The following is a 144,179-nucleotide window of genomic DNA, read 5'->3' as shown; positions in this document are numbered from 1 at the left end:
TTTAGCCTTAAAGTTACTGTTTACCAAACTTTAAACATACACATAAACATGGTCATTAATGCACAAGGAGAGAAACCTTTGTTACGAAGACATGTCATTTCAAACACGAATTTAGATATGTACTGTCATAGTTGGGGGGGTGCGTTGTCCAGCGGTGGTCTCTTGGGCAGCTTCACTTCTAGGAATTGCAGGTTGCGATCTCTGTACAAATCTCTGTGTACTCCAGCTTGTCTGCCTTCAGACCGGAGCTGAGGATCTCTGCCAGGATGTCCAGTTTTGGCAAGGGGCCTGGGATGTCCGGGAGGCCCGGGATCGTTCCAGAATTCATAGCATGAGGGCGGGCGGGCCAGCCTTGTAGAAGGCGCGGGCCGAGGTGCCCAGGGGTGGCGGCCATGATAGGCCACTGCGGCCCTGCCCCATGGCCCTGCCATGTCTGCTGCCCTGTTCGCAGTGGCTGAGCAGTGTGGAGGGATCACATATGCAGTGCCCTGCGCCACGTGGTGGAGAGCCGGCTCCTGTGGGCTAGCCTGCGTGCTGGCATTGGGCTCCTGTGTGGTGGCATCGGGCTCCTGCGTGTTGGCATCAGGCTCCAGCGTGTTGGCATCGAGCTCCTGTGTGGTGGCATCGGGCTCCTGCATGCTGGCATCGGGCTCCTGCGTGCTGGCGTCAGCCTCCTGCGGGCTGCGGGGCTGCGGGGCTGCGGGTGCGGTGCGCAGGGTTGTCTGGGCACAGCCGGCTGGCTGGCTGTTCCACCAGGTGGAAAAGGCAGCTCCGCACCTCGCCTCTTGCCCGCTGACTCTTCCCGACTCCTCTGGCTGTTCTGAGTTCGGCCGAGCGAATGGAAACCACAGAGTGGTCAAGAGATAAATGTTCCAGAAACAGCAAAACAGTCTCGTGAAGAAAGAGCAGAGGCCTTTGGAGATCTCTTCACAAGCAGAAGAGAAGGCCATAGTACATAGGTAGCCAAATTGTCTTCACTTATCTGAGAGATGCGCAGGTCAGGTCCACATGGGTGCCATTTGTTGTTAAAATTCGGAGGCTCCAGCTGGCCGGGCTAGCTTCACGGGCGGGTAACAGAGACGACCAGAGACATACGGCTGGGCAGGGAAGCTGTATTTCTTTATTCAGGAACAACGATTCATAAACTAAACCAAACTAATCACCAAACAGAACTCTGCTGCCTCTTTCCCCCGCGGTGGCACCAAGCACTCTCTCTAACTCTGGAACTCTGGAACTCTGGAACCCTCTCGGGGTTCCTAGGGGCGGGGCCAAGCGGGCCCACGAAACTAGCAGGACTGATCCAATTTTCTTGGCGGGGGAGAGCTAGAACAACCCAATGTAAAGCATACAACAATCCTTGAGTAGTGACTCATAATTTTCAGTATACAAGTCTTCCACGTCTTTGGTTAGGTTTATTCCTAGATATTTTATTGTTTTTGTTGCTATAGTAAAAGGAATTGATTTCTGGATTTCAACTTCTTTTACCTTAGTGTTTGCATAGAAGAATGGCACTGACTTTTGAATGTTAATTTTGTATCCTTATACTTTACTGTATTACCTGATGATATCCAAAAGCTTCTTGCTGAATTCCTTAGGGTTTTTCTATGTATACTATCATGGCATCTGCAAATAGGGAGAGTTTGACTTCTCTTGCAGTCTGTATGCCATTAATTCCTTGCTCCTGCCTGATTGCTATGGCAAGAACTTCCAACACTGTGTTGTATAGTGATGGTGATAGTGGGCAGCCCTGTCTAGTACCTGATCTGAGGAGAAATGCTTCCAGTCTTTCACCATTGAGTATGATGTTGGCTGTAGGTTTGCTATATATAGACTCCATTATCTTCAGGAATTTTCCATCTATTTCCATTTGTGTGTGTGTGTGTGTATGTGTGTTTTGATCATAAAGGGATGTTGTCTTTTGTCAATGTCTTTCTCTGCATCTATTGATATGACCATGTGGTTTTTGGTCTTGCTTTTATTGATGTGGTGGATCACATTGATTGATTTATGTATATTAAACCATCCTTGCATGCCTGGAATAAACCCCTCTTGGTCATGATGAACAGTCTTTTTAATATACTGCTATATCCGGTTGGCTAGAATTTTGTTCAATATTGTCGCATTTATGTTCATCAGAGATATTGGTCTGTAGTTTTCTTTTTTGGTTGTGTCCCTGTCTGCTTTTGGTATCAAAGTGATATTGGCTTCATAGAAGCTGGGAGGGAGTATTCCAGTGTCTTCATTCTTCTGGAAGATTTTTAAAAGTAGAGGTATTAGTTCTTCCTTGAAGGTTTTGTAGAATTCATTTGTAAAACAATCTGGTCCAGGACTTTTATTCTTGGGAAGGTTTTTGATAATTGTTTCAATTTAGTTAGCTGTGATGGGCCTGTTCATATTATCTAGTTCCTCTTTATTTAATTTTGTAAGTTCGTAGGTATTTAGGAAATCACCCATTTATTTCAGGTTCTCTAGCTTGGTGGCATATAGTTGGTTCATAGAAGCCTTGCATGATATGTTGAATTTCAGTGGTGTCTGTTGTGATATCTCCTCTTTCATTTATAATCTGATTTATTTGGGTCTTCTCCCTTTGTTGTTTTGTGTATCTGGCTAAAGGTTTGTGGATTTTGTTCACTCTTTCAAAGAACCAACATTTACTTTCATTGATCTTTTGTATGGTTTTCTTCTAATTATTATTTTTTTACTAGAGCACTGTTCAGTTCTGGCTTATCTTAGAGTGGGGGATTGAACCTGGTACTTTGGAGCCTCAGGCATGAGAGTCTGTTTGCATAACCATTATGGTATTTACCCTCTGCCCTCGTATTTTCCATGTTATTTATTTCTGCCTTAACTTTAGTGATTTCTGTCCTTCTGGTTGCTTTAGGGTTTCTTTGTTCTTCTTCTAGGTCTTTAAGATGTGCAATCATGTTGTTTCTTTTTGCGTTTTCTTGTTTCCTAATGTGTGCTTGTATGACTATGAACTTCCCTCTCAGTACTGCCTTAGCTTTGTCCCAAATATTTTGATAGTTTGTGTTTTCATTTTCTTTTTTTTTCCAATTTTTTTTTTTTTTTTTTTTTTTTTTTACCAGAGCACTGCTCAGCTCAGGTTTGTGGTGGTGCAGGGGATTGAACCTGGGACTTTAGAGCCTCAGGCATGTGTGTTTTCATTTTCATTGAACTCTTAAAACATTTTTATTTCTTCCTTTATTTCCTCTTTGACCCTGTAGTTAAGTTGAGTTTCCACAATTTGGAGCTTTTACTAATTTTTTGTTTTTAAGTGTTTGTTTAATTTCACTGTGGTCTGAGAAGATGCTTGAGATGTCTTCAGTGCTCTTGAATTTGCTGATGCTGTCTTTGTGGCCTAACATATGGTCTATCCTTGAGAATGACCTATGTGGACTTGAGTAGAATGTGTATTCCAGTTTCTTGGGGTGAATGACTCTGAAAATCCTCAGCACTTTTCAAGGGGAGGAAAAATTCTAAGGGAATCTTGAGAGAATTTAAAAAAATCTTGTTTGAAAAACATAAATTTCTTTGGTTGGTGGTATAGTGCCATTTTAATCTTTTCCCCTATCTCCCTCACTGGCTAACACCCCTTCCCCATGCTTTTTAAAATCATAAGCATAAGATGGGCTGCGGTCAGGGGAGATAGGAGCTAGTGCACACACTGTGTGACTCCCTGAATTTGAGCCCTAGCAGTAGTGGGAGCATCATAGATTAATCACACCAGGGGAGCTCCATGGATGGTGTAGTGACATTGTGTTATCTTCTCTCTGTTTCTTTTTAGCACCCCCTCCTTTTCTCTCAAAATTAAAGAATAAAAAAAATTGGGCTAGGGTTTAGACCTCAGGAATGTACCTCTAATTCACACTACATTGCATTAATCAATAGCTGTACTTTTTGCAAACTGACTGACAGTCCTGAACAAAAGGGGTTTCCTGCAGTAACTCTTCTGACTGTGGGTCATCACTTTTTCTGTGGCAGATTTTACAGTTCCTCTAATGGATTTGGGATGACTGTCTTAACCTGCAGCTTTCCTGACAACTCCTTGCTCTCTCTGCTGCTAAGAACTGTAGCCCTTTTCTGCTGAGTTTAGAAGCTTCGGCTGCCATAACCACCACCATAACGACTACCTGAGCTTCTTCCACCAAAACTACCCTTCATGGATCCATAATTTGATTGCTTCTGTGCACTATAATTTCCAAAATCATTGCAATTACTCCCATAGTTACCACCACCAAAACTTCTTCCTTCACTGTAACCATCATGTCCTCCACTACCACCACTGTATCCACCACCTTAGTTTCCATATCCTGGTCCACCACTGCCATAGCTTTCTCTACTGCTATATCCAGGACCACCACCATAGTTGCCACCATCACCTCCAGATCCGTTATATCCACCATCACCTCCTTGTAACTATATCTGCTGCCACCACCTCCACCATAACCTCTTCTTCCACTAAAGTAACCACCATGTCAGTTTCCTCCACCACCTCCAAAGTTACCTCCATGACCTATAAAGTTGCCAGAGCCACCTCCACGACCTCTTTGTGATCCAGCTGTCTACACTTTAGAAAGGGCCTTTTTCACTTCACAAACATGACCATTAATAGTGTGGTATTTCTGAGTGACAATTTTATCAACTGTATCCTGATCATCAAAAGTCACAAAAGCAAATCCTCTTTTTTTCCCACTCTGCTTATCTTCCATAACTTCTATGCTTTCAATTTTGCCATACTTTTCAAAGTAAACTCTCAAATTGTACTCTTCTGTATCTTCTTTAATACCACCAACAAAAATTTTCTCCTCTGTTAAATGGGCACTAGGCTTTACAGAATCCTTTCTAGAAACACCTCTCTTTGATTCCACTACTTTCCCGTCAGCTGTGTGATTGAGCACACATAGCTGCATACACCTCTTCCACACAAGAGTAAGTCACAAAGCCAAAGCCTCTAGAATATTTTGTTTGGGGGTCTCTCATCACCACATAATCTGTAAGTGTGCCCCATTTCTCAAAATGTTCTCTTAAACTGTCATCTATAGTTTCAAAGCTTAGACCACCAATAAACATTTTTCTCAACTGCTCTTTGGTTCCTTTGGGTCATAACCCTCTTCCACCTGAAGGCCACAGTGGCAATAGCCAGAGTCTGGCTGGGGGTGACCGGGCAGTGGTTTTATCTCAATTTTGAGACCAGACTCACCTCTTCCAACTCCCATAGTTCCTTAATCATTCAAGTCTTGTGTGGAGTTGTACCCCTCCTATCCCATGGTTTTGCTAATGTCTCCTTTCTTAAATTAAAAAAAAAAAAAGCAAGCAAGCAAACAAACAAAACCCTAGACTTTTTTATTCTCAGAAAAAAAAAGTTAATCAATGGAGAAAGATTCCTGTCTTTTATTCTACTTCTACTCCTGCCCTCAGTATTATTGTGATTGTTATTTAGAGCAGCAGGGCATTGGAAAGCTCTTGATATTTGACATTAGTAAATTAAATAAATGGAATAGGTGCTACTTGTTTATGTTAAGTAACTATATTGCATTTGTTTGGAAGTTAACAAAAATTCAGATTCCTCAGAATCATCTCTGGAGTCGTATCAAGTAGGTCCTAAGAATATGCATTAAAGAAATGTTACCAGCTGATTTTGTAGTTTAAGAACATAATGGCACATTTGTATAACAATCATTCTATTACAGTTTTAAGAGGTATTTATTATCAAATAAAGCCAAATATACATAAAAGGGTGTATTTGGGTGAGCTTATTAGATTTTTTTCTTTTTGTGTGTTTTCTAAATACTGTTCTCTGAAAAGTCATATATTTTCTCTTATATTATAAGCTTTTCTTTTTTCCTTGTATAAATAATCCTCAACTCAGACCCTCTACCCCCATAGTGCCTTTGTGAAGGTTACTTGGGAAATCAATGTTTGATAGCACCATTGCAGGTGACTACCCTTCTCCCACCCCCCAAAAATTTATGCAAAACTAAATAAATAAGAAAAAGGAAGAATTCATTTTACAGTGAACATTTTTCTTCTGATGTCTGCTTTACCACATTCAGGCTGATAGGTTGAGTACTCAAAGTTTCATAAAGAAGCTAAAAAAGATTAAACCTCATCTGTTAAGTAAGTACACACCAAAAATCTGGACCCTCATAGCTAAACATAATTTAGTCTATAGAAATCAATTACCTAATAACCTACAGCAATAAATACAACAGAGAAAACATTATTTTCTATATCCCCTTTCTTCCATAGGCTTTGATCAGTAGGCTTGAGCTTATTCCTCTCAATTAAAAACATCTGTACATGGGCTGGGAGGTAGCATAGTGGTTAAAACATTGAACCAAGGGTAGGAAATGACTGGTCTTTGGGCCTGCAAAATAATTTGATTTGGTCCTGCCAAGGCAACCACAAGTGGGACTCAAAAATTCAACAAATAACAGAGTTTTTTTTTCCTTCCTCACAAGGGTTATTGCTGGGGCTCAGTGCCTGCACTGCAAATCCACCACTCCCAGTGACCATTTTTTCTTTTGTATTTTAATTGACAGAACAGAGAAACATTGAGAGGAAGAGAGAAAAATAGGTAGCTGCAGATCAGCTCACCACTCTTGAAGCAACCTCCTGTGGTGGGAGCAGGGGCTCAAACCTGGGATCTTATTCATGATAATTTTTTATTATTATTTATTTTCCCTTTACTATTATTTAATTATAATAATAATTTTATTATTTATTTTTTCCCTATGTTGCCCTTGTTTTTTTATTGTTGTAGTAGTTGTTGTTGTTGATGATGTCGTCGTTGTTGGACAGGACAGAAATTGAGAGGAAGGGAAGACAGGGAGAGAAAGAGAGACACCTGCAGACCTACTTCACCACCTGTGAAGCGACCCTCCTGCAGGTGGGGAGCCAGGGGCTCAAACTGGAATCCTTATGTGGGTTCTTGCTCTTTGTGCCACCTGTGCTTAACCTGCTTAGCTACTGCCCAACCCCTGATAATTTTTTTTTTTTAGTGATTTAATAATGATTGACAAGACTGTGGAATAAGAGGGGTGCAATTCTGTAGACTTTCCATGGTAATATGTGTTCTTAGCCGGGTACACCACTGCACATCTCCCCCCTTGAAGCTTTTTTTTTCAATAGGATTACTAAGTGTTAATTTTTAAGTTGATATTTGTATGCCCCAGAAATGGTATTATAAATTTACAAATGACCCTTGGCAGAAACAAGATTTATGGGCTGGGTGGTGGTGCACCCTGCTAAGCACACATATCACTGTGTGCAAGGACCTGAGTTCAAGCCCTTATTCCTCAACTACAGGGGTGGATGCTTCATGAGCAGTGAAGCAGGTCTGTGGGTGTCTGTCTTTCTCCCTGTTCCCCTCCCCTCTCAATTTCTCTCCTGCCAAATAAAATAGAAATAAAAAAATGGAAAAAAAAAGGTCAGTGGGAGCATTGAATTTGTAGTGCTGATAGGGAGCCCCAGAGATAAACAACTTGGTGGCAAAATAAATAAATAATGAATGAACAAAAATTAAAAAATCAAATTAAAAAAAGTCCTGCCCTTGCATTAGATTCTCAAGCATGAAGTCCTGAATTCAATCTCTGTAATCACATATGCTAGAGTAATACTTTGGTTCTCTCCCTTCCTATTCCTGCCCTCTCATTAATAAAAAAAATATTTTTTAAAATTATAGGAACCAGGGAAATAGCCCAACAATTTACACAATATGCTTGAGACGTGAGGCTCTCAGGTTCAATTCCTTGACACCATCATAAGCCAGAGCTGATCAGTGCTCTGGGGAAAGAAACAGCCAATCAATAAACAAACCATTTTTATTAGATTTCTGGCCTTACTAAAGTAATGACCCTGAAGAACTGCTAGCAAAACCTACTGTGAGGACATTGAAAACCATTTTTAGTGAAAGTTGTAGTCCTCTAGGTTAAAAAAGTATGGTTATTTTATATGTTATGTACTTCCATAAATCTGCATTTCTAATAATTATTAACCTTGGGTGATTTGAGAAAGATGAGGCTTTGTTTTGTATCTTACCACCTTTCCTTTTTAAAAAAAGATTTATTTTTTTTTAATTTGTTAGGACAGATATTGAAAGTGAAGGAGAGATAGGGAGAGAGAAAGGGAGATGCCAGGCTAGCATCGCCAGAGAGAGAAGAGACCAGGAACTCGTGGCGGAGTGGGAACGCAATGCAATGCCTTTATTGATCAGAGTTATGCCTTTATATATATATCTTTAACTGGAAGTGGCAAGTGGGAAAAGGAAATGGCTAGGAGAGGGGGTGGAGAAAAGAGCGTGAGGGTAGAAAGCTTCCATAGCTGCTGTTGCGAAGGTTCTGACCAGTGGGATTAACCAATACCCTGCAGGCAGGGTGGGTCTCAGGCAAAACAATGATTATGTAAATAGGCCACAGCATCAGAGCAGGGGGGCTGCCCAACAGGGAGGCATCTACAGTACTGCTTCACTACTTGTGAAGATTCCCCTTGCAGATGAGGACTGGGGTCTTGAACCTGGGTCCTTGTACATGGTAATGTGTACTCAACCAGGTGCACCACCACCAAGTCCCTGTCATACTGCCTATTAGCCACCAACTTCCAGATGCTACAATAATTTTGTTGTGACCTCCCTGGACAGATGACCTCACCACTGTGTCCCAGAACCTCACCTTTCTAGGCTCTACCCCACTAGGGAAAAATAGAAACAGGTTGAGGGTATGAATAGACCTGTCAATGCCCATGTCCAGTGGAGAAGCAATTACAGAAACCAGACTTCCCACCTTCAGCACCCCATGAAGATCTTTGGTTCATATTCCCAGAGGGATAAAGAATAGGAAACCTTCCAGTGGAGGGGATGGGATATGGAACTCTGGTGGTGGGAATTGTATGGAATTGTACCCTTCTTTTCCTATCATCTTGTTGATCATTATTAAATCACTAATAAAAAAAGTTTATAATGAGAAAAAAAAACTCTGGTGGTGGGAATGATATGGAATTAGGCCCATTGTCTCATAATTTTGTAAATCAATATTAAATCACTAATAAAATAAATAGACTTGTGCTACTTTTGTACAATAGGAAGGCCATATCTATAAGGGGGTTGACAATAAAGCGTTTTATGGGGTTGGTGCACTTAGTGAGATGATGCCTGTGTTAGAACAGGATCTGGCACAGAGATGATAGTCATCATATGCATCCTCACAAAGCTGGAAAAGTCAGTCCCTGGCCCTGCTCTACCCTTGATCTGTATGCTGGTCCAGACCTGTATTGACTATGATCTGGGCATGTCAGTGGCGGCAAATCTGGACACAACCAACAGCAATCACTCCTCAGACATGATGGTACCACAGGAAACTGCCTATTCTGGCTGTGAAGAGATAGATTGCGAGGTGTCCATCAGCTTTGTACATCCCTGCTGGAAAATCTTCTCCTGCTGGGTAAATGGGTACTTTGGCTACAAGAATAATAGGACAAGATACTTGCAGAAGGGTGACAGTTCAGTCCTAGTCAGTAGGCAGCCCTATGCGTTAAGTCAATGTGGACATTTGAAAAGAGCTGCAAAACTTGAAACATATGACCAAATAGCACTTTCTGAAGTCTAGGTTTCTTAGATTTTCATCTGCTAGACATCATTCTGCAGAGTTGTCTTTATTTCAAATGTATTGTCCTTCCTATTTTACTCTGAACTGAACCCACTGAGAAATACTTAGTTTTGATTTTCATAAGATGTCTGAGTGAGTAGATGGCTGGCTCTTTGGGGTCCTAAGAGGTCTCCTTGAAAAGGTTTATGGGGATAACTCCTGCCTAGACAGATTTGGATGAAATGACCTGTGCTCAACTTTGAGGAAACAGCCTATGACTCTAGACACAAGAGCTGTATGTTATGTAAATGTGGGAGGGGGGAAAGAAACTGATACAAATTCACCCCATACTAGATTTGGGACAAGGCTAGAAAGCAGAGACTTGGTTTGGTGATGTTTGGATTGCAACACTTTACTGGGAGTACAGGCAAGACCCCTTCAAGATAGTTAAAACAAGAGGAGATCTGAAACTATTTAAATACCTGATTTGGTGAGAAAGGTCAGATTTATATGTAACATCTATCTTAAAATAAGAAACAAAACTGATGAACATATAAATGTGGCCCACTATCAAGAGACAGGACTAGTCACCAGAATACAACCTCAGATATTTGAGTGGGAAGGAAATATCTTCATAATACATTGGATAACAGGATGGTTGAAAATTGGGGATTTTAGCAGAGACACGGGAACATAAGAGCTGAAAAATACAGTTTTCCCAGTGATGGCCAGTGCCTGCACATTCCAACTTAACATTTTCACAACTACTGTGACTCTGTGCTTAGGCAACACACACCTTTCCTTTTCATTGTTTTATAGACTCTCTGGGCCATGTGCCTTATTAAGTGAAGGAGGTAACCTGAGATTAGTTCTTTATGGCTGGGTTCAGGGCCACCGCCCACAGAGGGGCTGGGATGTGAGGGTGTCTGGAGAGTGGCTCCACATACGGGCTGGACTCAGAAATGGTTTCTTTCTCATCAGTGTCCACTTTAGTTTTCACAAATGAGGCTCCATCTCCTGTCAGTGAGGTAACAGGGAGGACTGGCTCCAATTTACCCATAGCACTAGGCTAGACAGCAGTCAGGTTCTGGAGAAGGTGTTGAGGTTCCAGGACACATAGGAGGAGGTGGCAGCCCTCTGTCTTGGTTTGTCAGGTCTATGAATGAGTACAGGCCCCTATCAGCTGGAAAGGAGGACACATCTCTAATAGACCTGGAGGTCTGTTGACCTTTGTTTTGGGAGTGCTGGTGACCCTGAGAGACACCTCCACACTTTCCTCATCAGGAACCCAGAAGGGGCCATAACCCTTCTGTTACAATCTCTGGTGGTTGGAAGAACATGAAGCAGCAGGTGGCTGGAGATGCAGGTGACTGGGCCTTTTAAAAAATTTCCACAAAGGTCACGTCAGCTGAAAAATCTATTTTCCTGTATAATAAGCCTCTTTGATACCTGAAGAACTAGGTTTCATATTAATCTGGGCAATTGTGCTATGACAGCTTATATTGGCATTTATTATGTATTGGTTTACACTTTGTTTTGGGGGAGGTCTTGGAAGGTTGAACATTAAAGCTGTGAGGTCTGCAGCAGTAGATCCCACCCAGCCTGCCATTAGATGGCAGTCTAGTATAACGAATGAGTCCACAGCTGGTGCCTTCTCTGAGTGGTGGATTAATTTCCCTATTTTCCTCCACAAACAATGGGTTTACTGGTCACTTGAAAGAATCACAGCCATTGGGAATAAAAACCACCAGCATCAAGGACCCAGGGTCCTTGTCCTATAAACAGTGTCACCCGATTTTGATCAACACCCTTCTTGCCAGATTGGCAAGTTGCAGAGTAAAGTGGTTTGAATAAGATAAAGGTTAAAGGGGGGAGAAGTGATGAGACCCTGGGGAGGGGGTGTAATTGTGGATGACATTCAGAAATTGATGGTGCATCAATGAGGTGGAAGGAGGGAGGTTGGAGCCATTCTGTTGTCAGGATTCACAGCTCGGTTGTGGCCTATTACAGACAGGGATGGATTTCACTCCTGTCAGGTTGGTTTGTTTGTTCTCTGGAGGTGCCCTTTTTTCTTTTTACTATGAAATGATTTTCTGCGCAGTGACCTTGTTACCACCATGGAAAGAGACACTCATGCCTGCAGAGTAAATAATACAACACAAGGCAGCGATGCACAGGCATGAGCTCATGAATTTCATGTGACTAGTGTCCTTTTCTCTGTTTATTGAGACAAAGGGAGCAGGAGCTACTTAGCAAAATTGCTACCAATTAAGCTTTATTTATTTTTTGACGTTTAGTGATTGTGGTGACATTTATGCATGACCCCTGGGTTAGGAGCCACTTGATTGAAATTTCCCCTGCATCCCCTCAAGGGTATCAAGGACTTGTGGAAGAGAGGCCTGAGACAGAGAGGGCAGGGGACATTGTCACTGCCTGCTCTCCCAGTGCTGTCTGTCCAATAGCAGCCACAGTGCTTGACCACAAGACAAGTAGAACTCGTCTGTGAAAGAAGATGTTTGAAGTCAATCAAAAAGGCACAGAGAAGGGTCCTTCACCTGCAGAAGAAGTGACATTCTAAGTGGTGCAATTCCAGGAGTACCATAAATACCCCTGCCCCCTAACTCCAACAGCATAACAGCTTCATTGCCCCAGGGACCCCAGGTACCTGGAATTTGATCACTGGCTGGTCATTCTTTTAGATGCAGGAGACACTCTTTTGAGTTTTATTTCAAAATGCAGCTACCTCCCCAGAGGCTAATAGAAAATCCCTGCTGTGGTCCAGGGGATAGCACAGTGGATAAGGCATTGGAATCTCAAACATGCGGTCCCAAGTTCAGTCCCTGGCAGCACATGTACCAGAGTGATGGCTAGTTCTTCACTCTCTCTTATCTTTCTCATAAGTAAATAAAATCTTTAAAAAAAAAAAAAGAAAAATCTCTGTTTTTTCAAGGGGAGCCCCCCCTTGTCATCTGGGTCCCTAAGACTTAGCAGAGTAGGCAGGGGTCTGGTATGGAGGCAAGGGGAACTCTGGGGAGCATAGAAAGTGGAGAAACTTAGGACTGATAACACTGTAGGGTGGTTACACTTTTTTTTTTTTTTGTCACTTGGAGCTTCAAGGTCTCCAACTAACTTTTTCAGATAAAGAGGCAGAAAGAGAAAAACATTCACAGTACTGATGCTTCCTTCAGTGTAGTTGGGGCTGTATTTGAACCTGGGACATGCCTATGACAAAGTAAATGCACTATCCAGGCGAGCCGTCTCACTAGCCTTCAGAATGCTCTCTCTTCTTTTTATTTATTATAGCAAAGAGACAATGAGAGCTGAGAGTGAGTGAGTAAAGAAGGGATGAAGGGGGAGGGAAAGATAAATAGAGGAAGCCAGACCACCACTCAATTCTGTTATAAGGTGCTGTTAGGCACTGCAGCTGCAGCCTCTGGGTCTTCAGGCATGCAAGCTGGGCCTTCAGGCATAACAGGCCAGGCTACCTCCCCAGCTTGAGTCCATTCTTTTGCCTTCACAGTGAAGGCCTAGAATTTGCCTTTCATCTGACCTGGAGGATCTGGAGAACTTGACTCATCTCTTTTGGGTATAATTGGGGAGAAGCTATTGTTTTCCTTCCCAATCTTACCAGTCCTCTCTCCCATGGAGGACCTGGATAACTGGGTATACAAACATAGCCCTACTGGAGAGATAGTCAGGTAGCCTGCTGGTGCTCCCTTTACCCATGGGGCTCCTTGCAACTGAAGCAGACATTGGTTTCCCTGTGTCCCCACTCGTTGCTTAGGGAGTGTCCGGACTCCTTTCCCTCTGGAGACACCCAGGTCTTCCTCAGAAGCACAAAGCATACACTTCTCATTGTGCTGGAAAGGTGATCTGTTATTAATGCTGAATCCAGAACAGAGAAGCAGCCCGAGGTATGAGTGCTGCATAGGAGGCCCATAAATTTATTCAGATGTTGGGGAGTCTTGCCCTTCCTTTCCTTTTTTTTTTTTTTTAAATATATTTATTTTCCCTTGTTTTTTATTGTTGTAGTTATTACTGTTGTTGTTATTTATGTCGTTGTTGTTGGCTAGGACAGAGAGAAATGGAGAGGGGAGGGGAAGACAGAGAGGGGGAGAGAAAGATAGACATCTGCAGACCTGCTTCACCGCCTGTGAAGTGACTCCCCTGCAGGTGGGGAGTTGGGGGTTCTAACCTGGATCCTGCTGGCCCTTATGCTTTGCGCCACCTGCACTTAGCCTGCTGCACTACCACCTGACTCCCTCTTTCCTTTTTTATTAGTAATTGATCAGCAACATTGATTGGAAAAATTATGCATTTTTGATGATCTTGTCCAGTGAAGATCAATGATGTTAATTTTCAGCACATCAATGCCCACATCAGGCACTAATGGGAAGGGATAAAGGACCATCAAACCCTCAGAGGAGAGCTGATTTTACCAGTTTATTTATGGGACAATAAAGTGGGGATGTGTCTCCCATAAGTAACCTTGGAGAGCTGTTGGCTGCTCCATCAGGATACATTTATTTATTTATTTATTTATTTATTTATTTATTTATTTATCCTAAACTCCATCTTGCCAATGTGGTGAGAAAGCTTTTAAGTTGAAAGCTACCAACTGAAAATAGCAAATACTGAGAAAGACAGAGACAGCCTCACAGAAAAGGCTTCTAGGATTTTACATGTTGACTTACTGCCTTTTTAAATAAAAGAAGTCAGTGTTCTTGTCTTTTGGTCTTCTTGAAGTTGGACTGAGTAACTTTCACTTTCATGAGGAGTGCTTCTTGCCATGTGAGGTAGATGAAGTGTGTGGACAGCTGGCCTGGGAGGGGGTGGACACACTGGCCATTCCTAGGTTCTGGGGTTCTGACATGTCACAGTCTCAGTGGAGCTATGACCTGGCCTGTGGAGAGGTCATGGAAAGAAGCAGGCTTGATCACAGATGGTAGCCAGCTTGCCTCACAGACTTTTGTCCAGCTTGGCCTTGTGGTGGTAGCTTTTCTTGGCTCAGGTTTCTGATGCAGCTTTTGGATTTTCAACTACTGGGCATTGAGCCTTCCATTGCTTCTTAGTCTTCTAAGATCAAGTGTACTATGTGAGTTGTGAGATTCCTCACTTGTGACATGTTACCTTTGCTCTGCATTTGCCTAATGTTGAATGGCAGTGGCAAGAAGTCATGATTCTTGGATATAGGGACACCTGAATATTTCCTTTTTCAGCTGCCCTTTGGATTAAAAAAATTAATTATTATTCTCTTTGGAGAGAGAGAGAGAACAGCACTAAGACTTTTTTCAGTGCTGTTATCTCTTATTATCTCTCTCTTTCCCTTTTCTCCCTCCCTCTACTCACTCTCATTATCTCTTTGCTACAATAAGAAAAGGGGGAGGGAGTCAGGTGGTAGTGCAGCGGGTTAAGTGCACAGGGCACCAAGTGCAAGGACTGGAGTAAGGATCCCGGTTCGAGCCCCTGGCTCCCCACCTGCAGGGGAGTTGCTTCACAGGCGGTGAAGCAGGTCTGCAGGTGTCTGTCTTTCTCTCCCTCTCTCTGTCTTCCCCTCCCCTCTCCATTTCTCTCTGTTCTATCCAACAACGATGACATCAAATAACAATAATATCTACAACAGAAAAACAACAAGGGCAACAAAAAGGGAAAATAAATAAATAAATATATTTTAAAAAAAGAAAGGGGGGTTGTGGGCCAGCAAGATAGCTCACTTGGATAGTGCATTTGCATCATCATAGGTATATACCTGGCTCAAACCTGGGTTGTATACATGACAAAGCAGTACACTATCCAGGTGAGCTATTCCACTGGCCCTGCCCTGTCTGTCTGATATTGAAACAGTTCAGAGGTTCAGCTGAAAGTGTTGGTAGAATAACCACCCAAGTGTTACTTTCTTTCTTTCTTTCTTTTTTACTGTGTGTCATTTTTTTCTTTATTAGGGGATTAATATTTTACAGTCAACAGTAAATTTCCAGTCTCGTTTTAATTTGGATATAGTCTTTTTTAAATAAATTCTTTATTGGGGAATTAATGTTTTACAGTTGACAGCAAAATGCAATAGTTTGTACATGCATAATAGTTCCCAGTTTTTCACATAACAATTCAACCCCCACTAGGTCCTCCTCTACCATCATGTTCTAGGACCTGAACCCTACCCCTGACATACCACAGCGTCTTTTACTTTGGTGCAGTACACCAACTCCAATCCAAGTTCTGCTGTGTATTTTTCCTTCTGACTTTTTTTTTTCAACTTCTGCCTCTGAGTGAGATCATCCCATATTCATCCTTCTCTTTCTGACTTATCTCACTTAACATGATTTCTTCAAGCTCCATCCGAGATGCGTGAAGAAAGTGAAATCACCATTTTTAATAGCTGAGTAGTATTCCATTATGCATATAAGCCACAACTTACTCAGCCACTCATCTGTTGTTGGACACCTGGGTTACTTCCAGGTTTTGGCTATTAGAAATTGTACTGCTAAGAACATATGTGTAGACAGATCTTTTTGGATGGGTGTGTTGGGTTCCTTAGGATATATCCCTAGTAGAGGAATTGCAGGATCATAGGGTAGGTGCATTTCTAGCCTTCTGAGAGTTCTCCAGACTGCTCTCCACAGGAGTTGGACTAAGTGTTATTTTCAGTGGATGAAATCAAGAGAGAACAGAGTCTGTCATTTTTACCAGTTTTGGCTATTAGGGTACATTGGGTGGGAGAGAGAAGAGTGAAGAAAATTTCCATTTCCTTGAGACTTAAGAGGTACAATATCTAGCCACCACCATACTTAATGTTGTCATTCCCCACCTAGTGACAGGCTGAACCATTAGGTGTTTAAGGTTTCCTCAGTATGAGGTTTTGTAGAAGCTCATGAGTTCTATAGGATGAATCAGTAGTGGTATCTGCTTTTCAAGAACTCTTGGGGATCAGGACCCCAGACTCATAGTTGTGCAATGAATTTTATCTACTCTCACCCAAATCACATGTCAAAGCCCTAGCTTTCTATGTGATGATATTTGGAGATGGGGCCTTTGGAACATAATTATGGTGGAGGAAGTTCAGAGGGGTGGGGCTTCTATGAGGGGATTAGTGCCTTTAGAAGAGTTTGTTCACTCTCTACCCACACCTGAAGACACAGTGAGGAGGCAACTATCTGCAAGTCAGGAAGTATCAACACCAGAATTAAACCTTGGCTGCCAGCACTTTGATCTTGGACTTCCTCCCTTTAGATCTAGAAAAAATAAATGTCTCATTTTCTGATATTTGGTAGGACATTCATGATTCCATTATCATTCAGATTGTCCTCTCCAGACCCAGTACTTGCTTTTTTTCCCCCCACTTAGCAATTCTCTTCCCCACCCCACATAAATTTTTTATTACTAATTTAATATTTATTTACAAATTGAGATAATAGGGGTATAATTCCACATCACTCCCACTACTAGAGCTCTGCAATCCCATTCCCTCCATTGGTATCTCATTGGTGTCTGCAGTAGTTCTCCCAAGATCACAGACATGGGTTGACTACCCTCCTTTCTTTCCTCTCTCTCTCTCTCTCTCTCTCTCTCTCTCTCTCCCTCCCTCCCTCCCTCCCTCCCTCCCTCCCTTCCTTCCTTCCTTCCTTCCTTCCTTCCTTCCTTCCTTCCTTCCTTCCTTTCTTCCTTTCTCTTCCTCTATCTCTTTATTGCATGGGTGGGGGTAATGGTTTACATAACAGTTGTTAAAACATGACTATGGCTTCTCATCACCCCATGATAGGTGTCTGGAAAACATGTTCACCCCTAACTGAAGTCTTTTTCTTTTCTTTTTAAAATTTTTTTAAAAATCTTTATTTACTGGACAGAGACAGACAGAAATCAAGATGAGAGAGAAAAATAGAGAGTGGGGAGAGATAAAGTGATACCTGAGGCACTGCTTAATCATTTGCAAAGCTTTCTCCCTGCATGTGGGAACTGGGAACTCAAACCTGGGTCCTTGTGCACTGTAATGTGTGCATTCACCCAGGTGAGCCACTACCCAGATCCCACCCCTGTTTAAATGTATTAGTGATTTAATATTTACAAAATTACAAGATAACAGGGGTATAGTTCCACACTGTTCCCATCACCAAAGTTCTTTATCCCCATTCCTTCCATTGTAAGCTACAGAAATTCTTAGGGTAGTAGATATGGATTAAGTATTATTTCTATAATTACTTGTCTGTATTTGTATATATGGGCCCATTTTTCCCATGGTCCCATCTTCTCTTCCTTTCCAAGTTACACTTATTACTACATCCAAATGTTTCTCCCTTTCCCTTCTTTTCTCTCTGCGTCCTGGTGTCAGAGTTGAGAATAGGACTAGAAAGAATAATTGAAAACATAATAGAAAGAATAGTTGAGAATAGGACTAGAAAGAATAGGACTAGAAAGAATAGGACTAGAAAACTGGATTAGAGCAGAGAGTGCTCCAAAACATGAGGAAATTATATAAATACAATTAACTGTTTACCCCATAAATCTGATCTAGGGCTTGTATATAATCATATTTAGCATAGGAGTCTGTGTAACCTCTGAGTCCCTCTTGGTCTGAGCTTACAGTTCATGGTCACAGCTAGGATAATTCTAGGCTGCACTCATTTCAGAACCAGTTATCCTCAAATGGCATGGTAGGTTGACCTAAGCCTCTCTTTGAGAGTGGGGCAGTCCCTACCACTGTGGCTTTATAGCGAGGGAAAGGTCCTGGAGAGGCCCACAGGAGGGCTTATGATTATATTCTTGATGGAAGTGATCGTAGAGAGGACGATCTAGTAAAGGTCTAGGCCCATCATATTTATGTGGGAATCCAAGGGTCCCTAACTAGAGCTCCAGATGATGGGTGGCCTAGTATTGACCAAAATGGCCATCATTAAAGTGTGCCTGTCTCTTTTCCTTATCCAGCTTTTGTAGTCCTTACTTTATCTGCCAAGGTTAGACTTAAAGTGATTGAGGGAAGTGAAGTAGGTGGTAAGAGAGGAGGGTATCTAGGCCTAAGTAGTAAATATTTGATTAGGTACTTTAAGGTGTCTTCTTATTTATTTATTTATTTTTGCTATTTAGCTACCTAAAACATAAAATTTTAAATTATTTAGACATTTATTAATATGACTGTGAAATGTGAGGCTATTTTAAAACAGTTTACATTCTTGTAGCTAATTATAAATGACAGAACTAATTCTACATTCAGTCTTCAATCTATAAAAGAAAAAAATGCAACAGGAAAATATCTGGGTTAGCAAAATCACTCTGTGAGCTTTTAAAATTATTAAGCTTCAAAGAATTTAGTATTATTTTGAACACTCCTACTTGAAAATCAAATTTTTATTACCAAAGTAAGGACAATATAGAGCTAGCACTTCCAAGAACATTCAGATACCGTAAGAAAGTAGCTAAGTACAGTACTGATTTGACAAGAGATTGGTCTTATTTGTATTCCCAGCAGCATTACTTTCTCTATTAAAACAATCAAAATTAAATATATCAAGTGCAAGGCTATTTATTTTTGGTTGATTTTCACAGGAAATCCTTTGATGTTGAGTTTGTCCACAAAAACATTTGATGACTTTCCCCTTTTAATGGCTGGCATTTGATCCTCATCAGATGATCAAAATCAAATGATCAATTTCTCCCTTCTTTTAAGTTCTCGGGATCCTAACTTCTCATGACCCACAATTCTCAGTCTTGTGTTTTCTAGATTGTGAGACTGTCCCCCTGGTCTGTACTTCAAAACCTCATTTTGCCACTTGTCATCAAAAGCATGAGCATCACTTAATTTCATATTGATGAACTCTTGATTGACCTCCTCATCTCCAATCTTGTTCTTTGACTTTTTCCTTCTTTTTTTTTTCCTTTTTCTTTCTTTTTTTTTTTTTAATTTATAAAAAGGAAACACTGACAAAACCATAGGATAAGAGGGGTACAACTCCACACAATTCCCACCACCAGAACTACGTATCCCCTCCCCTCCCCTGATAGCTTTCCTATTCTTTATCCCTCTGGGAGTATGGAACCAAGGTCATTGTGGGGTGCAGAAGGTGGAAGGTCTGACTTCTGTAATTGCTTCCCCACTGAACATGGGTGTTGACAGGTCGATCCATACTCCCAGCCTGCCTCTTTTTTTCCCTAGTAGGGTGGAACTCTAGGGAATCGGAGCTCCAGGAAGCACTGGTAGGGCTGTCTGTCCAGGGAAGTCTGGTTGACATCATGCTAGAATCTGGAACCTGGTGACTGAAAAGAGAGTTAACATACAAAGCCAAACAAATTGTTGACCACTCATGAACCTAAAGGCTGGAATAGTGCAGATGAAGAGTTGGGGGGGGGGGTCTCCATTTTGTAGATAGCTAGTAGGCATATTTTAGTTATATTCCAAAGGGCCTGTGGCTATACTGGCTATACTAGTTTTTTTTTTTTTTTTTTTCCCCCTGAGCCTGAAATCTGATATGCAGGTGGATGCAAGTTATTGTCTGGGGGTTCTTTGAGTTTTTAATGACATGAGCTCGGTCACGGAGATGATAACCAACAGCCATTTTTTTTTTAGTCCACTGTCAGAGTCTCTCATTGCTCTCCTAGTTTCCTTTATTCCTTCTGGAGTCCTATGGATTTGAGTTGAGGCCTGAAAAACCTTTGGTGGTTCATCTTCTACTTTGGAATAAGTCATAACGGAGGAAGACCTAAATGAATGTCTGTTTGGGTCCACAGAAAAGTTACCAAAGTTTCTTTGTAATTCTTGCATACTGTTTCTTATATTTAGGATCATTTGATCCATTACATGAAAAGGGCTGACATCTGCACAAGTCAAGGAATTTTCTTCATCATCACATCTTGTATGATTATGAACTCTTCCTCTACCATCAGAGATGCTGAGTAAGTCTCTTCCAAAAGGGTCAGAAAAGTTTCTTATCATCTACCTCATACTTTCTCTGTGTGCAAGAAAAGAGTCAGAGAAGAAGGGGTCGTCCTCGAAGCTGCTGCTCGGCATCCCAAACATTGCAGCGGCAGTGGTGGTGGTGGCGGCGGGGACAAGCGGACGCGGACTGCAGAGGGAGGCAGCGGCCTTAAGGTGTCTTCTTTAGGTCTATTTGCTGAACTTACTGAGTCTAAGTCTACTCACAGCAAACTACTGAGCACTTTTACTTTGAGGTATACTTGTTCCCCTAACTTAGGGATACATGTGTACATGTACCCTGTCCTGTAGACTCTGGTCTATATCTAGGTTCTATAACTTAGTTAGGGAATGTGCCATTTGAAATGGAACTAGGTAGTCCCATGTATTAGGAAAGGTCTCATCAGATTATTGGGCATCTACTTTTTTTTTTGACAAGGATGATCAGACTATTAAATGGAGAAAGGAAAGTCTCTTCAGATTGGAAAATTGGGTTGAAATTCCCAGAAAGATGAAACTGAGCCACTATATTTCACCACACACAAAAGTAAACTCCAAATGGATAAAAGACTTAAATGTTAGATCAGAAACTATCAAATACCTAGAGGAAAATATTGGCAGCACTCTTTTCCATCTAAATTCTATAGGCATCTTCAATGATATAAATTCAATTGCAAATAAGACTAAAACAAACCAATGAGACTACATCAGACTGAAAAGTTTCTGTACAGGAAAAAAAAAAACCTAGCAAAAAACAAAAGATTCCTTACAGAATGGAAGATTTTTACATGCCACACACCAGACAAAAGGCTAATAACCAAAATATATAGAGCTCAACAACAAAAATACAGGGAGAGGATATGAACAAATATTCACTAAAGAAGATATCTAAAAGACCAACAGAAATGAGAAAAATGCTCCAAGTCATTGATGGTCAGATAAATACAAATAAAGATAATAATGAGATATTACTTCACTCCTGTAAGAGTGCCGTACATCAGAAAGGATAGTAACAACAAATGCTAGAGAGGTTGTGGGGGCAAAGGAACCTTCCTTCACTCCTGGTCGGAATGTAAATTGGTTCAACCCCTGTGGAACTCTGAGAAGGCTAGGACCCTGCAATTTCTCTCCTTTGGATGTATCCTAAGGGGCCAAACACACTCATCCCAAAGCATCTGTGTTCATATATTCATAGCAGCACAATTTGTAATACATAAAACCTGCAAGCAATCCAGGTATCCAACAACAGATGAGTGGATAAGAAATATATATATATATATATATATATATATATATATCACATATATAGATATTTATTACTCAGCTATGAAAAATGGTGAATTCACCATCTTTACCTCATTTTGGATTGAGCTTGAAGGACTCATGTTAAATGAGATAAGCCAGAAAGAGAAGGATGAATAGGGGATGATCCCACTCATAGACAGAAATTGAGAAATAAGAACAGAAGGGGAAACACAAAGCAGAAGTTGGACTGGGTCTGGTATATTGCACCAAAACAAAGGACTCTGGGAATAGGGTGAGAGGGGGTGTGCTTTCAGATCCTGGTGCATGATGATGGAGGAGGACCTAGGATTGGGGTGAGAGTGTTTTGTAGAAAGCTGAGAAATTTTACACACATACCCAAAACTGTATTTACTCTTGACTGTAAGTAATTAATCCCCCTCATAAGAATATTAAAGAAAAAAGATGTCTGAGGGAGAAAACTGTTTATTTCTCCTGCAAAATAAAAAGTCATGGTCTGGGAGGTGGTGTAGTGGATAGTGTTGGACTTTCAAGCAAGAAGACCAGAGTTCAGTCCCCGGCAACACCTGTACCAGAGTGATATCTGATTCTTTTTCTCTCTCTGCCTATCATTCTTCATGAATACATAAATAAAATCTTTAAAAATTGGTTTTAATGTGTAAGTTCCTTAAAATTAGAAGGTGTGCCACACTTTTATGAATGAAGAGCTCTTTCCTGGTTCTCCAAGTCCCATTTTCGGTCATTGCTACCACTGCCCATTCTGGGTGAATTCACAAGTGAACGTGCCTGACCATTTCATACAAACTTCTCTCCTTCCTGCCTGTGATCCTCCCTGAGAACATGCTGCTTTGGAGAATAGCAGAGTGGCAGGCAGGTAGCAGGCACATGCTATGTCCTCACTGAAGGATGGACTGTTGGAAGCCTGTGACTCAGCAGGGACAGTAACTGGGCCAATAGACAGGTACTGCTTATCTTTGTTGTGATGAGTCCTTGGATTAAGTGAGGTTGTTCACTTAGACATAATGTCCTGAAATTCATTGCAGTGACTTATCAATGCAATGTGAGCTATTTCTTAAAAGAAAAAGAAAACTGTCTTTATTTTTTTAATGCATAAAATGGAAACACTGACAAGACCATAAGATAAAAGGAGTAGGCTTGGCTGGGACTTCAGGATCTGCTCCCAAGGTGGCAAGTCCACATGGGTGTGGGTACAGGGTACAGAGTCCTTGCCACATGTACCTTTCTATTCACATAAGGCAGCTGATTTCTCCTGGATTAAATGAGTCTAGAGAGAGCAAGACAAAAACTGCTGTGTCTTTTACAATTTACCCTTCGAAGATAGTTTCTGCAATATGCTGTGTATCATACCAGCCAGTTCTACCTAATGGTGTGTATGGGGGGGGGGGCAGGAACACAGATGACACTATCAGAAGACAAGGATCACTGAGAATAATTTTTGTGTGTGTGTGGTTGTCTCTGGGGTTTTACTGCTCTGGGATGACATTTATTTTTCAAATAGAAGCAAAGTGACTGAGAGGCAGAGAGAAAGAAAGGGGAAAAAGCCACAACATGGAAGCTTCCTTCACTGTGGTGGAAGCTGGACCCGAATCCAGGTGGCTCACATGGCAAAGCAGCACACTGTCCAAGTGAGCTATCTGGCTGGGCCCACTGGGGGCTGGTTTGGAGACTGGAGCTCACAGAGTTGTTGAATGCTAGTAAAGGGGCTCAGGAGCAGAAAATTGAGCCCCTAATTTCCTGGTGTCCTTTCTTTAGAGCAAAAGGGTGGCCACTGCGTGGGAACCTCTGTCATCTGTTCTAGGCGGAGATCTGAGTCTGCCCTGGAGGTGCCTGGTAGAGCAGTGTGTGTGTGTGTGTGTGTGTGTGTGTGTGTGTGTGTGTGTGTGTGTGTGTGTGTGTGTGTGTGTGTGTGTGTGTGTGTATGCATGCGCAGTGCTCTTTGCTCTCCTCTCTGTATCTTCAGGGTGGAAGCTACTACAGTCTTCATCTAAGCTGTGGTCCAACTATCTCTAAAAGCAGCTTTTGCATCATTGACCTAGATTGTTCTCAGTAAAAACAAGATGCATTTTCTCCCAGGGCCCAAAGGCAATCAGCCCCCAAATGAAGTTTATTTAATAAAGGAATTAGTTCCAGCTGAATTCTCAAGATGAAATTATGGGCTCATTTGTAGCAGAAAGAGAAGGTACAGTGAGCTCAAAAGGTTGAGGAGAACCTAATAAACACTGTTTACAAAGCATACATGATATCTCATATGAAAAATGCAGTGTTTCCAGAATGATCCTTTGTTTTCCCCACATGTGGTTTGCTGCCTCTCTTTCTCAAGCATATTCTGTGAGGACAAAATTACATCACAAACTCTTCTTTAGATGAATCAACCACAGCATTGCGCTGGCACATGTGGTGCCAGGGATTGAACATGGGACCTCATATTTGAGAGTTAAGTGCTCTATCTACTGCACCACCTCCCTGGTAACAGTCTTATGAATTTTCTCTGGGCTTGAGCCAGTTTATATAGTGATATTCTGTTACTATGGTGGACTCTTACTTTGTAGCAATCAGATGGTCCCTCCCCCCTCATGTGGGAAATACTGCTTCAGCCACAGATGCTGTGGAAGCTTGATTTCCTTTCTGTCTTTTTATTTTTAATTTATTTTTAGTTTTTTAATTTTTATTTATGAAAAGGAAACACTGACACAAACCATTGGATAAGAGGGCACAACTCCACACAATTCCTACCACCAGAACTCTGTATCCCCTCCCCTCTCCTGATAGCTTTCCTATTCTTTATCCCTCTGAGAGTATGGACCAAGGGACATTGTGGGGTACAAAAGGTGGAAGGTCTGGCTTCTGAAATTGCTTCCCCTCTGAACAAGGGCATTGGCAGGTTGAACCATATTCCCAGCCTGTCTCTCTCTTTCCCTAGTGGGGTGGAGCTCTGGGGAAGCAGGGCTCTAGGACACATTGGAGGGGTCGTCTGCCCAGGGAAGTCAGGTTGGTATCATGTTAGCATCTGGAACCTGGTGGCTGAAAGAAGAGTTAACATATAAAGCCAAACAAGGGGTCGGGCGGTAGCACAGCGGGTTAAGTACACATGGTGCAAAGCCCAAGGACCCCCAGTAAGGATCTCGGTTTGAGCCCCTGGCTCCCCACCTGCAGGGGAGTCGCTTCACAGTCAATGAAGCAGATCTGCAGGTGTCTGTCTTTCTTTCCCCCCCCCCTCTCAGTCTCCCCTCCTCTCTCAATTTCTCTCTGTTCTATCCAACAACAGCAATGATAACAACAATAATTATGACAACAAGGGCAACAAAGCAGGGAAAAAATGGCCTCCAGGAGCAATGGATTCGTAGTGCAGGCACCGAGCCCCAGCAATAACCCTGGAGATTAAAAAAATAAAAAAATAAAGCCAAACAAATTATTGGCTAATCATGAACCTAAAGGCTAGAATACTGCAGATGAAGATTTGGGGGGGGGGTCTCCGTTTTGTAGATAGTTAGTTGTTATATTTTAGTTATATTCCAAAGGGCCCATGACTATACTATTTTCTTTTCCTGAGCCTGAGCCTGACATCTGATAAGCAGGTGGATCTAATTTATTGTCTGGGGAGATGATGTTATGGCTGGAAAAAGGACCAGAAAGCTGGATCAGGGAAGAGAGTAGCTCCCAAATATGGGAAAGGTGTATAAATATTTTTGACTAAAAATCCCATTGATGTGATCTATTGCCTTTTTAAACCCTAAGACAGCAGGAACCTCCCACTTCCTCTGTAACTCCTATATTTCCCCCAGTCCTGGAACCTCTAGGGTGGGGCTCATTTTCCTGTATGTCACTATCCATTCATACCAAATGATATCGCATCTACTGATCCCATCCTAATCAACACGACAAGTACCACCTCAGCATACTTCATTTCAGACTGTGTCCAGAGACATCAGGCATGGAATGTCAACCTTTCAGCCTCATTGCTCGGGTGAGACCTTTCCTTTCATAGGATTCTCTAATTCCATTCTAGGCAGTTTACTTCCTAACAAAGTCCCAAAACCTACATTAGACCAGGTCCCATGAGATAGGGCATATGTTCACATGTATCCATAAATTAGGGAAAAATATATACCTGAAAGCAAAAGTACACAATAGTCTGCAGTGAGTCAATATATGCAGCAAACAAGTAGAAAGACCTAAAAAGACACCATAAAGTTCCTAATGAAATACTGTATACTTAGACTTAGATACCCTCCTCACCTACTTCCTATTACACTTACCTCACTTAATCCAAAGCTAATCTTATCAAAGTAAGAACTACAAAAGCTGAATAAGGGCAAGAGACTGGCATACTTTATTTATTTTAATTAATTTATTTGTTTTAAAAAGGAGACATTAACAAGATCATAAGATAGGAGGGGTACAACTCCACACAATTCCCACCACCAGATCTCCATATATCATCCCCTCCCCTGATAGCTTTCCCATTCTTTATCCCTCTGGGAGTATGGATCCAAAATCATTGTGGATTGCAGAAGGTGGAAGGTCTGGCTTCTGTAATTGCTTCCCCGCTGAACATGGGCATTGACTGGTCGATCCATACTCCCAGCCTGCCTCTCTCTTTCCCTAGTAGAGTGGGTCTCTGGGGAAGCAGAGCTCCAGGACACATTGGTGGGGTCGTCTGTCCAGGGAAGTCTGGTCGGCATCATGCTGGCATCTGGAACCTGGTGGCTGAAAAGAGAGTTAACATACAAAGCCAAACAAGTTGTTGAACAATTATGGACCTAAAGGCTGGAATAGTGTAGATGAAGTGTTGGGGGTTACTCACTGCAGATTATTGTGTACTTTTGCTTTCAGGTATATATTTTGCCCTAGTTTATGATACGTGTGAACATATGCTCTATCTCATGGGCCCTAGTCTGTATCTAGGTTTTGGGACTTCATTAGGAAGTGAACCACCTGGAATGGAATTAGAGAATACTAGGAAAGGAAAAGGTCTCACCTGAGTAATGAAGCTGAAGGGTTGTCATTCCACATCTGAAGTTCCTGGACACAGTCTGAAGTGAAGCATGCTGGGGTGGCACTCGCATTGATTAGGTTGTGACTGGCGGATGCAATATTGATATGAATTGAGAGAACCATGCAGGAACCACCCTAAGGTTCTAGGACTGGAGGAAATACAGGCTCTATAGTGGAAATGTGAGGTTCCTGCTGTCTTAGGGTTCAAGAAGACAATGGATAGTTATTGTTATCATCACATTATTTGGTAATTGGGTTAATTTTGAAAAGTCCCTTTGTTAGGATTTACTGCATAATACCCAACATTTTGTATATAGCTGTGCCACCGGTTGCTTCTGTTCTCCCTGGTCTAGGCATTTGAGAGAGTCAACATATCAAAGACTCAGTCTATGTATTAAAAAGACTCATTCTGTGCTTTAAAAAGTTTGAGACATACAATCAATTTTCCCCCTCATATTAATTAGTGATTTATATGACTCCCAATTAATAAGAGTGTACATAAACACCATTCCCACCACCAAAAGACTGTGTCCCATCCCATCCCCTCCCACCCCACCCCACCCTCCACCACTCTGGGAAGCCGGATGTCCACCCTCACCCTCACCCTCACCACAGGGTTTTTACTTTGGTGCCCTACTCTAGATTTAGAGACTGGCACACTCTAATGATAACTCTTTAGTCACTATCAGGGTACCTCATCAGCTGGGGCCCTAGTTGGGGAGTTCTAAGTTTCCCAAACAGACATAATGGGACTACAGCTTGAATAGATCCCTCTCTCCATTGTTACTGGTCATCTCCATCAGGAACAACACCACAGACCCCTTTGTGGGCCTCCAAAGGTCCCTTGCCCTCAACTTGGATCAACAATGGTAAAGAATGTTCCATCCTCCAAAGGGAGGCTGGACTACATACTCTTATGTTCCATGTGAGGAAGACAGGTTCTGAAATTGGGGCAACTTGGAATGTTCCTACTTATGACCACAGAATTTGAGCTCATATCTACAGGGATGCAGAGGCCACATAGGCTCCTAAGCTGAATATAGACCCCAGATCAGATCAAATATTTTGTGTCTCTTATGCCACACTGTTTGGGTACCCTATTCCAGTCCTAACAGTGGTATTGTCAGAGTTGCAGGCTTGGGCTAGTGTTGGGCATTGTGCCAGCTTCCCCCTGCTCTATGCTGCATTGCTTGATGCTGTGGTCTATTTACATAATCATTGTTTTGAGACCCGCCCTGCCTTCAGGGCATTGGTTTAATCCCCACTGGTTAGGTGGACGCTTGCTGTCTTCAAGCTCTTTTCATTCTCTCCACCCACTATCGTACCCATTTCCTTTTCCTGCCTGGCACTTCCGTCTCAGAAGATATAAAGGGCAGGTTTTTCTGATCAGTAAAACATTGCATTGCGTTCCCGCTCAGCTCAAGAGTTCCTGGTTCCTCTCCCATGTTGCCGAGTAAGCAACACCCTAGGTTGGCTCCGGTTGAGTTCTCTCCAACCCAGAGAGCACGTGCCGGGGAAGAAACAACCTCAGGCTAGCCCGGCAGGGTAGTAGGAAGAAATCTGAAGCTTGTGGTCAGATTGTGCTGTCAACCCCTTCTGGTAATAAGAAGAAGGATGAATGCTCAGATCAAAAACTTTCTTTCTCTCTCTCTCATAAGCTTTCTTTTTTTTTCTTTTTAATTTTATTTGTTATTATTCGTTATAAGATTGTAAGATTACAATGTATAGTTTCACACCACACCCACCACCAGAGTTCATCCTCATCCTCCCAACTCCCAAAGATAACCACTATGGTTCTCATAAGTCTTACAGTTTGCTTGCATCTGTTTTGTTTGGATTTTTTTTTTTGGCAAGTTCATGTAAATGAAATCTCTAGATTCCATATATGAATGAAACCATATAGTGGTTTTCTTTCTTTGCTTTACTTATTTTGCTAAGCATAATTGCCTCCAATTCCATCTATTTTGTCTAAAAGGACACAATATCATCTTTTTTGATTGTGGAGTAGTATTCCATGGAATATATATGCCACAACCTCTTTTTTTTTTTTTTTAGTTGTATTTCAAAGAGCCCATGACTATACTAGATTTTTTTTTTCTTTGCCTGACGTCTGATATGCAGGTAGATCCAAGTTATTGTCTGGGTGTGATTCTATGAAACCTAGTAATGACTGTCATTGTAAAAGCAAATTGTTTGATCACTGATACAGATTCTTCTACTGAAATGACAGAGGTAGAAACATATGCCAGTAGGAAAGTATAGTGTTAAATGAAATGTTTCTCACTAAAAAAAGCCTGGTGAGTTTACTTTTTTCCTTTTTTTCCTGGGAGATTACTGTTTTATATTTGACAGTAAATACAATATTTTGTACATGCATAATAACATTTCTCAGTTTTTCACATAAAAATACAACCCCCACTGGGTCCTCTGTCATCTTTTTTGGACCCCCTCACCCACACCAATCTTTTATTTTGGTGCAATACACCAACTCCAGTTCTGGTTCTACTTGTGTTTTCTTTTATGATCTTGTTTTTCAACTTCTACCTGAGAGTGAGATCATCCCATATTCATCTTTCTGTTTCTGACTTATTTCACTTAACATGATTTCTTCAAGCTTCATACAAGATCGGCTGAAAAGGGTGAAGTCACCGTTTTTTATAGCTGAGTAGTATTCCATTGTGTATATATACCACAACTTGCTCAGCCACTCATCTGTTGTTGGACACCTGGGTTGCTTCCAGGTTTTGGCTATTACAAATTTTGCTGCAATTAACATGGGTATACACAAATATTTTTGCATGGGTATATTGAGTTCCTTAGGATATATCCTCAGGAGAGGAATTGCAGGATCATAGGGCAGGTCCACTTCTAGCCTTCAGAAAGTTCTCCAGAATGCTCTTCACAGAGGTTGGACCAATTGACATTCACACCAGCAGTGCAGGAGGGTTTCTTTGACCCCACAACCTCTCCAGCATTAGTTGCTGTTGCCTTTTTTGATGTACGACATTCTCACAGGAATGACGTGATATCTTATTGTTGTCTTTATTTTCTCTGACAATCAAAGACTTGGAGAATTTTTTTTATGTGTTTCTCAGTCTTTTGGATATCTTCTGTCCTGAATATTCTGTCCATGTCCTATTCTCATTTTTTGATGGAGTTATTTGTTTTGTTGAGTTGGGCAAGCTCTTTATATATTTTAGTTATTAAACTCTTGTCTGATGTATGATATGTAAAGATCATCTCCCATTCTGTGACAGGTCTCTTTGTTTGGGTATTGTTTTCTTTTGTTGTGCAGAAGTTTTTAAATTTTAAATAGTCCCATAGGTTTATACTTGCCTTAGTCTTCTTTGTAATTGGATTTGTTTCATTGAAAGTGGCTTTAAAATTTATGTGGAAAAGCATTCTGCCAATATTTTCTTCTAAGTATTGGATAGTTTCTGGTCTAACATCCAAGTCCTTTATCCACTTAGGAATTTACTTTTGTGTTTGGTGAAATATAATGGTTCAGTTTCATTCTTCTGCATGTTTCAACCCATTTTTTCCAACACCATTTGTTGAAGAGACTCTCCTATCCCCATTTAATAGTCTGGACACCTTTGTTAAATATCAGATGTCCATAGGTGTGGGGGCTTACTTCTGGGCTCTAAATTCTATTCCACTGGTCAGTGTGTCTATTCATGTTCCACTACCAAGCAGTTTTGATGACAATGACCTTATAATACAATTTGAGATCTGGGAGTGTGATGCCTCCAGTTCTGTTCTTTCTTCTCAACATTGTTTTAGCCATTCTAGGTGTTTTCTGGTTCCAGGTAAACATTTGTAGCATTTGTTCTATTCTCCTAAAAAATGTGATGAGAATCTTGATGGGGATAGCATTAAATTTGTAGATGGCTCTGGGTAGTATATTCATTTTGATGATGTTAATTCTTCCAACCCATGAACATGGAATATCTTTCCACTTCTTTATTTATTTTTCAGTTTCTTGTGCCAGTCCTTGTGCTTTGCGCCACTTGCGCTTAACCCTCTGCTCTACAGCCCGACTCCCGGCTCTGACTTTTGAATGTTAATTTTGTAGCCTGACACCTTTACTGTATTTGTACTGCCTGATGATTTCCAAAAGCTTCTTGCTGGATCCCTTAGGTTTTTCTCTGTATACTATCATGTCATCTACAAATAGGGAGAGTTTGACTTCTTCTCTTCCAATCTGTATCCCTTTAATTCCTTGCTCCTGCCTGATTGCTATGGCAAGAACTTCTAACACTATGTTGAATAGTAATGGTGATAGTGGGCAGCCCTGTCTAGTACCTGATCTGAGGGGCAATGCTTCCAGTTTTTCACCACTGAGTATGATGTTGGCTGTAGGTTTGCTATATATAGACTCCACTATCTTCAGGAATTTTCCATCTGTTCCCATTTTTTGTAGTGTTTTGATCATAAAGGGATGTTGTATTTAATCAAAGGCTTTCTCTGCATTTATTGATATGACCATGTGGTTTTTGGTCTTGCTTTTATTGATGTGGTAGATCACATTGTCTGATTTACGTATATTAAACCACCCTTGCATGCCTGGCATAAACCCCACTTGGTCATGATGAACAATCTTTTTAATATACTGCTGTATCCAGTTGGCTAGAATTCTGTTCAATATTTTCGCATCTATGTTAATCAGAGATATTGGTCTGTGGTCTCCTTTTTGGTTGTGTCCCAGTCTGCTTTTGGTATCAGAGTGATGGTGGCTTCATAGAAGCCGGAAGGGAGTATTCCAGTGTCTTCAATCTTCTAGAAGACTTTTAAAAGTAGATATATTAACTCTCCTTTGAAGATTTTGTAGAATTCATTTGTAAAACCTTCTGGCCCAGGACTTTTATTCTTGGGAAGGTTTTTGATAACTGTTTCAATTTCATTGGCTCTGTTGGGCCTGCTCATATTATCTAGTTCCTCTTTATTTAATTTTGGAAGTTCGTAGGTATCTGAAATCACCCATTTATTTCAGGTTCTCTAGCTTGGTGGCATATAGTTGTTCATAGAAGCCTCACATGATATGCTTAATTTTTGTGGTGTCTGTTGTGGTATCTCCTTTTTTATTTATGATCCAATTTTTTTGGGTCTTCTCCCTTTTTTTTTTTTTTTGTGGGTCTGGCTAAAGTTTTGTCGATTTTGTTCACTCTTTTCATGAACCAGCATTTCTTTCATTGATCTTTTGTATGGTTTTCTTATTTTCAATGTTATTTATTTCTGCCCTAACTTTAGTGATTTCTGTCCTTCTGGTTGCTTTAGGGTTCCTCTGTTCTTCTTCTTGTAGGTCTTTAAGGTGTATAATCATGTTGTTTATTTGTGCTTTTTCTTGTTTCCTAATATGTGCTTGTATGGCTATGAACTTCCCTCTCAGTTCTGCCTTAGCTGTGTCCCAAATATTTTGATAGCTTGTGTTTTCATTTTCATTGAACTCTAAAAACATTTTTATTTCTTCCTTTATTTCCTCTTTGACCCAGTAGTTGTTAAGTATTGTACTACTGAGTTTCCACATTTTGAGACTTTTACTAATTTTTTGTTTGTTCTTAAATGTTAGTTTAATTCCACTGTGGTCTGAGAAGATGCTTGGGATGATTTCAATGCTCTTGAATTTGCTGATGCTGTCTTTGTGGCGTAACATATGGTCTATCCTTGAGAATGACCCATATGGACTTGAGTAGAATGTCTGTTAAGTTCATCTCATCTATGATTTCATTTAAAGCTTCTATGTCCTTGTTGATTTTTTTGTCTTGATATGGCTCTTGCTGTGAGTGGTGTATTAAGGTCTCCAACTAATACTGTGCTGCTGTTGATGTCTCCCGTAAGGTCTGTAAGTGTTTTTTAAAAACATTTGGGTGCATACATATTGGGAGAATATATATTGATGATGGTTATGTCTTCCTATTGGATTGATCATCTGACCAATAGGTAGTGTCTCTGTCACTTTTCACCTTCTTTTTCTGAAAGTCTAATTTATCTGATATTACAATAGCTGTTCCTGCCCTTTTGTTTACATTGTTGGTTTGGAATACCTTGTTCCAGACTGTCATCCACAGCTTAAGTTTGTCTTTCTTTTGGATGTGTGTTTCCTGGAGACACAGAATACATAGCTCTTGATTTTTAATCTGTTTAGTCATTCTGAATCTTTTGACTGGTGAATTTAAGCCATTCAAATTTAAGGAGATAATAGATAAATGTTGTTTGCTTATAGCCATTCTGAATTTTTTTTTGAGGTTGCTCTACATTCTTGTTGATTCTTTTCCTATTTGTTATTATATATGGATGGCTTTCTATAATGGTATTGCCTACTGTATATTTTCCTATTTGTCTTTTTGCTATATTTTGTTTGTGATTATTCTGAATGTTGTGTCTAACTTACAATATCTACATAGTCACTTTCAGGTTCATCTTGGTTCACCCACATTGGTCTCTATTTTGCTCTCCCCTTTCCTGTGTTGAGTTTTCCTTTGTCATTGTGTTCCTGGTTCTATTCTTTTTTTCTTTTCTTTTTTTAAAAATTTTTTTATATTTATTTATTCATTTTCCCTTTGTTTTTGCCCTTGTTGTTTTATTGTTGTAGTTATTATTGTTGTTGTTATTGATGTCTTAGTTGTAGGATAGGACAGAGAGAAATGGAGAGAGGAGGGGGAGATAGAGAGGGAAGAGAAAGATAGACACCTGCAGACCTGCTTCACCGCTTGTGAAACAACTCCCCTGAAGGTGGGGAGCTGGGGGCTTGAACCGGGATCCTCTCGCCGGTCATTGTGCTTTGCGCCACCTGTACTTAACCGCTGTGCTACCGCCCCACTCCCTCCTGGTTCTATTCTAATACTGACCATCATATTAAAAGTTGTATTCCACACAGATGTGATGTGCCTTGGCCTCTAACAGATCCCTCACTGCACCATCACTAATAATCTTCATCAGAAACAACCTTTTGTGGGCCTCTACAGGACATTGCTCTCAATGTAGAACAACAATGGTAGAAACTGCCCCACTCTCCAAAGGTAGGCTGCTGGGTCAACATACTCTGCTACTCAAGAAAAACTAGTCCTGAATGTTCCTAGATATGACAATGGAATGTGAGTCCAGTCCAGCAGGGATGCAGAAGTTGTACAGGCTCATGTACTAGTGTGGATAGACATGAGTCAGACTCATAGAGTTTACAGTTAATGGTATTTATATACTTTTCCTATATTCAGAAGCTACTCTCTGCCCTGATCTTATTCTAGTTCCATTCCCAACTCTGACGCCATCTTCCTAGATAATACTTTCAGCCAACCTGTGTTGTTTACTTCGGGGGCACCAGCAGGCCAGGCTAGCTTCGCGGTGGTAGACAGAGACTCGTGGACACACGGCTGGGTTGAGAAGCTGCAGTTTAATCTTTATTCACGAATGGGCAAATCACCACACCATGTGCTTCTCCATCATTCTCCCTCCACTGCTGCTGTTGGGACTCTAGACGTCCTTAGCATAGGGGGCGGGGAAACTAGCAAGGGCCAAACCAATTTTTCTCAGAGGTTGGGGGGAAGGGGAGCAAACCAATATGACCAACAACCTGCATGTTAGCTGTCGGGCTCAGGTAAAAATTAGTAAAGTCATGGGCCCCTTGAAATATACCTAAAATATATACCCTAGCTTCTTTCCACAAAACACTCTTAGTTTTATATTCTCTATTCTTAACTTTAGTTTCCTGTTTATTGAACAATTTTCCCTGCTTTACATCTTAATAATTTTCAGCCATCAAGTTTCAGATGCTATCATGATGCCAACCTGACTTCCCTGGGCAGATGACCTCACCAGTGAGTCTTGGAACCTCATACTCCAAGAGCCTTACCCTACTAGGCAAAGGTAAAAAAAAACTGGGGGTATGGATAGACCTGTCAGTACCCATGTCCAGAAGAGAAGTAATTACAGAAGCCAGACCTTCCATCTTCTGCACCCCATAAAGATCTTTGATAAATAACAAAGAAAGGATAACAAAGAGGGATAAATAACAAGAAAGCTTCCAATGAAGGAGATTGGGAGGTGAAATCTGGTGGTGTAAATTGTGTGCAATTGTACCCTTCTTATCCTACAATCTTGTTGACCATCATTAAACCACTAACAACAACAAAAATTAGGATTCCTTTTTTTTTTTCATGTGGGAATCCACTCAGTACTTCTGCAAGGCAGGGTCAGTAGTAGCAAATTCCTTCAGTTTCTGAATGTTTGCAAAAATCTTAATTGCTCCCTCAGATCTGAAGGATAATTTAGCAGGATATAGAATTCATAGCTGGCAATTGGAGATTGGGTGGTGGGAATTGTGTGGAGTTGTATCCCTCCTATCCTATGGTTTTGTTAATGTCTCCTTTCTTAAATAAAAAATTAAAAAAAAAACTGTGAACATGCCATTTCACTCCTTCTTGCCTCTAGGGTTTGTGGTGAGAAATCTTATGAAAGCCTGTTGGTTCTGCCTTTGTATGTGATTTTATTCCTTTCCCTGGGAGTCTGCAATATTTTTTCTTTGTCTTGGTTTTGGATAGTTTTATAATAATGTGTCTTGGTGTGTTGGGCTGAGCTTCACTGACGGGAGACAGACAACCAGGGACTCATGGCTGAGCTGTACGCACTATCTCTTTATTCATGCAGAACACAGCACAATCTAAGCCAAGCTAAGCTAAAACTAAACTAAACTGAAAACTCACAAACCTGTCCTTAGATATACTGCCAAGTAGGGTGTAAACAGGATGTGACATAGAGAGGGTGGAGAGAAAAGTGACTGGTGAAAATCAGGGTGTGACAAGAAGAGGGGGCGGGGCAGGCAAGAATTCTACCACTGAACCACCAATGCCCTGGAGGGAGGGTGGTGCTTAGTTAACAATGGTTATGTAAATAGAGTACAGTGTTAAGCAGGAGGGATTAAACCAAATGAAACAGAAGGGGTTTTTAGAAGCAGAATTAGAAGCATACCAACATTGGTGTGTGTAATTTTTGGATTAAAAAATTAGGTATACATTCACATTCTTGGATTTCTATATTTTGAACATTGCTCAGGTTTGGAAAATTCTCTATTAAACTTTCTTTGAACATGTTTTCTACTTCTCTATCCCTTTCTTCTTCCTCAGGGATTCCAATAACTCTGATGTTTGTCTTTCTGATGGAGTCTGCTATTTAAGAGGGTAGTGCTTAATTTTTCTTAAACCTTTCCTTTAAGAGTTTAAAATTCACAGTGTAGTGGTTGTGTCTTCTAATGTTGATATTCTCTCCCTACCTGGTTAAATATACTTCTGAGGCCTCTTACCTCAATCTGAACTACACTCAAAGTTTCCTTTAGGCCTTCCAGTTCTGTTTGGAGATTTTTTTTTTTCTTTTTCTGTACTTTGTAATTGATTGCTTAGTTCTTGAACTGATACCGTAATGAGTTTCTTCTGAACTCTAGCTCTGTCATTTTTTCTTTTTGTTGTTGCCCTTGTTGTTTTATCATTGTTGTTATTATTATTATTGTTATTGTTGTCATTGTCATAGGATAGGACAGAGAGAAATTGAAAGAGGACAGGAAGACAGAGAAGGGGAGAGAAACATAGACACCTACATACCTGCTTCACTGCCTGTGAAGTGACCCCCCACTGCAGGTGGGGAGCTGGGGGCTCGAACCGGGATCCTTTAGTCGGTCCTTGGGCTTTGTGCCATGTGTACTTAACCATGTACTACCACCCAGCCCCCTCTCCATCATTTTTTTTTCTGGATATGTTTCTGTCTGGTCATTTGGGATTTCTGTTATTGCTGTCTATGTATTCCTCAGTTTCCTCATTTAGTGTGGATTTCATAGTTGTGCCCTCAGGAGGCACTACAGCTAAGACATTTTATTTCCTTGTTTATATATCTTGGTGGGGGAAGGGAGATTTTTATCCTGAGTCACTGGTTGGTTCTATGACCTTGATGTCAATATCATGTCTCCTTGGTGCTGTTCCAACCTCTATGGGATACAGAGACTCAAGTCTCCATTGTAAATTGAGTTTTTAGGTGTTTTTCTTTTCTTTCTTTCTTCTTTTTTTAAAAAATATTTTATTTGTTTACTACTGGATAGAGACAGAGAGATGTTGAGATGGGAGAGATACAGAGGGAGAGAGACACCTGCAACCATGCTTCACCATTCATTAACTTTCCCCCTGCAGGTGGGGACCAGGGGCTTGAATCCAGGTCCTTGTGAACTATAATAATGTGTGTGCTTAACCAGGTATACCACCACCTGGTCCTGGTATTTTTTTTTCTTTACTTTTTTTTAAAAAAATACTTATTTATGTGGTCCAGGAGGTGGTGCAGTGGTTAAGGAACTAGACTCTCAAGCATGAGGGCCTGAGTTCAATCCCCGGCAGCACATGTACCAGAGTGATGCCTGGCCCTTTCTCTCTCTCCTATCTTTCTCATTAATAAAATAAAATCTTTTAAATATATATTTATTAATTTATTCATCTTTGTTGCCCTTGTTGTTTTATTTTATTTTTCTTTTTAACAGTCTTTTTATTGCTAAAATTCAAACTCAGAAGTGGTGTTTTAGCTGCCAATCTAATTTGGTACCTGTCATCTCTGAGCCCTGATTTTCATTCCTGGAAATGGCTCATTCACCCCATTTCCATCCTCAAGCCAATGAGTCTGTATTCACCTGTGGCTTTGGTAATTATCTCCTCCCCTCTTTTAAATTGTTGTTTAAACTCAGAAGTGGTGCACCTCAACTGCCAGTTTAGTGCCAGCCTTCCCTGAATATGGTCTTTTAGTCCTATGAATCGGTCCCCCACCCCCTTTCTGTCCATGAGCCACATGAGTCTGTAATCACCGGTAGCTTGGTGAGTTTCAAGGGATCCTGGTCATTTTTTGTTGAGTTGTCAGGTGACTTTCATTGCTTTTCCTAGTTTATCTAGGAGAATAAGAAATGCGGCGGTTTTAGCCATGCTTCCCTGTCTTGTGAGCTTTCTCAGTACTCATTCTTTCCTCCTTCTTCCATCTTGTGGGGATTTGCTCCTTCAGTTGTCCACCTCCTTCCAATAACTATTTCCTTTTCAGACCACAAACACATTTTTTATTATTTATTTGTTTATTTTATAGCATATACTTTATATGTTTTGATTTAACCTTGATTTACAAGCCTTAGATATTTTAGAAGTACATTTTTTTTTACTTCTTCAAAATGCATTACCTCATCACCTCCTAACCAAAGCACCAGCATGACTCTAGAAAAAAAAAAATCACTGGACACCCTTCCCTTGCAGTTGCACCCCCAAGCACCCTGTGTTGACTTCAGTTCTTCAGTCTGTGTCCATATTTTTCACTGAACTTTGCTTGTTTTCCTTGTTTACTCCTTAAAGTTGAAACCATTTTATATATACCTGGTCTAGTGGAAATGAATTCCTTTACATGCTACTTCTCTGAAAAGCTCTTGTCCCTCTTTAAAACCTGATTGATAACCACCTAAGAATGGTGAGCATGCTTATTTTCATAGTTTTAGAGTCTTCATCAGGAAATCTTTATAGTTTTGTTGAATTTGGAGTTTTCTTCAAGTTGCTGTCTTGCTCACTATTCTAAGTGCCTTCCTCTATATTCCCATTATGTTTGATTCTCTTTAAGGATCAGGGGTATTACAGATGAAGATTTGGAGTCTCTGTTTTGGAAAAAACTAGTAGGTCTATTTAAGGTATATTACAAAGGGCTCATGACCCTACTAGTTTTTGCCTGAGCTTGACATCTGACATGCAGATGACATAAGTTATTTATCTGGGGAGATGGTGTGATGCTATCATGATGCCAACCTGACTTCTTTGGGTAGACAACTCCACCAATGTGTCCTGGAACCCCACCTCCCCAGATCCCTTTCCCACTAGGGAAAGAGAGAGACAGGCTGAGAGTATGGATTGACCTGTCAACACCCATGTTCAGTGGGGAAGCAATTACAGAAGCCAGACCTTCCACCTTCTGCACCCCATAAAGACCCTGGGTCCATACTCCCAGGCAAATAAAAAATAGGAAAGCTCTCAAGGGAGGGGATTAGATACAAAGTTCTGGTGGTGGAAATTATGTGGAATTGTACCCCTCTTCTCCTATGGTCTTGTCAATACTTTCATTTCATAAAGAAAAATAAAAAGTAACAAAAAAAAGATTAGAGGTATTGTTAAACTAAGTAAGAGTGGAGTTTTGATGAGAATATTTTTTCTGTTCTAGTCACTTGGATTCTATGCCCTTTTATTATCTTTCTTTCTTTTCCTTTCTTTTCCCTCTTCCTCTTTCTCCTCCTCCTCCTCCTCTTATCTCCTCACCAAGATTATCATTGGTGCTCAGTGTCTGCACAATGTCACTATTCTTGGAGGTTTTTTTTTTTTTTTTTTTTTCCAGAGCACTGATCAGCTCTATGGTGATGTGGGGGATTGAACCTAGGATTTTGGAGCCTCAGACTTGAGAGTTTCTTTGCATAACCGTTATGCTATCTACCTCTTTGGAATAATTTTTGTAATCTTTCATAAAATATTTCATATATATATATGAAAGAGACAGCACAACACTGTTCCACTGCTTATGAAGCTTCCTGTACTTGCAGGCACTCCCATGTGGTGGCCAGAATTTTGAACCCAGGTTTTTGTGTATGGTAATGTGTGTTCTACCGTATGAGCCACACTTACCTGTATCTTTTGTTGTTTATCTTAACTCCAAGCTTGTTTCCATGCTATTTGTATCCCCATGTGTGCTTGAGTTTTTTTTGTGGTGCTGGAGAAAGAAAACAAGATATGCTAGTTTACCACCATCTTGGACAGAAAAGTCCCAACTATGTCCACTTCTTGGTCCTGCTTTTCTTTCACTACCAACTTCCTAACATTTTTAGCCAACTACCTTGGAAGTGTGGTTTGTAGCATTCTCTCTCATCTAATTTACTCATCTCCCACCCAAGCTACTCTGGTAAATAGGGGGCAGTTTGCAGTATTGGCAAAAACCAATGGAGCCATATTATACTAAGCTATAGCACAGAATGTACCATGGCATACATGGTACTGAGTCCTCTCCACATAGCTGCATAGAGACTCTGGGCCTTTGGGCACTGTGGTCCAATAGCAGTTTCTGGAAACACTTCAGGCCTTGGTTTCTTGCATTCTCTGCTTCTTTTCATCATGGTCTCTGCCCTTGCAAGATTTGTCTGCGTGATATTGCCCTTCCTCCACTACTAGCTCCACCTAAGTGTGCTCATGATTTCAGCTTCTTACTGGGTGCTAGGTGTTGCATGAAAGGCAACACAGGGCTGTGATCCATGAGAGAAAGGTGACAAGGAGATGAGGTCATGATTGTATGAGTTTCTTCTGCCTGGAGTTTTCAAGCAGAGGGAGTCCACACTTAGTCTAGTGGTTTCCTTGAGTTGAGAGGTTTCCCACTGAGTTGAGAAATATTGGAGAAGTTGAAGTAGCTAGAATTTGCATGACAATATCAGAGCAGGGAGGGGAGGGGCAGAGGTAGGGAGAGCAGGAGAATGCTTCAAGTTCTATCATGTTTTCAGTTGAGTACTGATGAGTACACATGCGTGAAGGAATATTTGAGGTCTCTGGGATGAAGGAAATCACTGGAAAGAACCACTGAAATTTAGTGGAAGAAATGCTGAGAGAGAGCAGGATGATCAGGCTCTGGAATTCACCAGGAGCTGGGTGGGTCATGTTTCCAGTAGCCAGAGATAGAAGTCTGGTATTCCAGAGGTCACTGAGCACTCACTGTTTAAGTTAAACAGACATCCATTTCCTCTTCTCCCTCTTCCTCCTCCTTTTATTCTCTTTAAATTTTTTAGATAGGATAGAGAAAAATTAAGAAGGGAGGAAGAACAGGCCCTTTGGAATATAACTAAAATATGCCTACCAGCTATCTACAAAACGAAGGACCCTCCAACTCTTTATTTGCACTATTCCAGCCTTTAGGTTCATGATTAGTCAACAACTTGTTTGGCTTTATATGTTAACTCTTTTTTTTAAGAGTTAACAGCCACCAGGTTCCAGATGCTAGCATGATGCCAACCAGACTTCCCTGGACAGACAACCCCACCAATGTGTCCTGGAGCTCTGCTTCGCCAGAGCCCCACCCCACTAGGGAAAGAGAGAGATGGGCTGGGAGTATGAATTGACCTGTCAATGCCCATGTTCAGTGGGGAAGCAATTACAGAAGCCAGACCTTCCACTTTCTGCATCCCACAATGACCTTGGTTCCATACTTGCAGAGGGTTAAAGAATAGGAAAGCTATCAGGGGAGGAGATGGGATATGGAGCTCTGGTGATAGGAATTGTGCAGAGTTGTACCCCTCTTATCCTATGGTTTTGTTAATGTTTCCTTTTTATAAATAAAATTTTAAAAAGGGAGGAGGGAGTAGAGAGGGTGAGATACAGAGAGATACCTGCAGCCATGCTTTACCACTCATGAAACAACCTGGGTCCTTATGCTTGTCTTCCCCTTCTTCAATATTTTTTAACTCATTTATTGAAAGACACAAAATGTCAAATTTTATACGAGAAAAAAAGTAAGTAACTCAGGTTGGGGAGCCAACATAATGGCTATGCAATATACAGAGTGGAACACGACTCTTCAGTCAAAAAGAATGAGATAGTATCACTTGGAACAAAATGAATGAAACTAGAGGTGATTGTGCTGAATGAAATAAGGAAAGAACAACTACCAGGTGATTTCACTCATATGTAGACTGTAAATGACTAAAGCATTAAACGAACCTGAAAAAATAAAGGATAACTAGACTGTCTGTCATGTGAGAACTAAAATGGTTACCAGAGAAGGCAGAGTGTGTGTGTGTGTGTGTGGGGGGGGGCTCCACTTATATGTGTGATATAAAGAACTGAAAAACATGACTTGTTTAAAACATCATATAGTGACTAAGACTTTGTGAAAACTGTGGCAGTTATACTTGAGGTAAAGGGCAGAGAGTAGGTGGAGGACATAGAACTGTGGGTATAGTGTGGAACTATACCTCTGTAATCTTATGATCTTGTAAACCATTATTAAGTCACCAATAAAAAAGATCTTTAAAAAATTCTCTCTATATAAATATATTTACAGATTCAACATAGCACACCAAAATCCCAGAACTGTTTTTATAGAAACTGACATGCTAATGTTTAACTTTATATGGAAGTGCAAAGTTACTAGAATTACTAAAATGATTTTGAAAAATAAGAAAAAAAGTGAAAGAATTGGGAAGGGAACAGGTAAGTGATCAACGTGTGTGGGGTTTTAAGCCCAGACCTGGATTTGGCAAATGTCCTCCCATTCATGTCTGATTGTTTTGGCTGACTGGGCATTGTGCTCACTCAGATCCTCTTGTGAAAACCAAACAGGTGAGAGTTTTTCTGCTAACAGATCATACAACCTGTGTTGGCTGCTCCTAGGTCCCAGAATCTCCTCTCCTTCCTGTATATAGAGAATATTGTTTTCTTACCCTAATCATTTCTTTTTTAAAATTTTTTTCATTATCTTTATTTACTTATTGGATAGAGACAGCTAGAAATCGAGAGAGAGGGATGGGATAAGAGGAAGAGAGACAGAGAGACACCTGCAACACTGCTTCACCACTTCTGAAGCTTTCCCCCTGCAGGTGGAGACTGAGGACTTGAACCCGGGTCCTTGCGCATTGTAACGTGCGCTTAGCCAGGTGTGCCATCACCTGGCTCCGACCCTAATCATTTCATAGATATGTGGAACAAGCCCTAAGATAGGTCAAACTCCAAGATGTAATTTATACTTTGAAGATTCTCACTGGGGTGGGGGAGAGAAATCACAATGGTTATGCAAATGAACTCATGCTTGAGGTTCTGAAGTCCCAAGTTCAGTCCTTCACACTGTCATAAGCAAGAGCTGAGAAGTTCTCTGGTTAAAAAAAAAAAAGTACAGGGAGTTGGGCGGTAGTGCAGCAGTTAAGTGCACGTGGCACAAAGCCCAAGGACCCGAGTAAGGATCCCGGTTTGAGCCCCTGGCTCCCCACCTGCAGGGGAATCGCTTCACAGGCGGTGAAGCAGGTCTGCAAGCATCTATCTTTCTCTCCCCATCTCTGTCTTCCCCTCCTCTCTCCACTTCTCTCTGTCCTATCTAACAACAACAACATCAATAACAAAAACAATAATTACTACAATAACAGGGCAACAAAAGAGAAAATAAATATAAAAAAGTTATAAAAAAAACACACGAAAAATACAATTCTCACTGGGTCAGGCTATCTCGGGTTTCAGCTGGAATTACACCATTGTTTGCCTTCTCCACTTCTTGACAGACCCTTACTAGCTTCATTACCAATAGTTTTCAATAAGTCAATTGAACTCAAGAGAAGCAAGGACTGCTCAGCAACTAGCTGGTCCCACTGCTACTTATTTTCATAGCATTCCTCCTTCCCTCCCATCCTTCTCTCTCTTTTTTTTCTGCCACCAGGGTTCTTGCTGGGGTTTGGTGTTTGCATGATGAATCCACTGCTCCTGGTGTCCATCCCCTTTTTATTCTCTCTCGCCTCGCCCTCGCCTCGCCCTCGCCTCGCCCTCGCCTCGCCCTCGCCTCGCCCTCGCCTCACCCCTCCCCTCCCCTCCCCTTCTCTCTCTCTCTCTCTGTCTCTCATTTGATAGGACAGAGAGATATTGAGAGGGAAAAAATTGAGAAATTGAGAGGAAAAGTGATACCTGTAGCACCATTTCACTACTTGTGAAGCCCACCCCCACCCCCCGCAGGTGGAATCAGGGGCTTTAACCCGGATCCTTGCACATGTGTACTCAGTTGGGGGTGCCACTATCTGGTCCCTTCCCCAAGTCTTATATAGAGACCTCCCTCATCTTGTCTCAGTCACCAAGGGGCTCTGTTGAGAGTCTGTTTTGCCTCACTAGACTGGCTCTCTCATAGATAATAACTAAGCCACATTCATCTGTGTATTCCTGGGTGCTCACACAGCAGGTGGCAGGCACTTAGCCAACAATGGACACATCCTTCCTAGATGTTGTGGTCCATCATGTGGTTCTGCTTCAAGGGTGGCATGAGTGTGATCTGAGAGGTCTTTGTTCTCTGCCACCTTACCTCCCTGATGTGGGGAGCTGAGATGTCCAACAAGGCAGCTGGAGAGGGAGGTTGGACCTTATCTGCTGCCCTTGGACCATTTTATCCTAACTCCAGGCTTCACACAAAAAGTTAAATCATCCCCAGCCCCCCAGACACTGCAGTTCCCAAATTACATACTCTATTGCTCTGCAATTAAGCAATAATGCAATTAGAACTAATGCAGCAAAGATGATGATCTGTGGGGCCTGTTCATGAAAATGCTTCATTTAAATACTGAGCTCAGTGCAGAGAAAGAATAAACATATATATATATTTCTACTTTTTCCCCCTTTCCCTTAACATAAAAAAGGAATTGGTCTCCAAATAGTTGTGCTTTTTATGAGTCATCACTTCTACTCAGCCTGCAGCTTTGCTGTGAGGTGCATGGGAGGAGGAAGATCAGGAGGAGGAAGAGGAGGAGGAGGATCAGGAGGAGGAGGAGGCTCTCCCCTGTGGCATCCATTTTGCTAATCTCTACTATGTGTGTGTGTGTGGGGCAGTCTGCTGGCAGATCACATCCCTCACTACTTGTTTGGTGCCTCTGATGCTTTGCCATGTGTGGAGACCTGATGGCAGCTGCCCCGTACCTTTTACCCTCTTTCCCCTTGGGACCAGTGGGATGAGTCAGTGCAGTTGGAAGGGGATGTAGAACTGTGCTCCATCTCTAGAATGCTGACTTCCCTTGGCAGAGGCCCTAGAGTGAGCTTCTGTGACATTTTTGTATCAAGGTGGGCAAGTCAGTCCTGGAGACTCCAGAGTCACCAGGCTCCTTGACACCCAGAACTGTTTCAATCCATCTAATAAAGACAGTGCAGCAAGAGCTCCACAATGCCCAGCATCTGTGTGAAAGCAGCTATTCCTTTTTGAAATGTTGTTAATGGAGTTTTATTCTTCCTGATATTCTTGCTTGTGGAAATCAGTTTCTCAAGTTGCTTTTGCATTAGGCTGAATCGTATGAAATTGCTAATCTCCAACTGTTTTGACCTATAAAAATGGCGAGTGTGTTGCAATTTAATCACTGTGTTCAGTAAGACAGGCAATTCTGGATGGTTCAATTTAAGGATTTTATTAATTTGTGAGAAACTATGCATCTGGGACCCAGTGAAATGGTCTACAGACTTTTATGCTAGGATCTGGTGATTTTAGGGTGGTTTGGTTTTTACCTGTTCCAGCAACCGTAGGACACCCCATGCAAGAGATTCAGATTCTGGAGTAGGAGTGGAGCTGGTGATCAGGGCACATTGGTGGGCACTGGACTCCTCTTAAGTGTTAGTGTGTGCATCTCAGGTTAGCAACCTGCACTTGGGGTGAGTCTCCTGTGCAATGACCAACCCCTTCACCTGGACTCTCTAGGAGAAAAATGTTACTGCTTCAGTCCTTCTAATTCATCTGTTTTGCCCAAGAACATTCGGGAAACTACTCTGGGACTGGCCAATATAATGCAAGAGAAGATGCATCTTCTGTTTGCTGTGGTGGCATCTCATCAAAAGTTAGAACAATTGGGTTAAAAGTGCAAAAAATCAATCTGTCAGTTACTTTGTCTCCAGAAGGTTATGCAACCAGTTTGGATCTTTAAAAAAAGAAACCGACTTAATAAAACTTGAAATTCAGTTTTCCCTGCCTAGGGTGGCTTAGAGACCATGTTATTTATAAACTGTTTTTGTAATTTTAGTGAGAATAATATCAAAGAAAGAGAAAAGAACCATTCTCCAAGAAGATGTTTCTTTTTCCAACCTCATAAAATGACTTTACTCAACAATCTATTTACACAGAATCTCTACTAACTATATTTCTCTGAAGGACTTGAAGCAATGATAACTGATCTTCCTATTATACCTGGAGAAAAGGCAGGATACACAGATAAACAATGAAGTTCAGTCTAGTTAATCTTTAAAGCTACAGATGCAGTTGGTTTCCTGTCAGGGGCCTTACCCATTTCACTTTAGTGCATGCCAGCTCCACTGCAACCCCCATCCAGCATCTCTCTGCCTGAGATCCTCCTTGCACTGGGCATAGGAAACGAGCAGCTGCAGCAGCTCTCAACAATGATGGATAGAAACTGGTGTGTAAACATCACAGCTCATGGGCTGGAGAGATACCTCACTGGGTAGGGTGCCTGCCTTGACACATGTCCAGTCCAGGTTTGAGTCTTGGTACCACATGGAAGGTGCTCTGTACTGGAGGAAGTTCCAATGTTGTGTCACCTTTCCTTCTCTCTCTTTGTCTCTCTATCTGAATGAAAAACAGCCCAAGTAGTAAAATCATGTATGGCCAAGGCTCCAGTTCAGGAAAAAAAAAAAGCCAATAACCAGCTTCCTTGTCCTTTGGTCATGATCAATTTGAGGTATTACAGTGGAATTATCTTCAGTCTCCTACAGAGAGGACTGGCCTGATAACATACCCATTATTGACTGCCTTTCTTGCCCTATCTCATATTCTCTCTCCTTTACAGCTATTTCATGATCTCCCAAACCAATTAATTTTGCTCAAATCTTGATCACAGGACCTACATCTGGGGCAGCTCAAACTAATACATAAGTGAGCTTGATGTAGCTCATGTTTGTGGTTCTAGCATATCAGCTAGACAATAGGATTATCCAGGACATGCTATTCCTTGTGTATACTGCATAACACTTTAGTGTAGCAATACATATAATACTTGCAATATGTTGCAAGTATGTATTGCATGTATTTCACATTTCTTGTAATTTACTTGCCTTCTTTTGTGAGTAGCCCTTCAGTTTCCCTCTGGGGAGCATCTCCTACCCTCAGCTCTTATCTCTAGTGATAAATTTGTGACTCAAGCCTGGACAGTGATATTGGCTTTCAGTTTGCACACAACCCAAGCCAGACCAATGCAAGGCAGCCCAGGGCTTTAACTAGAACTTAGGAGAAAGTGATCTTTATCTGATGGTTCTAAACTAGTAGGGAAGTGAGCTGGAAGTCAAGGGAGTCACAACATAGAGGGGGACCTGCTTAGGACTCATGTCATGGTGAAGAAAGTTGGGAGATGGAAGAGGAACGATGTTTGCACCCAAGTTCACCTGGTAGTGATGTTTGCCCCTGGATCTGGCTGCATTTTTAATCATGTGCAGCTTTTTTCTTATTCTTTTTCAATATATTATTTTATTTTTCTATTTTTTTATTAGACCAAAGAGAAATTGAGAGGGGAGAGGTTATAGAATGAGGGTGAGAAAGATAGACACCTGTAGACCTGCTTCATCGCATGTGTAGAAGACCTGCATGTGGGGAGCAGGAGCTTGAACGTAGATCCTTGCTTTTGGTAATATGTGCACTTAACTGGATGTACCATCTCCCCTCAACCTTTTTTAAATTTATTGCTACCAAGGTTGTTATCGGGGTTTAGTGCCTGCATGGTAAATCCAATGCCCCCTGTTCCTAATGGCTATTTCTTTCATTCTCTCTTTCTCTTTCTCTCTCTCTCTCCCTCCCACCTCTCTCTTTCCTTCTTTTATTTTTATAGGATAGAAAGAAATTGAGGGGGGATAGAGAGGAAAAAGGAGACACCCTCAGCATTGATTCACTGATTATAAAGCTTTCTCTATGCAGGTGGGGACTTGGAGCTTGAACCTGGATCATTGCTCAAGATAATGTGTGCACTTAACTGAGTGTGCCACTGCTTGGCCCCCTGAAGTTAGTATTATTATTGGTAAGTTTTATTAATACCAGTATTAATCATGCAGCTGAATTGGGGAGAAGGTATGTCTGGAGTGGTACAGGGTTTCCATCTCATATATTTACTTTAAAAAAATTTATTATTATTTATAGACCTTTCCCATATTTGGGAGCTACTCTCTTCCCTGATCCAGCTTTCTGGTCCTTTTTCCAGCCATCATCTCCCCAGATAATAACTTGGGTCCACCTGCATATCAGATGTCAGGCTCAGAAAGAAACAACACTAGTTTAGTCATGGGTCCTTTGGAGTATAAATAAAATAGGCCTACTAACTATCTACAAAATAGAGACCCCAAAATCTTCATCTGCACTATTCCAGCCTTTAGGTTTATGATTAGTCAACAATTTGTTTGGCTTTATATGTTGACTCTTTTTTCAACCACCAGGTTCCAGATGCTACTGTGATACCAATAAGACTTTTCTGGGCGGATGACCCCACCACTGTGTCCTGGAGCCCCACTTCCCCAGAACCCCACCTCAATAGGGAAAGAGAGAGGCAGGCTGGGAGTATGGGAATACCCATGTTCAGCAGGGAAGAAACCACAGAAGCCAGACCTTCCACCTTCTGCACCCTGTAATGTCCCTTGGTCCATGCTTCCAGAGTGATAAAGAATAGGAAAGCTATCAGGGGAGGGGAGGGAATACAAAGTTCTGGTGGTGGGAATTGTGTGGAGTTGTACCGCTCATTCTAGGACCTGTCTTCCTTGAGTGTCAGAGAAGGATTATCCAGCCTCCCTTTGGAGGGTGGGGCAGTCCCTATCATTGCTACTTTATAGTAAGAGCAAAGATCTGTAGAGGCCCACAAGAGGGCTTATGATGATGCTCCTGATGGAAATGACCCATACACTCATTATTTTTAAAAGAAAAGATGTATTTATTTATTTACTTATTTTACTGAGAAAGACTACAATACTGCACTGATCTGCTCTAGCATATGTGGTGGTGGGTATTGAAAGTGGGATCTCATGCATGCAGGTCTGGAGCTCTCTTACAAAGTGCCTCCTCCTCCCCATTCACAGAGTTTTTTTTTTTTTTTTTAATATGACATGTGGGCTGGTAGGAAAACTCCTGGTTCTAAGTACTAGTCCTACATGTAAAATTAATCTTTGTGGGGGGATTCCAGAAGGTGGTGGAATGAGAAGCTGCTAGTGGCCTGAGCTCCGACCACATCTACTGGAAACGGTAAGATTTTTTGCCTTTAGTGTGCCAGTCAATAAAGGGTCCTAGTGGTGACACCAAGGAGATGACTATAACTCAATTTGGGTTAGAAAATAGAGTAAAAAGAAAGGGAAAATATTTTTTTCTTTTAAATTATTATTCCCGAAGCACACCTCCGCCCTTCCCCCCCATAATGAGTCCCTGGGGACCAGAGATCTGCTCCTAGAAGGCTCCCCTGCTGAGCTTCTTTCTTTACCAAGATTCCTGTCCCACCAGGGGGTGTCATTCATTCTAATTCTATTCCCTTCTGAAACCTTTGGCCTTTTTTCTTTCTAAATAGCCAATCAGCTGCCTCTGCTCAGGGGGCCTGAGGCAATCTGAAGCCATCCAAGCTGAAGACAGGACAGGTTTTTTACTCTGTTCTATTTTATTATCAATACAAGATAAACGTGTACCCCTTTCCCCCTCTCCTTCAGGTTGACCAGAATTAACTCATAGTGTATTTTCCATTGCTAGGGGACTGGGTGTCTTATTCACTGCTAATATAACTTGTTTCACTTTTCCTACCACCCCTCCATAACACCCAACCAAAAAGAGGTGTGTACTCCTATGTTCATGGCAGCACAATTCATAATAGCTAAAACCTGGAAGCAACCCAGGTGCCCAACAACAGATGAGTGGCTGAGAAAGCTGTGGTATATATATATATATGTATATATATACAATGGAATATTATACAGCTATCAAGAACAATGAACCCACCTTCTCTGACCCATCTTGGACAGAGCTAGAAGGAATTATGTTAAGTGAGCTAAGTCAGAAAGATAAAGATGAGTATGGGATGATCCCCCTCATCAACAGAAGTTGAGTAAGAAGATCTGAAAGGGAAACTAAAAGCAGGACCTGACTAAATTGAAAGTAGGGCACCAGAGTAAAAACCCTGTGGTGAAGGGTAGACATGCAGCTTCCTGGGCCGGTGGGGGGTGGGGGTGGGTGGGAGGGATGGGTCACAGTCTTCTGGTGGTGGGAATGGTGTTTATGTATACTCCTAGTAAAGTGTAGTCATATAAATCACTAGTTAATTAATATGAAAGGGGGAAATTAATTGTATGTCTTGAAGTTTTTAAAACACAGAGTCTTTTTAATATATAGGCTGTGTATTTGATATGCGGACTCTCTCAAAAGCCTAGACCAAGTAGATCAGAAGCAACCAATGGCACAGCTACATACAAGATACTGGGTACTATACAGCAAACCCTAACAAAAGGACTTTTCAGAGTTAACCCAATTACCAAATAATGTGATGATAACAACTATTCATTGTCTTTTGAACCCTAAGACAGCAGAAACCTCACATCTCCACTACAGAGCCTATATTTCCCCCAGTCCTGGAACTTTAGGATAGGGCCAACTTTCCTGCATGCCTCTCCCAATCCATATGAAATAATATTGCATCTGCCGATCGTAACCTAATTAACGCAACGATTGCCACCTCAACATGCTTCAGCTCAGACTGTGTCCAGAGACTGCATGTGTGGAATGACAACCCTTCAGCTTCATTACTCGGGTGAGACCTTTCCTTTCATAGTATTCTCTAATTCCATCCCAGGTGGATCACTTTCTAACAAAGTCCCAAAACCTAGATATGACCAGGTTCTGTGAGAGTGAGCATATGTTCACATGTATCCATAAACTAGTGCAAAATATATACCTGAAAGCAGAAGTACACTAGAGTTTGCAGTGAGTACCCCCCTTACACTTCCTCTCCACTATTCCAAGCTTTGGGTCCATGATTGCTCAACAATTTGTTTGGCTTTGTATGTTAACTCTCTTTTCAATCACCAGGTTCCAGATGCCATCAGGATGCCAGCCAGGCTTCCCTGGACTGAAGACCCCACCAATGTGTCCTGGAGCTCCACTTCCCCAGAGACCCACCCTACTAGGGAGAGAGGAAGACTGGGAGTATGGACCAACCAGTCAATGTCCATGTTCAGTGGGGAAGCAATTACAGAAGCTAGCCCTTCCACCTTCTGCAATCCACAACAACCCTGGGTCCATGCTCCCAGAGGGATAGAGAATGGGAAAGCTATCAGGGGAGGGGATGGGATATGGAGATTGGGTGGTGGGAATTGTGTGGAGTTGTACCCATCCTACCCTATGGTTTTGTTAATTTATCCTTTATTAAATAAAAAATCAATTAAAAAATAGTCTTTGTGAGGATCATAGGCTCATTCTATAGTGTGTGTACTTAACCAGGTGTGACACCACTTGGACCCTAGGCTCATTCTGGACCTTAATTTAGAGTTCTGATATATTAGGAAATGTGCTTTTGTTGGCCTCTTTCAGTTGTGTAGGGTTTGGATAGAAGGGGGAGACACAACATCAATGTTTTGAGTGACAGGTGTCAAGATGGTGTTACTGTTGCTGTTATGTGACACTTCCTGTCCCTAGAAGCCTTATACACTGTGAGGATGTTGGTTTGTAGGGGTCACTGAGATTGTGTAACACACCCTAAGTAGGAACTGCCCATACCTCATGGGTGGCCTGGTCAAGAGATCTTGACTAGACATCAGAAATCAATGAACTGTGGAAATAATAGTTGATTAGTCTTCTTCGGATTGACATGGAGTCCATTCGAGGATAGTGCAGGAGAGATGAAGATAAAGACCCAGAACTGGGAGGATGAGGAGGCGTGAGGCCTAAATATGAGGTTCTGTGAGTCAAGATTCACTCAGTTGGTGGCAAGTAGTACCAGGGCTCGGATGCTGGGATGAGATATACACAGAGCTGGAGAACTCTGGGTGGATCAAGGACACTCCAGGGACTGGGCCTAGGAGACAGATGAAACAGACAACATTGAGTTGGCTACTTGATGTAATTGGACCCAAAGTGTCATGTCAGAATGTAAAATCATGGTTTTAAATTAATCAGCGATGTTCTATCAGGATCCCTGGCAGATGATGAGGTGAGACTTGGGGCCGAGGTCTGATTTGATCAGATTTGATCATTACTTGGTGAAAGTAATTACTTGGCTAGAAGTTTAATGGTTTGGTTTGTAGGCTGAGTTAAATGCCCTTGTGTAAAAAGCCCAATCAAGATGTCATTGACAACTCACTCCTTTTCATATCTTAACCAGCAATAAGTCATCTTTTTAATCTGTGGTATAGCAGGAAGTCTTCTTCTTTTATATGGAAATTATGAGGAGAGGTGGGCACAACTTATGAATTTGGAGGGGGAGAAGCTTAGCCTTGAGTGATGCTACAGAGTCCGCTGTTCTGGTCTGTCCTGGGCACAGCAATCTCAGCATGGCTGGGCTGTGGGATGATCACACACACACACACACACACACACACACACACACACACACACATTCTCAGGCTGTGCTCCCACCCTGCAGGATAACATGATCCTTATCATCATTTGTGACACAGAGAAGAGTGAGAAGCTCTGATATAGTGACCATCATGGTGGTGTCAGTTTCCTCCAGCAAAGGGGTGTGTGTGGGGGGAGTTGACGTATCAGATACCATGACTTCAGCTCCTAATCACAGTTGGATGGATTAGGGGATGGGGAGATAGAGAGAGACAGCTGCAGCACTGCTTTACTGCTAGTCAAGCTTCCCCCTTGTAGCTGGAGACTAGAGGCTTGAGTCTGGGTTCTTGTGTATGTGACTTGAGCTTGGCCAATTGGGGAATTTTTGGAGATGTGGATTAGGATGTGTGTGAGGGACACACACACACACACACACACACACACACACACACACACGAGAGAGAGAAAGAGAGAGAGAGACTTCCATTGGGTAGCTGAATGGATGACACCTATACTCAGGAATGAGCTAGATTTTACTTAGGACAGGGCCCTATAGCATTGCTGAAATTCCACACCTGGCCTCCATGAAGCTTCCCTGCCTCCTGAGGAATTTCCTGGGCAGCCTAGCCTGACTTAAGGAGGATTATGGTAACTATGCCAGCTGGTGTTTGTGGTGGCTCTTGACTCTGACTGTCTTCAGTTGAGCTGTCTTCTTTTATTGGAGGGGTAGTGTCAGGACTCAGAATGGGGAGGTGGCACCAAAGGAGCTGGCTGGGTGGGCAGCAAAGACAACACCCCCCCCCCCCCCCGCAATGATCTTGAGCTCTGGAGGTGGGGGTGGGGCATTGGGGAAATCTGGTTTCTTTGGTAATACTGAATGTCTTTCTTGAATCTCCCTCCTAGAAGTCTGCACATACCAAAGCATGGTCATTCCCCAAGGAAATGCCCAAATTGTGTCTTTATAGAGAGGAAGAACAAATGTTAGGCAACCTGAGTCTGCAAAGTTCCTTTTCCTAATCAGATCCTTAAGCAAGGAGTTAGGTGGAGCTAAGTTAGTAGATAATGAGTCCAGAGAATGAGAGGGAGGGAGCAGAGAGCGAAATCCTGGGAAAGGGAGAAGCTAATAAAGTATGTGCTGGGCATAGTGGTCTTACAGAGAATGCCTTCTAGAATGATCACCTGAGGTGACCCATTCACTCTGAGGCACTGCCAAACTCCAGTGGGCTTCAAAGGTACATACCCTTTTTTTAAAAAAAAAAAAAATTTTTTTTATGTAATTCCATTTTTGGTAAGTTTTTTAAAAAATATTTCATTATTTATTTGATAAGATAGGGAGAAATTGAGAGGGGAAGGCAAGATAGAGGGGCAGAGAGAGACACCTGTAGCACTGCTTCACCCCTAGTGAAGTTTCCCCCCTGCAGTTACAGATTGGGGGCTTGTACCTGGGCCCTGGCATATTGTAATGTGTGAATGCAACCAGATATACTGCCACGCAGCTCCATGATGCCTACTCTTTTTTTTTCTTTTTAAAATTATTTAATTAAAAATATTTTTATTTATTTTTTTATTCCCTTTTGTTGCCCTTGTTCTATTGTTGTAGTTATTATTGTTGTTATTGATGTTGTTGTTGTTGGATAGGACAGAGAGAAATGGAGAGAGGAGGGGAAGACAGAGAGGGGGAGAGAAAGAGAGACATATGCAGACCTGCTTCATTGCCTGTGAAGCGACTACCCTGCAGATGGAGAGCCAGGGGCTCGAACCGGGATCTTTATGCTGGTCCTTGTGCTTTGTGCCACGTGCGCTTAATCCACTGTGCTATTGCCTGACTCCCCATGATGCCTACTCTTAAGCTGAACAGGTTCAGGATAGAAACATGAGATCTCTCTCTTATCTATTTCTTATTTGTGAGTGATAGTGAATTATAAATTTTTAAGATTACAGTGTATAGTTCCACACCACACCCACTACCAAAGTTCTGAGAGTTTTCTTGAGGTCAGCATCCAGAAGCTTCCATCATAGTCAAAGAGGTTTGAGGGAATGTTCTGAGCCAGACAGGTCCCTATCTACAGTCAAACCCACATGTCCTCCATGTAGAAGTAACTGTGATCTGGGAATTTAGTAAAAGTCCTTCAAGTTGAACTGGCTGAATAATGATTTCCAGGGGACATTTGTGAATTTATTTTATTTTTATTTTATTTTATTGCCAGCAGGGTTATTGCTGGAGCTTGGTGCCTGCACAGCCATTTTTTTCTTTCTACTTTTTTTTAATTTTATTTTTTTTACCAGAGCTCTGCTCAGCTCTGCTTTTTGGTAGTGTGGGGAATTGAACCTGGGACTCTGAAGCCTGAGGCTTGAAATTCTATTTGCATAACCATTATGCTATCTTCCCACACCCTTTTCTTTTTATTTTTATTAGATAGGACAGATAGAAATTGAGAGAGGAGGGGGAGACAGAGAAGGTAAGGTAAAGATAAGACACCTGTAGGCCTGCTTTACTGCTTGTGAAGTGTCCCTCCTGCAGATGAGGAGCAGGGGCTGGAACCTGCTTCCTTGTGCATGGCAATACATGAGCTTAAACAGTCTGGTTCCCGTGAATGTCTTTTAGTGAACTTCCCCTCCACCCCTACTTTAATCCTTATTAGTGATTTAACTTGGGAGTCTGAGAACTTGATACATAGTAACTCTCAAGGACAAGATCTCTTAATTTTCTCCCTTGTTTTATCCACTTCTTTCTATAATTTCTATTTTGTAGAAAAGACACACGGCAGCATGCCAAATGCCATACATCTCTTTAAATAAAAACCAATTGCTGAAATATTTCCTGTCTGAAAGATCATTTTCTTCTTTGTCCCTGCCTCATAAAATATAAGGGGTGGGGAAGTGACAAATTTTTCATTTATTTGACTGATTTTCACTTTCTACATGATCAACAAATATATCCTTTGGGTGTGGAGCTGCCGCTTCATTTGTAAATTCCCCATGAGGTCTGTTTCTGTTGTTCTAGGCGAGTCTGCTCTGTCAGAGGTAGGAGCAGGAGAGCTAATGTTTCTTTAGTTTTATTTGGTCAGAGTTTCCCTTGTTATTTTTGATTTGTGGTGTGCCTGGCATCTCCATTTACACACATCTGTCTCCATGATGATGGGAACCGCTGACTCACTTGGCACATAACGTACCGCTCTATGTGACTGACATAATCTTCAGCACAGGCTACATGCCACCTCCCTGTGACTCTACTCATGTTCCAAGAGACTCTCCTTGAGCCTTTTGCTCAGGTACCCCAAGACTCCCTGATTCTTGTTTCCATTCCTTAACATACCTCAGAAAGAGAAAGAGATGCCACTTCTGGTGACAGCCACTTGTGAAAAACACGAGTTTTGCCCAAATGATGGCAGCTCCGGTTGTGGGGGAAACCCAGCTGTGTCTGAGTCTAATAGGGCTCTTCAAGCACCAAGGAGAGGGAGGGAGGCCTCTTCAGGCCCAATTCAAATGCCACTTCAACTCAATCCTGTGAATGTTTGATGAGCCCCTGCTATCCTTTCCCTCCCTGTCACAGCTAATATTTCTCTCTCCTGGTCCCTGGCTCTCTGGCTTCTGTGCTTATCACAGTCTTACTTGAATTCCACTGGACTGCGGATAATTTGTTTGCTTATTTATTTACATTTTATTTATTTATTTTTCCTCTGGGGTTATAGTTGGGGCTCAGTGCCTGCACTATGAATTCACTGCTGCTGGGGACCATCTTTCTTTCCATTATTGTTGTTATTGCTGTTGTTGTTGCTCCTATTGTTGTTGTTGGATAAGACAGAAAGAAATTGAGAAAGGAGGGGAAGACAGAAAGGGGGAGAGAAAGACAATAGCAGACCTACTTCACTGCTTGTGAAGTGACCCCCCCCTGCAGGTGGGGAGCAGGAGGCTCAGACCAAGATCCTTGCACAGGTCCTTGAGCTTCACACTACGTGTGCTTAACCCAGTGCGCTACTGTCTGGCCTCCTACTATTTATTTTTATTGCCACGAGGGTTATTGTTGAGGTTCAGTGCCAGCACTATGAATCCATTGCTCCTGGTAACCATTTTTTCTTTCTTTTTTATTTGATAGGACAGAGAGTAATTGAGAGGGGAGCGGGAGATAGAGAGGGGAAAAGACACTCATATCACATATCACTTCACAACTTGTGAAGCATCCCCCTTGCCAGGTGGGGAGTGAAGGCTTGAACTCTGGTCCTCGTGCATGGTAATGTATATGCTTAGTCTGGTATACCACCACCTGGACCCCTGGATTGTTTAACTCAAGCAAGAACTGGAGCAGTGGCCCCATGATGGGAGAAGCTGGTCATCCCATTGTCATCTTTGTCTCTCACACAGGGTTGATCATAGAGTAATGACTAATATGTGTTTGGTAACCAAACAAAAGCAGCTAATAAACACAAGAGCCAGGTGGGTCGTGGTTCTACTACAACCCTACCTCCAGCATCCTCTGTCCTTGAGTCTTATTTGTTACCTTCTCAGTGCTTTTCCAAGCAGATTTTGAGATTTGGGGATGATTACCAATAGAATATCTAGTATCCTAGATTCTAAATTTTCTATATCAGGTAGTCAGGTCTGAACTACAGCAGATTCCTGGTTGCTTCCACACAGAGTAAATAACATTTTGAAGACCAGTGGGAAGTTACATCTTTATATATTGAGTCTTGCCTTTGGATGTATGTGTGTGAAGACTTATTTTCTCTCATTAAAAATAGCCTTTATCTTTTATCTTGTTGATTACAGAAGTAATAAATGTTCAGGAAAGTTGCACCCCACAGTCTGGAATTAAAATACACACAATTCTACCCACCACAGAGACAAGACTTTTCAGATTTGGATGTATATCCTTCCAAGCCTTTATGAGCACGTGTGCTTCTTTTTTCTGTTTACTAAAATTGAGATTCAAATCCTATTTTAAACATGTTACAGGAGCTTGCTCTTTAAAGGGATTTGAAAGTGATTCCTTTTAGTGTGTAATAATTCTCCTGGGATTTACTTGTGCTTCTGGCTTCCAGAAAAATCTGGAAGTCATAAACTGTTTATGTTTTTGGGAGGTGGTATTGTTCCTGATAATCTTAGACAATTTCTCTTTCTGCCTTTGCCTCCATAGCCGTCTATTCATTTGTCCATCCATCCATCCATCCATCCATGCATCCATCTATCCCTCCATCCATCATCTATTAGCTTATCATATATTTCCTAATTGAGTGCTGAGAGGTTGACATAAAGGGACAGACATGGAAGGAGGGGCTGGCGTGATTGAGTGCCTTCCACAGGGAGCTGCACACGCTCAGTGCCATATATTTATGGTGTTCCCCAAGGACTGGATTACATGACAAAAGATTAACATCCCTGCTGCACAAATTAAAAATGCTGTATTATTTGCAGCATGGAGTGGACTAACTGAAGATCAGCATCTTCTCTTTGAACAACATAATTGAATGTCTCTCTGCCTGAACCCCTTGCTGTATTGATTTGAATTAATTATTTGTGTATTTGTAATCTCCTGCCTTCCTTAGCCCAGGAGCATCCCACTTTGCAACGCTCTGTGGCCATCTCCTCCTCAGCAGTCAGCCCTAGTCTGGAAGCCTCTGACAGTTCTAGGGGCAATTAATCAGTCAAATGGAATCAGTTTTTGCTGATAAAGGAGAGCCTTCCCTGTAAAACTGACATTCCATTTTATGGGAATTAGTGCTTTGAACAATGACTGTGCTCTGCGTTCATTAAAAGCCCTGCTTCGGGACCAGGTGCACCTGGTTGAGCACACATATTAGAGTGTACAAGGACCCAGGTTTGAGCCTCCGGTCACCACCTGCAGGGGGAAAGCTTTGCAAGTGGTGAAGTAGAGCTGCAGATGTCTCTCTGTCTCTCTCCCTCTCTATCTCCTCCTTCCCTCTTGATTTTTGGCTGTCTCTATCCAATAAATAAAGATAATAAATTTTTTTTTTTAAAAGCCCTGCTTCATTGGTTTCTGGATTGGAAAAGCTGTAGGAGATGGTGACTGGAGATTCAATTTTAACACTGGGAGACCTAGAGCTGGGTCAGTGTCAGGGTCAGTGGGGAGAATTGAACAACAGTTCTAAGCTTTTTGGTATTTGGGGCACAAGAATAGCTCCTGCTGCAAACGGAATTTGTTGGTTATGTAGATTATGTTGTTGACATATGGCAGACCTTCTGAAGGAAAATGGAAAATGTTGTGTACTATAATTTACTAAATAAAGGCACAGAAAAAAAATCTACATTTTCAAGGAAAAAAAAAACTCAAGTTATCTGCAATCCAATTTAATTTATTTCCTGTGTTATTAAATCGAAAACTGGATATACATTATTGGAAAACATCTTTTACTTGCTTTGGGGGACAGGATTCTGGTTAACCCTAAAACTTCTTTGCTTCAGCCCTCTATGAAGAATGGTCTGTCCCCACCAATGTGTCCTGGAGCTCAGCTTCCCCAGAGACACACCTTACTAGAGAAAGAGAGAGGCAAACTGGGAGTATGGACCAACCAGTCAACGCCCATGTTCAGCGGGGAAGCAATTACAGAAGCCAGACCTTCCACCTTCTGTAACCCTCAATGACCCTGGGTCCATGCTCCCAGAGGGCTAGAGAATGGGAAAGCTATCATGGGAGGGGGTGGGTTATGGAGATTGGGTGGTGGGAATTGTGTGGAGTTGTACCCCTCCTACCTTATGTTTTTGTTCATTAATCCTTTCTTAAATAAAAAATTAAAAAAAAAACTATCATAGGGAGATGAGACGTTCTACCCAGATGTCAACAACTGTACCGTAAATCATTAACCTCTCGATAAAATGATTAAGAAAGTAGTCTTAAAGTTTCTCTATTTTAGATCTGGTGGTGGGAATTGTGTGGAGTTGTACCCCTCCTATCCTATGGTTTTGTTAATGTCTCTTTTTTAAAATAAAAAAAAGTTTCTCTAAAAAAAAAAAAAAGAATGGTCTGAGTGGCTGCGATGATTTTTGGCCAGTGAGACCAGTAAAGTGGCCATAACTGGTAGAGGCTGCAGAAGGCAGAGAAGACAAGAGATTGGCAGAACCTCCTGGGGACAACCTCATATGCATCTGACTGCACATGAATGTGTGGATGAGGCAGTCTGGGTATAGGAGGAGGGAGTATTAGGGCTAAAAAAAAAAAAATCCACCCCAAAATGACCCTGAGTCCATACTCCCAGAGGGTTACTTATTATACTTCCCTCACTTACTCCAAGGGTAACATTATCAAAGCAAGGACTGCAAAAGCTGAACAAGGGCAAGAGACTGGCATACTTTAATGACTCTTCAGTCACTATCAGGCCACCCCATCAGCTGGAGCCCTAGTCAGGGAGTCCTGAGATTCCCAAACAGACATGATGAACCTAGATCTTGAATAGATCCCTCTCTCCATTGTTACCGGTTATCTCTATCGGGAATAACACAATAGACACCGTTGTGGGCCCCCATAGGACCTTGTCTTCAACTTGGATCAACAATGGCAGAGAATATTCCATCCTCTGAAGGGAGGCTGGACAACATTCTCTGTGTTCCACCTGAGGAAGATGGGTTCTGAAATTGGGGCAGCTTGGAACGTTCCTACTCATCACCACAGAATGTGAGTTCGAATCTACAGGGATCCAGAGGTCACATAGGATCCTAAGCTGACTGTGGGCCCCAGATCACATCAAATTGATGGGGTTTATAGTCAACAATATTTATACCCCTTTCCCATATTAGGGAGCTACTCTCTTCCCTGATCCAGCTTTCTGGTCCTTTTTCTAGCCATGACATCATCTCTGCAGACAATCCACCTGCACATCAGATGTCAGGCTCACATTCAGGAAAAAACAAACAAACAAACACACAAACAAAAAACTAGTATAGTCATGGGCTCTTTGGAATATAACTAAAATAGGACTACTAACTGTCTACAAAACAGAGACCCCTCAACTCTTAAGATGAACTATTTATATGGACTAGTCCAGCCTTTAGGTTCATGTTTGGCTCTATATGTTAACTCTTTTTTCAGCCACAAGGTTGCAGATACTAACATGATGCAAACCAGACTTCCCTGGACAGACAACCCCACCAATGTGTCCTGGAGCTCCGCTTCCCCAGAGCCTCACCTTTCTTTAGGGAATGAGAGAGACAGGCTGGGAGTATGGATAGTCCTGTCAATGCCCATGTTCAGTGGGGAAGCACTTACAGAAGCCAGACTTTCCACCTTCTGCACCCAATAATGTCCCTTGGTCCATGCTTCCAGAGGGATAAAGAATAGGAAAGCTATCAGGGGAGGGGATGGGATACGGAGTTCTGGAATTGTGTGGAACTATACCCCTCTTATCCTATGATCTTGCCAGTGTTTCCATTTTATAAATAAAAATTAAAGAAATCCATATAGATCAAATAAAATATATCTGTGAGTCAGATGTAGCATACCAGTTTGCATCCAAGGTGAGTTTGTTATTGGGACTGTGGAGAGAATAAATTGCTTGTTTTTGCTTTTCATATAAATTCTTGGGGCTAGATGGGAGCACACCTAGTTTAGCATACATATAACAATGTTCAAGGACACAGTTTCAAGCCCCTAGCTCCCACTTGTAGTAGGGGAAGATTTATAAGCAGTGAAATAATGCTGTGATCATCTCTCTCACTTATTTGCCTCCCTTCTTTATTTCTCTCTCTCTTTCCAATAAATACATAAAATATTAAAAAATAATATAAACTCCTGATAGGACTGTCTTAAAAAACAACTTTTGCTTTTAACTTAATCTGCACAGAACTAATTAAATGCCATCCTTATTTATGATGGGCTCTCACACTGACTGTGATTGATGATGATTATTCATTCCATTAAAGTAATGTGTTAAGGGGGTGCAGATGTATCTCAGTGGGAGAATGTATGCTCTGCATATGTTATACCCTGGTTTTTGTCCAATATCCCTGAATAAACAAACAGATAAACAAACAAATTCATGCACTAAGTATCCTGGGTCCATACTCCCAGAGGGATAAAAAATAGGAAAGCTATCAAGGGAGGGGATGGGATACGGAGTTCTGGTAGTGGGAATTGTGTGGAGTTGTATCCCTTTTATCTTATGGTTCTTGTCAGTGTTTCTGTTTTATAAATAAAAATGATAAAAAACTGTATTGCAATAAATTCTTCAATAAAATTGTTTGGAATATAACTAAAATAGGCCTACCATCTAACAAAATGGAGACCCCCTAACTCAGCATCTGAACTATTCCAGCATTTAGGTTCATGATTAGTCTACAATTTGTTTGGCTTTATATGTTAACTCTCTTTTCAGTCAGCAGGTTCCATATGCTAACATGATGCCAACCAAGCTTTCCTGGCCACACGAACCCACCAATGTGTCCTGGAGCCCTACTTCCTCAGAGCCCTGCCCCACTAGGGAAAGAGAGAAACAGGCTGGGAATATGGATCGAACTGCCAATGCTGATGTTCAGCAGGGAAGCAATTACTGAAGCCAGATCTTCCACCTTCTGCACTCCATAATGACCCTGGGTCCATACTCCCAGAGGGGTAAAGAACAGGAAAGCTATCAGGGAAGGGGATGGGATATGGAGTTATGGTGGTGGGAATTATGCAGAGTTGTACCCCTCCTATCCTATGGTTTTGTCAGTGTTTCCTTTTTATAAATAAAAATTTTAAAAAAAGGAAAAAGAATAGAAGGCACTGGGGACATATCTGCTTTTTACTGCTTTTTTACTTGGAAGCAGTTTAAACTTAATGTGAAGTTGCATTTCCTGATGAAAAAGTATTTTTTTCCACTTTGTCATAGGGAGGTTAATGGTTTATAGGTACAACTTCTTATCTTCTGTTCCGTCTACAGGACCTTGCCCTCAATGTAGAACAACAATGGTAAAAGCTGCCATACTCTCTGAAGGGAGGCTGGGACAAACATTCTGACACTTGAGGAAGACTGGTCCTAAAATAAGTGCAGCCTAGAATGTTCCTAGCTGTGACCATGGAAAGCAACCTCAGAACCAAAGGGTTGCAGAGGTTATATAGGTTTCTGTGCTAACTATGAATAGACATGAGCCCTAGGTCAGATTGATAGGGTTTACAGTTAATGGTATTTATATACATTTCTCCTATTTGGGAGCTACTGTCTTCCCTGATCCAGCTTTTCTTTTTCTTTTCTTTTCTTTTCTTTTCTCTTCTTTTCTTTTCTTTCTTCTTCCTTTCCTTTCCTTTTTATTTTTAATTTCTTTATTGGGGAATTAATGTTTTACATTCAACAGTAAATACAATAGTTTGTACATGCATAACATTTCCCAGTTTTCCATATAACAATACAACCCCCACTAGGTCCTCTGTCATCATTCTTGGACCTGTATTTTCCCCTACCCCACACACCCCAGAGTCTTTTACTTTGGTGCAATACGCCAATTCCAGTTCAGGTTCTACTTGTGTTTTCTCTTCTGATCTTGTTTTTCAACTTCTGCCTGAGAGTGAGATCATCCCATACTCATCCTTCTGATTCTGACTTTTTTCACTTAACATGATTTTTTTCAAGGTCCATCCAAGATCAGCTGAAAAGGGTGAAGTCACCATTTTTTTATAGCTGAGTAGTATTCCATTGTGTATATATACCACAACTTGCTCAGCCACTCATCTGTTGTCGGACACCTGGGTTGCTTCCAGGTTTTGGCTAATACAAATTGTGCTGCTAAGAACATATGTGTACACAGATCTTTTTGGATGGGTGTGTTGGGTTCCTTAGGATATATCCCCAGGAGAGGAATTGCAGGATCATAGGGTAGGTCCATTTCTAGCCTTCTGAGAGTTCTCCAGACTGTTCTCCACAGAGGTTGGACCAATTGACATTCGCACCAGCAGTGTAGGAGGGTTCCTTTGACCCCACAACCTCTCCAGCATTTGCTGATATTACCTTTTCTGATGTAAGACATTCTCACAGGAGTGAAGTGGTATCTCGTTGTTGTCTTTATTTGCATTTCTCTCACAATCAAAGACTTGGGAGCATTTTCTTTTTCATGTGTTTCTTGACATTTTGGGTTTCTTCTGTGGTGAATATTCTGACCATGTTCTCTCCCCATTTTTGGATGGGGTTATTTGTTTTCTTGTAGTTGAGTTTGCCAAGCTTTTTATATATTCTGGTTATTACCCTCTGATGTACAGCATGTAAAGGTCTTCTCCCATTCTGTGAGGGGTCTCTTTGTTTGGGTAGTGGTTTCTTTTGTTGTGCAGAAAGTTTTTAATTTGATGTAGTCCCATAGTTTTTTTCTTGCCTTAGTCTTCTTTGCAATTGGATTCATTTCATTGAAGCTGTCTTCAAAATTTATGCGGAAAAGAGTTCTGCCAATATTTTCCTCTAACTATCTGATAGTTTCTGATCTAACATCCAAGTCCTTGATCCACTTACCTTTGTATTTGGTGGAATATAGTGGTTCACTTTTATTCTTCTGCATGTTACAACCCATTTTTTCCAACACCATTTGTTGAAGAGACTCTGCTTTCCCCATTTAATAGTCTGGGCAACTTTGTCAAAGATTAAATGTCCATAGGTGTGGGGGCTTACTTCTGGGTTCTCAAGTCTATTCCATTGGTCAGAGTATCTATTCATGTTCAAGTACCAAGCAGTTTTGATGACAATGGTTCTATAATACAATTTGAGATCTGGGAGTGTGATGCCTCCAGTTCTGTTCTTTCTTCTCAAGATTGTTTTGGCAATTTTAGGTCTTTTCTGGTTCCAGACAAACATCTGTAGCATTTGTCCTAGTCTCCTAAAAATGTGCTTGGGATCTTGATGGGGATAGCATTAAATTTGTAGATGGCTCTGGGTAGTATATTCATTTTGATGATGTTAATTCTTCCAACCCATGAACATGGAATATCTTTCCTCTTCTTTGTTTCTTTTTCAATTTCCTTGAGTAGTGACTCATAATTTTCAGTATACAAGTCTTCCACGTCTTTGGTTAGGTTTATTTCTAGATATTTTATTGTTTTTGTTGCTATAGTAAAAGGAATTGAATTCTGGAGTTCAGCTGCTTCTAACTTAGTATTTGCATAGAGGAATGGCACTGAGTTTTGAATGTTAATATTTCCAAAAGCTTCTTGCTGGATTCCTTAGGTTTTTCTCTGTGTACTATCATGTCATCTGCAAATTGGGAGAGTTTGACTTCTTCTCTTCCAGTCTGTATCCCTTTAATTCCTTGCTCCTGCCTGATTGCTATGGCAAGAACTTCCAACACTATGTTGAATAGTGATAGTCTAGAATCTGATCTGAGGGGAAATGCTTCCAGTTTTTCACCATTGAGTATGATATTGGTTGTAGGTTTACTATATATAGACTCCACTATGTTCAGGAATTTCCACCTATTCCCATTTTTTGTAGTGTTTTGATCATCAAGGGATGTTGTATTTCATCAAAGTCTTTCTCTGCTTTTGTTGATATGACCATGTGGTTTTTGGTTTTGCTTTTGTTGATGTGGTGGATCATGTTGATTGATTTACATATAGTATACCAACCTTGCATTCCTGGGATAAACCCCACTAGGTCATGATGAACAATCTTTTTAATATAATGCTGTATCCAGTTGGCTAGAATTTTGTTCAATATTTTAGCAACTATGTTCATCAGAGATATTGGTCTGTAGTTTTCTTTTTTGGTTGTGTCCCTGTCTGCTTTTGGTATCAGAATGATGTTAGCTTCATAGAAGCTGGAATGGAGTTTTCCAGTGTCTTCAATCTTCTGGAAGACTTTTAAAAGTAGAGGTATTAGTTCTTCTTTGAAGGTTTTATAGAATAAATTTGTAAAACCATCTGGTCTAGGAATTTTATTTTTGGGAAGATTTTTGATAACTGTTTCAATTTCATTAGATGTGATGCGTCTGTTCATGTTATCTAGTTCCTCTTTACTTAGTTTTGGAAATTGGTAGGTATTTAGGAAATCGTCCATTTCTTCCAGATTCTCTAGCTTGGTGGCATATAGTTATTCATAAAAGCCTTGCATGATATATTGAATTTCTGTGTTGACTTTTGTGATATCTTCTCTTTCATTTATGATCTGATTTATTTGGATCTTCTCCATTTTTTTGTTTTGTGAGTCTGGATAAAGTTTTGTCAATTTTGTTCACTCTTTCAAAGATCTAACATTTACTTTCATTGATCTTTTGTATGGTCTTCTTATTTTCAATGTTATTTATTTCTGCCCTAAATTTAGTTATATTTGTCCTTCTGGTTGCTTTAGGGTTCCTTTGTTGTTCTTCTTCTCCTTCTTCCTTCTTCTTCTTCTCCTCCTCCTCCTCCTCCTCCTCCATCTTTGAGATGTGCAATCAGGCTGTTTATTTGTTCTTTTTCTTGTTTCCTAATGTTTGCTTGTATGGCTATGAACTTCCCTCTCAGTACTTCCTTAGCTATGTCCCAAATATTTTGATAACTTGTGTCTTCATTTTCACTGAACCCTCAAAATATTTTGATTTCTTCCTTGATTTCCTCTTTGACCAGTAGTTGTCAAGTAGTGTACTGTTGAGCTTCCACATATTGGGACTATTACTAATATTTTGTTGATTGTTATGTGTTAGTTTAATTCCACTGTGGTCTGAGAAGATGCTTGGGATGATTTCAATGCTCTTGAATTTGCTGATGCTGTCTTTGTGGCCTAATACATGGTCTATCCTTGAGAATGACCTGTGTGGACTTGAGTAAAATGTGTATTCCAGTTTCTTGGGATGATGACTCTGAAAATGTCCAATAGTTCTAGTTTATCTATCTCCTCATTTAGCTCCCTTATGTCTTTATTGATTTTCTGCCTGGATGATCTATCAAGTTGAGAGAGAGGGGTGTTGAAGTCTCCTACCATGACTTTATTGCTGTTAATATATTGCTATAGCTCTTTCAATAGATATTTGATGTATTTAGATGGCTTCTTATTGGGTGCATAGATGTAAATAATTGTTAAGTCCTCTTGACTTACTGATCCTCTGAGCATTAAGTAGTGTCCATTTCTATCTTTTTTAGTCTTACTTATTTTAAAGTCTATCATGTCAGATATGCGAATAGCTGTTCCTGCCCTTTTTTTTTGTGGGCCATTGGCCTATATGATAGTTTTCCATCCTTTCACTTTGAGTCTATGTTTGTCTTGTTGAGTTAGGTGGGTTTTCTGTAGACAGCTTATTGTTGGGTAGTGTTTTCTGATCCATCTTCCTACTCTGTGTCTTTTAATAGGTGAATTCAGGCCATTGACATTTATTGGTATAAAAGATTGAAGATATTTTAATGGCATTCTTATAGAGTTTTAGAGTGTTTTGTTATATGGCCTATTTATGGTGGTCTGTTTATAGGAGACCTTTCAGAACTTCTTTCAGGGCAGGCTTGGTGATAGTTGATTCTCTCAACTTTTTCTTGTCTGAGGCTTTTATGCCTCCATTTAGTCTGAATGACAGTTGAGCAGGATATAGTAGTCTTGGTTGAAAGCCTTTCTCATTGAGCACTCAGTAGTTATCTTGCCGTTCTCTTCTGGCCTTTAGTGTTTGTGTGGAGAAATCTGCTGCTAATCTTATGGGTTTTCCTCTTTAGGTGACTCTTTGTTTTTCTCTTGCAGCCTTTAGGATCCTTTCTCCATCCTTATTCCTTTTCATTCTAAATTCTGTTTGGGACCCTCTGGGCTTCTTGAACCTTTATGTCTTTTATGTTATCTAGACTAGGGAACTTTTCATCTATTATGTTCTGTGAAATGCTTTTTCCCCCTCCCTCTCTTTCTTCCTCTGGTATACCTATAATGCATATATTATTTCTTTTGAGGTCATCCCAGATGTCTCTGTTGTTGTTTTCAATATCTCTTACTCTCTTTTTGAGATCTCTTAGTTTTCTCTAATTCATCCTGAATCTTTCTTATTATATTTTCTGCCTCATTTATTCTATTCTCTCTCCCTTATGTTGTTTTCTGTAGGTCAGCTATTTTGTTACCCTATTATGATACTGTATTAGCTTGTTCAGCTTGTTGTGCTCTTAGCTCAGCTATTTCAGCTTTCAATTCTCTAATTACCTCAAGATATTTAGTGTTTTCTTTCAGAGTTCATTTGTTGCTTGCCCATTTCTGATGAAATTTCTTTTTTTTTAAAATAAAACATTTTTAAAAGGAAATAAATAAATGTTTTTTAAATAAAATAATAAATATAGTAAGAAATGAAAATTATTTCTCACAGTTCTGGATGCTGGAATTCCAAGTTTAGAGTGGAAGCACAGTGGGTGATGACCCACCACAAGGTCACAGACTTCTCATTGCACTGTCTCAAGGCAGAAGGAACTCAAGCTCCTTAGAGCCTTTTTATAAAAGTACTAATTCTACTCTTTTTAAAAATTTCTTTATTAGGAATTAATGTTTTACAATCGACAGTAAATACAATAGTTTGTACATGCATAACATTTCCTAGTTTTCCATATAACAATACAACCCCCACTAGGTCCTCTGTCATCATTTTTGGACCTGTATTCTTCCCTCCCAGAGTCTTTTACTTTGATGCAATATGCCAACTCCAGTTCAGGTTCTACTTGTGTTTTCTCTTCTGATCTTGTGAGATTTCTTTGAAACTATACTCATTCCTGTGACTAATATCTCAATTAGTGTTTGAATGTTGTCCTCATTCTTATGTGCTTCTACCTCTGGGGGGTTTTTATCTGGACTTTTGTCCTGGTTCATGTCTCCAAAGTTTCTTCTTGGTTTAACTATTGTATTAAGAGGTCCCTCTCTCTGTCCTTTTCAATCCACTGGTCACTCTTGCCTGGATTGACTTGTCTCTAAGTAAGGTACTTAAAGTGTTCACAGTTGTGGAAATTAACAGTTTTTTCAATATTGTCTTAAGCCCTGAGTTGAAGCACAGTGGCTGTTAAGTACTCTTTTGTTCTTTTTCTTCCCTGTAGGCTATGGGAGCCTGTGGGTTTTTTACCTATAAGTAGGTTTTTTAAAAAAAATAAACTCTAAAAAATATTTATTTATGTGTTCCCTTTTGTTTTCCTCGTTTTTTTATTGTTGTAGTTATTATTGTTGTTACTGATGTTGTCATTGTTGGATAGGACAGAGAGAAATGGAGAGAGGAGGGGAAGACAGAGAGAGGGGGAGAGAAAGATGGACACCTGCAGACCTGCTTCACCACTTGTGAAGCAACTCCCCTGCAGGTGGGGAGCTGGGGGCTTGAACTGGGATCCTTACGCTGGTCCTTGTGCTTTGTTTCACCTGTGCTTAACCCACTGCACTACTGCCCGACTTCCTATAAGTAGATTTTTTAGCTTAATCATTCACTCCTGACCAAGAGATAAAGCAAGGGGGAGGGATAGCACAGTGATTATGCAAAGAGACTCCCATGCCCCAAAGATCCAAAGCCATGAGCTCAATTCATCTTCTAAGCCAGGCAGCACTAGTTGGCTATGTACATTTCTAAACAGTCCCTTTTGTAGTCTGTGGATTCTGAGGCAATTATTCACTGTGTTGTCATCAGGAGAACAAATTGGAAAGGCTCTTACTGTACAGTCCTGGCTCTAGACCACTGGGGTGTAGATCTTCTCTTGAGTTTCCCCATCAGTTCTGTATGCCTCCCCACCCCCCAGAAGTCAGATGTCAGCACAGGCCTCCCCCCTGCTGCTCCAGCCTCCAAAGAGCAGTAGCAATGGAGACTCACAGCTGAATTTTGTGAGCCTTAGGGGAGTCCTCTCCTCCCTTCAACAGTCTTTTTGTTGGTAATAAAGACTGGAGATTGCTCTTCAACTGGTAAACTGCCAAACTGTTACTAGCCCCTTGGGAGTAGATATGAGCTTTAGCCCTAGGACTCTCACTTAGGCTCTTCTCTGTTCATGAGTCACATGTGTTTTCACTCACCGGTGACTTGGTCGGTTCCCAAATAGTCCTAGTTGCCTCTTGTGGCCTCAGGAGATTTTCTTTAAAGGAGAAAAGCACTGCCTCTGGAAGCACTGTCTCAGGTAGCACTGCCTCCGGATGTCTCCTCTAATTGCCTTTTCATTCAGACAGAGAGACACAGAGAAGGCAACGTATCACAGCACTAAAGCTTCCTCCAATCCACCCTGCTCCAGCTTTCTAGTTATATTCTCAACTCAGACACTATCTATCCAGACACTACTTTTAGCCTACCTGCATGCTAGCTGTCAGGCTCAGTCAAAAATTAGTAATTTCATAGGTCCCTTAAAATATACCTAAAATGGACTTCCTAGCTTCTTCCAACATAAAGACCATAAATATCAACTGCTATATTTTTACATTTAGGTTCCTGTTCTGCCTTGTATGTTAATGATTTTCAGCCACCAAGTTGCAGATGCTACTACCATGATGTGGAACTGACTTACCTGGGCAGGCAACCTCACCAGTATGTCCTGGAACCTCACCTCACCAGAGCCCTAACCCAGTTGGGAAAGATTTAAATAGGCTTGGGGGTAAAGATTGACCTGTCAATGCCCATGTCCAGCAAAGAAGCAATTATAGAAGCCAGACATCCCCATAAAAATATTTAGTCCACCCAAGGATGTCCAGTTAGCATCATGGTAATATGTGGAACCTGGTGGCTGAAAAAGAGTTAAGATATATAGCAGAAGAAACTGTTGATTAATCATGAACCTAAAGGCTAGAATATTGCAGATGAAGATTTGGGGTCTCTGTTTTGAAAATAGCTAGTAGGTATATTTTAAGTATATTCAAAGGGGTCCATGACTTTACTAGGTTTTGCCTGAGCCTGATATCTGATATGCAGTTGGACCCAAGTTATTGTCTGGGAGATGATGTCATGGCTGGAATGGTCTTGTCAGTATTTCCATTCTATAAATAAAAATTATATAAAAAAATCTTTGGCTCATACTCCCAGAGGGATAAAGACTAGGTATCCTTCCTATGGAAGTAAGGGAGTATGGAACTCTGGTGGTGGGAATTGTATGGAATTGTACCTCTCTTATGCCACAATCTTGTCTATCATTATAAAATCACTAATAAAAAATTTTAAAAAAGATACTCTCTCTCTCAACCTAGGCTATTTTCCTTCATCATGCACCAGGACACCAATGCTCCACCATCCCACCCTTTTCCCTTCTTTCCTGAGTCCTTTCATTTGGCCCTTATGAATCACTTGACATTGAAAGGGGACACTACTATTACATTGATAGGCTTATTCCCCCCACCTTTTTTCTGTTCATAGTGGTGGAGCATGGGTCCTAGAATCAAAAGATCTTGCTTTAGCATCCTATAGACCCCATTTTCTCCCCAGTAAATCTGATGGCCATTTCTTCTATTTGGGGATTAAGTTTTCACTTCGAGAAATTTGTCCAACCCCATAAAAAACTTCCTTCCCAGAAGTCTTTGGTCCAGGAAGAGGAGACATAGCTCATTCCTCTCTGTTCAGAACAAGGCAGCCCAGGAGAGCAACACTCCAAATCCCACTTGCCTCCTCTCCTCTGTGTACATTATGTCAGGAAGTGGCTTCCAGGCAGGGCCCTGGCTGACTACTGTATTCAGAGAGAAGTCTGGCTTTGGTGATGGGAAATGGCCTCCCAGCTCCTGGAGTGACCTGGCACAATGTCAGCCCATCACTAGCACCTCACTTCCATTCTTTCTGGCATCTGGAAAGTGTCTTTTTCTTTTCAAGCACAGAGGGCCCATATTGAACATGACATTATCCCACTGCACTATTGAGTTAACTATAAAAAGAGATGATCCTCTGGACAGAATCACTATCCACCAGACAAAATGATTAAATTTAGAGCTTGGTTGATGCTGATCAATATAAATGAAATGGGAGACAACTTAATGTATCCCTCAGAAGTAGTAGCTTGAGTGTCAACTCACAGGTACCCTGGATTCACCTTGGGGGGGTCTCTGCACATGTGCGGTTGTCCAAATGCACTCTTCTCTTTCCCCTCAAATAAATATGGCAAGACTGTCAAATCACTAGGGATGGGTTGGTTAGGCTGTGGGAACAAAGCTCGGGTGCTCAGAGCAGAGTGAGTCCATTCCTCCTGGTGTTGCATTTCCAGTACTGATCAGTAGAGAAGGCTCTGCCTATTCTAGAAACAGAGGACCTTGGCTGAATGTTGTCAGTAGTCACATCAGATGCAAAGAGTACTTTGGGACTGAAAGTAGTTCATGCCCCTCCTATTCCCAGCTCACTGATCACAGCAGGTAACTGGGTCCACTGGATGTCTGTAAGTATATATTTTTTAAAAATTACTTTATTTATTATTGGATATAGAGAGAAATTGAGAGTGGAGGAGAGATAGACAAGGAGAGAGACAGAGAGACACCTGCCACTCTATTTCACCACTCGTGAAACTTTCCCCCTGCAGTTGGGGGCCAGGGACTTGAACTTAGGTCCTTGCACACTGTAGTGTGTGCACTTAAACTAGTGCACCAACACCTGGCCCCTGAAAGTACATTCTTGACCACATGCCAGTCAGTTGAACAATGGTAAATAATATCAATAACATTCTTATTGAAAAATAAACTGACTGTAATTTAAATTATTCCATGTGCTCTGGCCATTTAAAGTGATCCTGCCAAGGAGTGAAGAATAGTAGCCTTCAAGGCATGTTGATTTCTTTAAGACATGTAACCTGCCCTAAAGGCATGTCTTTTGGAGAGCCAAAGCAATCTCTAGATGCGTGGGGAATGAGTGCAAAATGTCATTCTTCATCCCATCCTCTCTTCAAACTATTGGTCAACCCAACACCATAAATCCACCTGAATGTATGATTCCCAAGTGGATAAATGCATTTCCACAAAGAGAAAAGAATGGCTCTGATTTCATCACATCTCTCCTTAATCCTCTTTCCTTACCTCCCCCTTTTTTCCTGGATTCATTCATTTATTATTTATTCATAAGAAAGGGAGAACCAGAGCATCACTCTGACATACAGTGTTGGGGACAGAACTCAGGACCACATGCCAGTGAGTCAAATGCTTTATTTATCACACCATCTTCTGGGTCAAGGGAACCTTTTTCTTCAGGGCCCAGACTGGGGCCTCCTTTGCCTTGATGAAATCTCTGTATTGACACGGTGATGGCAGGTATTCCCAGGTGCTTAATGTGGCCTTGGCCAGGTGCCTTGGGCTGGTCTCCAGGTTGAACTGCATTAAGTCAACAGTGCAGCTGCCATGAAGAACAGGAGTGGAGGGGAGGGACAGGGGTGGTGGGGGTGTGGGAGGGGATACCAATCAGGCTGTAATGGGCACTGAAGCTTAACACTCATACATGCCTTGTAGAAAGGTTATTTCAAAGTTGTTTTTTATTCAACTGTTATTCAGCAATATATAATATGGTTTATAAACAAGTGTCTGACCTTGTTTCCCATCTTTATTTAAAAATAAATATTATTGACAGTGAATTTTAATTATGATAGCATGTATCTTTTTTAATCAAAATGTTTCAAAAGAAATAATTTACTTGAATAAAAAAGAAAATACCCCAAAAGGAAAAAATAAAAAAGGTCCTAAACACGATAATCTGCTAAAAATATTTTTGCTTTATCAGAAAGGCTTTGTCCCAACATTTTTACATAGTGTCCTACGGATAACTGCTCAACAGTTCGTGCAAAATGAAGATTGGGAGGAAAAGTTTAGAAAAGAAAAATGCATTGAAGTAGAGAAATCATTGAGCCATGCATACTGCATGGTCCAAACTCCATATTATTTGGCAACTAGATGCATTATTTTAGGTGTTCTACATTTGTATAACTTCCCCCAAAATATGATTTATCTATTTTCCATGTGGACTTTGTCATGCTTTTCTCAGTCTGTCTGTGTCCATCTGGTGGCCCTTTCCCAGGGTCTGGGCAGGCTTTGTGTGCCTGCTGGGATGTAGGTCAACTCTGTCCATCAGTGTCCCAGCAGCAGGTGAAGGAACTTATGCAGAGCTAGCAGGAGCAGGGACAGGAGTGGGTCTGTGGCATAGGTAGGGCCAGTGCCTACAGGGGACAAGACAATGGGCATGGTTAACTTGATTCACTAGTACTTAGAGGCCCACCAGCAGACTACAGAGACCCATGGCCTGACCCTCTTGACCATAGCATCCAGTAGGCTGCTTCTGTGCAATGATAAAGCATTTGTTACTGCTGTTTTATACTATACAGTACATGTTCTGGAAGTCTACCTTTGATTGAACACAAGGTGCTCTTAACCCCTTCCCTTCCTCTCCCCTCCCCCCCTTTCCTTTTTTTTTTCCTACTCTTCCTCCTCCTTCCTTGTCCCCCTTCCCTGCTTCCTCTCCTCCTCCTCTTTCTTTCCCTCCCTCTCCTTTTTCTTCTGTTCTCCTTCCTTCCCTCCCTGTCTCTCCCTTCCTCCCCCTCTTCCTTCTGTTCCTTTCCCTCTCCACACCCCTCCTTCCCTACTTCCTTCCTTCTTATTTATTTATTTATTTATTTACCAGAGCACTGCTCAGCTCTGGCTTATGGTAGTGAGGAGGCTGAACTTGGGACTTCAGAGCCTCAGGAATGAGAGGTTTTTTTTTTTTCATTTTTGATTAATAGTGGGTTATAAGATTGTAACATTACAGGGTATAGTTCCATACTGTACCCACCACCAAAGTTCTGTGTCCCCACTCTTCCACTTCCCAAAGATAATCACTGTAGTATGAAAATCTTTTTGCATAACCATTATGCTATGTCCCTTGTCCTATCAGCAGTTCTAAAGCAAGTAATTATTTTAGTTGATTAAAATTTAGTTGTCTCCCTCCTAACACTATGCTAAAAGATGGCCTCAGTATTTGAGTACATGCCATACCCCCTCCTCTAGGAAGGCTCCATGACTATATATAACTCCACTCCTTATATGTATATTGCAGCCACTCCACCCCTGATCTGTACAGGATGACATTTACAAAGGTCCATCTTAAGCATCCCAATACTTCCATGAGTGAGCAATTCCCACACCATCTGTGCGCCTTAGGGATGCAGTAGGGAGATCAGAAACTGTTGGCTGGTGGAACTGGATGGGTGAAGATTCCCAAGGAGTGCCCCTAGCACAGTTCTGGTGGAAGGTTACAACTGCTTGCTCCTTCAGTGTGGCCCTTGGCCTGCACCTCCACCTGGCTAGGCTGTCGGAAGGCTTTTGTGTGATCCTTGAACCCCAGGATTCTCTTTTCAGACCCCACCCTCTCTCTCTGTCTCTAACTTCCATGATGAGACATGTAGGGAGAGCAGGTGGGTGATGATTCAGTTTCCAATCTGGGTCCATGACAGATGAGGGAAGGTACAACCATCTCTGCTGATAGTTACAAAAGACACCACACTGCAAGATTCTGTCTGAATATTACGATCAAGCAACCACTTTTTAATTTTAAGATTTATTAGTGAGAAAGAAAGGGAGGGAAAGAGAACTAGTACATCTAATACATTACTCTGGAATATGCAATGCCAGGAATCTAACTCAGGATCCTATGCTTGAGTCTAAAGCTTTATCCTCTATTCTACCTACTGGGCTATGCAATTTCAAATTTTAAACAAATGACCTAAATTTAGATGATTCTCCTAGTCTTTCCCTTTGGCTACAGACATACATGGATCACAATACCTATTCTTTAATAATTATTTTATATGCTGCCAGTTGATCCTTTCTTCTTTCTTCCTTTCTTTTTCTTTCTCCCTTTTCTTATTGCCACCAGGGTTATCTCTGGGGCTCAATGCCTACATAATAAATCCAACTGTTTCTAGTGGCCATTTTTTTATTTCACAGGACAAAGAAGTTGAGAGGGGGAAGGGGAGATAGAGAAGGAGAGAGAAAGAAAGATACTTGCAACACTGTTTTGCAACCATTTGTGAAGCTTCACCCCTGCAGGTGGGACTGGGATCCTAGTACATGGTTTACATGTGCACTCAGCTGGGATCATCAATGCCTGGCCCCTGATATTTTTATTGTTTTCATTTAAAAATATATATACATATATTTTTTCCACCAGAACTATCACAGGGGCTCAGTGCCTGCTATACCCTACTTCTCCTGGTGGATTTTTTTTCAGACAAAGGATGAGAGACAGAGAAATAGACTTGGAGAGAGGCAGAGTAAGAAGGGGAGATGCCGGCAGCACCTTCTCACCACTTGTGAAGCTTCTCCTTTGGAGGTTCACATACACTTAAATGTCAGTAGGCAAGATAACATGTGTGCTTTATTGGGTGTGCCAACTGCTGTGCACCACCCACTGCCACCTTCCCCCAATCTGATCATTTCTAAGTTAACACCTGGGATGTGGGTGATTCCCTTCAGGGTTATGAAAGGAGTCACTGCAGAAGTCCCAGATTCTGCCCAAACCCTGGGAATGTCACTGATAACTTGAGTGGAGTCAGCCTGCACTGGAAACAGTTTCCAGTCCCGCCCAGCTCACCTGCACCACAACCTGGAGGTCGCTCTCTACCCTCATTCCATCTAGCTTGACAGTAGCTCTGCACCCAAGAAGCAAGATACAGAAGACTCTTCTCTAGGCCAAGCAGATGCCACAGAGGCTGTGGCCACCTCCACTTAGCCACCCATGAGAGTGGCTGCCAGATTGGATGAGTGCATGGCTTTTCCAACAAGGCTGGGTCTGAACCCATGACTTCCTCCTTTCACCAGGTAGAAAAGTTTTAGGCTTTTCAATTCATGGTACCCCCCTCCCCCATCCAATCTGGAGATAACTGTCACAGAGTTCAATTCCTGGCCTGTAGTCTCCTCAGCACAAAAAGGAGGGGGCTGGTCATTCCAGCTTGAGTGGCCAGGATTCCATTTGTCCATCTTGGGAAACATGAACTGTGTTCATGCTCAGTGGGGCAGAGCGGCAAAGGTGTAGAGGCTGTGGGCCAGGCAGGCCAATAATTGTTTCTGAACACAGTGCAAATGCTCTGCTGAGAACTGCAGGAGAGGACAAATCCATATGTGCCAGCTTCTGCCTTCAGGTATTAATGTACTTGTCATTCCTGGCCCTCTCTGCATGGATCCAAGTTGACATTCCCTTTGTTGCTATATGTCAGCAGGAAGGATTGCTCACTGCAAAGACAGGGGTCCTCCTCTGCTGCTCTGACCATCACACGCCCCTAGACAGGACAAGGGTGGCTATAGTGAGGTAAGAGATGGTTCTATACCTGGTGGAATTCACTGAGGCTCAGGTGAATCTGAGGATGTTGGTGACAGTGTGCTACTTACAGGCACAGGTCTGAGACCTCCCAGACCTCCTGGCTCAGATCTTCATGGTCCTGTAAATTCGACATGCGGGTGTAGGCAAGACAGAAACAACTCTGTGAGGTGTTTAAAAGCAATCTAACGATATTATAAACCACTATTCATCACCAATGAAAAATGGCTTAAACAAAGTGGATGCATGCATGCCAGACTGTTGTGGGATCTAATGAAATGGTGGCCACAAGATATAAGAAGTATGCTCTCTCTCTTTTCTGTGGAGACAGGGTCTCACACATGCACAATTTCACTGTTATGGGACACTTTTCCATTGAGAGATAAAGGAAAGAAAAAGAGGGAGAGACCCCACAACATTGGAGTTACCTTGGCTATCATAGCACCTCCCATAACTGAGGTTTGGACTTGGGTTATACATTCCCTAGTTAGTAAGCCGTTACTCAGGCACAAGAAGTTCTGATAATGACTTTAAGCATTACAGAATGGTCTTTTTTTTATTATTACATGCTCACCTATGCATCCTTAATTTTTAAAAAACTGTTTAAAGTTTCAAAAGACATTAGAATGAAAAACTGGGCTATCACTCTGTGCTCGGCCAGAGTGGGAGCAGCAAGGGTTGGAGGGCTATAGTAGTGGCTCTGGAAGGTCCAGTCTTGAGAGGGTGTATGCTGGGGTTTGTGGTGTCTATGCTGGTGGATGTCTATAAAGTATTCAGAATTTGGCTTGGTTAGAGAAAGGACCAGAGAAAGGACCAAGCTAGGTGCTGAGGGCATCAGTATGGCACCTAGCATGACTGGCAGGCCCAGGTCTATTGCTGATTTGCTGTGTGCCAGGCAACATCACTTATCTCCCTGGATCTTGTGAAATAGAAACCTCATGTAATTATGGCTTGGTTCACTAGCTCCAGATTAAGCAAGACTAGAATAGCAGATTCCCCCCCACCAAAAAAAAAGACAAAACCTAGAAATACTTCAAATGGAGTCAAATACTGTACAAATAGATGCTACAGAAAAGGACAAAATAGCCACTTTTTTGGGAAAGTGCCAGAGAAGAACTAATTTTGAGGGCTGTCTTTCTTTCAAGAGGAACATTTTCCCAGCCAGAATAGGCAGGATAAACACCTCCATAACTCCTTTTTTCAAGACGGACATGCTTGAATTTTTGGTAAAAGAAGGACCAGGGTTTTGGAACTTCTTGCCTTATCATTTACCAGCTAGTCAAGCACTTTCTTCACTTCCTTTGGCTTCCTCAGTAACTCAGAGAAGACTTGCTCCCAGGATGGTCCTGGAGGAAAAGGGGTCATACCACAGGGGTCAGCATTTGGGAGTCTGGCAGCCCAGTGCCCCCTCCCCCATGTGCTATCTTCTTGGAGGAAGATTGACAATTGTCTATAACTACACTGCTGAGACTCTTCAGCATCTGTTGTTTTGGTCCCTGACATTACATTTCCTGGAGAAGCCAGACCACCCACTGCTGTCTGGGGGCTCATCCTGACCCAGGGCCAAGCCAGTCCTGGGTCTTGGACTTGGCTAGGTAGGACCGCTTATCTTGGCCTCTTTATTAAGTAGTCTGATAGTCTCTATGTTCTTAGAGCATGGAGGCTGCTGTGTTGAATAGATGCTGATAGCCTTTTTATTTCCTGTTTTTCTAAGGAGTGCCAGGAATAGCACCAGAATATGCAAAAGTTTATTTGTCATGATTAAGCTGGAAAATCAGGCTGCTTGGGGGTGAGGAAAGCCCTTGGATGAAATAAGAGCTGATTCATTCTTTATATTAAACAAGTATCACCATTTTGCTAATCACTCTTAGAGAAATCAAAGCTGCTTTGGCTGTGTGAATATTAGCTTTTTATGGTTTAGATAGTGAGTAGGATAAGACACAGCCTGAAGCCATTTGAAAGAGGCCCTCAAAGAACACAGTGGGCATACCAACCCCTCATGGGCATGCCAAAGGCGCGCCAGCCCAAACAGCTCCTGGCTGGGAAGTCTCTCTTTTCCATTTTCCCAGCAGTGGCAGGATTCCAAAGGACCTGTCAGAAAATAACATGGAAACTCTGAGGCTTCTCAGTGACTCGTGATGAAAGGAAAGGAGGAGGCTATGCTTGGCCATCCTCGGGACCCTGTCTGCAAAGTGTGAAGGCCTAGCTTGAGAGTCAGGCTTCTGGAGTCAGGAGTGGGGATGGGGTGGGGACAGGAGGATTAGCTAGTCATCTCCACTGTGGTCTGGACACAGTGGGACAGGTAAATGATGACCCAAATCAACAGCACGGTCAGCTTGGAAATCTAGTCTCCTGCCTGTCCTTCTCAGATCAAGGACATTTCACTCAGCTATGGGTAGCTGCATGATCATCCCCTGCCCCCCCCCCCCCCCATAATAAGTTGTGAAGTTCCAGGCCTGACTGGCTGTCACCAGCTCAGGCCTGCTGGTGACCTAGCTGGCTTGAGTGAGGGGTTTGCAAACAGCGTTCCACAGAGTCTGGAGAGTTCTGTGGGGGTTGCTCAGAGGCTGCTGTAAAAGACACATATTAATACACATGCATGTCTATCTGAAAATTTGTATTTACTTGAGGTTTGAGAAAAGTCATCTCATTTAGTCGTATCTGAGGCCTGGTTCTATACATGAAAATGGAGCACAGGCATGTTTCTGCTCTTGCAGGCTCACTAAGCAGGTGGGATGGGCTGATGCTCTGCCTGCTCTGCTTTGCACTAGCAGTTCCACATGTTGCACACAGGAGACTAGGAAAGAGAGAGTCTACTCTTAGTAGGCAAAGCCACTCCCCAGCAGTGTGGACATCCCAACACAAGAACGATGAGGGTCATGAGGATGGACAGACCCTGCCTCTGTGTCACTGAGAAGGCACCTGCTTGGCATTTTGTGCTGTCACAATACATCTTTTGAATAAGGGTTTTTAAAAAGTTATTTATTATTATTTTTAATATTTATTTACTGGATGGAGACACAAATTGAGAGGGAAGGAGGATACAGGGATAACTAGAGACACCTGCAGCACTGCTCATGAAGCTTCACCCTGGCAGGTGGGGACCAGCGGCTTGAAGCCAGGTCCTTGTGCACCATACCATGTGTATTCAACCCAGTGTGCCACAGCCTGCTCCCCATGTTTACTTATTTTTGAGAGAGACAGAGAGAGAGAGACAGAGAGAGAGACACTAGAGTATTGTTTTGCTGTGACATGTGCCAGGATTCCAACCTGAGGCCTTACACAGGCAAGTTCTGTGCCCTAACACTGAGCTATCTCCCTGGCTCCTAGAATAGAAAGATTGGAAGACCAAGTGAAAGGTCCTAGAGGCTTGGCTCTTTTTCCTCTCCCTTTATCTGCCAGTGATAGAAAAGGGTTAATCCCTTGGCAACAATCTGAACTAGACTAGCCCCCTTCAGGCTAGACTTGGGCTTCCATTTACCCATGAGGACAGAGATCTGTATGCCTGAGGTGCCTGGGGATAAACTAGTTCTGGTCCATGCCTTGCTGTAGCCTGTGCCCTCACTGTGTGTGGTTCAAATGCCCAAGTCCCAGTCGTAGGGTAAAACTTCCTCCTGGAGCTTCTTGGGGGTCAGTGTGCAAGTAGTTTTTCTCTCTGGATTTGTAGGGGCTTGTGGATTTGTGCAGAAGTGGTACTTAAAGCCATCATGATTCACAGTCAAGTACCTTTTAAAAATATGTATTTTAAATATTTTTATTAGGATTAAAGGTTTACATTAAATGCATTTGTTGGGTACCTGTGTAAACTTTCTCAGTTTTCTGCAGAACACTCTCACCCCAAGCCTCAATCATCATGCATCAGGACCTAAAAGCACCCCCCCCCCCCATCCTTGAGTCCTTTACTTTGGTACACCAAAGTAAATACACCAAACCCAGTCCAAGTCCTACTTTGTCTTTTCCCTTTCTGTTCTTATTTCTTAACTTTTCTCCATGAGTGAGACCATCTCATATTCATCCTTCTCTTTCTGGCTTATCTCACTTAACATGATTCCTTCAAGCTTTATCCAAGATGAGGTGAAGAAAGTGAATTCATTATTCTTAATAGATGAGTAGTATTCCATTGTGTATATATACCACAACTTTCTTAGCCATTCTTCTGTTCTTGGACATTTAGGTCACTTCCAAGTTTGGGCTATTAAAGATTGTGCTGCTATACACAGATCTTTTTGAATGGGTGCATTTGATTCCTTAGGATACATACCCAGGAGAGGAATTTCTGGGTATCATATACTTATAGGAAAATATTGACAGAACTCTTTTCTACCAAAGTTTTATAGGTATCTTCAATGAATCAAGTCTAATTGTAAGGAAGAAAAAACAACCAACAACAACAACAAACAATGGGACTATATCACATCAAAAAGCTTCTGCATAGTCAAAAAAACTACTACTCAAACAAAGAGACTCCTTAAAGAACCTTTATATGCCATACATCAAACAAAGGCTAATAACCAAAATAAAGAGCTCGTCAAACTCATAAGTAAAGAGCAAATGACCCCATCCACAAGTGGGGAGAAGATATGAAGAGAAGATCCAACAAAGAAGAGATCCAAAAGGCCAACAAACATATGAAAAAAAGTGCTCCAAGTCATTTTTGCTTTCAGAGAAATGCAAATAAAAACAGTCAATATCTTTATCTTTTAGGGGACACAGGATGGCTTCAAAGCACCAGGCAAGCACCTACAGCAGTGCTCGGAGCAGAGCCTATTCTCCAATGTTTCCTTACCTTCTCCATCTCTGCATCAATGGTGACAAAACACCATCACATACAGAGATTGGGAGAGGCACCAAGTCAGTGGTCTGTCTGCACAAGGGTCTGATTTGGTGAATATGGAGTCTCAGGAAACATCAGTTATAATTCAGTCCCAGGATGCAATAAGCCCAGACCTGCTTACCCCTGTCTTCAAACTACCTGCCCCACAGCAGACTACTTTTGCCAGGAATCTCCTCTCATTGTTCCTTCCACACTCCCAGCCAGGGCCCAGGTAGGCTGTCAGCTATTTCCTGAACCCTTGTGCAGCCTTCCTTTGCCTACCACTCTCCTTGTTCTTACCCCACAACTTGATCCGCTGTAGTGCCTGAGTTTGAAATCTTGGAATAAACATTAGTGTTAAGAGTTTGGGAGGCTTGCTTAGCCACTCAAGTTGTGGTATATGCACAAAATGGAATACCACTCAGCTATTAAGAATAATGAAATCACCTTCATTCATGTTAAGTGAGATAAGCCAGAAAAGGAAGGATAGATATGGGATCATCTCACTCGTAGAGAGAAGTTGAGAAATAAGAACAGAAGGGTTCCCCTTTCTGTAAAACTTGAACTGGGTTTAGTTTATTGCATCAAAGCAAAGGACTCTGAGTGGGGGGTACTTTCAGGTCTTGGTGCATAACGGTGGAGGAAGACCTAGGCTGTGTTTTACAGAAAACAGAAATTTTACACATTTAAACAACTGTATTTACTGTTAACCATTAATACCCCACCCCACAAATTTTTTTGGAGGCTTGTTTTCTTTTTCTTTTTTAAATATTTATTTTATTTATTTATTCCCTTTTGTTGTCCTTGTTGTTTTACTGTTGTAGTTATTATTGTTGTTGTCGTTGTTGGATAGGACAGAGAGAAATGGAGAGAGGAGGGGAAGACAGAGAGGAGGAGAGAAAGATAGACACCTGCAGACCTGCTTCACCGCCTGTGAAGCAACTCCCCTGCAGGTGGGGAGCCGGGGTTCGAACCGGGATCCTTATGCCGGTCCTTGTGCTTTGCGCCACCTGCGCTTAACCCGCTGCGCTACAGCCCGACTCCCTTCTTTTCTTTTTTTGTTTAAATATTTATTTATTCCCTTTTGTTGCCCCTGTTGTTTTATTGTTGTAGTTATTGATATCATTGTTGTTGGATAGGACAGAGAGAAATGGAGAGAGGAGGGAAGACACAGAGGGAGAGAGAAAGATAGACACCTGCAGCCCTGATTCACCGCTTGTAAAGCGACTCCCTTACAGGTGGGGAGCCGGGTGCTCAAACTGGGATCCTTATGCCTGTCCTTGAGCTTTGTGCCACGTGCACTTAACCTGCTGCGGTACCTCCCAGCGGCTCCCAGGAGGCTTGTTTTCATCCTCCCATGATCCCCTGTCCCTTGCTCTGACATTTCTGACTTCCTGGTAGCCACCATGCCTGTCACACCTAGCCCTCTGCCCTTCCCAGGATGCTGCACTGGACAGGCTGGCAGGCCCAGCTGGGGCTGAGTGGGCAGATGCCATTCTGTAAGGCAGCTGCTTCCCTTGTTGATGTTTTAATTAAAGCCTCTTCTTGGCTATTTATTCAAAGGGAGCCAGAGAGAAATAATCGAGCGGCAACAAAATTGGCTAGAATTCATTTCTGCCATAAAATTAATGAGTCCTGGTGGCTAGGAGCAACCTATGCTGCTGGGGTTTAAAAAAAAAACATGGAACATGGAAGAAACATGGGACATGGAAGAAAAACTGAGCGTGAGACACAGGTATCAAAGTGGGGCCGAGTTGTGGTCCCTTGGTCCTGAGTTGAACTTGCCCTGCTTGCTTGTCCTCCCCAGGTACACTTGAAGGTACACTTTCCTCCTGGGGATGAGCAGTGTGCCCTTTGGGGTTGAGCCTCCATGGCAGCCCCACTGGGCAGGCAGTGATATTCCCTGGATGAATGGGGACAGAGGCAATGCCACACATGGTTCAAACTGCAGTGATTTCCTGAAGCATCTTACTGCCTCTGCTGCCACTTGATGCTTACTGCCTTCCTCTATAGCTGGAGGTGTCACCAAAGGTGCATAGCCTCTGCCAGTCTCTTCCACCTACAGAAGCCAGAGTTACTGTCTCAGCTTGAGCATGCCCTGTCCCTAGTCCCATGAGCACCTGGAGAGGATTCTGGGCTCAGTTAGAAGGGACACCAACCCCTCCTTTTTCTTTGCCTAGGTTTGACATGTGCCTCAACTTGGAACATGTGCCTCCTCCTCCAGAAAGCCCTTCCTAACTACCCAAGAAAATAGGTCTTGGGACAGTGTCTGTGCCCTTCTCTCTGCTCTCATCCTTTCCCCCCACAGATGTCTTTCTTACAAATTCTTATTTTTTTCTATTTTATTGGAGGGGGTGGCATTAATGATTTACATTATAATTGTTGACACATGGGTCATCTCCCCATGATAGGTATCTGTAAAACATTCTATCTCCCAACTTATGTCCCACTCCATCATCATGCAACAGAACCCCAAAGCCCCTCTTTCCCCTAAGCCCCTCCCTGTTCACCTTCACCCAGCGTCCTTTGCTTTGATGCAATACACCAAACCCAGTACAAGTTTTACTCTGTGTTTTCTCTTTCTCTCACCCATAGATGTCTTACAAATTCTACCTTTCAGATGTGGTGGAATGACAAGGGTCTCCTCTCATTGGCAAGCAGCCCCTCCCAGAGCTCTGGTATTAGAGATGACAACCAGGTGTGTGTAGAGGGAGGCAGGTGGTGGTACACTTGGTTGAACACATACAGTATAGTGTGCAAGGATATGGACTCAAGTCCCTGCTCCCCATCTTCAGGGGAAGCTTTAAGAGTGGTGAAGCAGTGCTGCAGGTGTCTCTCTCCCCATTTCTCCCTGCTCCCTCTCAATCTTTCTCTGTCTCTATCCAAAATCGAGGGGGGGGAGGGAGCAGACCCAACTTGTGTCAGACAGATATAAGCATCTTTACAACCATAATAGCAGAGCTGGAGAGTTGCAAATACAACTCTCTGACTGGGGCTGCAAATACAGTACACTGAATTCAACCTGCCTAACTATCAGAGTTACAATTTTACCACTTTTCTATAGATGGGAAACCTGAACTCCAGAAGGTGAAGTAACTTCTCAAGGCCTAGGGGTGTCAGATAAAATATATGTTAGTTAAATTTAACTTTATAATAAATGAATAATGTTAAGCGTAAGTATATTTCACACACCTCATGGGACCTATACTGAAATATTATAGGTTGTTTATCTGCAATTCAAATAGACTTCAGTGGTCCATATTATAATTTGCTAAATCTGGTAGCACTACTAAGGCCACACCAAGGAAAGGGAATTTGGGGACTTGAACTTAGACAGTGGGCTTATGTCCTCATCCAGTGGCCTCATGCACTACTTCTCAGAGAGAGCTAAGTAGCAGGAGCTCTCCCAACTCAATGTCAAGACCTCACTGTAGTCTCAGGTTACCTCCAAGGGAGAGAGTATGGGATCAAGATATTATTCTTGGTGATAACACTTAATATGGAGTTTGAAGGAATCATGTTAAGTGAGAAAAGTCAGAAACAAAAGGATGAATATGGGATGATCTCATTCATAGACAGAAGTTGAAAAAGAAGATGAGAAGGGAAAACACTAAGCAGAATTTGGACTGCAGTTGGTGTATTGCACCAAAGTAAAAGACTCTGGGGTGGGGAGAGGAGGATTCAGGTCCTGTAACATGAAGGCAGAGGAGGACCTAGAGGTTGAACTGTTATATGAAAAACTGGGAAATGTTATTCATGTACAAACTATTATATTTTACTGTTGACTGTAAATCATTTATCCCCCAATAAATTAAAAAAATAACACACATGATTAGTCAACAATTTTTTCTGCTTTATATCTTAACTCTTTTTCAGTTACCAGGTTCCAGATGCTACCATAATGCCAACTGGATTTCCATGGGCAGATGGATCCACCAATATGTCCTGGGGCCCTGCTTCCCCAGAGCTCTGCCCCACTAGGGAAAGGGAGAGACAGGCTGGGAGTATGGATTGCCCTGCCAACACCCATGTTCAGCAGGGAAGCAATTACAGAAGCCAGACCTTCCACCTTCTGCACCCTATAATGATCCTGGTTCCATACTCCCAGAAGGATAAAGAATAGAAAAGCTATCAAGGGAAGGGATGGATTACAGAGTTCTGGTGGTGAGAACTGTGTGGAATTATACCCCTCTTATCCTATGGTCTTGTCCATGTTTCCATTTTATAAATAAAAAATTTTAAAAAAGAAATCATTCCAGACTGGTATTAAAAATAATAACACTCATAATGATCTTCTAATGTGGCAAACTTGATTGCTAGCTCCTTTCCAGCTATTTCTTTTGAAATAAGATCTAAGGGGGCCAGGTGGTGGTGCATCTGGTTAAGCTCACACATTACAGTGCAGGAGGACCCAGGTTCAAGTCCCTTGTCCTCACTTGCAGAGAGAAAGCTTCATGAGTGGTGAAACAGGGATGCAGGTGTCTATCTCTCCCTCTCCCTCTTTATATCCCACTTCTCTCAATTTCTCACTGTCTCTATCCAATAATAAAAAAAAATAAGATCTTTCCCTAAATAATTCTTTAAGGGTGATGAAAAAGGTATACAGGACTTTCCCTGTGTTTGGCAGGGGCAGGGGCAGTCTGGCCATAGTGAATGCAAGGTGCTCCCTAGATGAAGCACCCCTTAGTACTGGGTCCTTATGGGGGTACAGATTCTCAAAGCCATGAGGACATGTATATTGACTTACATGCAGTTTCCAGTGCCAAGAGAATTCCCCCTTTTGTCTCTTATTGGGATGTAGGACTAAAATAAAATGGAGTCACTTTGCCAGAAACATGAGTCAGTCAACAGAGAAATACAGAGGAAACAATCTAATCTAGTAGGATTTTAAAGCTCTTCTCAGGAATTAGCAGAGAGTACCAGTCAGCCCCCCACCCCCAACCCCCAAATCTGCTCACATCATCTCGACTTCTTTGATCTCTGAAGCAGCTACCCTGATTCAAATAAGAAAAGTAACCAAAGCAAGCAGTTAGCTACAAACTAATAACTTCTATATTTATCCTATAAAAATCCCTTCATCTGTAACCAACTGAGAACTCCCTGCTCCAGAACTCATCTTTCTGTTTTGTCTTATTCAGTTTCTCCTTTCACAAGTGAGGTCCAGAGAGGTTAAGTGAGTTGGTTAAGGATGCACAGCTCATATGTAATAGAGGAAATATCTCAGTTAATTATGGTGCTTAGGAAGCTCATTTTGGGCTCCCTGGCTATTGGGAAACTTAGTGGGCTGTCTTGCTGGTTCCAGGCAAATTGAAATTGTTCATGGAGGTTATATATGTCTGTGCTTTTTTGCCCTGAGGTCTTTGCTCATACTGACTTCCCTTTACTGCCCCCTCTGGCTACCCGGAGCCCCCAGCCCTCCCGGACCTGGCCCATAGAGCACCCCTCCCCCACAAGGTGACCTCTTAAATGCCTACTTTCCTCAATCATTGCTCTGGTCCCACAGCCTTCTCTCCACAGCTGCTCTTGCAAGAGATGGAGACATTCTTGATGGCACCCCACAGCTAGTGACCTTAGCTGGCAGATGCTGAAGTCAAAGATAAAAATATCTGTCCCACCCACTCATCCACCCACCCCCATCATGTCCATTTGCTTCATCTTTAGTTGGAGACCTACCCCTCACCGGGATACTCCCATTCTACCTTTCATCTTCACTTCCCTCTCCACAGTCTCATCCATCCTGCTGTCTTGCAGCCTTCCTTTTCACCCATCCATCTCCTCCCCTCACAGCATCCCTGGGACACAGCACCCTCCCTGACATTTTGTCCTTACAGGCTCTGAAGGAAGCACCTCTGGGCTGTGTTTGGCAGCCATGAATGTGTTTGCCTTCTGCCTCTGCCAGAGGGTCAGGCTGGGAAGACTTGCACCCCTAACACTCTGCCTGTACCCTGAAATGCACACAAAATATCTGCTGAAGGAATGAATGGAAGCCTTTCTTAGATCCCCAGCTGGTCTATGCAGCTACAATACCCTAGCCATTGGCCAGATGCTCTCTGTTCAGTATCTCAAATGCCGGCAGGGGCCAGAGGCCTGGCCTTGCAGTGACCTTACCTTCCTTCCAAGGACTCGTGACTGTGCACACAGCTCTTTGTCTCACTCTTCATAAACCAAGAGTTATAGCTACTGTATTTCATTTTCTTCATTAATATGCTTTTATTCTGGCAGAGCTTTTCTCCTCATTAGATGGGTTGCTGCTTGGTTCATGAATTGCTCAGTAAAGTCAATTAGATCTTTAAAATTAACTCGGTTGTATTTTTGTTATTTAACAAAGGGGGCCATATTCATCTGGATGGATAAGGCCTTGCATCTGCTATACTATGACATAAAGTGTTAGCAGTGCTTGTCTTGGTTATCTTTTCTATTCTTTCTTAATGATTATTTTCTGATATGTTGATAAATAACACACTTGGCCATTGGGAAAGAGAACAAAAATTTTAAAAAATTATTTATTTATTTATTATTGGATAGAGACAGAGAGACATTGAGAGGGAAGGGGAGATAGAGGAGAGAGACAGAGACACACCCACAGCCCTGCTTCACCACTCTTGAAGTTTTCCCCCTGAAGGTGGGGACCAGGGGCTTGAACCTGGGTCCTTATACCCTGTGATGTGAGCACTTAACCAGGTGCGCCACCACCTGGCCCCCTGAGAACAAAAATTTAAGAGAAGATATGTGTTCCTAAGTAAACTATTTTTTATTCTACTATGTCATTTAACCTTGTAAGCCACTTAAATTCTCTCCTTACAAAATGGTACATAATATGTTATCTAGTTGGTTTTTTTTTTGTCTTTGCCTCCAGGGTTATCTCTGAGGCTTGGTTGTCTGCACCACAAATCCACTGCCCCTAGTGGACATCTTTTTCCTTTGCTGTCATTGTTGTTTGTGGATAGGATAGAGAGAAACTGAGAGAAGAGTGGAAGATAGAGAGGGAGAAAGAAAGACAGGCACCTACAGATCTGGTTCTCTGCTCTTGAAGCAAACCCCCTGTAGGTGGGGAGCCCAGGACTTGGACCAGGATCCTTGCACTGGTCTTTGTGCTTCACACTATGTGCGTTTAGCCCTGTGTGCTACTGCCAGGCCATCTTATGTTATCTACATTTTTAAATTACTTGTATATTTATATATGCATATGTGTGTACACAAATATACATGTATACACAAATATATATGTACAAGCATATATTTGTGTATTTGGACTATCATTGATTTCTTTTATATTTTTATACATTTCCTTTTAAAATTTATTTTATTATATTTATTTTTATTTATTGGATAGAGACAGCTAGAAATCGAGAGGGAATGGGGTGATAGGGAGAGACAAAGAGATACCTGCAACATTGCTTCACCACTTGCAAAGCATTCCCCCTGCAGGTGGGGACCAGGGGTTTATGTGTGCTCAACCAGATGTGTGACCACCCAGTCCCTTATCAGTTTCTTTTAAAGCAGTAGACCCTCCGTTTTCAATTTAACTGTTTCATTGAACTATATCATCTCAACTAGAAATAGAACACTTCTGGGTAAAGCTGAGGGCACATTTGGGGGCAGGCTGAAGAACCTAGGATACTGAGGAACAACTAACCAAAGGGTCTCTAGCAGGTCTAAAATGCATGAATAAAAGGGGCCTGCAGGTGGCTCACTCAGTAGAGTATACATGTCATCATGTGCAAGGATCTTGGTTTAAGAGTCCATATGTAGGGAGAAAACTTCATGAGTGGCAGAGCAGTATTTCAGGTGTCTCTCTTACTTTCTCCTTCTCTGCCCCCTCTATCTCTGTCTCTATCACAGAAAGAAATTAAACAAACAAAAAAAAATGCATGGATGGTGGGCAGGAGTACACCCTTTACAGAGAGGAAATGGGGTACCAGTCAGGGTTCAAATGTGTAAATCTGTGCTTCCATGGTACATCCTAGTCCTGTTGAATCTTCACTAATCTCCTCCATTACTTTTGTGTCCTGTGACATGGATTGAGTCCCAGGCTTTCCAGGTTAGGCAAACAGTGAAGACTCAATGAAAGCTTGCTCAGCAGAGGCTGCTCAGTGAAGGTGTCTTGGTCTCAGCTGGAAGAGCTGGCAGAGAAAAGGCAACTGGACAGACTGAAAGACCGAAAGAAGGAGGAGGCTAGTGCAGCCAGTGCACTACAACAGTCCTCTCCTCTGCAGCCTGCCTTGGATATTTCTGTTTCATGCTGAGGACCATTCTTTAGAAGCACAATTTAACTGAAAAGGTTAACACATTTTAATTGCCCAGGGATAGTGCTCTGAAAATTCTGTAACATGTGCTCATTAAATAAAATTAGCACAGAGGAGCTGCCCAGGATATGTCACACATTAAAATATGACTCTGTAGAATAGAATGTATTATGAATTATTGCCTTGTGTATTCTTTTTATTACATTAGGCTTTAATGCAAATACAGCTATTCATTTGCCCACCCCTTGATATCTGAGTTTTTAAATGCTTGAAAAAATGTATCTACATTGACTTTCACATGGACAACAGTCATCAAATCTTGAACAAGCTGCCTTCATCAGTGTGGCCAGTGTCTAGCAGATGGGAGCTCCCTGTTTCTGTTCCTCATTCCGATGGCTCTTCTACCTGAAGTTTGAGGGGGTAGAAAGCTAGAGACAGGCTGGGACTAACAATGTCTACTAGCTCTCTGGTCCTCTCTCTGGTCTGGGACTTTATGCAGAAATATGGTCTGGCATGGAATACTGGGTCTAACCAATCTGTGCTATGGCACTATATGAGTGAGTCTTTTCTCCCTGTGGCCTCCATCTGAGAAGATGTAGATAAAACCTGTATGTTCATATCTGGAGGACTCTATTTTTAAGTATACCTGCAGTCCCAATCCCATTCATGCTGTGAGATTCAGTCTGCATCCCTTTTGCTCTCATCTTTTTTTATTTCTTTTTTAAAAAAATATTTATTTTATTTATTTATTCCCTTTTGTTGCCCTTGTTGTTTTATTGTTGTAGTTATTATTGTTGTTGTCGTTGTTGGATAGGACAGAGAGAAATGGAGAGAGGAGGGGAAGACAGAGGAGGAGAGAAAGATAGACACCTGCAGACCTGCTTCACTGCCTGTGAAGCGATTCCCCTGCAGGTGGGGAGCCGGGGTTCGAACCGGGATCCTTATGCTGGTCCTTGTGCTTTGCGCCACCTGCGCTTTAACCTGCTGCACTACAGCCCGACTCCCCTTTTTTTATTTCTTAAACTTTTTTATTATCTTTATTTATTTGATAGAGACAGTTATAAATTGAGAGGAAAGGGAGTGATAGGGAGAAAGACAGAGAGACACCTGCAGGCTTGATTCATCATGTGTGAAGCTTTCCCCTTGCAGGTGGGGACTGAGGACTCAAATCTGGGTCCTTCTGCACTGTAATATGAGCACCAACCAGGTGCACCCACTATCTGGCCCCTGCTCCCATCTTTTGTGTCTTTTTTTTTTTCACCTAATGTATAGTTTATTTTCTTTCTTTCCCTCCTTCTCTCCCGCTCTTTCCTCCCTCCCTTCTTTCCTTCCTTCCTTCCTTCAGGGTTTCTGCTGGGGCTTGGACCTGCTTCTCAGTCCTTTGTCCACTTACTACACATCCATCCATCTGCTTGGTCCAAATCTAATCATTTCATGGTTGAATGGTAGCATCTAATGTGGTTTCCCCACAGACTCTGCTCCTGTTTCTCCAAGCTCCACATTGCATACTGTCATTTCCACAATGCCCTGACACGATACCCACTTATTCCTTATGCCACTGCTTTTAGGGGAAAGCCAATGCTGCCATTCCCATTATATCACCGTATGGGAATTAGATACTCAAACATCTCTCCACTTAATTTCCTCCATTTTCATTACCTCTGACTCAGTTATAGGACTGTTGTGTTCCTCCACTCCCTGTTGCTACAAGACCTGTGTACGTGCTCTCCTCTATTTCTGGCAGGCCACACACTCTTTCTTTACTGATTCAATCCTTTTTTTTTTTTTTTTTTTTTGCTTCCAGGTTTATCGCTAGGGCTTGGTGCCTGCATTATGAATCCACTGCTGCTGGAGGCCATCTTTTCCCATTGCTGATATTACTGTTATTGTTGTTGTTGGGTAGGGCAGAGAGAAATCGAGAGAGGAGGGGAAAACAGAGAAAGGGAGACAAAGATAGACACCTGCAGACCTGCTTCACTGCTTATGAATCAACCCCGCTGCAGGTGGTGATCTGACGGCTAGAACCTGGATCCTTGCGCTGGTTCCTTGCGCTTTTCACCATGTGCACTTAACCTGGAGCACTATTGCTTCCCCCCCCCACTAAATTATTTTTTTAAATATATTTTCTCTTTTAAAAGTATTTTATTTATTTATGAGAAAGTTAAGAAGAGAGAAAGATCCAGATATCACTCTGGTACATGTGCTGTCAGGGATTGAACTCAGGACTTCATGTTTGAGAGTCAGTGCTTTATCCACTGTGCCTCCTGGACCACCCAATTCAATTCTTAATGGACTTCTAGACTATGACTCAAATGGTACTTTATCAGGGACCTTTTTCTGATTCAGTTACTCCTTCCCCAGTCTTAACTTAGAGTGTTACACATGGCTACAAATTTTTACTTGCTTTGAGACTATTTGATCAACGTCTTATTAATGATGTCCATCAGTGCCTGCATAGTTCCTGAAGGTAAAAGATGCTCCATGTACATTTCTGGAATATATATATATGAATAAACTGAATGTAGGGAAGTGGGATATGGACCTAAGGAAGTAGAAGGCATCATTCTGAATGAGGTGGCCAAGATAGAGAAGAAAATGCTAAGGGTCCTGAGACATCATGTGGGCATTTAGGATGTTTGAGACCCTTCTGACAGTGGTATCAGAAAACCTTCCTTTTCTTTCTGTGAGTCCATTTTCAGGGTTCTTCTTTCTCAGTTTGGCCACCGTGGCTAGACCATGATCCCAACTGTGAGTCAGGACTGGGTCTGTTGGATGCTCTGCGTAGCTTCTGTGTCCTGGTCAGCAGATAGTTTGCCAGGAACTCATCACTCTAACTCAGACTAAGCTGCGGCATGATGTCAGCTCCCCCTCCTCCAGGTTTATTAAAGAACCTTCTTTGGGGCCAAATGACATTTGTATGAGAATCAATCGCAGTAAGTCACTATAAAGAGACCTGACATTGAAACTGAGATTTACTGGCTTAAAGAAAACTAAGCCTTTTCTTCCTAGGAGAGCTAATGGGCAGGGGACAGATGGGTGCCAGCAGAGAGAAGGGCTCTTTCTTGGACACATTCATTAAAGGCAGTGTATTATAATACTATGAACCAATACTAGGGCCATACATTTTTCTTTAAAAAAAATCAATGAAAATACCATCATTATTATTATTTTGAAAGGCAGTAAAACTTCTATCTGTGAGCCTGTAGTGGGATCTTCACAATCCGTGGGAGGCAGGCTGATCTGAGATGCTGAGGGTATGACTGACTGAGCAAGAGGGGTCCTTGCCTCCTGGTTCTGCATGCAACCTTACTTTCCTCCTACCTTCACCCACAACTGGTCCTGGGTGCTATCACCAGGCACAGTGAAGGCCAGGAGGCATTTTGTGGGGGTGTGAACACAAAAAGCATAATGCAGGAGAGCCAGTATACACCTAAGCTATAACCTCCCAAACTCTATCACTTCACAGGCACATTCCTGTGGGCACCGGGTCTTCCCTGCAGAAGAAACTGCAATTCAGCTGGTAAAAGTCCCCAGAGAGAAGGATTCCAAGCCCCATCTCTCCAGTTTAGACTTGTCCTGAAGTCCCTTAGCGGGCTTAATCCTTCTGCTACTTTCTCCCTGGAGATGCACTTGGCTGGTGCTGCTAATACAGAAACCCAGTCTCATTTGATACTGCATCTGCTAATCTCAACCAAATCAATGCAACCAGTGCCACCTCAACACGTTTCACTTCAGACAGTGTCCAGAGACACTAGGAGTGGGATATTAACCCTCCAGCTTCAATACTCTGGTAAGACCTTTCCTAGCTCATAGTAATCCTTAGCTCCACTTCAGGTGGCGCACCTAACAAAATTACAGAAGCTAGATATAGACCAGGGCCCATTAGATAGGGCACATGTATCTATAAGTTAAGGGAAAATATATATCTGAAAGTAAAAGTGCAAAATAGTCTTCAGTGACTCAATAAAGGTAGTAAGCAAGTACAAAGATTCAAAAAGACACTATAAAGTACTTAATATTTTCTAGTAAGACCTATATGCCTCCTCACCTAGTTCCTATTTCACTTCCCTTAATCACTCTAAGTCTAACACTGTCAGATAAAGTAAGAAATACAAAAGCAAGAGACTAGTACACTTTAATGATGGCCCTTTGGTCACTACCATCATCTGGGACCCTAGTTAGAGATTCTCAGATAGATATAATGGCCTAGACCTCTAACAGATCCCTCTCTATACTATCACTGGTCATCTCCATCAGGAATAACACAATAAATCCTCTTATGGGATATATATATATAACAGTGGTAGAAATTGCTCCACTCTATAAAGGGAGGGGCTGGGTCAACATACTCTGTCACTTGAGGAAGACTGTTCCTGAAATGACTGTAGCCTAGAATGTTCCTAGTTATGATCATGGAATGTGGCCTCAGATTGATAGGGATGCAGAGATTACACAGGCTCTTGTGCTAAATATGAATAGACATGGGCCCTAGGTCAGATATATGGGTTTATAGTTAAAGATATTTATATACTTTTCCCATATTTGGGAGCTACTCTCTGCCCCGATCCAGCTTTCTAATATATTCCCAACTCTAATCCCATTTCCCCAGCCCACCTGCATGTTAGCTCAGACAAAATTAGTAAAATCATAGGCCCTTTGGAATATCCCTAAAATAGACTTCCTAGCTTCTTCCAACATGAAAACCCCAAATCTTACCTGCTATAGTCTTACCTTTAGGTTCCTGATATTAAGCAATTTGTACTGCTTTATATCTTAGTGATTTTTAGCCACCAAGTTACAGATGCTACCATAATGCCAACCTGTTTTCCCTGGGTAGAAAACTTCATCAGTGTGTCCTGGAATCCCATATCCCCAGAGCCCTACCCAGTTGGGAAAGACAGAAACAGGCTGGGGGTATGGATCAACTTGTCAATGCCTATGTCCAGTGGAGGAGCAATTACAGAAGCCAGACCTCCCACCTTCTGCATCCCATAAAGATCTGTGGTCTATACTTCCTGAGGGATAAAGAATAGGAAAGTTTCCAGTGGAGGGGATACTATACAGAACTCTGGTGGTAGGAACTGTAGGGGATTATACCCCTCTTATCCCAAACTCTTGTCAATCATTATTAAATCACTGATTAAAAAAAAAAAAAAGAAACCCAGTCTCTCCTGAGAACTCAGCTTCCTTGCTGGTCAAAAGACTCACCTTACCTCCTTCCCTCATGAAAGTCTCCCCATAGAACAGCTTGGCTATGGTGTTGCCCTCCCAGCACACAGCCAGCTACACAGATGGGTGGTTTGATTTACTGGTGGAACCTGCCCTTGATCACTGTGCTCCTGACTTATGGAACATAGCCTCAACCACATACCAGCCCCAACCCCTCCCTCCCAAGATGGCACCATGACAGAAAGGACAAAAATAGCAACCACAGAGCCATTTATAATTTGATGGCACTCTCTGTTCTGAAGCTCCATCAGTTTCCTTCTGTCACCTTTACCTAAAAAATGGGAGAGATTTCTCAGAGTGATGTCTCAGGACAGAGTACTCTGTCCAGACACTGGGCTTTTGGAAATTGTGGTGAACAATTAATGCCTTTCTCGAATATGATACTGATAACAAGAGCTGATGTCAACTCAATATTTTTCTGGATTCTAGGCCCTGTGCTAAGCTCAAATTTCCCACAGACTGTCCTTGGACCCTGCCATTTTCCTTCTGACATGGGTACATTGACATCCAAGTAAAAAGAGATGAGAAAACTCACACAGGAGGGCAGAAAACAATGTGTCACGATTTGAATCCAAGTAGCTGGACACATGTGAAAATGAGAAGGGGAGTATTTGACACGTGCTTTTTGGGTGACCCAGGAATAGGGAGGATTTGGTGACATGCTAACTTTGGATCAGCCATGTGTCAGCTAGCCAGACAGTTAGGGGCATCTGAAGCATCTGGAGGAAGGGCAATGTGGTTGGGAAAATGAGGCATATGCAACTACCTCCTAAACTTCTCTCAGTCTCCCTGAGAGGTCAGATATTAACTTGGTTGCCCAACTACTTCATAGAGCTAAGCCCCACCTTTGGGCACTGGTATCTAGCTGGGTGCACTGAGGAGGTACCCTTTACAACTTGCTTCAGAGAACATGAATGAATGGTCTGTACCCCAAGGTAGTCCTTAGGCTGGGTGGTCATCTCTGAGTTGGATGAGGCAGAGCTCATAGACAAGAGTGAGTGGGGAAGAAAACATTGAATGCCCAGTTTGGCTCCAGTTTTGCTTAAGCACTTCCCTCAGACCATAAAAATCTAGAAGGGAGTCAAAGTATTGATAGGTTTGGTGTTTTAGCCCAGAGAGGCAATGCTGGGAGGGAAAATACTGTAATTTCCAGGTATAGCCTCATCTGGCATTGCAGGCTCAGGAACAAGGTTCCACAAGGCTTGTCTCTCAAAAACCATCTCCCAAGAACATGGAAGAGGGGACCCTGGTAGCGTATAGGCCTCAGGATCTAGCTGACTGCTGCTGGCTGCTACAGAACTGTAATGACTCACTTCTCAACAGCAGCTAAACCCAACCCAGAGGAGGCCAAATGGGTAATTCATCTTGATACCTATAAATAATACCTTACCTGAGAAAGTGCCAAAGCCACTGACTAGCAGGTTAATGTCCCCAGAAGCCCCAGCCAGGGAAAAAGGCTTGCCCACCTTCTGAGTCAGGGATCTGGAATTACTGGGGCTGGGCCTATTTGCTTGTAATTTTTTAATATAATATTTTAAAATATTTGTTTATTTGATAGGACATGGAGAAACTGAGAAGCTAGGGGAGATAGAGAGGGAGAGAGAAAGAGAGACAACTGCAGCACTGCTTCATTGCTAGTGAAACTTCTCCCTTGCAGGTGGGGGCAAGGGCCTTGAACCCATATCCTTGTGCATTGTAAGGTGTGCACTCTACTAGGTGCTTCAGCATCTAGCCCCTTGCTTGTAATCTTAAACATTACTGCAGCCCTTACTTAAAATGAAATGAAACTTCTCCCTGCTTTGGATACACATTTGGATACAAGATGCCTAGTAACAGTCTTAAATGCATACCAAAATAAAAAGATACCTCTCCCCCCACCTTCTGTGGTGCAAAGGTTTCTGAACACCATATTGACATCTCCTGCAAAGCTCAGGGGTTTAGATCACAGCCAAACCCTCCCACGGTCCACATAGTACAGAATTAATCAATATCGCATTACCTCTTTTACCCCCACAGATGCTTGGGGAATCCTTAATATCCACAGCTTTAAAAATGTGTGCCTGGTGTATTTAATGAGAGGCTCCGTGATGGGTTTGGCTCCCTGTGACATTTTGGAAGGCTAGCTCTCTTCTAGTTTTCTCTTGGGAGCTGACACTTCAGCTGGGGAGAATGTCTGGGTTCTAAGAAGGAAACTGTTTGATAATGTGATGAAAGAGTTACGGAGACCTATGCGAAGGGGGCGAGTGGGGAACTGTGAGGTGTGAGCATGACATGTAATCAGTGCTCAGTTGGAGTATTCTCATTGTGCTATTACTACAATTCACAGCACAACTATTTTATTCTTTATATTGAGCTCTTCCTGCTCCTGAGACAATAGCTGCACTATGGTTAACCACTCAATGGCAGACACATGTCTCTTCATTTGATGTAGTTTACTCAATACATGAGGCATGGGTCAGGGGTTATGGAAAAGGGAGACCTTCAGAAGCTTCCCCAGGATTGACATCAGCCCCTGATTCCTCAAGACTGAAATCACACACTGCCTATAGGAAGCCTCTTTTGGTTGTACCATCTGGATTACAGATATCCCCCCTTGATCCTCTTGCTGACATAGACAGCTTTGTCCTAGAGTTACATGGGTATCCTGAGGTCCCTGAGCTGGACCCATGGACACTGTGCTAGTGCCTGCTCATGCCAAGCGTGTGACTGGCTTATACATGCAGCCTGCTGCTCTCTGGGAGGAGGCAGGCATCTTTTGCCAGCTGTGAGGATCAGCAACTTCTTTTATGGAATCTTTTAATTTTCTCTTTCAGGAAACTCAGAGAGCCTCACTCTCTCTTCTTTGGGACAACTTCTGCCAGATTTATTTTCCCCTTAATTGCAAATCTCATTTCATATCAGAGCTTGAGGGAAGAAAGGCTTATTCATTTAAGGCAGAGGTTTTTTTCCTTTTTGGGGGGGGTCTTTGAGGATCTGGGGCGATCAGGTGGGGGCCACCTGATGCTGAGAACCTGGTTGGAGACAGACTCTCCCCTTGCATGGTGATGCCCCTGAGTTGCCCTGGCATCATTTTCACCAGCATTGTCCTCCACTGGGAGTGCAGGTAGAGAGTGAGTATCTTCACCTTGCCTGCTGCCTCCTGTGGTCCTGGTTGCCATGGAAACAACCAAGGATGCTCCCTCTTGATGGCTCCCAGCAGTAATAGCCTCTGTAAAGCTGTCATACCCATGGCCTTGGCTGTATTTCTCTCATTATTAATTGAAATACTGAAAGCTACTTCTCCATGTATGCACAAGGCAGCAGTTTGCCACATTCAGCTGGCTCTCTATAGGGGCCAGGCTGCCTCTTCTCCAAGTCGAAGACCCAAGGCTAATTAAAGGTTCACATGCCATGCATCTGATCCCAAGATCCCTGAAGAGAGAAACCTCTTGCCAATGTACAAGACACCTAGCTGCAAACAGTATTCTTCTGAGGCTGCACTTTGCTTCACTGAGGTGCTCTTTCTGGTTAGAAGTATGTGTCTGGAAAGATAGTCTGTTTTGTTTATTTCTCTTTCTTGTCTAGAAATGACAGCTGGCAACAAAGTGTTCATGAAAAATAGGTCAGTGTTCAGATTAATTAGGAGTTAGATTTATGAACATGGTTAAGAAGGGCCCTGCTCCCATGCCAGCTTTGCAGCTTTAATCCAGTCTATGTTATTTTTAAGCACAAATATCAAAATGTCTCTTGATAAATGAGACGTGAAATGAATGAGTGTTTGCACATAAACTTTTAGTGCAAATATGCATTTTGCTGTGTTGGGCACATATGGGGCACAGGAAGTATGTTCAGATCTACTTGTGCAGTAGCTAAAGAAAGATTTGGGTAAATCATCTCCCCTTGGCCCACTCCCCTCTCTTGGCATCACTGAAGCAGTCTGTTAAGAATTAGGGTTGCCCAGGCCTCCTAGCTTTTATCCAGATGCAATTACTTGGTAGATGACTACATGGGGAGATGGGTGGAACCATCTCTTAAGTCATCTTAACATCTGAAACAACCGGAGTGTCATGCGGCAGAAGCTAGAATGACCTCTTTAATCACAAACTTAGCTCTGTGTTTGTCCAGGACCTGGTGTGAGGTAACTCCAACTTCTTCCCTTTGATACCCTGAAGTCTGACTCTGAATGATTATGCTAGTCTTCTAGAGGGCTTGACCAAGCGGAGGATCTGATAGGAGACAGTGAGGTCCTTAATTGGCCACTGTTAGTTGGCTGTGTTCCTCTATCAAGGTCACAAGGTCTATTCAGCCAGCCTGTTAGAGTTCTGCTAATTGCTCCTTCCTTTTGGGACTTCAGAGGTGTTAATGGCTTCTGCCTTAGCTAGCCTTGGAGATTGGCCTTCCTTGTTCACACCTTTAGAAATACTATTTTCTGGATTCTCCTTGGTGACTTTATTTGAATGTGTCATCTATCAGCACCCTGTACCCAAACAGTCTTCTTAATTGAGTCCTTCCCAGCCCCTTCCCTTCTAGGCAACTGAGAATTGGGAGTTAGGGAGGTTATGCCTCAAGTTCCCTGCCCAGATTACACTGTGATGGCTCTGACCAGTCATCTGGAGGTTGGTAGTCAGGTGCAGGGCACTGTTCAATGACACAGTCCAGAAAAAAGCTTCTGGGTGGTCTCAGTGGCCTGGATGGTGGGGTGAATGAACTTGGACACTTATGGTGGTATGATTCCCTCCTTGGGATTAAGGCCACCTGGTGTTCCTGTGGGTTAGGAGTCATCTAACCTACTGGAGAGTGGAAGATAGGCTATTCCAGCTGAACACTCACCTTCCTGACCTTCCAAATATCTGCTGGAGGGAAAAAGTGGGGGCTATTCTGAGATGTGTCTGTATAGTTCCTGGTGTATTCAATAACTGGTAAGAATTTTGACAAAGACCTTATGGTGCCAAGATACTGTTTCCTAAATGGTACTGCCTATCAGTCCTGGTAGAAGCCCTGTAGAAGGCTGTGCTTTGTGGAGGGAAATGAACACCCTGATCTACCTGGGTACTGACATGCTGCTCTGGGCTGACAAGTACCCAGAACCATCAAAACTGAGCTGTAGATTGGAGTCTTGGGGGTGGGGCCAAGATGGTGACTTAGAAACAACAGCTGGCGTGAGGTCTAAACAGAAGCAATTTACAACCTGGGATTCTCTGGATAGGGTAGGATATTGGGCCATCTGTAGGAGGATGAACAAGGGGTGGTCAGGGTGACCACAAAAAAGAGTCCTATAACCCACTCTTGGGCTGGCAAACAGAGGCCAAAAGGATGAAGAAAGAAAAATCTTTTTGGCTTGATTTTTGAACTGACCCCTCCCCCCCCACCTCAGAAACAGCCCCCAGGGGCTGGGCAGCTACTCCTAGCAGGCTTCCTGATGAGCGATTTTCTTTACCAAGATTCCTGGCTCACCAGGGATGTCATTCCAAGCCTTTTTTCTTTTTGTTTTCCTTCTCCTTTTTTTTTTTTTTTAGGTGGCTGAAGCTCTATTTGAGTGACAAAATACGTGACCAATCAGAGCCTCAGTTCTGTCTGGGAAAGTGTACCTGGAGTTTTTTTTTTTTTTGGGGGGGGTACTTATAATTGGCTGATTTTGCTCAGGCTACCTGCAGCCAATCCTGAGCAGTCCAAGCAGCAGACTGTTAGGGTTTTTTACTCTATTATTATTATTATTATTATTATTTTATTATATACACATGTCTCTTTTCCCTTCTCCTTCCTCAGGTTAATCAAAATTAACTGTTGTTGTTTTTTCAATTAATAGGTGACTGGGTATCCTATCCATTGTGAGAGGAATCTGTTTCTTTTTCCCCTCTTTCCTCCACTTTCCTTTTTCTCTCCTCCTAGCTTAAACAAACAAACAAACAAAACTCTTTCCTTGCACTGCCCCCCCCTTTTTTTCTTTTTCTTTTCTTCCTTCTTTTACTTTCTGAATTCACTGATACTTATCTGGGAATTATTTTGTGAAAGAAATCTGACTTGGAGTGGGCTCTCTGTGTGTGCGTGTCTCTCTTTTCTACTTCCCTTTCTCCTCTTTCTATTCCTAGAATTTACAGTGGACAGTAGACCTGAATAATTATCTATTCTTGCTCTCCTTTTTTCCTTTCTCTTTCTCTTTCTCTTGGTTTTGGTTGCTATTTTTTCTTGGACTGGTGGTGCTGTTTGGCTAACTGGTATTGGTTGAACTGCATCAATCCTTCCTTCAGTTGCTATTGTTGTAATTTCTGAGGTTTGTGACAGCACTTATCATAAGGGTCTTTAGTACAGCATAGCTTGTACTCAAAACATGACAACTGAAGAATGACTGAACAGAAAAATAAAAACCACATCAATAAAAAAAAAATGGTTAAATAAAGGGCAAATAAATTGCTACCACAATGAATCAGGACAGGAGACCAGAAGAAACTCCAAATCAGTCAGAATTAACCATAGATAAGAAAAGTATGCAAGCAGTAATAAACCTAATAATCACAGAAGACAGCAATGGGGCAAAGAGCTATCAGAATTAGGGAAACCACAGATGAGACCCACAAGGAAAATACTAGCTACTTCGAGCTAATTAGAGAACTGAAAGCTGAAATAGCTGAGCTAAAAGGCCAAGTAGCAGAACAAGCTAATACTATAACTGAACTGAAAAAAGAAGCTGAGGGAAGGGAAAGCAGACTAACAGAATCAGAAAACAGAATTAACCAGAGGATGAGCTAGAGAAAAATAGGAAAGAGGTAAAAGAGCTCAAAAAGATACTGAGAGACCCTTAAAACAACAGCAGAGACATATGGGATGATCTCAAAAGAAGTAACACTCATATAATTGTCCTACCAGAGGAAGAAAGAGAGGAAGGGGAAGTAAACATTCTAGAGGAAATAATAGAAGAAAACTTCCCAAACCTAAACAACAGAAAGGACATTAAGATCTAAGATGCCCAGAGAGTCCCAAACTCTGAGAATCAACCCAGACCTGAAGACACCAAGACACATCATAGTTACAATGAAAAGAAGTAAGGATAAAGAAAGGATCCAAAAGGCTGCAAGAGAAAAACAAAAAGTCATATAAAGGGGAAAATCCATAAGACTATCAGCAGACTTCTCCACTCAAACTCAAAACTGAGCTGTCCTGGCAACATTTGGGCTTTTTAGAAACAAAAGCATTATCAGGGCCTACATATACAAATGGGTTTCTTGCTTTGGGGATAAGCTTCTGTGAAACCAATTGTGGTCAACATAGGACTCTGTAATATAATCAGCTACCACTAGACATAGCCCTTGGATGTGTGCAGAGGGTCAGACTCAGGTCAGAGGAGAGGAACTCAAGCAGGAATGAGTTAATGAGCTTGACCTCACTAATATTTTTCTATGGGCTATGGGTACTATCAAGTTCAAGTTCACTTTCAAAGGTCTCTCTCACATGACACTTGCTTTATTATTATTATTTTCTCCTCTCTAGGACCTTGTGCATGTATGTTCCACTGATCCTTGGCTGATTTCTTCATTGTCTTTAGCTCAAATAGAGAAGTAGATCAAAAGAGAATGTGAGTGAGAGTCTTAAGTGTCCAAGTTCACCTGACCACCCAGGCCACCCAGAAGCTTTTTTCTGGACTGTGTCATTGAACAGTGCCCTGTACCTGACTGCCAACTGCCAGATGATTGGTCAGAGCCACCACAGTGTAATCTGGGCAGGAAACCTGAGGTATAACCTCCCTAACTCCCAATTGTCAGTTGCCTAGAGGGGAGGAGACTGAGAAGGACTCAATTCTACTACTCTTAGGGGGTGTCAGGGTTAGGACTTGGGGTTTCTATGTGGCAAAGTACACACTTTACTGTGTCAACTATCTCCTGGCTCATGATTCATTTTTGTCTTTACTTCTCCCTTTTTTTAAAAAAAACCAAAAAACACTGAAGCATTAAGATAAGTTTCTCATGTGCACCACCAAAACTCACCACTGGAAGTCCAATTCTGTCCCTTACCACATGTTTGTAAAAAATGCTATTTCCTTGATTCCTATGGTCCCTGTTGGCTACAATGTTTGCCCCTCAGATTCAGAGGGATGGACCAGGAATTTGTATCCTTGATAAACTCTGATATTGGTAGCAGGTAACTGCACCCTGTGAACCCTGAGAGGAGGGTGTGGCAGCATGATCCACTCCACCAGGGACTGCCCAATTTCTCAGGAGAGACATTCTCTGTAGGGCTATGCCACAAACAGAACTGAGAGTTGGAGCTTCAGAGAGGAAGTGACTTGCTTATCAGACACAGGGAGTGAACTCTGAAGTCGAGCCCATCTCTCAATCCCATCTTTGTGCTTACAGAAAGAATAGGGGATGCCTTTGGAGAAGGGGCAGACATGTGTGCGACAGGCTCTTGTTGCTCTCCATAAACCTCCTGTCCTGGCCATCTCCATAGATAATTAACAAACTTACTTAACAAACCAGGTCCAGCACCTTGGCATGGACAATTTGCATTCAACCCAGTCAAGCCACAACCAGATTTTCACTGCTGGGGTGAAACCACCTCTTCCCATTCAGCTTTGTGCAGGTACCCTATGTGAGTTAAGATGCTGGCCTATGTTCAGAGCACAGTTTCCCCACCTCCCCCAGTCCAGATCTCTAAATTCAATGGAGCCTCTGGTAGAGCAGACCCACACTCATACAGCACAACATGAATATTTCAAGAGGTCTCCGGTAAAGAGAAAACTAAGAGAAGAGAACTGAGTCCTGGCACCAAGTTATCTGAGAAACACTAGCTGATCCACAAATGACCCTAGAGCAGCAACCTAAGAGCACCTGATTCTGTCTTAGGGAGATATGCACCCCTTACCTGAATCATGCCTCTGAAGCAGAAAGACCCCCTGGCTGGATGGTGGTGATGCTGAAGAAGTGGCAGTCGCCGGTGTGGTGGTGACTGTGTGGACTGCAGAGGCAGCAACAGCCTCCGGGACTCCAGGGCCTCGGATTGCAGGAGGGCTCCCAGGAACAGAATTCTTGTTGTCCAGGCTGGGTTCTGAGGTGGCACGGCCCATTATGCCAGTAGCACCCACGTTGTTGTTGGCGTTGGCAGAGCTGGCTGGGCCTTGGCGTCGTGGACCACTGCTCTGGATGTGGGACACGGCCTCTGCCGCCTGCATGTTGGGCGGTTCAAAGCGCGAGAGCACACGCAGCAGCGCCTGAGCCTTGTGCTCCTGCGTGTCGTCGTCGCTGTAGTCCGACACGCGGCATTCGTACACGCCCTCGTCCTGCTGCCGCACTGCAGACAGCCGGAGCCGGTGCGAGATGTCATTGCCCTGCACGCGCACCGTCTGCAAGACAGTGGGGGCTGGGTCAGAGGCCCAGAGGGTCAGGTCTGGCCCTGCCACTGCACCCCCAGAGCACTTTCACTCCATCTCCTCAGTGGCATGAGGCCTGACTCTGGACCAGTGGGTGGTCCAGCCCACTGCAGTCCCTGTTTCCCATCATGGTAACTCACTACTTATTGTTATGACCCTTGCCTCCACAAACCCAAGTTTCCTGCCTTCAGAGCATGGCTTGGAGAGTGTAGAAAACACCCTCAGCCTTGGCCTCTCTGGTTGTGAACCTCTTTGCCATAGGTGCTACCACTGAGTGCAACTGCTTGGCCTTAAGTTTGGCCCTTGTATTCACTGGCACTGCTTACCTCCTTAGTGGTGAGAAGGGCAGCTTCCCTGCCCTCAGGTATACATACACCTGCTCACCCCCTATCCCCACCCCAGGGCCAGCCCTTGCAACTCTCCCAGTCCTCCATAGCTAATCCTTCCAGCTAGCAACACCCACCGAGGCTCTTGCCAGAGACCCTGATTCTCTGCTGCTTTTCAACTAGCTTCTGCAAAGAGCAATTCTTTCTGCTCAGCACCAGGAGCTCGGGGGCCAACCCTAGTGCACCCCCCCCCCCCCCTTGTCTTGGTGGAGATGCTGAGTGGAAGTGCTAGATGGCTCTCAGCAAGCACCCCCTCCCAATTTCTGAACTGAACCCCTAAGGAGGACGCCCTGGGTGTTTTAAGGCCTTGATATTTTCATACTCCAGGTGGGAAAAGCTTGGGCGCTTTTCCTCTCTGAGTTACTAAAATCTACCATGGGCCCTGCAGAGTCTACAGCAAGGCTGTTTCCAATGTGGAGTCTACCGCCCCCCAGCGTCCCTGCCCACAGCCCAGGCTGAGGAAGAGGGATAGCAGAGGTCCCTCGAGTGAGGTGGGGAGGATTGGAGGGGGTGGAGCGCGCCGCAAGCTGGAGCAGAGGAGCACGCCCCCAGCAGCCGGAAGAAATGCCCAGAGGAGAAAAAGGACCAAGCTCGGGGTCCTGAACATTCTGTCCAAACGAAGGAGAGTTTTACAGATGAGCGTAGAGCGGAGGAAGGAGATTTCAGGCGCGGGGCCTTTGATTTACACAAAGGAGAACCCGACCCCGCTACTGGCGACAGATGGTGCGGACACACCAAGTAGCCCACAAGGCCAGGCTCAGTGTAGGGCCCTAAGCCGCCTCCACAGCCGAGCCTTTCTAAAAAAGAGGAAGCTGCCGCCGGCACCGAGCGGCCAGGAGGGGTCTCCCGAGGCCCGCACTGGGCTCCACACTTACGCTGATTTTAGTTGCATCCTTATTTGTTACCTAGAATGCAAAGAGAGAAACATTAGGCTCTTGGTCGTCAGGCTCAGGGAACTCAGATTCTCTTCCAGCAATGGGTCCATTCGCTGATGGGCTGGGACTCGAGACCCACGTGTGCTGAGGGCCTGAAGAACCCGGGGATTTCCAGAAGTTTTACCCCAAGAGAAGGGAGACCTGGAACTGGCATGGTGCCAGGAAGGGCTGCCCTACCACACCTACGGCCAAAGAGAGGTTGGGATGCTGCAAGGGTGGGAAGAAAGGCCCAGCTCTCTCTCACCGACTATCCTCATTGGTTTCTCTATAAAGCCACTGTAAGGAGGAATGGAAGGGCTGGTGTGTGTGTGTGTGTGTGTGTGTGTGTGTGTGTGTGCACAGGATCCTGAGGGACATGTGAGCAGGAACTCTGGGCAGAGGGGTGAGTGTGTGTGCTTGTGTGTATGCAAGGCTGTGAGTTAAGAGACTGAGGGACAGTCAGTGAGTTCAGGTTTTCAACTATAGAAAGGCTATTCCTCTGACTCTGTGGGGGCTGGAAGTGGCTGGTGTATGTGTATGTGTGTATGTGTGTATGTGTATGTGTGTGTGTGTGTGTGTGTGTGTGTGTGTGTGCGCACAGGATCCTGAGGGACATGTGAGCAGGAACTCTGGGCAGAGGGGTGAGTGTGTGTGCTTGAGTGTATGTGAGGCTGTGAGTTAAGAGACTGAGGTCAGTCAGTGAGTTCAGGTTTTCAACTACAGAAAGGCTATTCCTCTGACTCTGTGGGGGCTGGAAGTGACCTGCCCAAAGGCTTTTCTGTAAACAGTGCTTGACTGGCTGCTGGAACCTAGCCCAGAGGAGCTTAATTCCTTGGCTCTGTGCCCCAGGGACCTCAGTATGGCAGAGGGCAGGGAAAGCCCGTTTGGACCAAGTGGTCTTCCTTTACCACCCAGCAGCATCAGATGCTGGGCATACAGCCAGCTAACAGAAGCCCACATCTTTCTTTCTTTCCTTCTTTCCTTCTTTCTTTCTTTCTCTCTTTCTTTCCTTCTTTCTTCCCTTCTTTCTTTCTTTCTTTCTTTCTTTCTTTCTTTCTTTCTTTCTTTCTTTCTTTTTTAAGGTGTGGAATCTAGAGTGGTTTTAGGAGAGGGGAATGAATGAATGTATAAATCAGTGGTAAAAATGACCGGGGTGGGAGATGCTGAGGGAATGGAGAGAGTGGGAAATGGGTTGCACCACCGGGCGGCGCTCTCTGCTTCGCATATCCACTGCCTTCCACGCCCGGGTGATCCCAGCAGCCCGCGTCGGAGCCAGTGAATGCGGGCGCCGCGTGGGCGGCGTGTTACCTTGCTCCGGGCGCCGGGCACGCTGAGCGCCAGCTCGTGCAGCAGCTCCCGGGGCTGCTCCTTGAGGTACCACCACTGAATCTCCAGCGAATAAGAGGTGGCTCCGCTAGCCCGGAACGCGCAAGGCATTTCGATGTCGTCTCCTTCCCGTACTGTCACATCTTTGGGGACTTCGGTAAATGTAGCTGGGGGCGGGGTAGGAGGGGGAGAGAGAAAGGCGTGACCAGCTGTGGGTTGGGGCCAAGGCCACCCGAGGCGAGCCGGTCGGCCACCGGTTCTCTGGCCATGTGCTCCCCACCCCCTGGATACACAGCGGGCCCCAGCTGGAGGAGCCTGCAAAGTTCGGGGCTGCTGCCTGACCGCTGGGGAGAGGCGCTGCCGCTGCGGGCTGCTCTCCCGGGCTCGGGCGGGGCAGTAGCGGAGGCTCCCGCTTCTCCCCTGCGCGGGGTCGCGCCACCAGAGCCAGACGCGGGCTCGCCAAGACCAGCGTCCCGCAAGCCTTCTCCGCAGCGGAAGCCCGGGTCCGATTCCGAATGAACCCAGCACGGGCGCCTCCAGTGCTGCTCTCCTCCCCCTACCCCTTCGAGCCTGGGCTGCTCATCGGGATGGCTGGAGGCTGGTAAGCCTTCCCCTTAGCTTCCTCCTACTGTTTGGCGGCGACCAGGGCAGGCTGGCCCTGGTACCCCCCGCAGGACCCCCGGTCCACCCGCGGCTGCAAAGTTCCAGCGCTCACCGTCGGCCACGAAGAGCAGCAGGGCGTGGAGCAGCAGCGGCGGCAGGTATCCGAGGGCGCCGAGTGGGGTCCTCTGGTCCATCTCCCGCGGGGGGCGCGGCGGCGGCCCGGGCGCGGAGGGGTGGCGGCGGCGGCGACAGCGTGGGCTCGGCGGGGCTTCAATCGGGCTAGGACTCTTCGGAGCCTGCCATGGCCCCGCGCGACGCCCCCTCCCCCGGCCGCTGGCGGCCGCCAATCAGCCCCGCTCCCTGCCCAGCGCAGCTCAGGCGGGGGGCGCTGCGCTGGGGGCGCAGAAGGCTAGGTCCAGGGCGGGGGTGGGGGGCACTGGCAGTCCCTTGCTCTCCGCCGGACCACGGGGCACCTCAACTCAGCTTCTACCCGGCAGGCCGGGGAGGGGCCAGGCCAGGCCGGGACCCATTCCTAGGCGAGGGAGTGCGCGCTTCCGAGCTTCCGTCTCCCGGTCTCCGCCTGGGCTGGCTTCCTACTGCCACCTCCTCTGGCTCCCGCGAAGCTCTCCCGCCCGCGCCCCAGTCCCCGCCGGTCCCTCCGCTGCTTTTTCCACAAGTAGAGTGGACGCTCAGCCGCGGCAAGCAGACCTGGTGTCCGACCCGGCGCAGCGCGGGGAAAGCCGTGAGGGCAGAGCAGTCCGGCACTGCCAACCCAGAGCCGGGGAGGGGGGAGGGGAAGGGAGAGGGAGGGGGCGGTCAGTGGCTAGGTGCCTAGCAGCCTCCACCGCAGCATCACCCCGGCCCGGCCCTCCCACTGCCAGCCCGGCCCCGCCCCGCCCCTCCCCTCCCGGGAGCGAGCACCCCCGCCCCCGCGGGGGTCTCTTGGAGACACCTCTATCTTTCCCTTCGGAGTACAGCTCCGCCTCGCCCCGCCCCCTCTTTGCTGGGGGTGTCCCTCCTACCTAAATTCTCCTTGGCTCCTTCTCAACCACTCCAGCTGGAGACTGTTGATAATCCCTGCATCCCGCTTGTCCCGAGGCCCTCATCTCAGACCACGCGCCCACAACTCCTTACCCCGCTTGGGGCAAAGAGCTGCACCGTTTTTTGTCCCAGACTCGGGCCATCTCGGGTGGGTGGGTGCTGGGGTTGGGGAGATGGGCGAATAGCTTTGCCCCACCAGGGCTGAGGCCAAGTGACACCAGGAGTCTGCAGTATTCCAGGGAGCAGTGAGCGCAGAGCGCAGGGCGAGAGCAGGTGTCTGTGGCACGGACAACGTGAGCGAGCAAGGCAACAAGCAGAGGCCGTGAGTGACGGCAAAGGCGGTGGAGCTGGGATGGGGTGGGGTGCTGTGGGGAGTGCCCGGCACGACTCAGGGCCCTGGAGGTTTCCAAGTGGAGGTGGAGTCCCTGTGCCTTGGTCTCAGGCCCCTGTCTCTGCGTAAACCAAAACACACACACACACACACACACACACACACACACACACACACACACACACACACACACACGGCCTAGACCTTCACGTTTAGCGGGTTTAAGGGGTTGGACTGGGGCTAGGATGCACCGGAGGCAGAGGTCTGGTGTCCATAGCTGTATTTCAGAACTCATTCTTTGCCAGTGCACCCAGTTTTTCCCTTTTGCTCAAGGAGCCTGCCCACTCCCTATGCATCTGCAGGAGTGGCGTCTCTAAAAGGCTATGTGAAGCTGGGTTGTGGTTCACACAGCACATATTGATAGGGGCTAGCTTCACAGCTTGGTTCGAGTCTCCTCTAATACCCATGAAGTCCCTTGCCATTCTGCTGCTCCACCCTCTCTGCTGGGACCTGAGGCTGAGGTGGGAGGTCGGTCTTCTGCTGCCTGGTATGCCTTCACTGTGCACCAGCCTCTCCTAGGTACCATCAAAGGGTTCCCAGAGAGCCAAGGAGAAAGAAAACAACAAGGTATACATTTCCCAGCAGCTGACTCAGTCCAGGCTGCTGGCAGCACAGCCTGAGTGGGATGAAGTGCAAACCCTTTCTAAGCTTTGCTCTTACCAACAGGACAACGCTCCCCTCACCCCCACCCCAGCTTGGACTGGGTTTCAGTTTCCTCACTGTGGCTAAGAAATCTTATCTTCTCAGTTCATCTTGCTCTTTTACTGAACTCATGTTTGCCAAAGGTCTCTGATAAGGAAAGGAAAAATGTCTAGGGTCTTCCTCCTCTTCCTGCAGTTCCTCTCCAGGGCCCACAAGGAAACCATTCCAGCTTATCCACAAACCAAGAGCTTTATTTATTTATTTATTTTTAAATTCTAGTTTCTGTTTTTAAATATTTATTTATTCATTTTTCCTTTTTGTTGCCCTTGTTTTATTGTTGTACTTATATTGTTGTTGTTATTGATGTCTTCGTTGTTGGATAGGACAGAGAAAAATGGAGAGAGAAGGGGGAGACAGAGAGGAGGAGAGAAAGACACCTGCAAACCTCCTTCACCGCCTGTGAAGCGACTCCCCTGCAGGTGGGGAGTCAGGGGCTTGAACTGGGATCCTTAATGCTGGTCCTTGTGCTTTGAGCCACCTGCACTTAACTTCTGTGCTACCGCCCAACTCCCAAAATTCTACTTTCTTTAAGACACTGCCTTGGGCTGGTGAATGATGACCCTGTAGCCCTCAAGGAAATGGGCAGAATCAGGACCTTGGTGGGATTTTCGGAATGCAGATTCATTTTTGGGCTGATTCCAAGCAGGGTTCAGGTGGTATGAGCTAATCCATTTTATGTTGACCTGCCTGTAGAGGCAGCAGGTCTCCTGTTCTGATACCAGATATAAGCAGAGATCATGTGATCATGGACATCCAAGGCTAGGAGTCACTACTATTATCTTTAAGCTCTGTGAATCTTTGAATCTGGGAGGGTAAGGTGTTTCCTGCCCACTACATGGGTTGTCATTATGATTAGGAAGAATCATGACTGCTTTTTGTCATACACTTCTCATGCACCAGACATGGGTTCTGCACTGTCCATGCATTAGTTCTCTACATGACAATTGAGTGATCCTTCCAAAGTTGTAATCAGATTATGCCTCCACTGCTCAGAACCCTGCTGTGGTTCTCATGTCATTCAGCCTAATTAGCAGTGGTGTTGTGTCCTTGTCTTAGCTCTGTTCTGACATGTTTTCTGTCCTTCCCATGGGACATCCTCTAACAACACAGACCTCCTTCATACCCCAGGACCTTTGCACTAGCTGTATTATCTGATTAGGATGCACTTCCACCAATATACCTGGTTGATTCACTCCAGGTGAGACAAAAAAATATCTGGCATGTCTGGGTTTTCTGCCTGGATTTATTTATTCATTCATTCACTTATTAATTTTACTAGGGCACAGCTCAGCTCTGACTTATGGTGGTGATGGAGGTTGAACCTGGGACCTTTGGTGCATCAGGCATGAATGTCTTTTTGCATAACAATCCTGTTGTCTCCCCAGCTCTATTCTCTGGATTTTTATTAAGAATTGTCAGTGAGTTTCACTGACAATGGTGTAATCTATGGATACATCCCTCACTCACCCTACCACTCTTATTTTCATTTTTTCTTTCTTCCTCTCTCCTCTTCCAACATAAAACACAATATCCCTGTTTATTGAGTTTCTGGTTTGTAGACTTTACTCAGATGGGGCTCTTTGTTTTGTTCAACACCAGAACAGGGTCTGGCATATGGTAGGAGCTCAGCAAACTTTTATGGAATGAATGAGATAATTTAACCTCCATAACAACTCTATAAGATACTGTGATTTCACCTCATTGGTGGCTGAAGCTCAGAGAGCTTAGGGAACTAGCTTAAGGTCATATAGCTAGAAAGTGTCTGAGAAAGGCTTATATTCTTGTCTGTGTTACTCTAGGATTCTAATTATTAACTAAAACATATAATTTGTGTTGGAGAAATAGCATAATAGTTATGCAGAAGAATTTCATGCCTGAGCCTCTTAAGTCCCAGGTTCAACTAACAAAAGCTAGAGATGAGCAGGTCTCTGGTAAAGATAAATAAATAAAACATCTAGTTTCACCTCAGTCCATTTGGATTCCTTTTACCCAGAATTTGTATGAAGAGCAAAGCTCATCTGCCCTTGACTTAAGATGGTCTGGGAGAATCTGAGCTAACCTGGCAGCTTCTTCCCTGCTTAGTCAACTGTGCATAGCAACTATTTGCTCTTCTGCCCCTCTCATGGGATGTGAGGGCAACCCCTGAGCCTTTCTTCTTTGTGTCTTTAGTCCTCAACTGGACCTGACTCATGCTTAGGATTTTGCAAGTGCTCTGACTGGGAGGATTGTTGGGGTCTTCTGGAAGGGGGGGACTCTGCCTCTCCTTTGTTGGGGTTTTCTCTGTAGTGGGCCAAGGATTTCTGCCTCTTCCACTTTTCCCTTTGCCAGTTGGAGGATCAATGTTATTGATTACTAGCTGACTCAAGGTCAAAGCCCCGACCCTACTAGTTCTCTTCTTTCAGGGAAGCCTGTTCCTTCTTGATGCACCATGTAGGACATGTGGTCAAAGAAGATATCTGATGTGGACTTTGTGTGTTGCTTCCACAAAGGGACACTTCTCTCTGAGACACAGTCACTAGGCTCCATCAACTGCTAGTGTCTCTCAGGGTCTCACAAAGATGACCATTTTGGTGGAAATGTTGGTCTTGTGAAGTGATGCTGGTTTTTCCCTGATGAGAACATTTTGGAACTATTGCCTCCCCAGTCCCAAGGTTCTTATCGGTAGGTAGTGGTCTCATTAGACTACAAAAATTACCACTCCTATCCCCCCCACTCTCTACTTAAGACTCTGAGATGCTTGTGGACTTTCTGGGTACAGAGAGACCTAGAGGATGACACTTCTGGAGTGCTGATGCAAATCACATGGTATTCAACCCACCTATTCAGCTGTGGCCTGATGTAGTTTAGGCTCTATGCTATTGTCATCACATGCTGTGTTGGGCTATGCAACACTTATCAGTGCCATTTTGTGGATGGATTCACTGGACTCTCGAAGGCACTTCAAAAGGCATATATAAAAAGACTGTCTGGCCTCTGGTGAAAGCACCCTTAAATTAAAGTCTTAAGTGAATGTTCTTCCTGGAACTCACTTTGAAAATTTATTTATTTTAATGCTCAGGTACTCTTGGTGTTTTGGTTTTGATATTATTGTCTATGTTGACCTTTCCTGTCCTCCTTGTACCATGCACAACATTGATTTTGGGTAATGTATTTTGATTTTAAGATACAGCCCATCCATAAACTTTTCTATCAATAATCCCAGCACACTCAGTGTACCTGACAGCTGAGAGGAAAATATCAGATTTATGGGGACTTTTATTTTTGGTCAGTTTAGTCATTCACTTGCCATCAAAGGTAGGGGATAAAGGCTAGAATTTTGGCCCTAGGAAGAGTCCCTTCCCAAGGACACAGGTAGACTGGCTGCTTCAGAGTGTGGAGGCTTGGCTCTCCTGTGCCCTGGTGATGAGATGGGGACCATGGACGAGCCCCTGAGACAATAGAAGGACCTGAAAAGGCACATGGATTGGGGTTCCATTTCCTCTTCCACCCTGCCTTCTAGGAAGAGGGTAGTAAGGGCTCTAGTTCTTGACCTGGTGATAAAAGAGGACCCTCTGCTCTACGCATTTCAGGGCCATCAGAGAGATGGGTTGAGCCCTGCATGACCTGTAGGCAGTTTTTGCTCAGCCAGCAGTGCTAGCAGACACATGACTGTTAGGTCCCAAGGACTGGCCTGTTACTTCTATGTTGGTGTCACCCTTAGAGACTGAGGATGTCTGTTAGCTTGTCAGGGAAGGCAGTTTCACAGATTCTTTCCTTCCTATGATCCAGCTCAGAGCTGAAATCTTTTGGTGAGCCATATATCCCAACTTTGTCTCTGTTTCTCTATCATTGTTCCCAGGCCTAACATATATAATTTCACTATTCCATATTCCACTTTTTTATTCAGATATACAAAGGGGAGAGGGAAATGAGGAGGTAGAGAGAAAGGGAGAGATAGATAGATAGATAGATAGAGATCACAATACACTGTACTTCCTTTAGTTCCATGACACTTCTCATGTGATTCTGGGTCTCATGTATAGCAAGGCATATACCTGATCTGGTATACCATCTCTTTGGCCCTCACCTTTCTCCTTCCTCTAATCCCTCTGCTTTTGAGACTTGACTCTGACAAGTAGCCACACACTACCTAGGAAGGTGTTTTAGGGTGAGCCCCACAGTGTCAGAAGTCACCCTTCCTGATTCTGTAGTCCTGCTCAGATGTCTTTGACTGATTCATTTGATTGTGAAAGGCCCTCCCCCAACCAGTGTCAGTTTTCCCAACTGCAACATGGAAGTTGAATTCCTGCCTCCTTGCTCTGACTCCTTTGGAAAAGGGGCTGGACCAGAGTTGGGCAGGAATGTCTGGTGGTCAGTCTTTAAGGGACATCACCAGAACAAGATGTCACCCTGTAGCATCGTGGCAATCTGTGACTCAATTGAAGGACTATATGTCAAAAGCAAAACAAAACCAAGAGAGCAAGTTGGTGGATGTCCAGGCCTGCAGAATTAGGTGGGTGTTGGTTTAGATCTTGACCTGACCTTGGCCTGAATCTTTTCATTTGTTCCAGCTGTGATAATGCAGAAGGTGAAAGGGAGGATTGGTTTTGAAAGTGTTTTCAGGAAGTCTCTGAGCAGCCAAGTACAATAGCAACAGCAATATACATCTACATTTTTCCTTTTTTTTTTTTGCCACCAGGGTTTTTTCTGGGGTTTGGTGCCTACATGGCTCCACCATTCCTGATAGCCATTAAAAAAAGAGTTGAGAGACAGAGAGTAGCAGACTGAAAGAAAAGAGAAACAGAGAAAACGAGAGACACCTGCAGCACTATTTCATAGCTTGTGATGCTGCCTCCTACAGGTTCAGGGACTTGAACTGGGGTCATTGCATGTTATAACATGCATACTCTCCCTGTTGCACTACCATCCTGCCCAAGTCATCTCCACTTTAAGGATTCTTTTTTAAAAGTATTTATTTCTTCCCTTTTGTTGCCCTTTTTGTTTTATTGTTGTAGTTGTTGGATAGGACAGAGAGAAATGGAGAGTGGAGGGGAAGACAGAGATGGGGAGAGAAAGACACCCGCAGACCTGCTTCACTGCTTGTGAAGTTACTCCTCTGCAGGTGGGGAGCTGGGGGCTCGAACCGGGATCCTTAGGCAGGTCCTTGCGGTTTGCGCCACATGTGCTTAACCCTCTGCACTACCGCCCAACTTCCGTCATTTCCACTTTAAAGTGCATACCTTGATGACTTTGGTGTGATTATGATGTGAGAGGGGGACTTCAGTTAGTGCCAGGCCATCCTTAAGCCTGGTGGCTTGGGAGGGGTGATATTATTGTGGGGAGGTGACTGGTGGAGTTGAGTGTGTCCTAATAGATTTTATTACCTCCTGCATGTGTGATTTATTTAGGCATTTATCAGAGCCAATCTTCCAGACCCATGGAGGGTTCAGTTTTTATTTATTTTTAATATTCTCAATACACTTGGGGTTTTATTTCCCAATAGATCTATTAGTTTAAATTAGTAGAGGACAGTTTGTATACTTAACCAAAAATTGCTTTGACATTATGGAGAATCAAGAGGCTGGGGCCAGACAGATCTGAGCAGATCGATCTGTTTGAGATAAAACTCTGTTATTTTCCCCTGTGCATCTTCACCTTAATGGTGAAGCTGGTGATTATAAAACACAGAGCTGGCTAATAATGACTAGGAGGTCAGCTAGAGAGTCAGGGTTATGGAAGTAGAGTCTAGTGGTTGAGTGAAGCCTGGTGTGTGTGTGTGTGTGTGTGTGTGTGTGTGTGTGTTGGGGGGGGGGGCTGTCTTGGCTTAGTTGCTCCATTATGCTGAGCTGATCCTGAATTCCTTTCCCATGCTAGGAGATGTATCTCCCAGGTCTGTTGTGGGGTCCCATGGATTGCTCCATGGGAAGTAACTATGCAAATTGCTATGGGGCAGTCCATCTCTTACTGATGACTCTGGGTCTGTGTCCTTTGCATTTCTGGGTTCCAGGAGCTATCTGGAATTACCAGCTGGGACTCATTTCTAGGATTTCAAAATTTTGGCCTCATTCTACATCTTCTTGGCCTACCACCTATAATATTAACATCAGAACTTCTCCACAGGAGGTGGAGACCAGCAGGAGACACTTGGTGCTGACTCCAGAGAGGTAGGGGGAGCAGCAGGGACTCTGCAGACATTGCCACCATCCTAGACTGAAGTGAGCCCTGTAGAGATGGAGGCAGGCTAACCTCTGGCCCCTTCTAGAAGTCCCAGTGTTGGGCTCAGGGTGCTGTGCTGAGTCACACAACTCATTTGCATGAGTCACCTTGATCTTCTGGCCTTCTCTAGCCAGCTGGCCTCTCCCTCCAGGAAGCATTCTCCCCATCGTGTCTGACTGCTCTTGTATTTGGCTTCTATGCCCAGAGTGGCTGTGATGTTTGTGTTACCCATCATTTCAGGAAGACCTATACCTGCTTTTCTTCTCACAGGCTGGCTCCCCTCAGGTGCTGGTGACTACTGTGCTGTGCTGAGAAGCACTCTGTGGCTGCATTGTGATTCCTGTAGGATAACATCTACCATTGGTATAGGGGGCCTGTCCAGAAGTGGCAGGAATTATTTCTCAGGAATGGCTTCCTGAGCTCTAGACTGAACTTCCTCCTCCTTCTTATACTTCCTACTCTGAGGCCAGTACAGTATGAGCCTGGAGTCCTCAGGGCACTAGACTGAATGGGAGGGGCCCCCAGTTCCTCCTCACTGTTGCAGAATCGGCAGGGACAGTCCCCAAGAAGGGGGCTGGGTCTTGGCAGCACCTTATGTCAGCCTACTTCTCTGCTTCTTGCCATGAGGAGAAGAAAGCTGATCTGTACCTGCCTTGATACCTTGACTGGCATGTGGCAGGGAAGGTATCTAGGGGTACAGGAAGGTGTCAGGAAGCTGGGATAATTGCACAAGACTGGATAAGTCTGAGATCCAGGCTGTTCTCAAAGGAATTCATGTTGTTCTTGGCTTCATCTTGGATGGTGACTTCTTTTTTTTAAAATTTTTTATTTAAGAAAGGATTAATTAACAAAACCATAGGGTTGGAGGGGTACAATTCCATACAATTCCCACCTCCCAATCTCCATTTCCCACCCCCTCCCCTGATAGCTTTCCCATTCTCTATCCCTCTGGGAGCATGGACCCAGGGTCATTGTGGGTTGCAGAAGGTAGAAGGTCTGGCTTCTGTAATTGCTTCCCCGCTGAACATGGGTGTTGACTGGGGATGGTGGCTTCTTCCCATTGAGGGACTAGAGTCAGTTAGTGTTCGGTTGCGGGGCAGGCACAGCCTTTGGGTTTAACTCTGTCATTGGCTTTAGAACCGTAGCTTGTTTGCTTTAGACGCCCCTAGAGATCAGCCTATCTTCCCCACAGCCGTGCACATGGGCACATATACAGACAGGGCCCAAGAGGGACAGACCTGACATACAGGGACTCCCTCCTGGCCTGAGTAGCTCAGGTTCTGGCCCCCTGGGGCCCCAGCCCTCTTTAAGCTGCTGCCTGGGCCTGGGAGAGGCTCTTCAGCACTGCCATGACCTTCACGCCTGACTTGCCCCTTTAGAGTCCCTCCTGCTGATAGACTGGCAGCTGCCAGTGCTGCTCAGATTGTGAAATGTCAGTGGTTTAATATCAATTCTGGAGATTTTATTGCCTCCTCCCTGCCATTTTCCAATGGGATTTTGATCCAATCAAGGTCGATTCAGAGTGATGGTAGATTTGTGTTCCTGTCCGAAGTTGACAAAAGGTCACCCTGCCCGGGTAACCAGGGGATGCCAGGCTTTGCATGCCTGTGATTACAACCCACCTCTAGGCTCTGTAGTCTGGCCAGCTTCCTTCCCCCACCCCTCCAGAAGGTCTGTCTCAGGTAGATATGGGTGTGGCTTTTGGTGGGGCCTGTGGGCTGGATCTAGGTACTTGAGGGTTTAAACTGGGGTGGCTTCCAGCCACAAAAAGTTCCCTGGTTTTGTTTGCAAAATGTCTTTGATGCTTCAGGCTTAGTTTTTCACAGTAATGTTTCAAAATGTCATTTTTCTCTTTCTGATAAAATAAAATCTGTTGAATGAGATCCTGTGTTTGGAAAGAGGTCTGAAGTTGGGGAGAGACCTGATGGCCTGTCTCTCTCTCTTTGCATTGCCCCCTTCCCTCCTTGGGAAGTCAAATACCCTGTTCTACTCTTTCCAGGGTGGAAAGGAGGTGCAAAGATTTTTATGAGCTTGGAATTTGTCTCATGGCACTTCAGAGAGGTGATGTCATTTTCAGAGGCTCAACCTAGCTTGGCAAGCCTTTACAATGGGATTACTGTGTGCATGACCCAGGGAAGGCTCTGCAGAGTGAGTAGGGAAGGAGACCTGGATTGAAAGGAGCAGATGCTAGTGACGTGTTCTGGTGGTGGGAACTGTCATTCCTGTGATCTGATTCCTGTGAAAATGGTTTAGAGATGGAAGGAGCCTGGCATATAGTCAGGATTTTCAGAGCCACCTAGCTTGCTGGGGGTAGGTGGAAAGGGACCAGTTTGAGGAGATGGAGGGGCAGGGGATAGCGTCTCTGTACCAGGTGACAGATCAGGTAGGCTATGTGGTAAGATTGAGAGCAGTTGGGTGCACCTTCCAGGTTGGCAAAGGGAAGCAGCTCTCCCTTTTGTCCCTGGGCCTTGGGAGGGGTTGGGATGATGGTCATGCTTGGGTTGTGATTTCCACTCTGACGTCTTCTGTCATACACACCATACAACTTCTTCTACATCAGTCCCTTTCCCAAGGGACTGGGACATGGCTGGTGGTCACGTGTTTATTATATGCACAGGCTTATGAGCAGGGAGTATGTGTGTGTATGTTTGTGTGTGTCAGGACACATGTGTGCAGTTAGCCCACATACAGGCAGATGACCTGCCCTGTGTGCACATGTGAGCACAGACATTTGATTACATGGCAAACAAGGGACAGTTGGTGTGAGCTGGCAGAATAGGTGTGTCCATGGTGTAATGTCTAGATTGTACACTCACAGCTGGTGTGTATGCACACAAAGCATGTGTGTGTGTATGTGTGTGTGTGCAGGAACACAGATTGGTATGGCTTACGTGAAATCATGGAGACAAACTGCATGACAGGCACTTTGTGAATCTCCGATGGGCCAGGTGAATAGGAGACCAGGAAACTGCTCTTCCTCTTCTCTTTCTCATTGCTCTTTTCCCACTTTTCTCTCTTTTGTTCTCCTTGCTGTCACTCTCTCACTATGAGGGTTATTATTGGTTTGGTGCCTGCATGATGAATCCTAGTTACTCCTAGTGGCCATTTTCCCCAATTATTTGATTTATATTTTCTTTTGATTAGATAAGACAGAAAGAAATTGGAGGGGGGAGCAGAAAGGGGAGAGAAAGAGAGACACTTGCATCTCTTTTTCACCGGTCATGAAGCTACCTTTTGCAGGTGGAGGCCTAGGCCTTGTACCACATGGTAATGTGTGCACTCAAGCAAGTGTACCACTGCCTGGTCTCATCCCTTCTCTTCTGAGTGGCATCGTTCCTGCCCCCTCACTCCCATCCGCTGGACTGCAAGTCTGAGTTCACTTCTCTCCTTGCCTTGTCCCACTCAGCCAGCCCCACCTTCTGCTGGTTGGCTGCTCTTGGGGCAGAGTGGATGAAGTCCCTGGAAAGGCTGAGTTGAACAGAGACACCTGGAGGATCCTGCTCTTCATGCCGTGCCAGCTGCAGGTAAAGTCAGCTCACCCTTGTAGAATGTGTCCCATCTGCTACTCTTTCAAAGACTGAGTTCCAGATCTCTCCTTTTTAAAAAATATTTATTTATTCCCTTTTTTTGCCCCTGTTGTTTTATTGTTGTAGTTATTGATGTTGTTGTTGTTGGATAAGACAGAGAGAAATGGAGAGAGGAGGGGAAGACAGAGAGGGGGAGAGAAAGATAGACACCTGCAGACCTGCTTCACCACCTGTGAAGCGACTTCCCTTCAGGTGTGGAGCCAGGGCTCGAACCGGGATCCTTACACCGGTCCTTGTACTTTGCGCCATGTGTGCTTAACCCACAGCACTACCACCCTACTCCCTCAGATCTGTCTTCTAATAGAGGCTCAGCATGTAGATTTCCTGGTGCACACGCACATGTGTGTGTTTGTGTGTGTGTGTGTCTATGTATGTGTGCCTGTGTGTGTTCATTGGCAGGGACTTGGGTGACCTTGGGTGACCTATAATAATAACCATTTGGTACTTGGTCCAGATTGGCATTCGGGTGAGCATGTTGGTATCTCTCACAAGGCCCTGGGCAGGACACTGAGGGTATGAACCTAATCTTCACCATTCATGTCTGAAACCTCTGAGTCACTGATAGGGTTGGGCAGCCAGATGTGGAACTTGCGATACTGATGAGGTATGACTCCCATATTTTTTTTCTTTACTTATTGGGGTAGTTCATCCATTCAAGTGAGAATGCTATTCCTAAAGCAGAAATTCTTCTTCCAGTCAGAGATTCCTCACCTGTGCTAACACTGCAGTGTTTGAACCCCAAAACAAGCTGGGATAGTGACACTACAGGAAAGTGCCCCTTCATTGCATTGAAAGAAAGGTTTTTTTGTGTTTTTTCTCACCAAGATTACTGCTGAGGCTCAGTGCCTACAGAGAAATTCCTATCACCCGTCCAAGCTGGTTTCCGCCCAGGAAGATCTACCTGCGAACAAGCCCTGGCCCTCTCAACTTACATTGAAAATGGATTCCAGAAGAATTTAAAGACGGGTTCTGTCTTTCTTGATCTCACAGCAGCCTATGACACGGTCTGGCACCGTGGTCTCCTAGTCAAGATCTCAAGATGCCTGCCTCCATGGGTGGCCAACACTATATCGTTTCTTCTCCAAAACAGAAGATTCCGGGTGCATCTGGGTGACAAGTCTAGCAGATGGAGACCTGTCTCAAGTGGCCTCCCCCCAGGGCTCTGTTCTGGCTCCTACACTATTTAATATTTACATCAATGACCTTCCAGAAACTTCTTCAAGGAAGTTCATCTACGCCGATGACATCTGCTGTGCAACTCAGGCATTCAAGTTCGACATCCTCGAGGAAACACTCATGAAAGACATGTCTCTGATATCTGATTACTGTAAAAAATGGCGACTAATCCCTAGCACTGCAAAAACGGTATCATCTGTTTTCCATCTACACCATGCCTCGGCCTCGCATGAGCTTAATGTGCATCTTGGCGATACAAGAATCCGGCATGAAGCCCAGCCAGTCTATCTTGGCGTTACTCTCGATCGCACTCTGTCATTTCACAAACATCTCATAAAAACTGCAGCAAAGGTGGGCGCGAGGAATAACATCATTGCAAGACTGGCCAGCTCCTCATGGGGCACGAGCACTTCCACACTACGATCATCATCTCTGGCATTATGCTATTCCACTGCAGAATACTGTGACCCAGTATGGTTCCGTAGCCCCCATGTCCACTTGGTCGATTCCAAATTATATTCCTCCATGAGGATCATTTCTGGAACCATCCGTTCCATGGCTGCCAGTTCTTAGCAACATCGCCCCGCCAGATATTCGTCGGGATGCGGCATCATCTAAGTTCATTTCCCACATCTACGCTCGACCGGACCTGCCAATATACGCGGATATCTTCGCCCACCCTGTCCAACGCTTGACGTCTCATCACCCAATCTGGTCCCCTACACCTACACTGAACTTCTCTGTTCCAGTCTCTTGGAAACAGAGTTGGCAGTCAGCTGAGGTAAAGAACAAACACCTCATCACAGACCCCTGCAAGCGTCAACCCGGCTCTGACCTAGCACGTTATGATTGGGCCCTCCTCAATCGCTATCGAACAGGCCATGGCCGGTGCGCCGCTATGTTCCATCGCTGGGGAGCCAGAGATGACCCAAACTGCCCCTGCGGCTACAGACAGACTATGACCCACATAGTCAATGACTGCCACCTCTCCAGATTCAAAGGAGGTCTCGAAACTTTACATCAGGCTCAACCTGACGCTGTTGACTGGCTACAGAAGAAGGGCACACGCTAGAAGAAGAAGAAGTGCCTACATGATGAATCCAATGTTCCTAAATGGCCATTCCCTCCCCCCTTTTTTGGATAGTGACAAGGAGAAATTGAGTGGGGGTCTTGGGAGGTGACAGAGAGGGATAGAGAAAGAGACACCTGTAGCACTACTTCACCACTTGTGAAGCTTCCCCCCTTGCAGGTCCTTGAGCATGGTTATGTGTATGTATCACCAACCAGCCCGAGGACAGGAGCTTTCACTCCATTTTACTGCAGCCCTCTGCTAAAGTTCTTCTCCCTTTGACCAGTGAGGATGCACAGGAAGAAGATTCTGAAACAGTAGCTCCTGAGTTGTTGCAACACTCTCTCTTGACTTCCCTAGGTATTGTTCTGTCCATACCACCTCAACAACACCCCACCCCCACCCCGTGCATGGGCTTTTTGTCAAGGCACTCAATGCTGGGTTCTTCAGCTTGGTTCCAGACACTCTAGCTCTTTTTGGAGGAGGTCCTCTTTCTTTATGAACTTTCATGTAGATGTCACAAAGGAACCTTATGATATATTCAGGAGGCCAGTGAATTTTCTCCACAAGCCATACTCTCTGCAAAGCCTGGATAGTTATTCCTGACTCAATAACTGGCTTGATAGTGGGGATTTTGATGCCTTTTCTTTTCCTCAACCCCATAGTCTATTTCTGTACCTTGTGGTTGGAGTACCTCTCAGACCTGTCTATTTTTCTTCACCTCTTTACTCTGGCCTGGCCTCTGTCACCACCTTCTGGCCAGCTCTGTGTCCTTTCAGAATCCTCTCACTGAGCACACATCTCCTACATTAAAGAATCTCTGTGAGTCGTTCCTGGGTTCTTATGCTGAAGGGTGGTTCTTCTGGCTCTTTCTGTCAGGGCTACATGGCTACTGGTCTTTATCAGTTCCAAGACATGTCATCACTTGGAACCACAGGCTTCTACCACCTTCGTCTGCAAGGATGTTCAGTGTGCCGCCTTATAATTACCATTAACCATTTACTCAGTACCCTCTGTATTCCTAACAAATTAGATCTGCAGTAGACATTCTTTGAACTAATAATTAGTGACTGAAGGAATAGATGTTTTATAAACCCCCTGTGTAATTTATTATTACATTATTTGCATTCCTATCCTGCAGATAGAAAATCTGAGTCCTGAAGCAAAATCAAAACATAATCCAAGGCACTAGGTGGAGCTGATTTGAGGCCTGTCCCACCAATAGGGGTAGCCACTCAGAGCTTCCCCCTCCCACTTCCAGCCTGTGGTCTCCTTTTCTTCTGTGGATTTCCCCTCTTAGCTGCCTAAGTTGGGAGTTATGTAGCCACAGCTACTAGGTGAGTCAGTGCAGACTCTGGTGAGCAACTGGGTAATTATTTCCAAAAATATTGACTCATAATGTGAAGAAGGCTCTTTTCCATGCCACCCGTCAGCAGAAAATTGCCTTTGGTATTAACATTTCATCAACCGCATAATGTGAATTGATGTAAATGCATAATTAGAAATAATAGCCTAGGAAAATTCACTCTTATTTATAAAATTGGGCTTGTTAAATTACAATGGGAGCTAACAACTTCTCTCCCATCTCTTAAAACATGTCCAAGGTGTTTTGCCTGTGGTGCTTTGCAGGAAACCCGCGTTGTGGGTGCCTGGGTGCCTCAGCCATTCTGCAGGGAGACCCTACAGCAGGGACACACTCTGAGGAGGCATGGACACCACCTGTCCAAAACATGGCTCTCTGGTAAAACCGATGGCTGCCTAAAACATTTTAATTGATATGTAGCAGACAGAAATCTCTGTTGAAATAAGCCTTTGTTTGCCTTCTTGTAGAAGAGGGTTTAGTTCATCTGTCCCACCTGAGTCCCAGGGTTGTTATGGGAACTGAGGGATGCTGTGTATACTAGTGCATTGAGCATGTGGATGTGTTCTACAATTGTTAAGTATCTGAAGAGACACTGTCATCATCAGTAGCAGTAGCATTTATTCATTCCTCAACAAGTATGCATTAAACACCTACTACACCATGCCAGACCCCATGCCAGATGGTAGATGTACAAAGAGAGGGACAATATGATTTTTTTTTTTTATCTCTTGGGGTTTACCATACCGGTGGGAGGGGCAGATATTTAAACATGCCTTTATTATCTATGACTTCTATACTAGTTTGAGATTTTGGTAGCAAGTGGAAGAAAAACTGTTTATACATCTAAAACAAGACTCTCTCTTTTTAAATCTATATGGATTTCAGGCAGAGATTAATCAAGGTCTCTTGCTTTATCTGTTCTTTCCCTAGGCTCTTTCTCTCGACATTCGTTCTTACAGCCTCCCTGTCCCCTGACACACTGCGGGTAAGGTTGATACAGGTTCACATTTTTGGTCAATGAAATTTTTTTCATTACTCCCTTTTAAAAACAGTGATTTAATAATGACTTACGAGACTTTAAGTAGGTGGCAATGCCTCTGTGTGTTGCAGGCTGAATCCTCTTCCATCCTTATCAAAAAGAGTGTTAACCTCCCTTTTCAGACAATACAAGACTATAATATTACAGTGGAATAGTTCCACACTGGACCCACCAACAAAGTTCTTGTCTCTGCCACCCTTAGGCAAATGGCTTATTTACTTATTTGGTAGAGATCGAAAGAAGTCTAGAGGGGAGAGGGAGATAGAAAGGGAGAGAGAGACATATGCACATACTTGCAGTGTGGTTTTCATCACTTGGAAAGCTTACCCCCTGTAGGTGGAAACAAAGGACTTGAACCTGGCACCTTGGGCATTGTAAGGTATGTTCAAATCTTTTATTTTGCCATACATTTGAGACATAATAAAGTCTTCTAAAAATTTCTCACTTAACAAGTCCACACTCTTTATTCAAAACCTGGTTAGTGTTTTCAACCTCATCTTCAACCCTTTTGTCCCTTCTAATAGGTTCCTTCTCAGCTTTTTACCACTGCATGACTAGGATGGTTTTTTCCCCTTTGTTATTAACTATCCAAGTATAGCTTAGAACTGTCAAGGGATATCCCTTGGATATCAAATTCCATCTGATTATATTCTCTCTTAAGTGTTTACTCTTTCGGCACTTATAAACTCAGTTTGGATTTTATTAGTTTGCACTTGTTAATTGTGCTGATCTGTAAAAATATTCCTTCCTTAATAATTTCATGTGTATGTATCCCATCTCTTGAACTAAGTTGTAATTTCCTTAGGAACAGGGACTGTGTCCTGCCTTAAATGGTGCTATGCACATAGTAGATGCTCAATAAATGTTGTTGAATGACTGAAAAAAAAAGTGTGTCACTGCCCAGTCCTGAATAGCTGATTTTTAAAATGTTTCTGTGCAGCCTTTTCTGTATGGAGATAATCCTACCTTGCTACCATCCTTATTTGGAACAATGGGACTGACTCATTAGCTTCAAATATGGAAATGTGACCCAAGCCTTGCAAACCAGGAGAGTCTGACCCTTGACCACAAAAATAGGTTTAGGGGTGCCTGGACTCCTGATTGCACAGTGTATGTCTCATAACAAGAGTTTGATTAGAGTCACCAGGAAGGCATCTTGGTCCCTAAGGGTGACCAGCTGTGGGGATGGCTGGAGCTGGGTCTCTGTCTGGGAAAAACTGGATCTTGGAATCTTGTTTGTGACCCTGGCACAGCTAAGCTTGGGGGAGGTGCACCCCCTCACTCCTCAGCTCGATGGTGCATCCCCTCTATGTTGTTTTCAAACACCAGCTGGAGCTCTGTTTCCTGTCAGTTACTCCTGGAAGAGCCTGGCAGTATCTATCAGGGTCTTTAAGTGCAATTGAAATCACTCATTAAATAGCAGCCATTGCTGTTTTTAATAAGGCTTAGTAAATGAGCCTCACTGATGTGCTCAGAGCTTCATCTTTCATCCCTCCTGGGTCCCATAGTAGATAGGCATGTTATATACCCACTTCTGTGGCAGGAGGTGTGCTCTCCTGGGAGGAAAGATATCTTATGCTCCACAGCTGAGCCATGAAGAATCTGGTTGAGGGTGAGTGAGACCTGTGGGTTGTTTTCCTTTTATAAAAATAAGCTTTGTTGGTGTCAGGGAGATAGAGTAGTGGTTTGCATAACAGACTTTCATGCCTAAACCCCTGAGCTCACAGACTCAACTTCTAGTACCACTATAAGCCAGAACAGAGTAGTCCTCTAGTTAAAAAAATATATTGATTTAATCACCAGTGGGTGGCATACTGGGTAGAGTTCACATATTATAATGCACAAAAAACTAGGTTCAATCCACCAGTCCCCACCTGCTGGGGGAGAGCTTCACAAATGTTAAATAAGCAATGCAGGTGTCTCTCTTCTTTCTCTCTAGCTCCCCTTTTCCTTCCCAATTTTTCTGTCTATATCTGAACAGAAATAAAAAACAAACAAAAAGAATTTAATATTGATGTGCAGCTTCACTCTCCCCTTTCCCCCCTTCCTTTCTTCCTGTCTTGCTCTTTCTTTCACCACAAGGGTTATTGCTGGGGTTCAGTGCCTACACAATGAATCGACTACTCTGACAGCCATTCTATTCCTTTTTTAGGACAGAGAGAAAATGAGAGAGAAAAGGAAGGCACATGTATACACACACACACACACACACACACACACACACACACACACACACACACACACTTGTAGTATTGCTTCACTGCTCATGAAGCTCCCACCCCACTGCAGGTGCAGGTAGGGACTGGAGGTTTGAACCCTGGTCCTTGTACATGGTAGTGAGTATGCTCAACCAAGTGCACCACTGCCTGGCCACTTCACATTTCTTTCTTTCTTTCTTTTTTTTTGCCTCCAAGATTATTGCTGGTACTCAATGCCTGCACCATGAATCCACTGCTCCTGGAGGCCACCTTTCTCCCCCTCTTGTTGCCCTTGCTGTTGTAGCCTTGTTGTGGTCATTATTGTTATTGTTGATGTCATCATTATTGAATAAGACAGAGAGAATTGGAGAGAGGAGGGGAAGACAGATAGAGGGAGAGGAAGAAAGACATCTACAGACCTGCTTCACCGCCTGTGAAGCGACTCCCCTGCAGGTGGGGAGCCAGGGGCTCAAACCAGGATCCTTATGCGGGTCCTTGTGCTTTGCACCATGTGCGCTTAACCCACTGCGCTACTGCCTGACCCCCGCCACTTCACATTTCTGTTATTAGTTTCACTCCACCCACAACCAAAGCTACAGTGACACTAATAACACTGACCCCCTCTACCCACCTCTCCCACACCTTCCCCTCTGGTCACCACCATGGTTATCACCATGAGTTATTTTTGTTGTATTTTCCCATTCTTCTTGATTTTTTTTATTTGTATGCAAAATCAGTGACTTTTTTTTCTCTTGGGGTTTGAACCCAGGGTTTTGTACATGAGAAACGTGCATTCTGCCACTGAATTATACCTCCTTTCTGGATCTGTGAATTTCTCAGTTCTGAAGAATGAGGGTTAATAGTTAGTCCTGGAGGCAAGATGTCAAAATGAACCCCATCATAGGTGTTTCCCAGCTTTCATCAGAGGGCTCTAGGTTGGCTCTCAGGTTCTCTGGAAGGATCTAGGCATGGGGTGTGTGTGTTGGGGGTGGGGGGGAGAGACTCTCTGATCCTACTTTCAGAACCTCCTTTGGGAACTTAGGGTCTTGAGGACCAACCCCCTGGGTGGATACCCACATTGGTCCCCTGGGCTGTGCTAAACCTGCCCTCTAAGCAGACCCAGGGCCTAGCAGCAGTGCTGTTCAGATCCTTACTCTCCATGTCTTGTGCTCTGTGTCCTGTCTACTTTTCAAATGGGGAAGGAGCCTGTCCTCTCAGGGAATGCCTACCCAGTCCTTCCAAATGCTCCCCTGGTCAAACTCCCCGCTTTTTCTGTGGGTAGTCTAAGACTCTGAGGCAGGGGGTGGAGCAGGATCACACAAGGGTCAGTGGCAGGCATAGGCCTCAGGCTCTGTCAGACTGAGTGTGTGGCACCCATGAGGCTGGGAGACCCACTCAGGGTGTACTTAGCCTTCTCCTCTATAGCCCCACCTGGTCCACTCCAGACAGAGTGGGAACCTCAAGAGGAGTGTTCACATGCCTGAACCCAAGGGCTTCCCAGGAGCCCTTCCCTCCTGCTCTTTTCCCTCCCCCTGGAGACATAGGTTCCCTTTTTCTTGTGGGAAGAAAGCTGTCCGCTTGTCTCCAGGAACAGCTGGGCCTTGTCCCCTCAGCTGTGGCTTGGCGCCTGCTGCCAGCCAGACAATCCCGGCTGTGTCTGGGGGAGCCAGGGGGCAACGGAAGTGCCTTGGCTGGGGCCCAGGAGCTACTGGGGCGTTAAGCTTGTGTGGCTGAGGCTGGGGCCCTCTGGGAGCCCATTTCTCCAGGGCCTCTGCTTTCTTTCACTGCCCCCATGGGGACTGACACTGGCAGAGTCTTCTGAAAGGAATGTTGAGCCCTAGCTGCCTTTGAAATGTAGCCTTAGGTCTCCTCTTACTAGCCTCCTTGCTCCTGGGACTGTGACAGCAGTGAGGACAGCTGTGGATTTGCACTCCCTGAGCTTCATGGCCCTGTGGAGTGCAGAGGAGAATGGGGGCAATAGCTAGGACAGGGCCAGGCTTCCAGTCTGGTGTTTATTTCTTCCACCATCGGCTGTGTAGTCCTGGACAAGAGCTGAGGTTACGGCCTCCTGCTCTCACTCCAGTTACCCCACTATGAACCACAATCCTGAAGGTGGTGAGTTTACTCTGAATCTGTCCTCACACCAAGTGCTCTGCAAACACCACTGTATCCAGTAACCAGAAGCATGTACTGCTCTGTCCTCCTTCTAGTAGGTATACAAATAAAGGCTCTGGATGGTCAAGCAACTTGCCCAAGGCCACACAGCTGGCCAACACATTTTTTCACACCTCCAAACTTGTTCTTAGGCTTTGTAACTTCTTTGGATCCCTAAGCTCTAGCTGCTATGGCTTCTGTCTGGAAAGTTCTTTTCTTTTTTTTTTTTTTTTTTCACTTCCTTCTTTCTTTCTTTCTTTCTTTCTTCCTCTTTTTCTTTCTTTCTTTATTTCTTTCTTTTCTTCTTTCTTTCTTTCTTTCTTTCTTTCTTTCTTTCTTTCTTTCTTTCTTTCGGAGATTAAATTAATGGCTTACCATCAACAGTGAAGGCTTTTTTTTGGTTTGTTTTTATTCAGCTGATAGCCATTTACTTTTTTTTTTTTTTTAATTGCCACCAGGGCTACTGCTGGGCCTTGCTTCCTACTGCTTGCTTCCTGCATGAATTCACTCCCTCCTACCCCAGAGCACTGCTTAGCTCTGGCTTATGGTGGTGTGGGAGACTGAACCTGGGACCTCAGAGGCTTCAGGCATGAGAGACTGTTTGCATAACCATTATGGTATCTCCCTAGCCCTGCATTCACCACTCCTAGTGGCCATTTTTTTCCATTTTATTTGATAGGAAAGAGAGAAATTAAGATGAGAGGAGAAAATAGAGTGGTAGAAAGAGAGAAAGGGAGAGGAAGAGGGAGAGGGAGAGGGAGAGGGAGAGGGAGAGAGAGAGAGAGAGATATGGAGGAAGATATGCTTCATAAACCAGGGACTTGAACCTGGGTTATTATACATAGCAACATGTGCACTCAGCCAGGTGCACCACTACCTGGCCTCCCAGTTGAGTTCTTACCCTATGCTTAATCAGGGGCTTACAGTCTAGAGGGAGAGACTGATAATAAACACCTTAATAAAAAGGAAGAAAATTAAAGCAGCAATGCTCATTGGTATGCAGAAAATTTTCAGACAGGGAGTGACTTTAGCACTTTAGAGCACTTTAGCAGGGATTTTGGGGGAATACCTGGCATCTGAATGACAAGAGAGAGACAAACTATGTAGAAACCAGAGGCAGTCACACTGGGCAAAGATCCAGGCAGAGGCCTGGGGCAATGAGGCACAGTGTGCTAGAGGTATGGTGCACTGTGCATTTGAAACTAAAGAAGTAGGTGTTGAAGGCATCATAAAAACTTGAGTGCTTCTCAAAAATGACGGAGAGTCATCATTTGGACTTATGTGTCCACTGGGCATTGCTTTCATAATGGCCCTCTGTTACCCAGGCATCAAAGCTGGAAAGAGACAGATACATGTTCTCAATTAGCTGCATGAAGGAGAGTCAATTTCTGAGTTATAGGAGAAGGAACATACCTATGACAGGAAATTCACTGGCAACAGGGCAATGGCACACTCAACTGAATGCACATATTACTCTGTGTGAGGACCCAGGTTAAAGACCCTGGTCCTCCCCTGCAGGGAGGAAGCTTTATGAACTATGAAGCCATATTGCAGGTGTCTCACCTTCTCTCTCCCTATCTAGCTCCATACCCTCTCAGTTTCTCTCTGTTCTATCAAATATGAGAAAAATAAAATAAAGCGTAAAAGTATTTAAAAACTGGAAGATGGGTTTTAGGAGTATTCAACAATCACAGACCTTCAGGGATGAGAACTGTCACCCTGAGAGGTTGAGAGGTGCCCATCACTGGCAGAGTCCTAGGGAGCTATACTTGGAGTGAGGATCTTGTCTATCTTGTTGATAGAGAAGAGGGGTCCTGAGTCCTTAGGGGTTGTGGCTAGCTAGTCCTGGAATCTCTATGCTTTCTGTATGTATGAGTGTGGGAAGATTCTGGTGACCAGGGCCTTTGGGCTCATGGGTCAGATTGTAGAGTTTGGCTGTGAGCTCTGGGCTGGAATGTGCCTGGTGCTTGATAAATTGTGTAGCTTGATTGATTTTATCCCAGCCCTGGAGGAAAGTGAAGGAAAGATTTCTTGATTTGAGAAGACCAAATTAGGAACAGATGTCTTTTCAAGCTATTAATAGGCAGTTGGGGGAACAATGAGGTTTATTTTTAAAGGATCCTACAAGTGTGCTGGCTGCTGCTGACCATTTGTATGTTTTGCATTGGAGCTTTCATATTCTTGGTGGTGGACAGTCATTTTGGTGTGTGTGTGTGGGAGGGACTTAGCGTCTCCCCATTTCTCTATAGTTGATTGAGATCATGAGCTAGAGGGTCTAACTTTTAAAAAAATATTTATTTCCCCCTTTGTTGTTGTTGTTATTGATGTCACTGTTGTTAGATAGGACAGAGAGAAATAGAGAGAGGAGGGGAAGACAGAGAAGGGGAGAGAAAGATAGACACCTGCAGACCTGCTTCACCGCCTGTGAAGCAATTCCCCTGCAGGTGGGGAGTGGGAGGCTCAAACCGAGATCCTTAAGCAGGTCCTTGTGCTTTGTGCCATGTGTGCCTAACCTGCTGTGCTACCACCCAACTCCCCTAGATGGTGTAAATTTAACCTCTTCATCCAAACTGTTCCACGTAACTAGTAAGGGCCCTGATATACACTATGATTCTGATAAATGGGTTCAGTTTAGAATAATTTTCTAGTGAAGCAGCAGTCAGACCCATCAGACATGAAGCATGCCCTAACCAGCTCAAGTCATTTCATTTTTCACTGTAGTCAACTTTGACTTATGATGGTGCTAGGGATTAAACTTGGGGCCTCGAAGCCTCAGACATGGAGCTTTCTCTTCCCAGTCCAACTTCACCACTGGAAGGGCTGAATTTTTTTCAGACTAAGAGTGATCAACAGAAATAAAGAGGTAGAGAAAGAGAGAGAAATCTTCTCCTAGTGCCTTGGGGACAGGACTCTAGCCAGGGTGGCACTCACAGCAAAGCACGCACACTTCCAAATGAGCTATCTCTCCCACCCTGGGGTTTGACTTTTAAGTAAAAAAGTATGAAACCGCAGTGGAAGCTATTTATAGTATTATTCACAGTGACAATTACTGAGAATTAAAAATTTTGACTATTCTCTGTGTGTGTGCTTTCTCAATTGCAACTTAAGAACGAATGCCACTTAACTCATTAAAAATAATACTAGTGAGGAAAATGGCTTTTCTTGGAAAAACAATTTGACTGTAATATGCTCCACAGAAAAAAGTGACCTATGATGCAGATAACAGAACTATCTGACTTGATTTCACATAGTAGATTAGTCAGTGTTTCCACTCCTCTGTCTTCACAGACCCCAGAGAGGAGTTCTATTCTGGGGTAGATGTTACTTTTTGAGCAGAAGATTTGGGCATTTGGCTTCCCACACCTGCAGTGGGCAGTCAAGAGCCTAGAGGGGAGATGCCCAGTTTCCTTCCTGTGGTGGCTTTTGGTCACTTTTTTTTTTTAAGTTGGAAATGGCAGGAGGGAGGGTGGAAGGGAGTATATGAGGAAGATCACAGAATGAAACTTGCTTCAGTTGGGTGGGGGCTGGGCTAGAACCTGGGTTGCACATATGGAAAAGCAGCAACTATCCAAGTGAGGACTTTTAGCCATTTAGCCCATGGGGACTAAGCCTTGAAGAGATTTCTGCATTCTTGCAGGCAGTTGGGGGCTGGTTTCATTTCCATGGAAGTGTCTACATGGAGGCAGCAGTGACAATAACATATGCCCTGTCTCAGGGTTGGCTTCTGGGATCTTTACCTGTCTCAGGGTTGGCTTTCTGGGAGAGGAGGAAGAGTAATTTATGGGATGGGTTTGGGGTTTGGGGAGACCCTGGCTATAGTCAGCTGCTGAATGACTTTGTATCCTTGACCCAGTGTCATGCTGAGCCATCCCTGGTGACATGAAGGGACATGAAGGTCACTTCATTTGTTACCCATTTCTTCCATGCTACCATGGTACCTGGTATGCTGATCTGGGCTTGTGTCCCCTGCTACCTCCAATTCAAATGTTGAATGCTCAATGCTTGATGTGCCTGTATTTGAAGATAAGGTTTTAGGGAAATAAGTAGGTTAAATTAAATCATACGGTGAAGTCCTAATCCTATACGACAAGTGTCCTTGAAAGAAAAGGAGGAGGCCCCCTTCCACATTCCCCTTGGATAGAATAAAGGTCATGTGAACCTTTGAATTGTTGGATACTTGGCCTCTAGAACTATGAGAAAATAAAGGTCTTGTCTAATTAAACCTCTAGTCTTGTTATTCTGTTATGCAGTTCTACCTGGTACTTGCTCAGTGAAGGGATGACCTGCTTTTCTGAGACTGAAGCTTTGAGACCCCAGTTCAGATCACATCTCTTTGGGCAGAGAGCCCTTACCTCCTCACCCTTTCCATTTCCCATTAGCCAGGAAACACCCCATATATATATATATATACACATGACTATAGACATAGCCATACACATATACATGCATATACATGTACATCATATACTTTTCTTCAGAAACTGGGTCTCAGACATGAATGATTTCACTGCTCTTGGGACCACTCTTTCATTCAGATAGAAGAGGGAGGGAGGGAGAGAGAGAGAGAGATCATAGGGCTCCCCCTCTCCCACCATCACCCCTGGTGCCATGGCATCCTTCTTATATGGTGCCAAGGGCTCAAACCTGGGCTGCATACATAGGAAGGTATGCTCACTATCTGGTGAATTATTTTTCCATTCCCTTTCTTATTCAGATATTAAAAGGCATAGAACCCCCCACACAGGGTCAGCATAGGAGTCGCTGGTGGAGAGGGTTCCTGAGCATGCTGATAAGGTCCTGGTGCCTATGTGGGCCTCCTTCATTTTGCTGGAAGGCTCTACTGTTGCCTCTTCTGTAATAGCAGCATCTTTCTCTTTGGGAGGTGTTTCTCTTCTTTCCACTATGCAGTTCTTGGAGAGTTCACCTAGTCAGAGGTAGGATAGAGGGTGGTGTTGGTGGGGTGGGACTGTGCTGTGGCTGAGGTCATCACTGAGGCCTAGGGAAGCTGGAGCTGCACCTTCAGCCTTGGTCTCTTATAGGACAGCTGGTGGGGCAGAATTCTCCAAACTTCTCTAGACCAGATCTGCTTTGAATTCACACGCATATCTTGTCAGATATGGAGTTTGGGGCACGGGGTTACTCTAGACACAGCATATGCAGACAGCCACTATGCAGGCAGGCAGGGATGCTGCTAAGAGGTTCTCAGTTCCTGGAGAGGGGTGGGACTTCTGCCAGTGGGGGTCATGTGACCCAAGTCAACAACTCAGTAGGAGTTTTTAACTTGGAGTCAAGGCCAGACCCTTATCCCAGCACCCCTAGAGAAGATGGGAAGTGCATGCCTGGAATATGTGTGGCAGAAATAAGCTCAGGATGAAAGATAGAGAGAATCACAAGTCCTAGCCCTCCTCCAGGCTTCATTCTTCAGTGCAGAGCCCCCAACCCCCTTCTCCTTGCTAGTCTGGCTTGGGTTGTATTTCTGACACTTGTCACGTTGGGTCCTGACTGTTGGATCTACATTAAGATGCATTTGTCCAATCATGGAGGCCGCTTGCTTATTGAAAACCTAGTGCCAGACTGCAGCAGCTCTGCTCCAATTTAACCATTCAATAAATGTCATTCATCAGCAAAGTGCTCTGGCTGAGGTGATCTTCAAACCAATCAGGAAACTGTGGAGTTCTTCAGGGAAACTGGCTGAAGAGACAACAAAAGGCACAAACACCCCCTGCAACAGTGCAGAAAACATGGTTAGAGAAAATGGTGTCATGGCAGCCAGCCTTGCAGATGTCTATTCAGTGCCGTCTAGGACAGAGACCTTAGGCAGAGGGAGGATAGGGGGTGGTGTGGTGGGGTGGGACTGTGCTGTGGCTGAAGTCATCACTGAGGCCCAGGGAAGCTGGAGCTGCAGCTTCAGTCTTGGTCTCTTATAGAACAGTTGGTGGGGTAGAATTCTCTAAACTTCCCAGACTTCAAATCTGCTTTGCATTCACACACATACCTTGTCAGATATCGAGTTTGGGGGATGGGGTCACTGTAGACAAGGCATATACAAATAGCTACTATGCAGGCAGGCAGTGATGCCACTGTGAGGTTCTCATGGCTTCAAGTCAGAGTGGCCACATCCACAGTGAGTCAAAAATCACCCACATGGACAGGGCTTTGCTGTTTGTTCTCAGGTGGCTGTTTCAGTGTGTTCTGCTGCCTGGACTTTGATACTACCTTCATCTATTTTCTAAACCCAGGTGATGCTCAGTGTGTGTTCTAATCATCTTCTTTGCTTGAGTCCCCAGAACCAACTGCTGGAGGTATACCTGCTGAGCCAACCTTCTAAGAAGCCTTGGTTGCTTAGCACCTCTGAGGTCATCTTATGTAGGTGACTGTCTGGGGTCAGGTGACTGTTTCTGGGGAAATTTATCAGTGATCAGTTTCTCTGGCTGACTTTCTCCCTCACTCCACATTTCTTCCTGAGAAAGTCCTTCTTGTCACCTGACCACAGGCCATTCTGCTGTCACGTGATAATTGTGACAAATACTTGTGTTTGGCCTGAGGGCTTTTTATGTAAGGAGAAATCATTTAGGAATGGCCTAATCTCATAACCAGTGGGGGATTTTTCTAGACCAGAAATGGATCTTTTTTCACTTACCATCTTGCTCTGCCTCTGTGGGGCCTATCGCTTCTGAAAGTGCTTGCATCAGGCCTCTCTGATGTCTAGAATTGCGAGTGGTTTCCTGGAGACAGATGGCATTGATTTTGCGTTTGTTCCACCATACCTCTCACAAAATATAAGCATCAGGGTTTGACAAGGAACTCCTGAAAATATCAGAAACAATTTGAGCTAAAACTTTAAAAGACATTTGGTGATACCATGAACCTGTATGGTCCTTCTTGGTATCCACACCCTCCCTCAAGTGATGAGAAAACTGTGGGGGCAGTTTTTCAAAAGAGATTTTTGAAGCATTTGGAGAATCTCCACATTGTTGCTCTTTTTGCTCCTGATATTTTTGACCAGTTGGTTATGTTTTGGTATAACTTCTATGGAAAATGTGGACCAACTTGTATGCATACAGGGTAGAACATTGCACCAGGAATCTGTGGGGAAGCTCTCTGTGGTCTTGAGCAAGTCACTTATCTCTCTCTGGCTCTGAGAGTCTCTACTAGTGAAATGGGGAGCACAAATTCTTTCTTCCTTACATCTCAGAATATGTGTCTTTTTGAGAATTTATTTATTTATTTAGTCTCAGATAGAGACAGAGAGAAATCAAGAGGGAAGGAGAAGATAGATAGATAGATAGATAAATAGATAGATAAATAGATATAGAGACCTGCAGCACTGCTTCACCACCCATCAATCTTCCCCCCTCCAGGTAGGTACTGGGTGCTTGAACCTGGGTCCTTGTGCTTTGTAACGTGTGTGCTCAACCATGTGTGTCACTACCCTGCCCCTCAAAACATATGTCTTAATGCTTTCTTAAATCTCTCTATCTATATATCAATCTATATAGAGAAGTAGAGATAAATATAGATAGATTAGACAGAGCACTGCTCAGCTCTGCTTATGATGGTGCTGGGGATTGAACTTGGGACCTGGGACCTCAGAGCCTTATGCATTACAATCTTTTGCAATCTATGCTATCTTCCCAGCCCAGCATAATGTTTTTCAGAGAGAGAGAGAGCTGACTAGCTGTCTCTCTTGCTCTCTCTGGAAAGACAAAGAAAGTTCTTGGATTTTTTTATCTGAATGATTTTTTTATCTGAATGATGTCTCTCTTGCTCTCTCTGGGAAGACAAAGAAAGTTCTTGGATTTTTTTATCTGAATGATTTAAACTAAGGAGTGAGGGACTTTACGGTCCTGCAGAAGAAACCTCCTCAGGACCTGTTGTTGGTTGAGTAGCAGGTTTATTTGCATAGGACCTCCAGGTTCCCTGTCCCTGAGTTGTCATAGGCAGGTCTGGTGATAGAAATAGGTCTGGGTTCCAATAGAAAAGATCATGAAGGCTCTATAGGAAAACTTGTTTCAGAACTGGACAGCCATTGACCATGCCAACATTCAGTCATTGTAGGAATTTGGGGAAGGAGAGGGTGGCTCTCCTGGCCTCTGCTCTTATGACTCTCCACTGAGCTCCTCTGTGTCAGTTTTTCTGCTCAGGGAAACCTGAAAATGTCATGTGTGGTGCAGACACTTGAAGAAATTGGCTTGGACAGGAGACATTTAGCGCCAGTTAGAAAGTCAGGCAACTCTAATGGGCAGAGATTGCTCAGGATGGTCTGATGTCTCTAAGCACCCAGTCCTGCCTAGATGGCCTCTTCTTTCCCTTGTGCCTGCTCTGAAGAAAAAAGTGAGCCCTATGGGGATGGGATACTGTCTGCCTTAAGTTCTTGGAACCCAGAACCAAGAACTGTCAGGCACACTGAACATGTTTATTTGCTTATTTGAAGTAATTAATTTGGTTTTGAATATTGGGCCTGGCTGGGGTCTAGGCTGAAGGTTTTCAGATATGGGTCCCAGTTAACTCTTCCTCCTGAGCTCACAGTGAACATGGAGGATAGAGGGCAAAAAAAGACAAGGTGGAGGTACCTGGGAGTGAGCCAGCAAATCCAGGTGAAGCTTGGCAGAACACTGGTGAGTACCACCCATGGGCATCTCTCCTCTCTTCCTGGGGCTCCTTCATTTTTACTGTATTCACAAATATCAGCCTGGGGCATAGCCATACAAAGCACTATCTTCCTTGGAGATGTCAGCCTGGACTTCCATTAAAGTTCCCTTCAAACTGGTATTTGGTTTGAGTTCCTCCGGCTCTCTACACCACAACTTCCTTTCTTGACATTTGTGGGAGAACTGAAGCCATCTTTTTAGGTCTCTTCAAGTAGAAGTAGGTGTGGGTGGTGAGGGCAGTCAGGACAGAGTCTTTGAAGGCTGGTGACTGGATATGGTCATGTGGAGGAATGTCACATGTAGCATTTCCTTTCACCTTGGCATCAACTCAGTGAGCTTCTGCCACTTGCTAACCTATTAACTAGACAATTAGCCTTGGGAATGAGACATGCTGTGAAGAGTACTGGCAGGGGTAGAGAGGTACTATGTCAGGAACACACAGGACTTTCACAAGAGGTCCCAGGTTCCATCCTTAGAACCACCAGTAATCAGAGCTGAGAAATGCTCTTGTAAAAAGAAAAATATTTCCCTTTAAAGCTAGTTCTGGGTCAGGCAGTGGTACATTTGGTAGAGCACACATGTTACAATGAGAAAGTATCTGGGTTCAAGGCCCAGGTCCCCAGCTGCAGAGAAGAGTCTTTATGAATGGTGAAGCAGCACTTCAGTTGTCTCTCTTCTCCTCCCTGTTTCCCCCTCCTCTCTCAATTTCTCTCTATCCAATTTCTCAATCTCAGTTTATTTTTATTAAAACTAAAAAATAAACAGATAAATAAAATATTAAAGTTAGTTGTTCTGAATCCTGATTAAGTATTTAGAACATTGGTAGAAGTACAGCAGTTAAACACTGATAGGCTAAAGGAGCCCCCAAATTCCAACTAGAGGGTCCTTTGGAGACGATATTATTATGATGCTTGCAGATGCAGGGGAATGGAAAGAATTATACACTTGGAGTAAGCAATATATTGACTTAGTAACCAAAAGACTTAAGCTTCAGGTATGGTTTGATCTAGGGAATCAACTGCTCTCAATTTCCATGAGTCTGTGTTCTTCTGTCTGAGATTAATCACCTTGCAGAGTCATTTATGTAAATGCTTCCTTTGACTAAAGGCTATCATCTGGGTCAGCTTTACAGACAGAAAGAGATCTCTGTGACCACAGTGATTTCAACAAAAGTCTCAGGAATGAGTGCTATAAAGCAACTTGAGTCATATTCCCCCCTTTACCCTCCCTCCCTTTCCTTCCATTAAAAATAATGACTCAACTGGTATTATAAAATTAATATGTTATCAAAAAAATCCAGCTAAAGAGAAGCAGGAAGAAAATGAAAGGACAAGAGAAAACATATTTTCGTTTTAAAAAAAATTATTTAAAAAAATTTATTTAAATCACTTCAATAATAAATAGGATAGACAAAATTGTGGGATAAGGGGTACAATTCCCACCACCAGTTTCACATTCTATTCCCTCCACTGGGAGATTCTCTATTCTTTATCCCTCTAGGAGTATGGACCAAAGATCTTTATGGGGAGCAAAAGGTGGGGTGGGTCTGACTTCTATAATTGCTTCTCACTGGACATGTGCATTGACCAGCTGATCCATACCCCCAGCCTGTTTCTATCTTTCCCTAGTGGGGTGGGGCTCTGGTGAGGTGGGGTTTAGGATACATTGGCGAGTCATCTTCCCAGGGAAGTCAGGTTGGCATCATGGAAGCATTTGCAACTTGGTGGCTGAAAAGCATTAAGATATAGAGCAAAACAAATTGTTTAATAATCAGGTAAGAATAGAGCAGATGAAGACCTATTTTCAATCCAACATTTCATCACCCAAACGTAATGAGTAAGATTGGTGGTGGTGGTGGGGTCATTCCAGATATTTTTCGAGGAATATATACCTATACACAACAGTTTGGTGAAATGGGATAATTTAAAACAAACTTGTCAATTTTTACTTGATTTTAATAGTAGAAATAAAAAACCTGGAGTGAAACTGAAATAATGGTTGAATTTCAGAACAATAAACACCTAAAAGAACCATCATTCTTTAAAGATCCCTAGGATTAAAAAAGAGAAAAACAGTATGATTTGGGTGTAATTTCGCTTTAAGGATGCTTCAATTCTGGACACTTTCAACTGGTGCTGTACTTTGAAAGATGAAAAAATTAGCAGGCTTTTCCACCCCTGAAGATTCCCTGCCAATTTTTGTTCACTCGATTATTTTTCTACCTTTTCTCAATTTATAACATTTGGGTACTCTTCCACAGGGTCCTCCCCTTCCCTCATACTTCATTGTATTCAATGCTTATCATTTTTTATGACTTTAACATTTCAAAGTTTTTTTTTTCTATTTCGATGCTCTATTTTATTGTGACATAGGTTTTTGTTTCTTTTTTTCTTTCCAAGAATTATGGGAGTTTTATTGCCTGATTCTTCTTGCTAGAGAATACCTGTCTCTTGATTTTTATATTTCAAGGGCAAACTGAAATATACAGTTTCGCCTTTAAAAATGCCTTCCCACAGGCTTTGCTCTAGAGATTTTCAGTGCCGAGTACTCTACTCCCTGGCTTTTCCTTCTAATATAATGTCATCTCTAGTTTCCTTTTCTGTTTGATATTCTTTGCTTGGCTTTAACTGTCCCTGGCATTTTGTAAGATAGGCTACCGGTACTACATTCTTTGAATCCTTTCATGCTCCTTGATAATGTTTGTCTGTTGCTTTTCAATCTGAATGAGAACCTTTAGGTCATGAAATTTTAGGTTCATATTTCTGCTGAGGTTTGTGGACATTTCTTTTTGATCTAGTGGACTAAAAATCACTGAGGAAAATGGATCGAAATTTGCTGAGGAAAAGTCTGAACTCTGTATGATTTCATAAGCCTCCCCTCCCCTGAGATTGCTTTTCTTTTTCTCTCTGTGACTGCATGAATAATTACTTTCTTAATTAACCAGTGTATCTTTTGACGTTTATCATTAAAATTTCTTTTTTTCTTGAACATACTGTTGAGGAAATGTATAGTACATTGCCTGTATTATCTTTGAATATGTTTATTTTGTCTTTTGCACATGTCATTTTTCACATTCTTATTTTGCCTTTTGCCCAGGCCAGGCAGAGAGGAAATGGTGTGAAAAAAGCAGAAAAGTTCTCAAGCACATTTTATAAAATCAGTCTATTCCAGGCACCAATAAAGGCAGCAATAGAAAACTGTGCATGTGGGCCAGCAAGATAGCTGACCTAGGAGGGTGACTGCTTTGTCATGTGCAGGACTCAGCTTTCATTCTAGTCCCTACAGTACAAGGGAAAGCTTTCGTGCTTTGATAATTATCCTTCTCTTTCTCCTCTTTATTAATTTTTATAATTATAATTAAATAATTAACTGTCACAAGGATTACTGCTGGGGCTCAGTGCCTGCATTCCTCTACTATTCCTGGCTATCAATTTTTCTTCCTTTTTCTGTTTTTCTTCTTGATGAAAGATATATATATATATATATATATAGAGAGAGAGAGAGAGAGAGAGAGAGAGAGAGGAGACTCCTACATTACTCTCCATTGCTCCTGAAGCTTCCTTCCCTATAGGTGAGGACTAAGGTTTTGAACCTGGATTCTTGTGTGTTGTAACATATGCACTCTACTGGGAGAGCCCTCCAAAATTCCCCACCCCCACCCCATTCAAAAAAGTTAGCCTGGAGTGGTGTAACCCTGGTGATGAAAAAGAAAAAAATAGAGAGAAAGAAAGAAAGGAAGGATGAAAGGAAGAAAGAGAGAAAGAGAAAGGAAGAGGAGACCCCCACCTGTAAGGGGAAAGTTTCATAAGTGGTGAAGCAGAGCTGCAGGTGTCTCTCTGTTTCTTTCCCTCTTTATCTCCCCCTCTCCTATCAATTTCTGTCTGTCTCTATGCAATAATAAATAAATAAATAAAATTTTTTTTAAAAAGGAAGAAGACAAGACACAGAGGGGAAGGGAGTGGGAGGGGAAGAAGAAGAAAATTGGGAGTGAACTTCATTTAGAGTTACCTATAAAATATTAGCATATTAAATCAAGCATGAGATCATAAGATACATTCATTGTGTTCAAGAGTATGGCTTATTCTAGCAAGAAAGAACAGTTCAACATCGGAAGATACACTAATGTAATTACTCCACTGGCTGATTAAATCATGTGGGCCTTTTAACTGAGGCTGAAGCAGCATTTGATGTTACTCAACACCCATTCCTGATTAAAAAGAAAAGATATTTAGCTGTGTTAGGAAACATCATTACTTCCTGTCCATTTGGGAGGGAGCTTTAAAGTCACGGTGGCTGAGAGAGCAGATCAGTGTTCCAGTTTGCAGAGAGCTGTGGGGTTTCTGGGATGTGGGAATCTCAGTGCTAAATCCAGCCAAACATTCTGGTACACATGTTACATTGCAGCACAGATAGTGGAAGCTTGTAGACTGATTAAGCTATCCTGCAGAAGAAAATGAGACTTTCAACTTTTCTTTCAGACCAGGAGAAGGGACAAGAGAAAGAAGTCAGGGACAAAAGAGGTAAGAGACAAGAGGATGCAAAGTGTAGGCAAGGGGCATTTTGACGTATAACTTAAGAACATGCCAGGAGCAGGGTACTTGGTGCTAAGTGTGACTCCTTGTTGCTCCATTCACCTTCTCCTCCCTGTGGTAGCTGCTGGTCTCATCTTTACACCTGCCAGATCTGGTTTCTGGGCCTCTGCCACCCCCCACAAGCCCACTCCCACAAGTTGAGGTGAGTGTTGTCTGTGTGAAAAGAAAGATTCCAAACTGAAGCCACAAGTAAAGTTGGGAAGCTTTCATATGTTGATAAAGAGGCTGGGGACAGGGAGAGAGAGAGAGAGAGAGAGAGAGAGAGAGAGAGAGAGAAGGAGAGAGAGGAGAATATTTCAAAAATATATTCCTTTGGAAGAGCTGTGAGCTTCCTGGAAGAACCTGCCAATAGATGACAACAGACTTCTGCTTGGAAACAAATTTAGTAACCAACTGTTTATAGATGGATATAGACTTTCTAACACTCAACCTACACAGTTGGAATGTCTTCTGCTCTGTTTGCCTTTATGAACCCTCACTTTTCCCCCAGGCCTCCAGAGTACAATCCAGGAACATCCTGAGACTCTGAGTAAACTTTGTCTTATTTTGTTGGTTTTACCTTATTCTGGTTGATAGCTGCTACCGCCTCACTGGAGAACTGTCTTGAACTGACTACATCACCCTTCTCCCCATAGCCTATAGATGAGACACTTTGGGGCATCTAACCTAAGAACACTATCCCTTTAAGAATGTAGTACCTGAGCAAGGTGAGGGTGTGAGTTGAGGAGGCTATTGGAAACAGAGAGTGCAGGGGAGCAGGGGAGCAGGGCCTTGAGGCAGAGAAGACTGCAGAGCTTTGTAGAGTTGCATTTCAAAGAATGTGGAGGTGAAGTTTGGATCAGTCTTTAGCTGAATCTCAGAGTGTGGTGAGACTTCAGCCTCATCCATACTACAGAGAGGAGCACAGGAGACACAGGAAGTGGGAGGTAGGAAGGGTCAGATCACATGTCCAGAGGTCTATCAGCTGAGACAGAGCTAAATTGGAAGCCATGGAGGAGTTCTTTTTTTTCTTTTGTCATTTTGTTTGTGTGTGTGTGTGTGTGTGTGTGTGTGTGTTTAATGCCTTACAGTACAACTGTCGATACATAGGTATATTTTTATATGGATACAATTTTTAAAAGATTTTAAAAGGTTAAAATATAGTTTTATTAATAGTTTTTTTATAGTGACTTACAAGATTATAAGATAATAAGATAAAATTTTGTGCCCCTACCTCCGTACTAATGGTAACCAACAGAGTTCTTCCAAGGTCATAGAAATGGCTTTTCTATTATATATACACACAATATATATTTATTTATTGTGGGAACTAATAGTTTATAGTCAACAGTAAAATACAGTAGTTTGTAGGTATATGACATCTCTGTTTTCCACATAACATTTTAACCCCCTTTAAATCCTCTTTGCCCATCAAGTTCCAGGACCTGAACTCTCCCATCACCTCAGAGTCTTTTACTTTGGTGCAATACATCATATATATATATTTTTTTTCAAGTTCATGTGTTTTCATTCTTTATATTCCACATATAAGTGAAATCATCCTGTAGTTGTCCTTCACTTCCTTCTTTCCTTTTCTAAGCATAATCACTGTCAGTTCCATCCATTTAGTTCTCAAAGGCACATTATATAGTCTTAAAAATTCCATTGATTGTATGTTCTATGAATTTTTTATAAGACTCAAACTGGTGGTTTTTATGTCATTGTTAATTTCCCCCAACTCTAAGTATTCCTCTTAGGATCCTCTTCCCCAATATTTTAAACTTTTAATCAGGAAAATGAAAAGGAATGCACCAGAGAAGCACATGGACAAAGATGGATGACCCTATGCTGATGTCCATTTTTATTTACTTCTAAGACCCTGCCTTTACTTTCTTTCTGAGCCACACATACACCTATCACAATTTCCAGGTGTCCTTCCTTTCATTCTCCTCTCTCAGATAAAGGAAATAGGGCCTAACTTCCTCAGGTGTTCTCTAGATTATTTTCTGTCTTAGTGGTATGGCAAAAACAAATATTGAAAGATTGATGGTCACAAAGGTTCTGGATCCTCAGCAAGTTTTTCTTTTTTTTTTTAATACACTTTTTTAGGTTATTTATTTATTCTCTTTTGTTGTCCTTATTGTTTTATTGTTGTAGTTATTATTGTTGTTGTTATTGATGTCATTGTTGTTGAATAGGACAAAGAGAAATGGAGAGAGGAGGGGAAGACAGAGAGGGGGAGAGAAAGATAGACACTTGCAGACCTGCTTCACCACTTGAAAGCAACTCCCCTGCAGATGGGGAGCCAGGAGCTTGAACCCGGATCCTTACACCGGTCCTTGTGCTTTGCGCCACCTGCTCTTAACCCGCTGTGCTACCATCTGACTCCCAGCCAGTTTCTGTATTTGCCTTGTGGGGTAGAACTCTGGAGATGTGAGGTTCTGCGATATGTTTATGAGGTCACCTGCCTAGGGAGGTCATGATGGGATTGTAGTAGCATTTGGAACTTGGTGACTGAAAGGCAATATGATATGAAGCAGGACAAAATGTTTAATAGAGACCGAAGAGTAGGATTAGAGCAAATTAGAACAAGGACCTTATGGTAAAAGGAAACTAGGATGTATATTTTAGGTATGTTCCTAATATCCCAGGACTGTAGTAATTTTTGTTTGTGCTCAATATCTAACATGATGGTGGACTTGAAATATTGTCTGGGAAGATGATGTCTGAGTGGAGAATAGAACTTGAAAGCTGGGGGGAGTTGGGCTGTAGCACAGTGGGTTAAGTGCAGGTGGCGCAAAGCTCAGGGACCAGTTTAAGGATCCCGGCTTGAGCCCTGGCTCCCCACCTGCAGGGGGCTGCCTCACAAGCAATGAAGCAGGTCTGTAGGTGTCTATCTTTCTCTCCCCCTCTCTGTCTTCTCCCTCTTCTCTTCATTTCTCTCTGTCCTATCCAACAACTACAACAATAAAACAAGGACAACAAAAGGGAACAAATAAATAAAATAAAATAAATAAAAAGAACTTGAAAGCTGAGTTAGAGCAGAGAAATGCTTCCAAATTTGAAAATATATATATACAA

At 43.4% G+C, this 144,179-nt stretch overlaps 1 protein-coding gene, 1 non-coding gene and 2 pseudogenes across 4 annotated transcripts; all 4 read right to left on the bottom strand.

The window, feature by feature from the left end:
• Positions 1-3,957: 3,957 nt before the first annotated feature.
• LOC103128615 (heterogeneous nuclear ribonucleoprotein A3-like) lies at positions 3,958-5,600 on the bottom strand (annotated as a pseudogene).
• Positions 5,601-19,076: 13,476 nt separating this feature from the next.
• LOC103128614 (myeloid leukemia factor 1-like) lies at positions 19,077-20,592 on the bottom strand (annotated as a pseudogene).
• A 51,360-nt stretch (positions 20,593-71,952) lies between these two features.
• On the bottom strand, positions 71,953-108,324 carry VSTM2B (V-set and transmembrane domain containing 2B). Of its 3 annotated transcripts, none has more exons than XM_060185637.1 (6): positions 107,984-108,320; positions 107,074-107,669; positions 106,341-106,525; positions 104,994-105,023; positions 103,228-103,705; positions 71,953-72,156 (listed from the first exon to the last, which is right to left on the bottom strand). In XM_060185637.1, the coding sequence occupies exons 2-6, from the start codon at positions 107,153-107,155 to the stop codon at positions 72,140-72,142; spliced, it is 792 nt and encodes a 263-aa protein (XP_060041620.1). In that variant the 5' UTR covers positions 107,156-107,669; positions 107,984-108,320; the 3' UTR covers positions 71,953-72,139. The 3 variants fall into 3 exon arrangements, with proteins under 3 accessions (XP_060041620.1, XP_007539508.1, XP_060041618.1); XM_007539446.3 differs by having other exon boundaries at positions 71,953-72,970; positions 107,984-108,315; XM_060185635.1 differs by lacking the exon at positions 71,953-72,156 and adding an exon at positions 76,661-78,195 and having other exon boundaries at positions 107,984-108,324.
• Positions 108,325-123,528: 15,204 nt separating this feature from the next.
• Positions 123,529-123,653, bottom strand: LOC132537417 (U6atac minor spliceosomal RNA). Its single transcript, XR_009548848.1, has one exon. It is a non-coding gene; the product is annotated as a U6atac minor spliceosomal RNA (small nuclear RNA).
• Between the last annotated feature and the right edge of the window lie 20,526 nt (positions 123,654-144,179).

This window comes from Erinaceus europaeus, chromosome 2, assembly GCF_950295315.1.
Source record: "Erinaceus europaeus chromosome 2, mEriEur2.1, whole genome shotgun sequence".
NCBI lineage: Eukaryota > Metazoa > Chordata > Mammalia > Eulipotyphla > Erinaceidae > Erinaceus > Erinaceus europaeus.
The sequence above is the reverse complement of the archived record's forward strand: the minus strand, read 5'-3'. Positions and strand labels throughout refer to the sequence as shown.

Excerpts from the sequence above, each read along its gene's own strand:
- VSTM2B (XM_060185635.1), bottom strand. The coding sequence starts at position 107,155 with ATGGACCAGAGGACCCCACTCGGCGCCCTCGGATACCTGCCGCCGCTG. Across the intron at positions 106,526-107,073 it reads GCTGCTCTTCGTGGCCGACG|CTACATTTACCGAAGTCCCC; the intron begins GTGAGCGCTGGA and ends CCCCGCCCCCAG. Across the intron at positions 103,706-104,993 it reads AGGATGCAACTAAAATCAGC|ACGGTGCGCGTGCAGGGCAA; the intron begins GTAAGTGTGGAG and ends ACTGTCTTGCAG.